Below are 106,348 nucleotides of genomic sequence, written 5' to 3'. Positions count from 1 at the left end.
GTTGTGGTTGGTGGGTTTCTATAGTGGTACCGTTTCTCTTCCTATTTTATGTGATTGCTTTACCAGTGAGTTTTATACTTTCATTTGTTTCCATGATGGTAAATGTTGTTATTTTACTTCCAGGCTTAAAATTCCCTTGAGCATTTCTTGTAGGAGTGGGCTAGTGGTAATGAATTCCCTCAGCATTCTCTTTCATTTATGAAGGATAATTTTGCTGGATATCGTATTCTTGGGTGACTTTTTTTTCTCTCAGCACTTTGAGTATATCATACCATTCTCTTCTGTCCTATAAAGTTTCTGCTGAGAAACTCACTCTTAGGCTGATGGGGTTTTCTTTTTTTCTTTCTTTCTTTCTTTTCTTTTCTTTTTTTTTTTTTTGAGATGGGGTCTCGCTCTGTCACCTAGGCCGGAGTGCAGTGCAGTGGCATGATATGGGCTTGCTGCAGCCTCTGCCTCCCAGACTTAGGCAATCCTCCCACCTCAGCCTCCTTAGTAGCTGGGACCACAGGCACAAGCCCCATGCCTGGCTAATGTTTTGTGTTTTTAGTAGAGATGGGGTTTTACCATGTTGCCTAGGCTGGTCTTGTACTCCTGAGTATGAGTGATCTACCTATCTCAGCCTCCCAAAGTGCTGGGATTACAGGCATGAGCCACTGCACCTGGTCAGGGGTTTTCTTTTTAGGTAACTCTATGCTTTTCTCTTGCTCTTTTTAGGATTCACCCTTTATCTTTGACTTTAGACAGCTGGACTATAATGTGTCATGGAGAAAACGCTTGCAGAATGTATCTTCTTGGGGATCACTGAGTCTCCTGTATTTGATGTCTAAATCTCTAGTCTTAGGAAGTTTTCATCTATTATTTTATTAATTAAATAGTCTAACCTTTTCTCTGTCTCTTTTCTCTCAGGGATACTAATAACTCGAATATTTGATCACTTTGTGTTTTCCCAAGTGTCATGAAGACTTTACTCATTCTGTTTTATTCTTTTTCTTTTTGTCTGACTGGATTATTTCAAAAATCCTGTCTTCAAGTTCTGAGATTCTTTATTCTCCCTTATGCAATCTATTTTTGAAGCTTTCAAATGTATTTTATATTTCCTTCAATGAATTCTTCAGTTCTGGAATTTCTATTTGGTTCTTTAAAAAAAATCTATCTCTTTGGTAAATTTTTCATTCATATCCCGTATTGTTTTTCTGATTTTTTTGTATTGTTTTTCAGAGTTCTCTTGTATATCCCTGAGCTCCTTTAAAATCAATATTTCAAATTTTTTATCTGGGATTTCAGAAATTTATTTTTGATTAAGATCCATTGCTTGAGAATTCTGATATTCCTTTAGAGGTGTCACATTTCCTTAATTTTTCATATTTCATTTGTCCTTAAGTGGATCTCTGCACATCTGGTGTAACTGTTGCTTCTTCCTGTTTTTGAAATTTCTTTCATAGAAGAAGACTTTTTCCTAAAGATATCTATGGTTTTGGTTGAGTAGGGTACTTTGGCTTTGATTCTGGGTGCACGTAGTAATGTAGTCTCCGTATGATTTTTTAGGCTGTAAATAGTGTTGGTGGCATCCATGATTTCCCCACTGGGTTAGGGTGAAGTTATTAGCGGAGGCTGTGGTGAAGTTGTACTAGGGATTGGGATGCCAAATGGGCCAGTCTTGACATCCTAGTGATGACAGCAGTGGGCTGTGTGCCTACTTGTGCCCAGGGCTGTATAGCTGGCATCTCTGTTTGCAGTTATTTGGCAGGCTGATTTCTGGGCCTCCAGGTGGCTTGTTCAGTTGCTGGTAGTGGCAGCAATGGACTGGGTGTGTAGGTGGGTTTTGGGGCCTTTGGGCAGCTGGCATAGCATGAACAATGGCAGTAGCAGTAGCAGTAGCAGGACGATTCTCTGGGTCCCAAGTGGTGTGCATTGATGTTGGTGGTTGCTGTGATGGACTGGTAAGACAACCTCTTGGCCTTCAGGTGACACTTGCAAGGAGGTACCAGGTGATGTGATGGTGGCTGGGAGTTTAGGCCCAACCATAGGCCCCAGAAAGACTGCTCAGGTACCCAAAGTGGTGGATTGAATTGCAGTCCCCAGAACCCCAGAATATGTGCCCTGTCTCAAAGAGGGGGCAAAGCTGGGCTGTGCAGGTTTGTGCTCAGGCCTCTTGGTGAGAGCAGGCACCACCATTGGTGGCCAGGGTAGGGTGATCCTCAGGCCCCAGGCAGAGTGCTCAGGTAAGGGATGACAGCAGCTGTGCTGAAGTGCTACCACTGGACAGAGTGTGGCTGTGCTCTGTGGCCACAGCCTGGGCTGGTAAGTGGGAATGTATGTCCTTCCCACAGTCCCAGTGGGGCTTGCTTTCCAGCCTTGACAGTGTTAGCCCATGCCTGTCTCACGCTCCCACCCTGGCTGCAGGAGGCCCCATTTCAGCTGGTGAGCAAGTCCCAGTGGTAACTTACACCCTTTCAGCATCCTAATTTCTGTCCCAGAAGCACTCACTTCCTGGCATCAGCAACTGCAACCCTTTCCTTTCTTAGCCCTGGCTGTGGGAGTGCTCACAGCTCACTCCCCATTCCCAGCAGCAACTATCTGGGTTTCTGTAACACCTCAGTCCCAGTGCCTCTGGGCCCCAGGACAGCATGCAGTCTACCCAAAGCTAGGTTTGAAAATAGTGTCTTGCTGTAGTTGCTTAGGTCTCAGAAAGGTGTGGGATCCAGTGCAAGCTCCATCTCTGGAGCAGTTCCATCGCATGGTCTCCCAGCAGCTCCCTATGTTAGCTTCAGTGGTTGGGAAGGTTGAGAGGTCTCTCATGGCCAGGATTACATGATTTCATGGTGGGGATCTGGGCCACTGGAAGTGTCTCATTCATGCTTTCCCTGAATTGGGAAGTCACTCCCAGCTCCTAGTTGATACTGGCCAGGCAGGCTGCTTGTCTCCCTTCTCCTTCCCTGCTTTTGGTGTTTCCTGCCACTTCTCTGTTGAATTCCAGTGTTCTCTCTTGGATAATGTATTCAAAGTGTGACTGTCTACACACTATTTTTGTTCTAAGTGGAAGAGGCTGGCATGAAATGCTTCTAGTAGCCATCTTTGTCTGTGCTATTTATTTCTAATACTACATGCTGTACCTAGGTAAATTCCTCTGGGAAAGTTGAGACCCATGTTCACAAAATAAAGAAAAAGGCCACAAGGATACAAGAAGGGTCACCTAATTCCTCATGGTTATTTCATTTATTCATTTGTTTGCCTTTAAACCTACACTCATGGCTCAAAACCATTATGCAAACTGGGATTCTCATATTACTATTGATTTTAATTTTCCTGTTTATTTTCCTTTTTTAAACTTCCTATCTGTTACTTGTCAAATGTCAATAGAAGTATACCTTCTAACAGAATAATACTGGCCCTGCATTTTGAGTTGATAGCAAATGTTTACAGAACAGACAAAATCAAACTTAACAATAGACTTCAAGTAGACCTAGCCTGAGAGCCACTCTCTCCAAACTTCCCTTTTGCTCAAACATGGCTAAAGGATTTTGACACTGACTCCTAGTCACCATCAAATCCCTCCAGACCAGCCACCTAGGACAGGTCTATCCTGGCACGAAGGAATAATCAAAACTAACTATGGGATGACTCATCGGGGATGCTTTCTGATAAAGATCTTGATCAAATGGGGCAAATGTGGAAGTTGTCAGAATTATAAAGGAGTCACTTGTGCTAAAAAAAACAACAACAACAACAAAAAACAAACAAACAAAAAAAACTGACAAATAGAGCCATGGAAGGCCATGAAAGAAGGGTTCTCCTGCATAAATCACTGATAACAAGAGCCATCACAAGACTCTGAAAAAACGAAAACCTTGCACAAAGGCCATCACAATCTTAAACACACAAGGACCTCTGCCCAGCAACTCCCTGTCCAACCCTGGACTGGCACCACCCTTATTATTGATCCTTGTTAGCCAAGGATAATTGTCTCAAAATAATTATGTAATCCTCCTTATTTTCCTCTAAGAACTGTTGTCTTCCTTTACCTCTTCAAAAACACACATAGTTTACTATGGCACATGTATTCCCATTGCAATGCCCTATTCCCCAATACATATCATCATTTTCTTTTAGAGAGCCTCTCTCTGTTATCTAGGTTGACAGAGATGATGGAGTAGAGCTGCCCTAGTTAAGGTTTTCCAACAGGCAGAGGCCCCAGTTGACCCACATTCAACTGAGCCCAACCTAAGTCAGCTGACTGACCCCCTACTAACCCCCGAGCTATGATAATAAATGACTTGCTTTAAGCCATTGAATTTTAAGACAGTTTGTTACACAGAAATAGATAAGTGATACAATGCCTTGTGAGCTAATGATGGCAACTTGGAAAGCAATGCTCCAGGTGGTTTTTACATGATCTCCTTGTAATGTTTGCTTCTGCCTAGTGAATGTCCCAGGCCATAACATTTTAGGCACTTTGTTTATAGCTGGTTGCAATCCTACAGTCTCATCATACATAGGGCAATAACCAGGAACAGAACAATCAGAACCTTCTCCACTCACCCCCTGACCCACCACCCCAAATACAAAGAGAGCTCACATTACAGTAGTCTATAAATCTTATTAATGTGTTTATTGAGATTATAAAATATAATAAGTTATATATATACAGAATTAGACAAAAATATTGATAAGACTTCACTGTCTAAGGGCCACAGACCTACCCTGGGGTGTTTTCTAAATGTTTAAAGTATTGCAAAATTATGAGTATCTCCATACAAAAATAGCAGGATGGAGTCCCAGCTTTGGTCAGTGAGAATTATTATGATCTCATTGTTCTGAATCCCATAACATAGGCTAAAGCTTGTCAGAGTAAATCCCATGTTTCCAAATAAGTAAATGACAAGGGAATGTGTAACTATATAAGGAATAGCTTCCTAAAAATGGCAGGTGGAGCGCCAATGGAACATGAGCTGACACTGGCTGGCCTTACAGCCCCAGAATTCTAATAGTGTGAAATGAGGTCAAAGCACCAGGAGCAGAGAACAGCCACCCTACTCCTTCACTGAAAAATTCTGAGGAGGGTGCGAGCTGTTATCCTGGAATGGCACACTCATCACAAGTGACATTTGCAGTCTAACTAAGGGGAGACTCTCATCACCATCACCACAAGGCAGGGGAAGGGGGCACCACAGGATTTCAAAGAGGAATTAAAAGGATAATTAAGCTCTGCCATGGAGTATTTAGCTTGCAGGATAAACCAAATAGGTTCTGAAAAACAGCAGCAGACAGTAAATGATGATATTAAATATTCAGGACCTCATTATGATCCTCTCACAGTATGTACTACATTCGTTGGTGGGAAATTGCTTGTTGGTGTTAAAGATATGACTGATTTTCCCCCTAAAGCATTTTTTCAGTCATGCAACTTGTAATTTTTACAACCTCGCTTTATAAGTCAGAGACTTCGTTTTAATTTAGTAATAAACAGACCTGCCATCAGGGAGCTCAGCAGTGAACTCTAACCCCTGGTGTGATCACTAGCCTGGCTCCTGAGCTCTTGGCAGTTGCAGGGATAGTACAATAATCTGCCAAGAACAATGCCAGTTTATTGACTTTCTGCCTATAAATGTTATGTCAAACCATTGCAGTTAATGTGAAAATGCCAAGTCTGAGTTTTTCTGTTTTTATTCCCATTTAAATGGACAAACCACACTGTATTCACTTCCATAGAGCACCTCAAAGGCCTGGCATTTCCTATAGCTCCACTTTCTTTTTGCTCACCTGAACCCTACCTGCCCCAATTATAGAATCACTAGCTAACATCTCATTTGCAGACGAGAAACTGAGGCTGAGAGAGGAAAAGACAAGGCCCAAGGTGGCACAACTAGAAGCCAGCTCCCTGGACTCCAAGCCCAGGCTCTCATTTGCACTGCAGGACTCCACTTTCCCAGACTGGCTCAGAAGGCTGAGTCTGAAACTCTCATGCCATGAGGCTAATCCACAAGTCTCAGATGCTCTTGAAATCTAGAATTATGCGTGGCTGAACTCTTAGGAAGTCATCATTTCTCTTTCTAATTACAGTTGACTACTCATGTATGTTTGAAGCGAAAACACAGCCTGACATATTAATTTAAATTGCTGTGTCCTTGAGCATTGCTGCCCCTAAAAGGTCAAATCTGCCTAAGACTGAGAGTGGAAGGCCATTCACATGTAATGCAAACCACAGGGTTCCCAGGCCAAAGATTCATGCAGTAAATGAAATTGGCTACTGCACACATCCAATTGCTTGGACAAACACATGCCTTGCATATTGGTTTTGTATAGAGTGAGCTCTTCCATTATTGACTGGAAGGCCTGTAAGAATATGGATGACCTCAAGGATAGGTAAAGTTATCCTAATGAAACCACATAGGGTATTAACAGACTTGTACTAAACCTGAAATAATACCTAGGGCAGGGTGTCTGCATTTTGTCGCCATTTTATCAAAATGTTTGAGCTGCTGCTTCACTAGGATGCCATCCTTCATCATCCCAGTAGGGAGTCATCTCCCGCTTAGAACTTCTGTTACGTTTTCTAAGCGCCCCTTCATTCAGCTTGTTTGATGTCTTCCAGTGAAGTGGTTTGTAAACATATGTTCCTTCTGTCTTCTACTGGAGTGCAAACTCCTTAAAGACAGGGACCAGATTCTTCACTTCTGTCATTCCCACGGGGTTTGGTTCATTTGAGTCCTCAACATTGTCTCATTGTTCAATGAGTTAATGGTGGGCTGGTGGGCTGGCTGTATGAGTGAGTAGATATTTAGTCTGCCTGGTGAGGTACAGGCGAGCATCTGAAAGTATGCCGGCTCTAGTCCTTTATCTTTGGTTAAATTGGAAGACAGGCCTTATTTCGTCTGGCTCCTTGAACATCCTAAGGCATACAGTGACATATCACAAAAGCCTTGATTCTTGGCAGTCTTTTGGCACCACTCACAGCTCCAGAGCCCTCGTTGGATCCTTGGCTTGTCCTGGGAGGACAGCCCACAGGCATGCTTTTCAGGATGCAGCATGTGGCTGGGAGGCAGGTGGCACAACCCCCACCCACTCCAGTATGTCTGCACACAAGGACTCCACAGCATCCAGCCGCTCAATCTGCACCAGTTTTGTAAGCAGCTCAGGGATGCTGTAGCCTGCCGTGCTGATGCGGTCAAAGAGCTGCATGCCGTCTGTCATGCCCCCAATCTCATCCCTCTTCAGGCCGAAGCTCTCAGCGAGGTGGCGCCACGTTTTCACAACGGCCTTCTCAGAGTTGTACGTGGAGCTGAGCATTCGGCTAGTCTTCTCAAGGCAATCAAATGGCAGCTCCGTGGGGCTAAGACCTACAGACACCAATGGCCACAGTTAGATGTTGCAAGTCACAGTCAATAGAAGGTCAACACTATGAAAAATTATTTAAATGAAATAAAAAATTATTTGAAAAAAATTTTAAAAAAATTATAAAACAAAACATGCAGAAAGCCACCTAAAACAAATGCATAACTTAAGGCAAATGACACCTAGAACACTGCCAGCCACAAGAGAGGGCTGTGCATGTACCCTAACCCCGGTAATAGCCCCTTCCCCACTAGGAAAATGACTGCTATATTGACTATGATAATAATTCCCTCATGACCATTTTTAGCAGTTCTCAAAGACTTCAAGACAAGTTATCCTTAGCTGGATAACCCTGTCTCCCATGGGGCTGGGCTGAGGAGGGGGTCAAAGGGACAGTATCATGTCTCTTTAGGGAACAGTAGTCAACTTTGTGATGGGTGCTCTCAATGATAGCCCCAGATTGGGGTTATCTGAACCAAGTCACTGCCAACTCAGTGGTCTGATGGTTCTTGGGCTTCACTGTACATTAGACTCACCTAGGAGCATTTAAAAACTTGATATTGCTGCTTCTGGAAGATAAGAGTAGATATAATTCCCTAATCCTCCCACTCAGTACAGCTAAAAGCCCTGGACATTCTGTATAAAACAAGAAGTCTCTGAAAAGTGGAGAAAAGAAGACAGACCAACTAGGGACCTCGATACCTTAGGATGGTGATGGTGGTGAGTTCCCTGGGTTTTCTTTTGCCTCATAAATTCCAGACATGGGGCAGAAAAGTCCAAAAATCCAGAAATAATAGCAACCACAGACAAAAACAGCCCCAACAAAAGTCTTCTGTCTCTAGTCAGAGCACTAGGAAAAGAGCAGCCTAGCAAGCATAAAATATTTAGACAATAATTGCTCTATTCCAGCCAAACACCACAGAAAAACTGTGTCCCCACTCTATCCAGGGTAGCAAAGGCTGAGTGGGGTGCCTAGACTTCCACCCTCACCAGGCTGTAACACTGTGCCAGGTGATGTCAGGAAAGGCCATGTAGGGAGCTGGGGCTTTCTCATCAACCAGCTGGTAACAACTCCCCTGCCCCTATGGTGACCATGTCAGGAGCCATACTTCTAAACCGCAAGTAGCAGTAAAAAGGAATCCCCCATGAGTGTTAGTGAAGGTTGAGTGGGGAATTTGGATGTCTACCTTCACCTAACAGTAGCAAGACAGCACCCTCATTCTCCTGCCACAGGGCTATCAAAAGGAGCCAGCTAAAATAGAAGGCTTAAATAAGACCCAGAGTTTCATATCAGGACATAAAGCTACACAGGTTTCAAAGTGAATTCACTCATCATACCAAGAACCAAGAAGATGTCAAATGAGTAAAAAAAGAAAATCAATAGATGCTAACACTGAGATGACAGATGTTAGATAATCTGAAAAAGGGTTTAAAGAATTCATAATAAAAGTGCTTCAACAAGCAATTATGAACATGCTTAAATGCAAAAATAGAAATCCTCAGCAAAAATAATAGAAAATGTAAAAAAGAAATGAAAATATTAGAACTAAAAAAGTACAATAACCACAATAAAAAGCTCAGTAGATGTGCTCAATGACAGAGTAAGACAGAGGAAAGAATCAGTGAGATGGATAATGGAAACTAGAAGTGGAAATTACTCAATCAGAGAAAATAAACTGAAAAACACAGAGCCTTAGGGAACTGTGGAGTTATAACAAAAGAGCTAACATTTGTGTCAAGAAGTTTCAGGAGAGGAGAAGAGAGTGGGACTAAATAAGTACTCAAATAAATCATGGTTTAGAACTCCCCAAATTTGTAAAGAGACATAAGTCTACAGATTCAAGAAGATAAGCAAATCCCAAACAGGATAAACCCAAATATATTCACATCAAGATACATCATAAATGAACTTCTGAAAACTAAAGACAAAGCCTTAGAAACAGCCAAAGAAAAACAATGCCTGACCTAGAGAGGGAAAGGAATTAGAATGACAGTAGACTTAGAAAGCTGGAGACCAGAGAGAAGTAGCAAAGTATTTCCAAGTACTGAAAGAAGAGAACTTCCAACCCAGAGTGGCATATCAGGTTGCAGCGAGCTGAGTGAAAATATCCTTCAGGAATGCATGAGAATATCAAGACATTCCAAGCCAAAGAAAAATTAAGAATTTTTCACCAGCAGACCTACCCTAAAAGAAGCAAAAGGAAATTCTATAAACAGAAAGGAAATAGTAAAAGAATGAAACTTGAGACATCAGAAAAGACAGAAAAGAACATAGCAAAAATATGGGCACATACAATAGACTTTCCTTCTAAGTTTTCTGAATTACGTTAGGCAGCTGAAGCAATTTATGTGGTTCTAAATATATGTAGAGGAAATATTTACAACTACTATAAACAGAGAAGGTAAAAGGACATAGAGAAAGGTAAGGTTTTTATACTTCATTCAAACTGGCAAAATAATGACACCAGTAAGGCTGGGCACGGTGGCTCACACCCGTAATCCAAGCACTTTGGGAGGCCAAGGTGGGCAGTTCACCTGAGGTCAGGAGTTCAAGACTAGCCTGGCCAACATGGTGAAACCCCGTATCTATTAAAAACACAAAAAACATGTTGGCGTGGTAGTGCACACCTGTAATCCCAGCTACTCAGGAGGCTGAGGCAGGAGAATCGCTTGAACCTGGGAGGCGGAGGTTGCAGTGAGCCAAGATCGTGCCACTGCTCTCCAACCTGGGCGACAGTGTGAGACTCCATGTCAAAAATAATAATAATAACACCAGTAGACTGATAAGTTATATGTGTAAATGCAATGTCTAGAGAAACTACTAAAATAACTATGGAAAAGGATAAAATCAAAACATATCACTCAAAAAACACCAAAATCGAATTCTGAAATATGTTCAAGTGACCCACAGTAAAGCAGGAATAAAAAAACACAGAAATGAAAAACAGAGACAACAAACAGTAAACAAAATATAAAATAGCAGACTTAAGCCCTAACAATGACTACATTTAATGTAGTTTAATGTTGGTTTAAATACCAACTAAAGGCTGGGCGTGGTGGCTCATGCCTGTAATCCCAGCACTTTGGGAGGCCAAGGCAGATGGATCAGCTGAGGTCAGGAGTTCTAGACCAGCCTGACCAACATGGTGAAACCCTGTTTCTACTAAATACACAAAATTAGCCTGTGTGGTGGCACATGCCTGTGATCCCAACTACTTGGGAGGCTGAGGTAGGAGAACCACTTGAACCTGGGAGGCGGAGGTTGCAGTGAGCCAAGATCATGCCATTGCACTCCAGCCTGCGCAACAGGAGTGGAAACTCCAAAAAAAAAAAAAAAAAAAAAAACCCAAACCAAAACAAAACAAAAAAAATTAAAAGGTGGAGCTTGGTAGAGTAGACTTAAAAGTTTACCCAATTATATGCTGCCTATAAGAAACTCACTTCAATATAATGAGAGAGGCATTGGAAGTAAAAGGATGGAAAAATATATATCATGCAAACTTCAATAACAAGAAGGCAGAGTGGCTATGACAACAGTTAAAGTAGACTTCAGAGGAAAAAATTACCAGAAAGTGACATTTAATAATGATTAAAGGGTCAATCCAAGAAGACATAGCAATCCTAAATGAATATGCACCAAACAACGGAGCTCCAAAATATGTGAAACAAAAACTGACAGACCTGAAAGAAGAGATAAGTCCACAATTATAGTTGAAGACTTTAACATTCCTCCCTCAGTAAATGATAGAACAATTAGAAAAAAAATCAGCAAGAATATAGAACTTACCAACATCATCAACCAACATGATCTAATCAACATTTATAGAGCACTCCATTCAACAACAGCAGAATACACATTCTTTATAATTATTGGCCTTAAACCTCAACAAATGAAAAGAATTGAAATTATACAAAGTATATTCCCCTACCACAATAGAATTAGAATATAAATCTATAACAGAAAAATCTTCACACATTTGAAAACTAGGTAACAGTCTTCTAAATAATCCACAGGTCAAAGAGGAAGTCTGAAAGAAAATTTAAAAATGAATGAAAATAACAATACAAGATGTCAATATTTGTGAGACACAGCTAAAGTAGTACTGAGAGGGAAATTTATAGGACAGATACATACAAAGGAGGAAAACTCTTAAGTTAATCTAAGCTCCCATCTCAAGCACTTAGAAAAAGATTAACAAAATAAACCAAATGTACATAGAAGGAAATAAGTAATTTAGAAATAAGAGCAGTAATCAATGAAATTGAAAACAGTAAAGTAAAAGAAATCAATATGAAAAGAGACAGTTATTTGAAAAGATCAATATAACTGACAAGGAAAAAATAGTGAAGACACAAATTACCAATATCAAGAATGAAGCAGGAGATATCACTACAGACACCATAGATATCAAACAGATAATAAGAGAAAACTATGCAACTTTAACTCTACACATATAAATTTGATAACTTAGATGAAAATAATTCCTCAAAAAACATAAACTATGACAACTTACCCAATACAAAATAGATCATTTGAACAGACTTATAACTATTAAGGAAGCTGAATTTGTAACTGTAAAAATCTCCAGCCAAACGCGGTGGCTCATGCCTGTAATCCCAGCACTTTGGGAGGCCGAGATGGGTATATTGCTTGAGTTCAGGAGTTCAAGACCAGTCTGGCCAAGGTGGTGCAACCTCATTTCTACTAAAATACAAAAATTAGGGCTGGGCACGGTGGCTCAAGCCTGTAATCCCAGCACGTTGGGAGGCCAAAGCAGGTGGATCACGAGGTCAGGAGTTCAAGACCAGCCTGACCAACATGGTGAAACCCTGTCTCTACTAAAAATACAAAAATTAGCTGGGCATGGTGGCACACACATGTAATCCCAGGTACCCAGGAGGCTGAGGAAGGAGAATCACTTAAACCTGGGAGGTGGAGGTTGCCAGCCTGGGACACAGTGAGACTCTGTCTCAAAAAAAAAAAAAAAATTAGCTGGGCCACAGTGGCATGTGCCTGTAATCCCAGCTACTTGGGAGGCTGAGGCAGGAGCCTCAGTTGAACTTGAAGAGGCAGAGGTTGCAGTAAGCCAGGATTGTGCCACTGCACTCCAGCCTGGGTGACACAGTGAGACTCTGTCTCAAAAAAAAAAAAAAAAACAAACCTCCCCAAAAGAAATCTCTAGGTCCACATGATTTCACTGAAGAATTCTACAAAATGTTTAAGAAAGAATTAATAGCAATTCTACACTATCTTTTCTAGACATAGAAAAGGAAGAAACACTTCCTAACTTATTCTATGAGGGTAGTATAAACTGGATACCAAAACCAAAGACAAAAAACCACAAACCACAGACCAATATCTCTCATGAATATAAATGCAAAATCCTTAACAAAATATTAGCAAATAGAATGCAACCATAAAAAAGAATTGTGCCACATCAGGTATGGCTTATTCCAGGGAGGCAAGGTTGGTTCAATATTTAAAAATTATTGTAATCCACTCAAAAAATTAATGTCAACAATTTATAAAAAGCCTAGAGCTAATATTATACTTAATGGTGAAAAATGGAATGCTTTTAAGATCAGAAATAAGGCAAGGATTTCTGCTTCTGCTTCATCACTTATATTCACTGTAGTGCTGGAAGGTATAGCCAGTGCAATAAAATGAGAAAAGGAAAGAAAAGGTACACAGATTAGAAAGGAAGAAATAAAACAGTCCCATTTGCAGATGTGATTATCTATGTAGAAAATCCCAAGGCATCTACAAGAAAACTCCCAGATCTTATAAGTGAATTCAGCAAGGTCACAGGATACAGGATAAACATACAAAAATCAATTGTATTTCTTTATAACTAACAATGAATGTATGGCTACTGAATTTAAACTGTCATTTACAATTGCTCCAAAAATAAATGATATGCTTAAGGTGTAAATCTAGCAAACTATGCACAGAACTTGTATTTTGGAAATTACACAATGCAGATGAAAAAAATTAAAGTTGTGCTAAATAAATGAAGAGATATACCATGCCCATGGCTCAGAAGACTCAACATAATAAAGATGTCAAATCTTCCCAGATTGATATACAGTTTTGTTGCAACTCATTAAAATCCCAGCAAGGCATTTTGTACATATAGGGAAGATTATTATAAAACTTATATGGAAAGGCAAAGGAACTAGAATAGCTAAAAGATTTTTGAAAAAAAAATAAAAGAAAATGGGAGCAGTCTATTTGATTTCAAGACTTATATGTTATTATATAATTTATACAAGAATCAAGACCTTGTGGTATTATCAGAGGGACAGACATGTAGATAAATGCAACAGAACAGCAACCCCAGAAAATAGACCTATACAAATATGCCAAACTGATTTTTGACAAAGTTTGAAAAGCAATTCAATGGAGGAAAGACACTTTTTCAAAAAAACGGTGCTGGAGCAATTGGACATCCATAGACAAAAAAATGAACTTTGACCCAAGTTTCATATCTTCTATAAAAATCCAAACTTAAATGCAAAATATAAAACTATGTGAACTTAAATGTAAAACATAAAAACTATGTGGACTTAAAATGTAAAACATTAAGCTATAAAGCTTCTAGAAAAAATTGTGGGAGCAAATCTCTGGGATCTCGGACTAGGCAAGAGAGATCTCAGATTTGACACAAAAAGCGTCATCCATAAAAGGAGAACTTTATAATTAGTTTCATAAATTTGACTCATAAAAATTTAAAACATCATTCTATGAAAGACCCTGTTAAGAGACTGAAAAGATAAGCTAAACTATAGAATGGAGAAAACATTTATAAAACCACATATCCATCATAGGACTAGTGTCTAGAATATATTTTTAAAAACCCTCAAAACTCGACAGCAAAAAAATCATACAATACCATTGAAAAATGGGCAAAAGACATGAAGAAACATTCATTTTATCGAAGAGGACATACAGATGAAAAATAAATGCAAGAAAAGATATTTAAACGATAGGAACATGCAAATTAAGACCACAATAAGATATCGTAACACACTTATCAGAATAGCTAAAACAAAACATAGTAACACCACCAAATGCTGGCAAGGATATGGAGAAACTAGACCGTTCACACACTGCTAGTAGGAATGTAAAATGGTACAACAACTTTGGAAAACAGTTTGGCAGTTTTTTAAAATAATCAATCATGCAACTATCATACAACCCAACAAATGTACTCCTGGGTCTTTATCCCAGATAAATCACGACTGATGTCCACACAAAAACCTATACACAAATATTTATAGCACCTTTATTCATAATAGCCCTTAAGTGGAAATAACCCTGATGTCCTTCAACAAGTGAATTGTTAAACCAACTCTGGTCCATTTATGCCACAGACTACTACTCAGCAAGAGAGAGGAATGGACTATTGATACATGCAACAACCTGGATGGACCACCAGTGAATTATGCTGAGTGAAAAAAGCTATTCACCACAGTTACATACCTTGTGATTCCACTTTTTTTTTTTTTGAGACAGAGTCTCGCTCTGTCACCCAGGCTGGAGTGCAGTGGCGCAATCTCGGCTCACTGCAAGCTCCGCCTCCCGGGTTCACGCCATTCTCCTGCCTCAGCCTCTCCGAGTAGCTGGGACTACAGGCGCCCGCCACCACGCCCGGCTAATTTTTTGTATTTTTAGTAGAGACGGGGTTTCATCGTGGTCTCGATCTCCTGACCTCGTGATCCGCCCGCCTCGGCCTCCCAAAGTGCTGGGATTACAAGCGTGAGCCACCACGCCCGGCCGTGATTCCACTTTTATAACACTCTTGAAATGACAAAATTGTAGGAATCGAGAACAGATTACTGGTTTCCAGGGGCCTAGGTGAGGGTGGGATGGGTGGAAATTGGCTGCGGCTATAAAAGGGCAACAGGAGGAGTTTTTGTATGGGAGCTGAGTCGATATCACTGTGTCAATATCAGTGTCCTGGTTGTGACTTCTGTGTATAGTTTTGCAAGATGTTATCATTAGGAGAAACTGGGTAAAGAGCATGTAGGATCTCTCTGTATTATCTCTTACCGCTGCATGGTAAGAAGTATCTCAAAATAAAAAGTTTAATTAAAAACAAAACAAAACAAAAAACAAAGAGACACAGATGCCTGGGATTCACCCCTGACTAATTACATCAGGGTGTTGGGGCAGATTGGGTGGGCTGGATGGGCAGAGATGGTGTTAAGACCTGCAGGTGTCTCTGATGTTCATCAGAACTGGGCACGGAGCACAGGTTCTCAGCCGTGGCTGAGGTTTGAAAACGCCTGTCCCAGGGGTGTGAACTCAACATTTTTTGGAACAGAGAAGAGCTTCCTGGTGGATGGAAGGTGAGTCCTAGACCATCCTCCCCTGGGCAGCTGACAGCCGCAGGCCATGCCAGGTGAGATCAGGCAGGCTGACCTGGGGCCTGTGTTTATGGAGAGATACCACATTTCAGCGGCAGCCAAGAATTCTTGGCCCTGGAACTCACCCACAGTATAGTTATTTCTGGCCAACAAACCACTGGATCAGAAAGCCTGCCAGGGCCCAGGGGGCTGCATTTGGCCTACGGTGGGGTGTGGGGGTGGGAGGAGGGGTAATGGGGGCATTGGTGAGCTGCCCAGCGTGCACCAGTCTCCACTCCTGCTGCCCGGCCAGATCAAGGAGTCCGAGGAGGGAGGCCAGTGAGGCCAGCAGCGGGAAAACCCCTGACCTCAGCCATGAGGGGTTTATCTTTGGGGTTAATAAGAAGGTAATTTAGAAAGTGGATTTTGCAGGAACTGGAAGCTGAGGATTGTGATTTCAGATTGCAGCACTGACAGTCCTATCTTGTTGCCTCTTACCTGCCCACACTCAAGCCCAGGTTATGGGGAGACAGCCTGACTTAGCTCAGAAGGCCGCTGGGAGGGGAGGCTGGAGGCTCCCAGGGCTATCAGACATCGGGGATGCTCAAGGGCAGGGAGAGGGCGGCTAAGTCTAGGATAAATGACTGATCATGTTTCCCAGATGATGATGCCAGTGTGGAGACAGGCACTGGGGACACGGGAGGTCTGAGGCTCCGTGGCTGCTGCTCACCGACCCTGCGTTTCTCTGCAGTGGGTGCCTGCACCAGGCTGTCTCCTGTCCTGTGAGGGGAAGGCCCACGGAAGCACGGGGAGATGCCTTCTAATATCTGGGAGCAAGATTCCGTTTCCCCACACCTGAAATTGGTTCCAGCGGCCATTCTGACCAGAGTGCGGCAACTGGATGGGCGGCTTCCCTCAGTTCTCCTCACAGGAGCCTCAGGGGAGCCCTTCATGAGGGCTCATGGGGAGGCTTCACAGGAGCCTCAGGGGAGCCCCTCACAGGAGCCACAGGAGCCCTTCATGTCAGTGGGGTGGGCACCACCTCTCCCAGGCTTTCTTTCAGCTTACCTTCCACGACTCCACACACGTTGGCATACACATCCAGGATCTTTTTCCTCCGGCTTTGAATCTGTGAAAAAGAGTCAAGAATTTTCATCTCTAGAAAGGGGCAACAGTAGTGAGGAGGCAAATCCTCCATGTCAGCAGGGGCAGGCAGCAGCTACGCCCAACACCAGAGACGCTGCACACAGCCCCCGTGTCAGCAGCCCAGCCCTGACACACAGGGAGGGCCTTCCTCAGGTTTTCCTACTCAAACATCTTTGGGGTCCACCACAGGTGCTTCTTAGGCTCAGCTGGGTGGTCAGACTCGTAAGATACTTGGGGACACCCCTGGCATCAGTCTGTTTGAAAAGATGACCATGGGGACCCCCACTTGCCCTCAGGATATCTGTGCTGCAGCACAGCCGTGCGGGGCTCCCATCCTGGATCACGTGGCTGGTGCCAGGAGACCAGGGCCACGGTGCACAGGTGCTCAGTAGCCCTGGCTGAAGAGTCCCGGGGCCACGGCCACCTATGTCTCTTGTAACAACCCCACAGGCTTCCAGGGTCTCTGCAAGTGGCAGCCCCATTACAGAGGTCACTGAACTCAGGGCAGGCAGAGCTTGTCATCCTATCAGGACTGGCCAGAGCCAGGATCTCAACTGGGCATTTTTGCCATCAGTGATGTTGCCTAGCAACACAGCTGTCCTGCAGCTGGGGTCTGCAGCCAGGGGCACAGACTAGAGGGATGACCACAGGCCAGGTCCACAGGGAGCCCAAGAGGGCTCTGGCCACCTTTGCCCTCACCCCGTCCTGCTCCTGGCCACAGCACATTACAGGGCAGTAGGTGATAAAACCCTGGGGACAGTTTCTACATGTAAGCCTGTTCTTATATTTTTAAAAATGCATAGAAGAAAATGCACTGTGTGTGTGTGTGTGTGTGTGTGTGTAGAAAATTGTCTGGTTGGATAAAACCCAGTATATTTATAAGGGTCTTTTTCTGCCCTCTGGCATTCCAAGTCATTTTACCTTTTTTCTCTTTGCTTCATTTTTGTGTATGAAGCTATATAATAAAAACAAAGTGGCTGGGCGTGGTAGCTCACACCTGTAATCCTAGTGCTTTGGGAGGCCGAGGCGGGTGGATTGCCTGAACTCAGGAGTTTGAGACCAGCCTGGGCAACACAGTGAAACCTCGTCTCTACTAAAATACAAAGAAAAAAAATTAGCTGGGTGTGGCAGCGTGCACCTGTAGTCCTAGCTACTTGGGAGGCTGAGACAGGAGAACTGCTTGAACCCAGGAGGTGGAGGTTGCAGTGAGCCGAGATCGCACCACTGCACTCCAGGCTCCAGGCTGGGTGACAGAGCGAGACTCCCATCTCCAAAAAAAAAAAAAACCCCAAAAAAGAAAGGTTTGTTTTTTTTTTTTTTCCCCTTTTGACTATCTTGCTGTGAACCTGTCACTGTCCAGGTCTCCTATCTTGGACTTTTGGGAGAAACACCCTGTCTTGCAGGAGAGCTGATTCAATAAGAAAGTTTTAGTCTTGCGGCTGTGAAGGAGCCACATCTCACAGTTCATCATGGCATCTGCAGGAGCCTCACCCCGGCTGACTTGTTGCTGATGGCAGACTTCTCCCTGGCCAGGTGAACCAGTGACAGCAGGCACAGCTCCGGGGAGCCCTGCTTGTCAGGGGCGGGCTCCTCGTCACTGTCCACGCTCCGGCTCAGCAGCTGCTCATTCTCGGACGAGGCATCGTTCTCGCTGCAAAAACAAGAGCGACGGTCATTAGCAGCGCCTGGGGGGCTGCAGCCTTGACAGGTTCTCCTGTGGTGAACTTGTCCATTGCCCAGCTGTGGACAGTGGGGGGCAATGACTTGTTTTTCAAGTGTTTACTGGGCACCTTGTGGGCATGGGGCCAGGGGACATGAGACCAGACAGATACACTGGTGGCTTCCTGCTTCTTTCCAAACAAGTCCATGGTGGGTGACCTGCAAGCGTCTAAGGGGCTGGGACTGCCACTGCGGGTGGAAGGCATCCACGGGCCTCTCCTTCCCTGCTATCTGACACGCAGTGGATGCTCCATGAAGGTTCATTGAATATGTCCTAGATCCCTGTATTTAATCCCAGTAAGCACCAAGTTCAACTGGTGTCTTCATGTTAAGCAAACAGATTGATGTGGCTGGCACTGAATCCATGCTGGCGCTCTGCAGTCATTGAAAAGGGAGCTGAATGGAGCCTTGTGCCTGGAAAGCCCCCTCTTGACTAGTGGGACTGACCTGGCTGACCTGTGTGCATTGCAGGGGGTGGCACAGCAAGCCCCAGCGGGTGAGCTGGGTGGGCGGTCGGGCGCACCAAGCCCAGGTTCATGCCACCCTGTGGCTCACAGCCTACAAAGAACCCAGGGTCTGCCCTAGGCACATGTGGGTTGGAGCTTAAACTCTCTTAAAACCATTCCAAGTATATGAAAAACAATATTCTTTTTTAGAGGCATCCTGCTTGCTTCCTGTGGTTTGGCTGAAGACCTTTTTTTCTTAAAGAAAGGATTATATTTGTTAGTAACTAGGTTACAGCAATGAAGCCCATATGCAAACACAACCCTAGAGATGGGGTAATACAAATAAAATGAGAACCATCATGAAGCCCCAGTGGGACTTCCTCATCAGGCTTCAGGGCCTCACAAGGAGGTGGTAGGGCCCATCCCTGTCCCCACTCGAGAGAAGGTGAGGTGGAGCAGGTGAGGTGGCACCCCAAGTCCTGTCTCCAAGACCCAAGGACAAACAGCAGGGACAAAAGCTCAGTGCCTTGCTGTCTTTTAACGTACAAGTGTCAGGGTTCAATTTGTATTTAATATTTGTGTATGAAATAAGTATATATTTTTTCCTAATAGGGCCTCCAAATTTTCCCCGTCTTCAACTGCAACTCAAGTCATGGGGCATGTCTCTGCCCTTTTGATTTCTGGGTATCAGAAAAGCCTGAACATCAGAAGGGAGAGGCTGAGACAGAATGAGATAAGGTTGGGCTGGAGGCTGAGGAGTAAATTCAGTCTCTAGGGAGGCCCTATTTAAGAGTTACATCCATGCAGGGTGACCAGGTCCTGCCCTTGGTCCTGGGAGCAGCAGCTTGGATCTTGCACCTCCCACCAGTCAGGCACAATGGGGCTTAGACCACAAATTCCTGCAGTGGTGGCTGAAAAATGATCAATTGGAATTGAGTCACTTGCAGGAAATAACCATCCGAACACATAGTCTGCTTTTCTTTCCTAGTATGCAAAGACTTCATCTTTGTTTGCCTCCAGCCCTTATGTCAGGGGTGTTAAGAGACACTGGAGTTTTCCAAGTGAGACAATGCACCTGGCAGTGCTTTAATGCCAAAGCTCCACACAGATGCTGGATCGATTGGAATGGCTTTTCAAGGTGAATCATAGGAAGACCATGGGGTGGGGGCAGGAGAGGAGGGCTTAACCTCTGCTCTTCCTGTAACCAGTTTGGTGACCTTCTGGTGGACTCTGTGCCCCATCTGCCAAGGGAGGCACTGTTGCAGGGGTGTCCTTCCAGCGCAGCCTGCAGTGGCTGTCGGGCAGAGGCCTGGCAGGGGGGTCCAAGCACATTGCCTGGCTGGGAGCTGATGCTGTGGGTTGATTTTTGGAAGCTATGCAGGACCAAGTCCAAATGACCATCCCGCTGGACGAATAAAATATTGACTTCCCTCTACCCTCGATTTTAGAGCAGGGGCTGGTTCCACACCTTCACGTGTGGTAAACATGGGAAAGGCTTCACCTGCCAAATCTCCTCCTCCAGAGGCCTCTTTACACCACGTGGCTCCTTGGGAGCCTGGACTCAGACCCCAGCCCTGCTGTTCACTAGTGTGTGACCGTGGGCGAGTGACAACTTCCACACCTCAGTGTGGTATCCTATAAACAGGGATGATAAAAGCACCTTGCTCCTGGGCTGTGGAGGGAGGATGTGTTCACAGCCCTAGCCCAGCACCTGGTGGGCAGTTAGCACCAAATGCTGTTAGCCATCATCACCACGTTGTTACCAGCATTACGGTGGCAGCAGTACTGGCACCGGCATGGGTGGTACTGGTGTGTTGGCCGCAGCAGCAGTCATAGGGGCTGCTGCATGCATCCTTGGCTTTATGTTCTGCCCTCCCAGTCTGGAGAAGGGGCATGAGGAAGTCGGATGTTAAGGAGGAAGGCCCAGGGAATTTGGCAGGATGCAGGGACAGGGGCCTGACCCGAGAGCAGCAGGCAGCTGTTCCCACAGGCTCCTCACACCACTTGACCCCTGCCAGTCAGCAAAGAGGTGGCGGGGACTGTCTGTCACCAAACGTCCCCATAGTGTCCCAGGTTAGCCTGTCAGTTCACTCGGCTGCACCCTGGTTCCCCTCCCTGCTCAGGATCCACAGGACCCCAGCTTCAGCTTGGCGCTGGGGGCTTCCACATACCTCTTGGTGGGCTTTGCTGGAGTTGCTGTCAGCTTCTCAAATTCATCCTTCTCAGAAAACATCACCACGTTGTCTGCAGGGAAATGGGGAGGTTGGGGAGATAGGAGTTAGAATTGGCTCATGGCTCTGCGCTCAGCCCAACCCTGTTCTTCCTGTTGGGCAGAGCTGCCTGGTGTCTTCGTGGCACCACCCCATGGTAAGCACAGTATGGTTCAGCATACGAGAGCAGAAGCAGCGAGTAGGCTGCTGCCGGGGACGCCCTCCACCCAGAGATGGGCACCGTGCACAGGGGGTGTGGAAGCCCTGGTTCACAGACCTGGGGCCTCTTTCTTCTCCTCATCCTTGCTCACTTGGGTCTCCACGCTCTTCCCTGGGTGGCTGGTGCAACAGGCTGGGGAGAGAGGAGGGAGTGAGCAGCCAGGCTCTCCGACAGGGGGAGTTGACGGAGAGTCCAGGAGGCAGGGCACCGGCGCATGGGGGCCGTCACCTGGGGCAGAGGGCTTTGTCTTCAGGATGTAGAACATGATGATGAGGACGATGGCGATGGCCATGATGAAGATGGTGGACATTGCAATGATCAGGGCAGTGGCCAGGTGTCCTTGGCCTGAGAGTTCTGTGGGTGGAGAGAAGGCATGAGTGACCCAGAGCTCAGGATCCCTGCTGGTCTTCCCTCCAGGACTACGGCCCTGGAAGCAATGGCCCTGCCCCTGGGATGCTTTCAGGGAACCCTGGAATCTGAGGTGCTTGCTTAGACTGAGAACCAAGTCCTCTGTGTTGGTTTTGGCTGCCAGAGCAGGACTGCCCACAGCCCTGCTTGCTGCCCTCAGACTGGCCTCTCCAGACTTCTCTGGGGTCACCTGATTGTTCCTAGGGAGTTTGCTCTTGCTTCTACTACTTTGGCAACCTGAGGGCAGGGTTTGGTGTGGAGAGGAAGAAAGGCCAGTGAACAAGAGTGTCTGGAAGGCAGCACAATTCAAGTTTGGGCATTTCCAAACAAAAGTCAGGATGCGAAAGTCAGCTCTGGATTCCGGGTTTGGCTCCATCTTGTACCTCATGCAATTTCAACCTAAGTGTCATTGTAAGAGCCCCAGGGCACAGGGGGTGCCTGGGCTGGGCCACCTATTCCACCTGCTCTGCCGCCTCCACCAGGCAGTCCCTCAGTCACCCCAGGGGATTTTGCTCAGTTCCCAGGTTAATGTCGACCTTGGATGCATAAAATGCCCTGAAGCTTGTTCTCATTCTCTAAAATAACCAAACAGGACTCTGATTCTCTTGAACTAAGATCCAGATTTGCCACCACCCAAATAGACAGGAGACAAGCATCTGAAGCTCCCAGATCATCTCAGGGGAGGTAGTGCCAGAGCTGAGAACCCCTCATGTGGGCGCTGAGCCTCCCCTGTGGGTGCATCTGCAGGAAAACCAGCCTCCCAGCATCATCTGGGGAATATCTGTAATAGTGTTAGCATGCCAGGTCTGGATGACGTAAGTGTTTTAATATTCTCCGTGTTTTGAGCTACTCCCCCCGGGGCCTGTGCAAATGAGATTTATATATCCTCGCCCAGCAGTCCTGCCTTTTGCTCTGCATTAGCGCATGGGAGGCCCAGTGATGAGGCTGACGAGCTGGGTGCCCTGAGGGCTCTAGAAGGTACCTCATGGCTCGCTGAGACCTGGACCCAAAACATGCTTCAATAACGGGCTGGCACTAAACAAGTGAGAGAGAAAGGCCAAGCCAGCTGGAGGGCTGACTCTGAGAGACGTATTAAACTTTGGGGTCTTCCTCAATACCTTCTTCCCTGGTTAGGGAGAATGAAATATACATTCTGCAAGTTAATATTAAAGTGCCATGGTCAGCAGGTTTATATGAAAACCAGTGATAGAACTGCTGTTGACTCCTGGCCAAACCAAAGCCCAGGACACTGGTCTCTCCTCCTGGCCGGGCTTGCAGCTGCCTGTGCTGCCCACCTGTCGCTCTGCCCCCGCCTTCATCACCAGCACCTCCCAGCAGGCCCAGGACACCCATGGAGGGATCAGCTCCGCTCATTGCAGAGATAATGACTTCCTGCATGGGGGGAACATGTCATTCAATTACATTAGGGAGGTGAGGCCAGGTGGGGAAGTGCACCATAATCATTACTCATAATCATTTCCTCTCTTCTGAGCTTTCATCCGAGCACCACCTAACTCCAGGTGATCGATACCTGAGCACCCTCCTCACCTTTGTGGGCGTGCTGGAAGGGAGACAGGGTGCTGCTGCCCGAGGTGCCAGGGAAGTTGGCAGAAGCTCCTGAAGTGGCTCCCAGACCTGCAAGGAAAATAGAGTCCCTCAGATGATCCAGAGAAGCTCCACTTTCAAAGACGCTGCCGCAGAACTCATGGATCTGGATTCACGATCATGAATGGCCTTGAGGCAGTGATGGACGAGGGGAGCTAAATATTTGTATTTCTTGGAGTGTTTAATGAATCCTAAAGAGTCATCGTTATTGTTCTTTTGTGTGTGTGTGAGATGGAGTCTTGCTCTGTTGCCCAGGCTGGAGTGCAGTGGCATGATCTTGGCTCACTGCAAGCTCTGCCTCCCAGGTTGACGCCATTCTCCTGTCTCAGCCTTCCGAGTAGCTGGGACTACAGGCACCCGCCACCATGCCCGGCTAATTTTTTTGTATTTTTAGTAGAGACGGGGTTTTACCATGTTAGCCAGGATGGTCTCGATCTCCTGACCTTGTGATCTGCCCACCTCGGCCTCCCAAAGTGCTGGGATTACAGGCGTGAGCCACCACGCCTGGTCGGTTATTGTTCTTTAAATAAAAACACTCATGTGATAAGTCTGCTAAAACTAAACAGTATGGGTTGGGGAGTTTTGCAAGCCTCACCAACTCAATTTTCCTATGCATGGAGACAAAGTATATGAAATCCATAAAAATAAGCAACATAGAGTGCATATATGAAAGTACTAGGCCGGGCGTGGTGGCTCACGCTTGTAATCCCAGCACTTTGGGAGGCCGAGGCGGGCGGATCACGAGGTCAGGAGGTCGAGACCACGGTGAAACCTCGTCTCTACTAAAAATACAAAAAAAATTAGCCAGGCGTGGTGGCGGGCGCCTGTAGTCCCAGCTACTCAGAGAGGCTGAGGCAGGAGAATGGCGTGAACCCGGGAGGCGGAGCTTGCCGTGAGCCGAGATTGCGCCACTGCACTCCAACCTGGGTGACACAGCGAGACTCCGTCTCAAAAAAAAAAGAAAGTACTCTATTAGGGTGATATAATACTTGACTAATTCCTTCAATTACATAGAGTAGGAATGTGTTAATACTTTCTCTAGTCATAAAAGTAATATATGCTTACTATTAAAAATCTAGAAAAGGGGGCTGGGCATGGTGGCTCACGCCTGTAATCCCAGCACTTTGGGTTTGGATTGTTGTTCAGCATCAGTTTGAAATAATAGCTTCTTGATTTATACATATAAATATTGTTGTGGGAAGGAGGCTGGTGATAAAAGTGTATGCGATAGCTATCTTTACGTAATGTGGGTACGAGTTCTTCTTGTTAGAAGAACGAGAGATGGCGGATCATGAGGTCAGGAGATCAAGATCATCCTGGCTAACATAGTGAAACCCCGTCTCTACTAAAAATACGAAAAATTAGCCGGGCATGGTGTCGGGTGCCGGTAGTCCCAGCTACTCGGGAGGCTGAGGCAGGAGAATGGCGTGAATCCGGGAGACGAAGCTTGCAGTGAGCCAAAATTGTGCCACTGTACTTCAGCCTGGGCGACATAGGGAGACTCTGTTTCAAAAAAAAAAAAAAAAAGAAAAAAAATCTAGAAAAGGGGCCGGGTACGGTAGCTCACGCCTGTAATCCCAGCACTTTGAGAGGCCAAGGTAGGTGGATCACTTGAGGTCAGGAGTTTGAGACTAGCCTGGCCAACGTGGTGAAACCACATCTCTACTAAATACAAAAAATTAGCCAGGCATGGTGGCGCATGCCTGTAATCCCAGCTACTTAGGAGGCTGAGGTAGGAGAATTGCTTGAACCCGGGAGGTGGAGGTTGCAGTGAGCCGAGATCACACCACTGCACTCTAGCCTGGGCAACAAGCATGAAACTCCGTCTCAAAAAAAATAAAAATAAAATAAAATAAAATAAAAATAAAAATCTGGAAAAATAAGAACACAAGAAAGGAGGAAAAGAACTACCCATGGCCTCCTTGGCTAAGTGGACTTTTGCTGTATTTCTCCCTAGGATTTTTCCTCAGACATGTTTTTACATAGTTGTGACCAAAGAGTTTCAGAGCAAGCTGTGCTTTGCCTTCCCTTAAAGCTATGCTTCCTAAAACTCCCCTTCTATGGAAAAAGTGTCACTTAGCGGGGCTAAAATGGAAGCTGATTTTGCTCTCAGTCAAATCACTAAGAAACAACCATTCAGCCAAAACAGAAACATTCTACCACAGAAGAGACCATGTCCTGTTCCAGACCTCCTAAAAGAAGATCAACCTTCTTTTAGGCCAGACTTCAGTTTTGCAAATAACAAAGCCAACATGCTTCAAATGCATCTCCCACTCTCTCGCTTTTGTCTCTACCAGTTCTGGAGAAATCCATGAAGTGCACTTGGCCTACAGAAAAGCAGCCCCTGAGTCAAGGACAAGGCCAGCTGCCATCCCCAAATCAAGGTACCTCCCCAGCCTGGCCTAGCCCAGAGGAATGGCCCAGCACTGTGCCTGGTCAGCCCATTCAGCAAGGCTTCCGGGAGAAGCAAGCTCCCTAGTTGGACTGTTTTTCTGTTTTGTTTGAGACAAGGTCTCACTCTGTCACCCAGGCTGGAGTGCAGTGGCATGATCTTGGCTCACTGCAACCTCTGCCTCCTGGGCTCAAGTGATCCTCCCACCTCAGCCTCTGAGATGCTGGGAGTACAGGTGTGTGCCACCACACCTAATTTTTGTATTTTAATAGAGAAAAGTACACGTTGGCCAGGCTGGTCTTGAACTCCTGACCTCAAGTGATCCACCTGCCTTGGCCTCCCAAAGTGCTGGGATTACAGGTGTGAGCCTGTAATCCATGCCTGGGCTGGCTGTTTTCTTTAGTAGGAAGTTCTCAGGAGAAACACACACTCTTGTTCTGTGAGTGGGGGCAGCCCAGGAGCTAGTGACCAGCTGAGCTATCCACTCGTGTCTGCCCTAAATGGAGCAGGGCCACAGGAGAACGGGCTGGATGCTTCTCTGTCCTCACACCTTGTAAAGCAAATTGGCAGCTTGGTCAATGAAACACTGGGCTTGGGAGGGACCAGGGCAGCTAAGAGTGCCTGGGACTGTCATAGGGTATGTAAGAAATGTCACCTGCCCACTGAAGGGAAAATGATGTTTCCTTGTGTTTCTGGATGATGAATGGAGGCTTTTTTCCTCCTGGGCCTCAAACTTATGATAAATTTGTTTTTTTTTTATTTAGCCTCTTACTTGGCCTCAGAACCAGTGTTCTTATTACAGAAAGAGCTGGCCAGGCACAGCGGCTCATGCCTATAATCCCAGCATTTTGGGAGGCCGAGGCGGGAGGATCACCTAAGAGGAGTTTGAGACCACCCTGGCCAACATGGTGAAACCCCATCTCTACTAAAAGTACAAAAATTAGCTGGACCTGGTGGCAGGTGCCTGTAATCCCAGCTACTGGGGAGGCTGAGGCAAGAGAATCGCTGGAACCCGGGAGGCGTAGGTTGCAGTGAGTCGAGACCACACCATTGCACTCCAGGCTGGGCAACAAGAGCGAAACTCCATCTCAAAAAAAATAAAAAATAAATAAAAACAAAAAAAGAGCTGATGGATTGGTGCGTGCCCCTGGCTGAAAGCCACAAGCCCATGCCAAACAACAGAGCGTTCCCCCTCATAGACCTTACTGAAGTTCCTCTGGAAGTCTCCAGCCTGATAAGGAAGCTTCAGATTGTGTGCTCATTTCTGTTTGCTGGGGGGTAGCCTCCCACACTTCATCAGGTGAGTGAGCATAGGGGCATCATGGCATAGTTTCCAGCATGAGCTAATTTCCTTTATAAGAGCAAACAAGACATTGAAAAGAAGCTGATCTATCTGTTCAGCAAGGCGCTCAAGGGAGCTTAAGATAGACTGTCAGAGCAAAAGAACAGCCGTGGGCTGTCTGTGAATGTTTGTCATCTTCGTCTCTTCTTGTCCCTTCCTGTTGGGGCTCGCAGGCTGCTTCAGGTGACAGGGTTGGGGATGGGGACACAAATAGGCCCAGGCCTGTGGTCTAGAGTGGGGCAATAAACGCAGCCTAGTGAGCACACAGACTTGTGGGATGCCTCTGCAGCCCTGCAGGGCTGGTTACACAATGACATCCCCAAACAATGCCTGCAGATGGGACATCTTCCTGCACCCACAGGCGCCCACCTGCCCTCGGCCAGCTGTGCCTCTATCCTGATCACCGGATGGTTCCCTCCAAACACCTCCAGCTGGTACCAACTCAACAGTCCCTGACTGTGCTGGGCTGCAGGTGTAGGCTGGGTGCTCCCTGGTGTGCAGGGATCCCCGAGTTGGTGAGAGAAATGCTTGCTCTGAGCACGTGTGCGCAGCCGAGGAGGTGGGGGCAAGGTGGGTGGGATGGTGGACCCTGACATTTCTCCAGAGCTCAGCCTCTCATTGTCAGGACTGGAGCTGAAAGCCAGCACCCAATCAGCCAGACCCCACAAGCCCCCTCACGTTCCAAAGTTCCGAGGGCCACTAGAGCAACTGCAGGGAGACACTTCTCACAAGACTGGTCAGGAGAATCACAGTCACTAGATCATTGCCCAAGGAGCAGGAGGACATGGGGATTCAGACTTGCCCACAGGCCACCCAGGCCACCAAAGGGCAGCAGCTCACTTCCTGACAATGGGCCTCTTCCCTGTGCTCGGAGCTCGGCAACAAGGAATGGAGCTGCCCTTTCGGCAGAAGGGAGAGGGTCAAAGACCCTCAAACCACAAATAAAGGCAAGGATGCGCTAGAATTTCCAGAGTGGCAGCCCCGTGGCCAACAGGCGAGGGAGTGTGCTTGTGGCAAAAAAGGAAACGGATCTGCCCCAAGTGCAGCCGTTTCATAAAAGCAACGCGTGGCTCGTGTGGAAGCCAAAGGAGTGGATCTCGTAGAAGTGGAGCAGAACAGAGGTGGGGAAGGAGAGGCTGGTTAACAAATACAAAAGTCCAGCCGGGCAGGAGGAGTTGTTCTGAGCTCTGGCACCCAGACTACAGCTGACAATAATGCATTGTGTATTTCTCACAGCTACAAGAGAGGATATGGAATGTTCCCAACACAAAGAAGTGATAAATGTTTGAGGTCATGGATATCATAATTACCCTGATCAGATCATGACACTTTATATACATGTATGGAAATTTCACTCTGTACTCCGTAAACATGCGCAATTATTATGTGTCAATTGAAAGACGAACCAACATCTAGCTTACTTGGTCTGTTTTGTCCACAATTCAGTGCCTCTGCCCCCAGGCAAGACAGAAGGTGTGCTAAGACCAGAGGGGGAGGTCAAAAGGGAGGTGGTGGGCCTTGCCATCCCTGGCTGCAGGGCTGACCTCGTGAGGGTGAGGTCAGTCCCCTGCACAAATCTCTCACCTCTGCTTGCTGCCACTGTCACTACACATATAACCCACAAGAACAGGTGGGCAGATACGGTCCCAAAGTGCCAACCTTGGGTAGCACTGGGTGTAGTTTGAGGGTGGCTAATGAAGGCACCTGCAGAGCCTGAAGCAGGGGCTGGGTAATCAGCCCTGGGTGGTTCTGCTGTTTTTCAGGCGAGTCAGAAAAATCACCATGGGAAACAAGCATCTACTCTGCATTACCCCTAAATGCTTGAAAAAATCCATGCCAGAATCACACAAGTATGCATTTTTATATTATTAGCACACCAGCATCATGTGGAATGCACGTGATGTCTACAAGAGGTTTGGGCAAAACCCAGAATATTAAAAGGAAAAGAGAGTGGCCTGGGCTGATCCTCTTCCCACCATGTCCACTCCTTCCGCTGTCACCAGCTGCGGGTCCACAGACAAACCCTCGGGCCTCACAGGGTGGTGGGTGGGGCTGGGCAGGGTGGGGTGCGAGCCCTGGTGGAGATGCAGCCCTGGCACCAGCACCCCCTGCACCTGCACGCAAGTTCTGGGCCAGGGTCTATGTCTGTCTACTGAGGATTAACTCAGCACTAATCAAATATACAGTGTCTGGAGGTTTCCCCTCGTTCCACTGTGTGCTGTGTGTTTCAGTTCATCTGCCTCCTGGGACGCTTGTTAAGTGCAAGGTGCTCCAGGTAGGTTTCTGTTGGGTGGCCAACCACGGGTCCATCTCCCCTCGTACACTTCCATGTGCACCCGAGTTTCAAATAAGCAAGGCTGGGGTGTTTGACAAAAGCTGGCATGAACTGTGGTCCCAGAAAACAGGCAAAAATGTCCTCACAAGGCCTATATTAAAGTGAAAATGAGTGGGGACTGGTTCTGCCTAGCTCGCAGTGGAGTTCGAGCAGTGGTGACTCTGGGGAGGGTCCTGCCAGGCACTGTGTTCCCCTTCCCCAGGAATGCTCAGTGAGCCAGAAGCACACGGCTGGAGGGAGCTACGCCTCCATTCACAGCCACAATAGCTCATATGGGGGCCTCTGAGGTCTGTTAATCCACACAATTTAGAATCTCATCAGTATGCATTAGAGGCTGGCTGGGATTCTCTGCAGAGGGTAAAAGATTGCATTTTTAGGAATGATCTGTTTATTGATTCTTAGAGCTGTCAACAAGGGGTCCTAGACTGTGGCACTGGCTGTGTACCCCCTAGTGGCAGATTCTGAACTGTGGGCAGACTCCGCAGAGACTCCCTAGCTGCTCAAAGTGGAGTCCCCTGGGAACCTGCTAGAAATGCTGAGTCTCGGGCCCACTGGGACCTGCTGTGTCAGAATCCATTGCTCAGTGGGTCCCTGGAGATGTGTGTGCAGTCAGGTCCGAGAGGCTCTGCACCAGGAGTAGCTGAACGCCAGTGTCTGGGAGGCTGGGAAGCCCGCTTCAGACCTGAGGGGCAGTGCTTGCTGTTTAGCATCACAGAAGGGCATTCAGGCACAAGCGACGGAAACCACGGGAGTACGCAGAGTAGCAGAGATTTCTCCAAAAGGCCAGCCTACTCTGGATTTGCCTCAGGGGCCTTTGTCACTGATGATAAGAAAACAGCTGCCAGGCTATTGCATTCTTTCATTAACCCTCTGACCGCTTATTTATTTATTTATTTAGAGATGGAGTTTCACTCTTGTTGCCCAGGCTGGAGTGCAATGGCGCAATCTCAGTTCACCGCAACCTCCACCTCCCAGGTTCAAGCGATTCTCCTGCCTCAGCCTCCCGAGTAGCTGGGATTACAGGCATGCACCACCACGCCCAGCTAATTTTGTATTTTTAGTAGAGACAGGTTTCTCCATGTTGGTCAGGCTGATCTTGAACTCCTGACCTCAGGTGATCCGCCCGCCTAGGCCTCCCAAAGTACTGGGATTTCAGGTGTGAGCCACTGCACCCGGCCCTGACTGCTCTTTCTAGGGAGGGATTTCTGCTGCCCAGTGTCCCAGGCCCTGGGGCGCCTTCTCGAGTCTGAACCATAGCCGGGCCAGAGCCGGCAGTGTAGGTCGGCGAGGTTCCGTGGTGCACCCGCCTTCTCCCAGCACTAGGAAGCTGCCTCATGGGGAGCCCTTCTGCCCAGCGGCTCCCAGCACCCTGAGTGCATAGCTGACTTCCCAGCCCTGGATCTCTGCCTGGAGCTTCAGGCCATCTCTGGGTTAGCTATCTTGGTCTGGATGTCCCACAGTCCCCTCAAATTCCACACGCACAGCCTCTATCCTCCCTCTACCTCCCCACCAAGCACGCTCTTGCCTCTGCCTTCTGCAGCTGAGCAAGTGGCACAAGGTCCACATGGCCAGTCACAGAGACACCTGAGTGTCCTCTTCTGAATCTCTTTCACCTTCTGTGTGCCGTCCACACCCCTGGTCAGTGAGGGAAGTGCAGGCCAGCTCACGTGCCGCGGAGCCATGCCACCTGCTGGGCTGGGATGCTTCATCTCTGGTCAGTGCCCAGTGCCTGGCACTGGAGTGAGCACTCCACATGCATCGCCCATGTCATCACATCTTTCCTCCCAACAGTCATGTCCCCATTTTGCAGATGAGGAAACTTTCCCAGGGGTGATAACTTGTAATGAAACCCAAGCCTGATGCTGGACCATATCTTCCTCTCTATTACGACAGGGCAACGAGTTGACCTCCCTGCCCCCACTGTCATTAAATCACAGATCCTTTTATGCAGGATGGTGCAGGGAAAAAAGAAAAGCAGAAAGCTCCGGTCACCCCAAGTACATCTTGCTCTTCGATTTAACTGAAAAATAACTGAAGGCCTTTTCATCTCTTTTTACCGGGCTACAGGGCTCCACAGTATTGCAGTTACTGAGTACAGGCTCAGAGCTGGGGGTGAGTATGTTCTAATCCAAGGTGACAACCAATCCACAGCCAGGACTGATCTGCAATCTGACACCTGTCCTCTTTGGTTTCCCTCTCATTACTTGGCAACCCCAGAAACTGGAATGATTTTATTCCATTTTAAAGGAAAATATATGTTGCTCTTTCATTTCTCCTCAGGGTTATTTGAGGGGCTGCATCACATTAATTAACACCCTGGGGCACTCATCATGTGCTTCTGAGCTGATGTGGTGGGCAAAACTGCACCCGAGCCACACAGGAGCCTGGGCAGTGGGCACCACTGGGAGCTGCCCTGGGCAGGAGAGGACATGAGGCTGTGGGAGGTGAGATAACTCGTCTAACTCAGGCAGTGAAGTTCCAGAGCAGGCTCATAACCTATCGTAGTGGTTCCCAAACTTGTTAAAAATGTACATTCTCTGGCTCACCCAGACCTGATGAATCAGGGGTGGGCCCAGCGATTCGAGTCATAAGTAATCCCCAGGGTGCTCCCCTGAGAATCACCCCCCGAAACCCTCTGCTTCACAGAGGTGCAGAGAAGCTGCCATCTCTTTAAGGATAGGAGGTGATTGCGCTGCACAGGTGCCTGAGCGTGCGGTTCGAGCCCGGGAGATGTGGGGCAGAGCTGTGGGCACTCCTAGGCTGGGGAGACCCTGGCACTGACCTGGGCCCACTCCTGGCTGGTGTCTCCCCTGCAGCTGCGACCCATTGTCTGCTGTAGCTCTCCTGGGTGGGTGTCATCCTCAGAAAGGGGCCCTTGGCAAGTCTGACGGTGGTTTGCATAATTTACCATCTGTTGCTGCAGAGTACCAAGGATGTGAATTTCATCTGGCGAGGGCTCAGGTAAATCAAGAAAACAGAGGGGAGGAAGAGGTGCTCTTGACCACAACTATGGGCTTGACGAAGACAGGGCCTGCGGGACCTGGGCAGCCAGTTTGCAACTTCGGGCTCCTGATGAAATGTTTGCTGTCCAGGGCGGGGCTGCTGATGGCAGTCCTGTGTGTGTGGGTCTTAGTGACTCCACGGGGCTTTCTAGCTCTGACATTTTTGCTGACTGCTGGGCAGGTGCTTTGAGTAGAAAGATCTCTGGATTGAGACCAGTGCAGGCCCAGGGGTGGAGGGCATCACTCTGTTTGGCATTCACACTGAGGCCCTGACCCAGAGGGCTCCATCCACCCCAAGGCCTATCTGGCCGCATCTCCCCATTTCCCAGATGGGCAAGCCGAGGCCTGGGGCCTTGCCCAAGGGGCCTCTAATGAGAACACAGCAGGGCTGTCTATTCCTCTGCTGACCTCCTTCAGGGCTGGATTCTAAGGCCCTACCCCAAGGCCTTCCTGGGAGCCGGCTTTCAGTAAAGCAGGCAAGGGCTGGGGGTGGGAGCAGGGTGCGCTCATCTTTAAAATCTTGAGGACTCAGGGGACTTTGCTTGCTTTCCACATGTGATAGACCTCATTGCTGGACTTAGAGAGGCGCCCCTGCCGTGACTCAAGTCTGTTCTGGCTGCCAGACATTGAACGTTGAAGGCTGTGCCATGTGAGAACTCTCGAACAGAAAAGCACCTGAGGAGGGCTGCTCCTCTCCCAGGTTCCACAGGCAAAGATGCTTATCTGAATAGGTGGGGAGTGTCTGACATCTTTCCACACTGGTTCTTCATCCCAGAATGATCTGGCCTTGAATCAGCCTAGATCCCCACAGAGGACATGTGGACCATGGCAGCTGGCTTCACCATGAGTCAGCCTGGCAGCCGAGCTGCGGCCTCCTCTAATTTGTGAATTAATTAGCAAACGGCTGGCCAGAAAAATGGCTTTGAAGATGAGCAAACCCATTGGTGCAGGGCTCATGCACTTGAGTGATCTGGAAGGGAGAGAATGGCTCTCCCTGCAGCGCAGCCAACAGCACAGAACCCTCCTCCTGGCTTGACCAAAAGGAGAGAGAAGATGCTGCGCCCCATTCCTGCTCCTCCTCTTCCTTCCAGCGTGATAAGTAAGATGCAGGCCCTCCTTCTTCTCCTGGACAACATTTTATGAGACATGGGGGTAGTGGGGCCTTATGGAGAGCAAAGAGAGGCAGGGTCACAGGGTCAGCTCCTCCTCCACCCTTGAAGGAGCCAGAGGGTGGCAAGTGGTCCTGCAGCCCAGGACCAGACACCCAGCTTCCTCCCAGCTGCCTGTCCTACCTGCCTTCGTCTCTCCCCAGACCACACATCCAGGAGTCTACACAGCACATTCCTCTGAGGCAGAGGTACCTGGCCCTTCCTCATAAACAGATGCCCATGAAAGCCAGAAAGGATAACAGGAAAGAAACACCCCAAGGCAGGATTATAAACTCCTGAGACTGTTTACATGTGCTTTGTGGAATCTGTTTCATTATTTGTGATCACACATATTCTCCTTGGCCTCACTATCACCTAGCACTTTGTAGTACTTTGCAAAATAGTAGTACTTTGCCTCTGTGATCCCCTTTGTTTTTACAATAACTATGAGAGATGGGAAGGTCAGATGTTAGTATCCCCATATTACCGATGAGAAAACCGAGGCTTATGGAGGTTAAGTGACTTGTCAGGTAGCTGGTGGCCGACTTGCACTAGAACCTCATTCTCTGACTCAAGGCTCAGCTGTGGCAAACCTCCCTCCCTTCATAGACCTGCCTGGACAGGCCACAGGGGCACTTTCACTAATGCTGTTACTGTGATTCACCTTGTCCAGGTGCCAGGATCGGCTGTTTCCTACACCCTCTGTAGTGAAAGAGATCCATGCTGAACAAATACCGTGCTGGTGGAAGGACAAAGATACTCACATTCCTTGGTGTTGGGGGGCGCCAGGAGGCAGGAGTAGCAGACCATGCCGTAGATGTTCCTGGGTCTGTTCTCCAGCATGTAGTAGCTATGCGGGAGAGACAAAACAGACAGGTGAGCTGGACAGCACACAGGCAGGGACTGGTGCAGAGAGCACGGCGGCCAGTCTGCAGGACCACAGTCAAGTCGGGCATGAGGCCACGCCCAGTCAGTCACCTGCTCTGTCCACTCAGTTTCCTTGGGGTTTCAGCCTGTCTTGAAATGGAGCATTCTTTTAACAATATTGAGCTGCCAATGTGGGCCTTTCTTTTAATCTCAGCCCCTTTCTGGTTCCTCTCTCTGGTGGCTGTGTGTGTGCCATCACCATCATCCACCAGAAATATCCCTGTGCCCCCACATGTAGGCCCTGCTTAGCCCCCCAAGGGTCACACCAACCAAGGCCAGACCCTCCTGGAGGGTCTGCCCTCTGTGAGCACCCTCATAAGGTGCCCTCTGTGAGCTCCCTCACATGCCCTCTGTGAGCACCCTCCCAAGAGCCTGCAGTCTGGTGGGATTATAGGCATCAGTGTGCCTCTGGGACACTTGGAACTCCCAGGCCATCTTTACTGCTGCTGAATGCCACCAGAGTGCAGCTGCAGGAGATAGATGGTTGTGCTGTCCAGAGAGGTCAGTGCAGGTGGCCCTCATGATAGCTGGCAACACAACCAGGTTGTAAATGCCTCCTTCTCAGGAAGCACTTGACAGAAGACACCCTTGGAAGTGCAAGCCTTTACGCCAGGGCTGCACACACAGTGCAAAGGACAAATCATTCACAGTAGCTCCGTTTGAAGTCCTTCAGCTCCCCGATGTCACAGTGCCAGCCCCGTGGCTATATGATTGCTCAGGTCCTGCTCTCAGGGGTCTGCCCTGTGGCTGTGCTCCCTGCAGCTGTCCCGCTCCCAGGCACAGCCCCTGCTGGCACCGCCCTCTCCTTGGGGCTCCCAGCTTGGGCACCTTTCCTCTGCAGGCTCTGGCTCCTACCCTAGCCTGGGCCCATTTTCCATAAACAAATGCTCAGCGGAGAGCATGGAGCCATTTGTCACACTGTGAGAAGTCGATTAAATAATATGAGCGGTGCCATTGCTTTCCCTATTGCGATTCAAGAGCTGGGATGAGAAGGAATATTTCCCTGGCTGTTTTCTAATCTCTTTTTTATTAGCCAGGCCCCATGGAGGCCCCTGCTGATGGTAGTGCTAAGCAGCAGCCTGGCGCGGGGGTCTGTGGGCTCCTGCCTTCCTGAGCCTGGACTGTTACCAGTAATGTTAGGACCATAATTGCCTGCCCTCCCTCAAAGCCCTTTATCCTCAGATCCCTGTGTATCTTGTAAACATTAATTAACCAATCTCAAAACACCTCCCAGAGAAGCCACGACAGCCAGTTTTACAGCTAAGCCTCTTGCAAATCTACCTTCTGCCCTCCAGAAGCCACTTCTTTCTATGAGGCAGGCCAAGGCACGTGTCTGCCACGTGGCCTTGTGAGCTCATGGGCATGTGGGCCAGACCAGGTCAACCTACGGCTTTCTAATGTCCCTGGCCCACGCTGACACTTCTGAGAAACATCTCAGGCTCCTAGGTGGCCACCTGCTCCCCACCTCACCTCCTCCGTGCCTCAACTTCTCGTCCCTTGCCTCCTCCACCTTTTCTCACTCCACCTCCATGCATTCTCTCTCCCGCCTAAGGGGACTGGTCTCGCTCCTAGACTGGGAGGCCCTCCAGGGCAAGCCTTGTTCACGTCTATATTCCTTAGACCTTGTGCTAGGTACTGAGGAAGGATGGTTGTCTGTAAACATTGGCTGAATGAATGAATGAATGACACCAAGTTCTTCTCCATGGAACTTCGATGCTAAGGTGGACAGAGGCCCCAAAAGGCCCCTCTGCCCATCCTGGTTCACACCCCAGGTGCTGGGCTTGGCCTCTGTCAGGGGTGAAGCTCCAAGGCTACACGGGGGGTGCGGAACACCCGGCTTTAGGATGGGTGCCCACCGGGGCCACTATATTCTGAGCATGGGGAGGGTGGTGGCTCTGTCCCACAACTGTGTCTTTGGCTTGTCCTGGGCACCGAGGCACCTTCTGTCACAGGCTGGCCACCCTCATCTGTGGGGGTCATGTGTATGGGTCAAGCTATGCAACCTATCAAGTCACTCAATTAAGGAATATTGAAAGGTGATACACTTTTTTTTTTTTCCCCGAAACAGAGTCTCCTTCTGTTGCCCACGCTTGAGTACACAGGAGCAATCTCAGCTCACTGCAACTTCCGCCTCCCAGGTGCAAACAATTCTCCTGCCTCAGCCTCCCAAGTAGCTAGGATTACAGGCATGCACCATGACCCCTGGCTAATTTTTGTATTTTAATAGAGATGAGGTTTCACCAGTTGGCCAGGCTGGTCTCGAACTCCTGACCTCAAGTGATCCACCTGCCTTGGCCTCCCAAAGTGTTGGGATTACAGGCGTGAACCACCGTGCCTGGCCAGTGATAAACTTTTAAAAACACATTGGCTCCAAGAGGCTATTATGAAACTGTCCTTCTTCACCCGGTGAGTGTTCAGTGCCTCCTGACAAGGAGAAGCCACCGTTTTCTAGCACGTATTGCTGCACACAACATTTCTAAATGTTAGGTTCTCTCTATAGGACTAGGCTAAACTCCTCATGGCCTGGCTTACACCTGGGTCTTTCATCCTGGGCTGCACAGCAACAAAGAACATGTGCCTGTCTTTTTCTGCCTGGGCTTGTCACCAACCCGAAATCAGCTGTTCATTTAGGGATCTCTGGCCCAGCTACAGAGTGTCCGGTCCCTTTGTCTTTCTGGAAAGGTCTAATTTCCTACTTTTTGATCCATATTTGACTTTCTCCCTAGGTCCCCCAACCCCTGTCTACATGGGTTGAATAAGGTGTATAGCCCAGGACAAGAGTCAGTTTAAATGGGTCCCCTGGGATCTGCTGTTTAAGGACTGACTTTCTCTCAGTCAATAGGTGTAGATTTTCCCATAGAGTTCCTTTCTTCAGGACTCTCATGCCTGTAAGGGACGCCACAGATTCCCAGATGTTCATTTTCCTCCAACCGCGTTGGTGTGCAGAACCAGTGCAGAGCTGCTGTGTCCTGCCCCCTGCCCCCACCATCCAGAATCGCGGGGTGGCAGAGCTCCTCCGGGGTGAGCCGGTGCCCTGGAGAGGGGGGGAAGCATAACCTCTCTCTCCCCCTTCCTCCTGTTTTGGTTCCCAGGTCCACCCACACAACATCTCCCAACAGGAAAGCCTCGGGTGCTGCTCCTTGTTCAGCATGTGTCCTGGCCACACAGTGGGGAGGGCGGAGCATCAGGAGGAGCACCTGCCAAACCGCAGGCAGGGGCCGGGCCCAGGAGAGACTGGGACGAGGCAATCCGCATCCGTAGCCTGACAGCCACTCGGATTCAGGAATGAACGCAGCCTTTCATGGAGCTAGTCACACCGGCCTGCCAAGACTCCTGTGATCCTCCTCTGTGACACAGCGTGACAGCCTCGTAAGAGGAAGTGGGGCCTCCAGGATTCTACCCTGGGGAAGCCTTGTCTGCAGTAGAGGGGGCAGCATGAGCCCCTGAGAGGGGCTGGGATTCGGGGCTGAGGCGGGGGCCTTCAATTTTGGTGGCATTGGGACTGGCAGTGAGGCCTTGAGCAGACACAGCACATTGTGGAGCCAACCTGGAAACTGTCCCCATCGTCTGCACCCCTGTGGAGCAGTGCGAAGGCACTCTGAGGCGTGTGCTGAGGGTGTCTCTGCACAGGGTCCCTTGCCTGCCCAGCAGGTGTGCTGGGCCTTGCTATGTCCTGGGTGCTGAGGGTGGTGTGGATTGAGGAGGTCACTGTCCCATGGAGCAGGGTGGGAGGCATCAAGATTCCAGCACTGGAAAGAATGTTTAAAGCCCAGAGAGCAGCCTGTCCACTAATTCTGCAGATGGCCGTCCACATTCGCCTAAATCCTAGAGGCAGGGAGCTCACCACCCTTCCGGTGTCCAACTTCTTTAGCAATTACACACTTTCTGGTAAATGTATCAGAACCAAACACGTTGTCTTCAGTCCAGAGTCAGCCCTGGCCTTCAAGTACTGATGGACACCTTCTTGGGTCTAAACCGTAGCCAGGCCAGAGCCAGCAGCATAGGTCGGCGAGGTTCTGTGGTGCACCCACCATCTCCCTGCAGTAGGAATTTGCCTCATGGGGAAACCACCTACTACAGCGGCTCCCAGCACCCTGAGTGCGTAGCTGACTTCCCAGCCCTGGATCTCTGCCTGGAGCTTCAGGTCATCTCTGGGTTGGCTATCTAGGTCTGGATGTCCCATAGTCCCCTCAAATTCCACACACACAGCCTCTATCCTCCCTCCATCTCCCCACCAAGCACCCTCTTGTTCCTGTCTTCTGCAGCTGACAAATGGCACTGTTTCCACATGGCCAGTCACGGAGACACCTAAGTATCCTCTTCTGAATCTCTTTCCCCTTCTGAGTGCCATCTGTACCCCTGGTCAGTGCTGTCTTTCAGGGGGCTCTCAGATTCTTCCTCTCCTCCACACCCAGTGCCTCTGCTCCAGCCCTCTCCCTGCCCACAGCATCCCTGGTCCCGGGGCTCCAGGCTTTCCGTGCTCAGCCATGTCCCTCGCTGCTGCCGGGAGGACGTCCTGCTGTGTCCTGCCTGGCTCCGCAGTCTGCATGTTGATCTGCATCAGCTTCAAGCAGAAGGCTCAAGTCTTCAGCGGTGGTTTCCAGAGCCTGGTTCCATCTGCTCCCTGCCCTCCTGCCCAGCTTGTCCACACCCCCAGGTGTGTAACTCTTGCTCTGGCCACAGGGACCCAATCAGAGCCCCAGGCGCTGCCCAGCTGCTCAGCCCTCTGAGCTCTGGCGTCGGCATCTCCACTTGCAGGCCTCTGTCCTACTTCTTAGCCTAACTCATCGAGGCATCACCTCCACAAATTTCCCAAGACCTCTGCTGACACTACCTCCCCAGCCATGAGGTGATAGGTCCTTCTGCAACTCCTAGGACACTCTGAGTGTGCCTTATGCACTAAGCTGTGGTCACCTCCCCCATCCCCACCGGCCTCATCACTGCCAACACCTCCCCCGTCCCCACCAGCCTCATCACTGCCGTCACCTCTCCCACCTGTACCAGCTGTACCAGGGACACCACCACTGCTTTTATTTTTAGCCTCTATTTGTAGCCCTTGCAAAGCATTATGTGTTGTGGCCACTAGGGGGAGGAAGCAGCAATGATCATGGCTCAGGATTTTCTGGGGATTGAGAGTGTATTTTCCTGGTCTCTGGCAGAACTTGCTGAGGTGTCATGCCTGGAAAAAGGAAGGTTTTATCTTTCTCTCTTTCAGGCTAATTGCATTTTCAGCTTTTTGAAGACTTCTGATGCATAATCATTTTGGTGGGATTATAGGTATCATATGACTCAAATATTTTTATTAGTAGCTTCCCCACAGTGTTCCCAGAATACTGGGAAATACTGCTTTTGTATGAAATTTTAGTTTTCTTTTTCCCAAAGTGTTTCACATGTGTTACTGCACTGTAAGTATTCAAGCAATGTGTTTCCTTTTGGGGGTCAGAAGATATTATGATGGTTAATGACCACTTAGGAGACACAGAGGCAGAGCCTGATGGGCCGCCTGTCCACCGGAGGGGCCAGGACTCTCCATCCTGGATGCTGCCCCTTGTGGGACAGGACCAAGGCTAGGTGTGCGGCTGCACCGAGGCCTGCAGTATGCATGACCCCCTGTTCCCAAGGTCCTTGCCCGTCGCCCCTCGGGGTTTTCTGCAGAAAACATCCCAGGGTTTGCCAGAAGGGCCTGTGCTTACCCAGGGAGGCAAGGGCCACACTCAGCGTCATTCTCCATGTCCCCCGGTGTCAGCACGGTGGCCCGGAAGAAGCCCTCACAGTCTTTGTGGCGCCTGCATATCTGGTAGCCTCCTTTGGAAAACTTCTCCGCCGGGCAGGGGACGCAGCCGTAGTCCTCGTCTTTGGTGCCGTAGCCACAGGACTGTCCAGGGAAAGAGGACAAGGGACACAGGTGAGTGCAGCAGCCAAACCATATGGACTCGGCCCACGGTCCTTGAGCAGTGATGTGCCAGCTGTCTCCAGAAGCTACTCTTGCTGGGCCTTGGTTTCCTGACTTGTCCTAACTGCAAAGCCCCCCAGGAACCAGCTCTTGCTCTGGGCTTGCCCCTCTCCTTGCCACTCTCGGGCTCCAGATGCTGCCCCTTTTCTGAGCCTCCCTGAGATGAATTCAGTGAGCTGCTGGAATGCCCAGGCAGTGCAGGTAGCACTTGGCCTCTGACTTTCCTCAGCTTGCTGCAAGAAGCGGACACTGAAACCCTGGAGGTTTCCCTTAGTGCTTAACAGAACACCCAGGCTTAGCTTGCCCAGAGGCGGAGGGAGATGCAGCACTCAGGAAAAAATGGATTAGTACTGGAGAACATTTCAATCCTGCTTCCAATCAGATGATCTGACGCTCATTTAATCAGGGTGGAGTGGGAAAGTGATCCTTTAAAAACATTTCAGAACTCCTGAAAAATCCGTTTACGAATGCTCAGCTGGTAAGTGCCATTCCTGGGCTCACGGCAGCTCTCGCCATCAATCTCAACGTCCAGGGAGTGTGACCGGCTGGTTTGATATACCCTGGCGTCCCCTCACACAGCAATGCAGGCTCAGGGCAACAATGCCGCAAGCAGGAGGCCTCCCCTTAGAGCGCACCAGGCCCCAGGAGGGCTGGGTCCTTACCAGGTAGGGCTCCTCTCCCGGCCCGCACGGGGGGCACTCCTGGCACAGCCCTGTAGTCTGGTTATAGTACTGGTTCTCGCCACAGTTTGAGTATTCCGCTCGGGCCGAGCATATCAGAGACACCTGCCAACAAATAGGGGTGTTGTGGCCTCCGTACCTCCTTAGAAACACGTGTGACTTCCCCAAGACCCCAAGGTTGACATAGGAAGGGGGTGCCCTGCGGTGGGGGCTCTGCTGGGGGCTCGGTCTGGGAAGGTGTCCGCTTGTGAGTGCTCACTGCTGCTAAGTCTCCAGTGGCTCCTGGTTGATCACCTGGGCACGGCCAGCCCCCACTAGAACCACCCTGCCTCACCCCTGCTGGCCAAGCCTCATCCCACCATCAAGGCCTGCTCTGAATTCTCCTCATCAACGCACTTGCCAAGGTCATGGAGGAGGTGCCCCTGTCCCCCACTGAGCCTCTAATACAGTGGCTCCTCAGAACGCCGGCGTGTCCAGGAGGATGGGGGTGGGGGTCTGAGTCTTCCAAGTCTTTCTCAGCTGCACGGCCTCCAAGCATGAGCTCATCACATAGACACAGGGCTGTGTGTATCACACCACAAACAGGCACTCAAGAACGTTTATATCCATGAGACCCTATGAAAGGAGCTACCAACGAAATCAGTGTAACTTCAGCCTGGGGCAGAGTTCTGTGCTTTACAGGCCTGGTTTCATTTCACCCTCAGAAGAACCCTGTGGAGGAGGGGCTATGATCAGCATTCCCATTTTACAGCTGAAGAGGCTAAGAAACGGTCCAACCATCACGAGGATGAGGGTGTTATGGGGGTGAGGGGCTCAGACCACTTACCACCAGGACGGGGAGCCAGGGTGTCTGCGTGCAGTCCCCCACATGGGCCATCCTCTCCCAAGGGCTCACCTGAAAGACATGCGTCATTAGCTGGGCACTGGCGGTAGTGCCCCAGCCGGGGGTCCGGCTACCTTTATTTAACCCCACTGGATATAAGGTGCCTTCCAGCAAACAGAGGGGAAACTATACATCCTAAAAGAAAAGGCAGACATGAAGCTGAAGCTGTACCCATGCCACTTGGGCTGACTCTGGGGCCTTCCCAGCCTCGCAGCCATGCCGGGAGGGAGCCTGAGAGGAGGCTGGGAGCACATGGAGGGCCCACGGTTAAACCCGAGGTTAGTGATTGTGTTTCTCATGCTCAGAGGGTTTGGAGAAACCCAGCCTTATGTGAGCTTTAAGTCTGGAGTCCTCCAGGCCAGTCCTGGCCTTTGGGCTCCAGGACACAGGAGGACCTCTGGAGAGACTGCCAGCTATTAGATTCTGGTCTTTGCCCCTCTGGATGCTCTCCCAGCCCCACCTTAAGGTTCTTCCCTCTCTCTGTTAAGAACAGGTTGTCCATCAAAGTGGACAAGTCCAATAACCTAACTTTACAGTTGAGATAGTGGGAGCCCAGAGAGGTTAAGTGACTTGCCCCAGATTACACAGCTACTTAAGGGACTGAGCATGGCTGCAGCTGAGGTGTTCAGATACTTTTCACCAACTATTAATATTACACGAATGCATTCCCTTGAAGGAGGAGGTGGGTTCATTTTATTTTATTATTATTATTATTATTATTATTGCTTGTTTTTTCACTTTCTGAATGGAGACCTGTGTTTCTGACTCAAAGCAATTTTACTTGATAGTCTGGGTATTAATTAGCCTGGCTCTACAAGGAGAGATAATGTGCTCTTGTGGTCGCCTAAATTCCTCAGTGGCTGCACTCTGGTTCACTGTCCTCTTGCCATAACAAAAGAGCAAGTACTCTTCTAGATGCTGGGTTGTGTGAGGAACCTTCCAGAATCAACCACGGACTCAGACCAGAAGACCAGCTGGGCAATGGAACCCAAACTCCCCAAGACCTTTCATCCTCAGAATTCTCTTGTCCTTAGGAAGCCATCATTGGTCATAAAAACCAATTAATTCCCAATACCACACACAAAAATACCATGACGAACATATGCCATGATGCATAGGAACCTTCCCTCCCTTCCTCCTTTTCTGTCTTTTGGAAAAGTCCTGCAACATCCTAAAGGCATTAGGGAGAAAAGTAGCCAAAGATTATTTATTGGAAATACAGAAATTAAGTTGGAGAGGCTGGGCGCGGTGGCTCACGCCTGTAATTCCAGCACTTTGGGAGGCCGAGGGGGGCGGATCACGAGGTCAGGAGATCGAGACCATCCTGGCTAACACAGTGAAACCCCGTCTCTACTAAAAATACAAAAAAATTAGCTGAGTGTGGTGGTGGGCGCCTGTAGTCCCAGCTACTCGGGAGGCTGAGGCAGGAGAATGGTGTGAACCCAGGAGGCGGAGCTTGCAGTGAGCCAAGATCGCGCCACTGCACTCCAGCCTGGGCAACAGAGTGAGACTCCATCTCCAAAAAAAAAAAAACAAAACAAGGAATTAAGTTGGAGAAGGAGGTATGGGCTGTGTAACTCAGCAGCCAGGGAACGGTGGAGAAGAGCAAAAGACCAGGGGCCCTGTCAGTGGGGACCGACATGTACAATCTTCTTTTCCAAATCCCCCAGGACTTAAGGGCTTGTTCACTGAGATTTCTGGAAAGAGAATGGCCCTTTAGGAGATGCACCCAATGCCAAGTATATATGTGTTTTTAACACATAAACTGTGGGGAAAACATTCAAACCATAGCAGCGTGGAAATGTCTCTTCCCATCCGAGGCAGACAAGGCTGCTGCTTAACTTGTGGAACTAATCAGTTAATTGGCTGCTAGGGAGCTTCCGGTCTGCCGGCCTTCCAGAGATCCCTGGGGAGCATGCCTGTCCTGCCTCCCGAGTACAACAGCACACGCCCTCGCTCCCATAAGAAGAGGGTGGGCAGAATCCTGGCAGGGCCTTAAGATAGTACGCTTGTTTATCATTGCAACAGATAAACACCCACAAAAAATCCAAAGGAACTTCATTTTCCTGGAACACCAAGCAGGGCTGTAACACCTGTTGTTGGGTGAGAAAGAAATGATACAGAAGAATGCCTCCGGGTGTATTTGTAAAGTTTCTAAAAGCATGAAAAGCAGGTCTGGAGCGATGCCTGCTGAACTTCCAGCAAAGATTTTTTTGGCAGTAACTGAAATTGAATGGGGATGACCAAGGACTGAGGGAGCATTCCGGGGAACATTCACTTTTTATTTTATGCAGGTCTGTATTGTCTGAGTGGTCTAGAAGAGAGAGTATGAATTCTGTGATAAAGGAAAAAGCGTGTGTCCCTGGCTGCTCTAAGAATAGGCGGGGGAAGAGGGTCCCAGGGGAGATCCCAGAGGACCCACCTGACTAGGGTCACTGGCAAAGCACAGCAGTGGTCCTGGGTCTTTCCTTGGGTCCCGGCTGTTGGCCCAGTCACCTTGGAGGTGTCTCACTTGGTGGAGACCTCCAGGTGGCTTTGGGGAAGGGTTCTGTTTCCAGACCCTCTTGATGAGGTTCAAAAACTGCCTTTTCCCACACACTGCGTGCACTTCAGTGCTGTATTTACCGTTTGGAAAACACTAAATGGACTGAGGCAAGATTGAGGAGCCAGCCACCCCAGTGGTGAACTCGCTGGGTGTTTTCCTTCTAGCAACAGAGCAAGCTGGGGCAGGTAGCGACGGGAGGTCGGGGTGGCGGGGAGGCAAGGGCGACCTGCAGCCCGCCAGGTGGGGGAGGGTTGGGTGCAAGCAAAGGCCTGAAAGGGAACTGATAGGAGCCTGTTCCCCCTCCCAGCAGCCTTGGACTTGGCTTCGGGATGGTGGGGTTAGCAGAGATAGGTTTCCACTGAGTCTGTGGATAGGGCCAGAGGCTCTCAGCAGGGCTGGAGGCCTTCCAAGAACCATATGAATGGTTTCTAATTTAATTGACTTCTAATTATAGCTGAGCCTTGGAGGGCTTCCCTGAATAACTGAGAAGGGCTGGGCCTGCTGCACCTTAGTGTCAACCAGGAGCACTTATCGAAAGGTGCAATTAAAATGTTCCCAGGTAAACCCAAGCAGAGAGAAAAGAAAAACAAATAAATAGATACACAAAGCAGAACTAAAAGTCTGTGGCCTTAGATGTGTTTCATTATTGTTACCAATTCTCTGAGAGGGTGAGTGAACTCTGGGGGAGGGGAGCACAGGGCAGCCTGTGGTTTGGATCCCACTTCTCAGACTGCAGATGCAGGCAGGAGGTGGGCCACTGGGCGCTGGGGGGCTGACTGCTCCCAGTCATGATCTCCTGTTTGTTTTACTTTGGGGATCCCCAATCTCCATCAGTGCCTGTCAATGCTGCTGGGGTATGAGACCAAGGAGCTGACTGAGGTGGGGCTCCAGCCTCGTGCACACTGAGCTCCCATATTTGTGACAGTGATGGGGAGAGGGAGCACCTGTCTTAGTCTGTTTTGTGCTGCTAGAACAGAATACCATGGACTGGCTAATGAAATGAAGTTTATTTGGGGTTCTGGGGCTGAGAAGTCCAAGAGCGAGTGGCTGCATCTGGTGAGAGCCTTCTTTCCATGTCATAATATGGCAGAGGGCATCGCATGGTGAGAGAGTGCAAGCAGGGCCAACTCACTGTTATAACCAGCCCACTCTCGAGATAACGAACCCACTCCTGCGATGATGACATTAAGTCATTCATGAGGGCAGAGCCTCGTGACCTCATCACCTCCCCACCTTTCAGACCTGTTCACTGGGGATTAAGGGATTAAGTTTTTAACCCATAAACTGTGGGGGAAACATTCAAACCAAAGCAGCGTGGAAATGTCTCTTCCCATCCAAGGCAGACAAGGCTGCTGCTTAACTTGTGGAACTAACCAGTTAATTAGCTAGTGATCCAGTTCAGGGTTTGTGAAGCCAGTAGCCACCCAGCAGGTTCTGTGAACACACTCTTTTGGAGTCAAGCCTCACCTGTTGGTTACCTAGTGCCTGTAGGCATTTCATGATATAAGAGACCCCATGACCAGGTAAGTCTAGAATATCTCAAATCTGGCCCTTTATGGAAAAGGTCTGCCCACTCCTGCCTGAACTGACAGCTTCTCTTCCCTGACCTGCTCTCTCTTTCTCTGCCTTTGGCCCTTCCTTCCTCAATTCCCATCTAGAATGATGACACAGCTGTAATCACATCAGCTTATGACCACTGAGCTCGGACCCCAGCCAGGCACTATCATGGCTTAATCCTCACCATTGCCACTTTGTTGATGAAAGTGGGGCCCCTGGACCAGCAGCATTAGCATCAGCTGGGAGCTCATTAGAACTGCAGAATCTCAGCCCCGCCCAGACCTGCTGTCTGGGATCTGCTTTTCAACCAGATCCGCAGGTGGTCTGTGTGCACATTAAAGTTTGAGAAGCACTGGTCTAGACGATCTCCTAGCAACATCTTGCTGAGGTGGGGAGAGAACGTTTAATGTTTAATTAATGTTTAATTCCTTCTGGGAGCCCAGAAAGAAAGCCTTGGCTGGGTCTCTCCCTCTTTAAGTTCTGGCCTTCTTCCAAAGAACAAATGCCGTCATTAGCACCCCTTTTCACACACACACACAGACTCTGCACTAGACACTGATTCCCTTAATCTTGTTAGAGTTCATTCATTTATTCAACAAAGAGCTGTGGAGCTGCTGCTATGTAGCAATTTTATAGGCCCTAAGGACTGTGCCAGACAGATAGGGTCCCTGCTCTACTGGGCCTTTATCTGTCCAGGGAGCCAGACATGGAAGACATCATTATATACAAGTTTGGCCCCCTTTCCTAGCCGCCCTCCCCTAGACTCAGTCTCCTCTCTGAGCTGCTTGCCTCTTGGAATGGCCTTCACCCTTGGAGGTGTGGCTTTGACTATCTACACTTGTCATCACCACTGCCTCCAGACAGTGCCCACCACAGGAAGAAGGTGGCCGTCCTCCCTACTGATCACCACCTTTAGGAGACGCAGAGTCACTGCCTCAGCTGGCAGATGGTCCGGCCTCCGAGACTTCCCATTCTTCCATCCAGTTGGGCCCCCCCTTGACTGTGACAGTGCTACCTCTTCCAAAAGCTTCTCCCTGAAAGGGCCACACCTCATATCCGTGGGAAGCAGCTGAGGCCAGGTGGCTGTGGGAAGTCTTGGCAGGCCTGATCGTTCGGAGTTACCTTTTAAAGTCTGTAGGGCGGATGTCCCTTGTGTCTGTGGTCCATTTCCATCCCTCCAGCATGCTCACCTGGCCTGGCCCAGCAGGGCTCGCCATGCCTGGGTTGACCGCATCATGGACAGGGAGGGGAGAGGCTGTGGCCAGCCCACTCAGTTCCATGCACACAAGCTCTTCCACAGTGGGAGGCAAGGTGCTGGCAGCTGCCTGTGTCTGGGAGGCGGCTACAGAGCTGGCTGCGGCTCCCTGCCCACCCAGCGCTACTCTACTTCCCCGGCCTCCCACGCTCCCCTTCCTCCAGGAAGACCCGAGGGGAGGCTGCTGGTGGCCTCCTCCCCACACCCAGCAGGATTCCATGTTCCTCAGCCTCCCTGAGGGCCCCTACTTCCCAACAACCCAGACAGACCTCCCTGCCCTGTGGGGAGCCCGCAAGGTCACCATCAGAGCAGCTGAAAACACTTCCATTTGATGTGATTTACAGCTCTGAATCTTCCCTGTCTCAGCTGAGTAGTGCTAATTAATATCAGATTGGGAGGAGGGGGATGCATTCTCTTTCCACTTCTGCTTTAGTCGGATCTGTTTCACCTGAGCAGGAGGAAGGCAGAGAAAGTAGCCTGGGAGGCCCTTCCGCCCCATGCCGCACTTAGTGTCCTGCTGGCCTTGCCAGCCTGAAGTCTTCAGTGATTTCTGACCCATTTCCATTTTGCACTGGGCCCCACAAATTAAATAGCCAGTCCTGTTCCCAGCCTCTCTGGCCAGGCAGGGGAGGTCCCCCAGTGCTGTGCCAGGGAACAGACATGCAGAGCACAGGCCAAACATCTTGTCAAGACCACAGGCACCATCCTTCCCAAGGCTAGAGCAGAGGGTGATGCTGAAAGAGAAGTGACTGGCAACAGAGCACAATGGCGGGTCCCAGAGCTTCAAACAGCATCACATGGGGATTTACAAGCAGCCACTCTTCTTTATCACTGCACTGAAAACCTTTCATTCGCAAACTCCCTGGTGAAGATTTCAGGACTATGAGGGGCAAACTGACCTTTGGCAGCCCCTCAAAGGCGGCGGGCTGTGTCCCTGCATTCTCTCAAGCCCTAAGTCTCTCAAGGGTGTTGCTCACCCCAAACATGTGGGTGTGAGTGTGTGCATACACGTGAGTGTATGTGTATCTGTGAGCACATATGTGTGAGTGTATGTATGTGTGCATGTGAGGATGTGTGTATGCATGTGTATATGTGAGTGTATGTGTGTGTAAGAGTATGTGTATGTGTGTGTATGAATGTATGCATGTGTGCGTGTAGGTGAGTGTACGTGTGTGAGTGTGTGAATGTTATGTGTGTGTAAGTGTATTTGTATATGAGTGTGTGTGTATATGTGTGTGTGGGTGTCCGTATGTGTATGTTTGTGTGTGTGTATATGTGTATGTTTATATGTGTGAGTATATATGTATGTGAATGTATGTGTATGTGGGAGTGTATGTGTGTGTATGTGTGTGTATCTGTGTATGAGTATGAATGTATGTGTGTGTATGTATGTGGCAAACCCAAACAGGCCCCATGCACAGTGGACCCGTGGGGAGAGACACAGATGAGGGCAAACCAGGTGGCCCTGAACCCTTGGGTGGGGCCTTCCCAAAAGATGTGGACAGAGGTTGGTTTGAAAGTTTAAAATCCAAGTTCCCAAGATTCCTTTGTTAATTTGAATTGAGATAATACTCAGAAAACATATTCTTGCACACATAGAATAATAAAGATAATGCATGAAACACTTATTTACTTCTAGATTTTCTTTTGAAGGATCACTACTAATACAAATAAGCACGTCCAATTCTTCAGAACTCTCTGTGCATCACTGACTCTTCAGCAGAACCCACAGAGGCAGGAAGAGCATGGAAAATCAGTATTTTGGACACATCTGTTCACATCTCATCTTTCTATTTGACTCAACTTTTTCCACTAGTCTTTATTTTCTTACATATAAACCAGTGACGATGATAATTTCTGAAGTGCAGTAAACAGTCGTGGCCTAAAAACATTTCTGAACACCAACATGGTTATTGTTGCTTGTCAGACTAGGTTTGGGCTTCTCAGAATGCTAATTATGTTATGAAGCAGGTGTGTGTGCACTTGTACACAGATAGAACTGGGGCTGGCGTCCCAAAGAGGAAGGAAGCTCTCTCTGCATTTTCCGCAGTTTGTGGTGCTCAGGTGCTCTGCACCCTTGGAGGATTGCTCATGAAAATAACGTGGCTTGCAAATATCCATGCAGAAGTTCAGAGGGAGAGCACTTATCCTCATCCCAATGTCCTGCTGTAAAGATATGGGTTCACAATTTCATTTCTGTTTCATTGAATACCTCAGAGCTGAAAGGATCTTGTCGAATTAACAAGCTTGGAGAAGTTTTGAAAAAAAAAATCCCTACTTTTTTGCCTTATCAAAATTGAGGGAAAGCATTTTCAGGGTGAAATCGGAAAAGTTATCATAACTAATGCATTGCTTTAAATTACAAAATGCAAGTTTTTCTAGTACTCCTTTTTTTTCCCTAGACAGAGTCTTGCTCTGTCGCCCAGGCTGGCAGTGGCACGATCTTGGCTCACTGCAACCTCCACCTCCTGGGTTCAAGCAATTCTCCTGCCTCAGCCTCTTGGGTAGCTGTGACTACAGGCGCCCACCACCACGCCTGGCCAATTTTTTGTATTTTTAGTAGAGACGGGGTTTCACCTTGTTGGTCAGGCTGATCTCGAACTCCTGACCTCGTGATCTGCCCACCTCAGCCTCCCAAAGTGTTGGGATTACAGGCATGAGCCACCGTGCCTGGCCACTCTAGGACTCTTATATAAGCACAGTAACATGAAGTTTTGTTGAAACATGATAGGAGCCACTCTTCAGCACTTTAATACGCATGCCACTCATCCTTCCATTTGTTGTTGTTGTTGTTTTTGAGATGGAGTCTTGCTCTGTCACCCAGGCTAGAGTGCAGTGGCGCGATCTCAGCTCATTGCAACCTCCGCAATCTCCGCCTCCCAGGTTCAAGCGATTCTCCTGCCTCAGCCTCCACAGTAGCTGGGACTACAGGTGTGTGCCACCACATCTGGCTAATTTTTGTATTTTTAGTAGAGATAGGGTTTTACCATGTTGGCCAGGCTGGTCTCGAACTCCTGACTTCAAGTGTCTAGTGCAGAGTATGTGTGTGTGAAAATGGGTGCTAATGACAGATTACCAGGTGGGGAGATCAGGAGGACTGTTCCAAGTCCCAAGAAGAGATGATGGCTAGGAGTTAGCCAGGAATCACAATGGAAAAGTAGAGAGAAAGAGGGAACAGCATGGGTGAGGGCTGGGAGGAGGAGAACATGCAGTCACAGTGTATCCCCTCTAAGGCCATTGCTATACCCTCTTCTCTCAGCAATAGATGAATGAGTTATTTGCTGAACTGCATTTTGATAAAACCAAGAACTCTTTCTTGTTTTCTGCCAATGGGCTACTGTGCTGGGTCCTCCCTCAGCTCTTGTCCTCATTTCTTTGCTCTCAGCAGCTCAGAGATATTTGGAAAGCAATACTTTCAGTCTGCCCTGCCTCCCCCAGACCCAGCCATTCCTGTTGGATCTGGACTCCACTAGAGAACAGAAAGCTGGCACCTTAAAATATTTGTGGTGTGATGGAGACGAGGCCTCCTGCATGAACGTGTCTCAGTGACACTGATTCTGCTTCACAACAAAAGCAAAACAAGAACGTAATCCTAATCATTGAAAGACATGCTACTAGAACCCCAAGCTATGTCAGCCAGACAGAAGACATCAGTTTGACAGAGATGATAGCCTCTAAGTTAAGGAAGTTGAAGAAGATGAACCATCTATTGGCACCGGGATCAATAAAGTCTAAAATAGTACAGAGCTGCCGCAGGCAAATGACGTGAAGAGGCATAAAGATGACTGCCATTATTACCTGTCCCGAGGGCCTGCAGAGAGCTTGCTGCTCCTCTCAGGCTGGCTATTGTAGGTAATGCAGAAGGTGCCCACATGGGTGGTGGAGGCTGAGCCTCCCAGGATGGCTTAGATGGTCTGAAGGGGAAGGTGCAGGGAGGGAGGACACATGGGGGCTGGCAAAGCACGTGTGGCTCCTCCATGGCCCAGCCTGCCCACGTGCCTCCTACTCTGCAGCCCTTGCCTCCCACTCCCCACCTCAGCTGCCTCTTTGAAGCCACTATGAGCCCAGGGAGTAGTGGGAATCTCAGTGTGTGGCCTATGTACTCTGGGCTCCCCTGGGCCATGCCTGAGCCCCAGATGGGGCGGAGGTGAGGGCAGCCAGGCTCTCTGCTCCTCCTCTGTATCAAGCATCCAGTGCCGTCGTCACACAATGTGAATGTGGAGTCACGTGCAGAATAACAAAGAAGCAGCTTCTGAGCAAAGACTAAGCGCAATTACAACACGTCACACCACACGATGATGCGGGTCTGAACGGGGCAGGCTTCCAGGGGCAACTGCAAAATGATGAGAGCGGTGTTCTCAGACTCTGCATGTTCCCCAAGAACGTACAAGTTGATGTCCTGATTAGTGGCACAGATTTTTGTATTCTTATTGCTAAGATGATAGTTTTAAAAATAATCACGTTTATTGAGTTGTAATTAACTTGCAATAAGCTTTACATTTTCCAGTTACAGGTGGGAGACTTTGATAACGTATATACACCCCATGTGGCTTGATACAGAGCCCATCTCTTCCAGAGCATCTCTTGTGCCCTTGATCATCAATCTGCCCCACCCTGGGCTGTCACCGGTCGTCACTATAAATTTAAACCGATTTTGCCTGTTCTAGATCTTCATATACATGGAATCGGGCAGCTGGCTTCTTTCACTGAATATAATACCTGTGATGCGTCTGCGTTGTGGGAATTAGAACTTTAGTCCTTTTTATTGCCGAATCGTATTCCATTGCATTCATAAACCACAATGCTTCCCCATTTGCCCATTCCATTTGTTTTTGCTAAGACTACATTTGCAAAATGGTTTTTGGTTGTTTTCTGGACCTGGGCAGTCCTGACCTTGCTTTTGATGTTGGTGACTCAAACATGAGGCAGGTTCTCAAAGGGGCTGACCCTGGCTTTTTTCTGAATCTGCTCTGGCCAGAGGAGAGTCCTGGTAGCTCACAGCCTTCCTCCCAGTCACCAGGGCAAGGTGGAGGTACTGAGCTTCCAAACAGCTTCCCCTGAGCTGTTCCCTTTGAGGGGCTTCCTGGTGACACTTCGTGGCCAGCTGGCAGCTGCCATGGATAACTTACACTCAGCTCTGAGGGTCCTCTGCACCAGCTGTGGGCATGGCCAATAGGGAAGGGTAGAAGGAGAAGGAAAACGATCTCCTTGGCCCAGAGGCACCCAGGGACTAGTTCTCAAAAAGTCACTTCCAAAAGATGGTGTCTTACAACAACCTGACTGCCATTATAAATAATCACCCTCAACCCAAGCCTTCTCTCCTAGGATGTGTGTTAGGCTCGCACACAGAATTGGCTCAGAGGAGAAGCAAACAGCCCATGTGTGAGGCCCTCATTGCCCAAGGGCACTTCTGCCCTGGTCCCAGCAGCCTCTTTCAGTCCCAGCAGCCTCAGTGAACGTGTATGCCCAAGGAGGCCAGTGCGCGACAGCAGGTGGGAGCTTATCAGGTCACAGCAGACAAAGCTCTGCTGCACAGAGAGGCCTGTCCACGCCACGGTTCCCTGCTGGCTGGGGAAGGTGGCTGCCTTTCAGGTGCCCCTTGTGTGATGGAAACTCCACAGGTGCCTAAGAGAAAGTCTGCTGGGCTTCTTCCCGAACCTGTGTTTGGAAGTGGAGCTGCAGGTGTGTGTGCTGGGGGCAGAGGCCCCATCTCTCAGCCTGCTGAGCGTATTTGTGAAGGGCCAATCCAGCGCCAGACTTGTCACTAAACCTCCCCAGCATTGCAAGGGAGGCACTCACTACTCCCCACTTAACATATGGAGTCAATGGCGGCTCAGAGAGGGTGAGCGACTTGCTAAGGTCACACAAGATAGAGGTGGGAGAGCCGAGGCACAATGCCAGATCTACTCAACTTTCTTTTTTTTTTTTTTGGAGACGGAGTCTCGCTCTGTCGCCCAGGCTGGAGTGCAGTGGCACGATCTCGGCTCACTGCAAGCTCCGCCTCCCGGGTTCACGCCATTCTCCTGCCTCAGCCACCAGAGTAGCTGGGACTACAGGTGCCCGCCACCACGCCCGGCTAATTTTTTTTGTATTTTTAGTAGAGACGGGGTTTCACCATGGTCTTTATCTCCTGACCTCGTGATCCGCCCGCCTCGGCCTCCCAAAGTGCTGGGATTACAAGCGTCAGCCACCGCGCCCGGCCCAGATCTACTCAACTTTCGACGCTTCTACACAGCTTTGGGAACAGAGGTCTGGGAGCCAAGACAAAGGCTGGCGATGGCTGGGGCTGAGGGGAGGAAGGGCTCCAAGTGAGTCAAGTGGCCTGGGTGTGGATCCATGGACTTGGTTTCATCCCACCCCTGTGGACCTGTGGCAGTTGGAAAGTTCTCAGCGAGGCCAGGTGAACCACGATGAACCATGGGGACGGCAGGGGCCAGCGTCCCCGTCTCCCTCCCGTTCTAGAAAACATAAATGGTGTCTTCATTTTGTGAGTCTGCGCCGAGTGAGGCCATGAGGCGGGCGATTCCGCCACCTGCTTTCCACACCAGAGGGCTTTCAAGATGTCGGGAGCCCTGCGGTTCCAGCGCGTTCCTGTTCCCGCCTCTCCTTTTACCATGAAGCCAGCTTAGCTCCCAGGCACAACCCTGGCCATCTGGACTCTCATGAAGGTTCATGCCCTGAGAACTTCAGGAGGAGGTGTGCTAAGAAAACTCAACAGCAGCAACAAAAACATTTTCAGGCTCCCAGTCTTTTAAGTTTGAGCGGGTAGGATTTTTGTTTGTTTGTTTGTTTTGAACTATTTAATAGATAGATTTTCTCCCTGCTCCTAATCCTGGGATTAGACCATGCCTTCCCGGTCCCTTCGCTGACATGGAGGTAACCCGGCACAGATGGCGTTTCACCAGGCAGGTGACCCGGATGGTGCAGGGCTATACATAACCATTAAATGTCCCTTTCAGAGTGGGCTTTTTTTCCCTCCCTTACATTCGAGTCCCAGCATGAAGCAAGTAACTCATAAATTTGGATCCTTCCTGTCAAACTCAGGGTCTTGTTCTACCGGTTTGAAAGAGAATTCGTTTTTTCGTCATTCTCTTTTCAAGTACAGTAATGGGAAGGCCTTGAGAAGGGCAAGCTTAGCAAAGGCACTTAGCTGCAGCACCTGAGACGGATCTGCTCCGACTCCAAAGGGCTCTGCTGCACCCTGGGAGAAACGGAGGGGAGGCTTTCTATCCCTCAGAGCTTGGGGATCAGAGAAAAACCTTTCATTTCTGGCTCACCTCATTCCTTATATAGTTAAATTATGTATTAATGGGATACAGATTAAACTGCAATCACACCGTATTCATCTCTCTACCCTGTGCCTTTTTTCCAAGGTGAAAGAGCTGATGTTACTACTGAAGCCCTGGACAAACTTTTTGAAAAACAGATTGTTGGGGCGGGTGGTGACTAGTCCGAATGACCCAGAACCAGTGTGACATGGGGCAGTCACCAAGGGCTTGGGAGGACTCACTTCCGAGCACAACAAAATGTCCAGAGTGAAGACTCCGTGTATTTTCCGTGGCCTGGTGTGTTGAGTAACAGCAGCCATCCTTTCTTGGCTCTTTCTTGGTGGCTGGTGTCTGCTCTCCAGTTTGGGGGAGATGAATCCATGGGGCTGAGCACCCCTCCTTTCTCCAGGATGCTCTGTGTTGCTCCGCAGCACACCCCAGGCTGGGGCAGAGGGCTGGATGCCAGCCCGGGGCTGAGCAGAGACTAGAATTGCTCTGAGCCTGTAACCTTGCATACCATTTCCACCCACTGTACCTCAGTTACCTTGCTTCCAAAACAAGGAGACAGGTTTTCCTGCTCATTCATTTCTCAGAGGGTAAACTGAGGTGAATGCATGTGGAAGTGTTTTGAATGTAAAAGGCTTGATGTAGACTGTGGTTTCTCAGGAATGTACACAGGCAATTGCTATCCAGCCACGTAGGAGCAAACACTCTGTTCCTGTCTCTGTCTCTGTTCAGCAGGAATGGTATATTCTTTTTTTTTTTTTTTTTTTTTTTTGAGACAGAGTCTTGCTCTGTCGGCCAGGCTGGAGTGCAGTGGCACGATCTCGGCTCACTGCAACCTCTGCCTCCTGGGCTCAGGCAATTCTCCTGCGTCAGTCTCCCAAGTAGCTGGGATTACAGGGGTGTGCCAACATGCCTGGCAAATTTTTGTATTTTTAGTAGAGACGGGGTTTCACCATGTTGGCCAGGCTGGTCCTGAACTCCTGACCTCAGGTAATCCACCCGCCTCGGCCTCCCAAAGTGCTGGGATTACAGGCGTGAACCACCATGCCAGCCCAGGAATGGTATATTCTTTCAGATAATTTAAAATAGTTTGACTATGGCTGCGGCAACAATGGCCGTGGAGCCGATGCTGTTGCCTCTAACCTCATGGGGCTGTTAATCTGGCTGTGGGTGAAGCAGGTTCTCCTGGATTGATAATGGGCTCCTTCACAAGCAGAACTGGTCCACATTCCTGCCCTCAGCAGACCTTACTAAGCCCTGCTGGGCTAAGTGCCGGGGTGGGGGATAGGGTGGGCAAAGGCAGCAAAACAAGGAGAGGCCCTGGGTCCTGGTGTCTGGGCCTGGGAGGGAGGGGCTGCAGCGCTCCCACCGTGCAGAGGAGGGAGCTGTGGCAGAGAGCCGGTCTCAGACCTTCCTGAGGTCACAGAGTCAAGGGAGAGGGCTGAGCCAGAGAGCTGACCGCAGAGGCCAAGCTTCTAAGCCCAGGCCAGGAGCTGTGGTCCCCGCCACCTGCAGGTCCCAGAGGAACTGACGCCGGGGAGGTGCTTTGAGCCCTTTGACATGAGCAGAAGGCCTAGGGTGTCCCTGCTTGGATGTTTCCCGTGGTGCAAAGGGCAAGGTTTCAATGATCACCATATTATATCAGCCTGGTGATCTGAAAAAGTTGCCCCCTGCTGTCTGGCTTGCATTGTACAGTCTGGTGCTTTCTGCCCTTGAATGTGCAAAGGAGTTGTGACTATGCATGTGGGCGCTGCCTGTCCGTGAGGCAGCTCAGGAAGCTCGATCCTGTGTGGGGAGCAACAGTTATAGGGCACTCAGCCAAGCCCAGCTTGGGTGGGGGCGAGCTCCCCGTCCTGGGGCACTGTATATTCCAGGGGCCGATGGGATGCTATGCCACTGAGTCCAAGCATGTAATCTTTAAAGACATCTTTTATTAGGTGTTTCATTATGCATTTCACTACTCCAGCAGTTCCAAGGCCATTTATTTATTTATCTCCATGCCAAGAGCCCCCAAGCAACGCCAAGGCATTTGGAACTAGAGTATGCTGGTACTAAAATAAAATTAAAACCTGTTTTAAAGCCTTGAGACTTATTAATTTATTAAATTACTAAAAGGGGCAATGTCTCTGGGTCTTAACAGGAACAAACAGAGGACTGGATAGGATGGATAAGCTGGGCTTGTTGGCACTACCTGCATTTTAAATGCCAGCCACCAAGAATGCCAGGAAAAAAGGACTGGAAATGAATGGAAAATAAAAATGCAGCTAACTTTCTAAAAATTTGAGATCTATTTATTTCTAAATGCCATGGATCCCAAATGGATAAACAAAGTATGGCATATGCACACAATGGAATATTACTCAGTCTTAAAAAGGAAAGACTTTCTGACACATGCTACAGTATGCATGAACCTTGAGGACATTTTGCTAAGTAAGATAAGCCAGTCATGAAAGGAAAAATATCATGTGATCCCACTTGTATGAGGTCCCCAGAGTAGTCAGATTCACTGAGACGGAAAGTAGAATGTGGGTTGCCAGGGGCACATGTTACTTTATCATGAAGATGCCTATTCTATCCTATGCTTCCATCTGACCCTTCCTCGAAGTAAAAGACAGTTCAAGCAAACTGATGACTTGACTGAATTTTCTGACTCCATTCTCTGCACTAGTACTGGCAGCATTAGTCCTCAGACATGAAGGAATCTGACATTAGGGAGGGCTGCCAAGTTTCTGGTGACTCCGAGGACACACCAGCCCCTCCTCCTGGCAGTCCTCCACACCCTGTGAGATGTGCTCAGAGTGTGTCCCAGCAGCTGTGAGGAGCTGTCAGGTACAAAATGCACCAGGGCATGACTGGGTATACTCAGCCTCCCCCGACTTTATCACAGGCTCTTCAGATACACCCCAAACTCATGTCAGTACCTATGGATGACAGTGACGGGAGTAGCACCTGGGACAACACATACCTGAGTGTGTTCAGCATTGCCCTGTGCCTGCACACCATGGGGCTTGGTAAAAACTTGCAGAGCTGAATTATGCACAAAGACAACCCCTTGGGGACTGGTGTCAGGAATATTGGCAGCACCAAACAATTCTTAAAAAGTTGGCTCTCTGACCAAACACATATTTTACATACTAAAAAGAGGAGTTATATTAGTCCATTCTCCCATTCTCACACTGCTATAAAGACTGGGTAACTTATAAAGAAAGAAAGTTTAATTGACTCACAGTTCCACATGGCTGGCAGGCCTCAGGAAACTTACAGTCACAGCAGAAGGCAAAGGGGAAGCAAAACACATCTTACATAGTGGCAAGAGAGAGAGAGTGAAGAGGGAAGTGCCAGATACATATCAAACAACCAGATCTCATGAGAACTCACTCACTATCATGAGAACATCATGGGGGAAAGTGCCCCATGATCCAATCACCTCCCACCATGTTTCTCCCTTGACATGTGGGAATTACAATTTGAGATGAGATTTGGGTGGGGACACAGAGCCAAACCTTATTCCACCTCTGGTCCCTCCCAAATCTCATGTTTTTTTTTTTTTTTCACATTTCAAAACCAAGTATGCCTTCCCAACAGTCTCCCAAAGTCTTAACTGACTCCAGCATTAACCCAAAAGTCCAAAGTCTCATCTGAGACAAGGCAAATCCCTTCTGCCTATAAGCCTGTAAAATCAAAAGCAAGTTAGTTACTTCCAAGATACAATGGAGGTACAGCCATTGAGTTTCCATTCCAAATGGGAAAAATTGGCCAAAACAAAGGGGCCATAGGCCCCGTGCAAAAGTCTGAAACCTGGCTGGGCAGTCATTAAATCTTAAAGCTCCAAAATCTTCCTTGACTCCATGTCTCACATCCAGGGCATGCTGATGCAAAGGGTGGGCTTCCATGGCTTTGGACAGCTCTGCCTCTGTGGCTCTGCAGGGTACAGCTCCTGTAGCTGCTTTCATGGGCTGGCGTTGAGTGCCTGTGGATTTTCCAAGTGCATGGTGCAAGCTGTCTGTGGATCTACCATTCTTGGGTCTGGAAAATGGTGGTGCTCTTCTCACAGCTCCACTAGGCAGTGTCCCAGTGGGGACTCTGTGTGGGGGCTCCAACTGCATTGCCTTGGTAGAGGTTCTCCATGAGGCTTCACCCCTGCAGCAGACTTCTGCCTGGACATCCAGGCATTTTCATACATACTCTGAAATCTAGGTGGAGGCTCCCAAAGCTCAACTCTTGTCTTCTGCACCCCCGCAGTCCCAACACCAAGTGGAAGTTGCCAAGGCTTGGGACTTGCACCCTCTGAAGCAATGGCCTGAGCTGTACCTTGGCCCCTTTTAGCTGCAGCTGGAGCTGGAGTGGCTGGGATGCAGGATGCCAAGTCCTGGGGCTGCACAGGGCCCATGAAACCATTTTTCCCTCCCAGGCCTCTGGGTCTGTGGTGGGAGGGGCTGGTGTGAAGATCACTGACATGCCCTGGAGACATTTCCTCCATTGTCTTGACTATTAACATTCAGCTCCTTGTTACTTATGCAAATTTCTGCAGCCAGCTTGAATTCCTCCCCAGAAAATGGGTTTTTCTTTTCTACCATATGGTTAGGCTGCAAATTTTCCAAACCTTTATGCTCTGCTTCCTTTTTAAACATAAGTTCCAATTTCAAACCATCTTTTTGTGAATGCACATGACTGAATGCTTTCAGAAAAAGCCAGGTCACATCTTGAATGCTTTGCTATAGAAATTTCTTCTGCCAGATGCCTTAAATCATCTCTCTCAATTTCATAGTTCCACGGATCTCTAGAGCAGGGGCAAAATGCCACCAGTCTCTTAGCTAAAGCATAGCAAGAGTGACCTTTGCTTCAGTTCCCAATAAGTCCCTCATCTCCATCTGAGGCCACCTAAGCCTGGACTTCATTGTCCATATCACTATTGGCATTTTGGTCAAAATCATTCAACAAGTCTGTAGGAAGTTCCAAACGTTCCTATATCTTCCTATCTTCTTCTGAGCTTTCCAAACTGTTTCAACCTCTGTCTGTTACTCAGTTCCAAAGTTGCTTCCACATTTTCAGTTTGTCTTTATAGCAGTACCCCACTCTGCCAGTACCAATTCTCTGTATTGGTCTGTTCTCACACTGCTATAAAGATACTACTTGAGACTGGGTAATTAATAAAGAAAGGAGATTTAATTGATTCAAAGTTCTGAATGGCTGAGGGGCCTCAGGAAACTCACAGTCATCATGGAAGGCAAAGGGGAAGCAAGGCACGTCTTACATGGTGGCAGAAGAGAGAGATAGAGTGAAGCATGGAGCACCAGACACTTATCAAACAATGAAATATTGTGAGAACTAACTCAATATCATGAGAACAACATGGGGAAAACTGCTCCCATGATCCAACCACCTCCCACCAGGTCTCTCCCTGGACATGTGGGGATTACAGTTTGAGATGAGATTTGGCTGGGGACACAGAGACAAATCATCATATACTAAAAAGTAGAGTTGGCCGGGCATGGTGGCTCATGCCTATAATCCCAGCACTTTGGGATGCCGAGGCAGGATGATCACTTGAGGCCAGGAGTTCAAGACCAGTCTGGACAAGATAGTGAGACCCCCATCACTAAAAAACTAAAAAAAATTAGTTAAAAACACATGTATGTTTGTAGGCAGAGTCTCACTCTGTCACCCAGGCTGGAGTGCAGTGGTACAATCATGGCTTCACTGCAGTCTTGACCTCCAGAGCTCAAGTGATTCTCTCATCTCAGCCTCCTGAGTATCTGGATCTACAGGCTTGAAACACCATGCCTGGCTAATTCTTTTTGTAGTTTTTTGTACAGATGGGGTTTCCCCATGTTGCCTATGCTGGTGTTGTACTCCTGGGCTCAAGTGTTCTACCTGCCTTGCCCTCCCAAAGTGCTAGGATTACAGGTGTGAGGCCACCAAGCCTGGCTAACATAGGCTATTTTTAATAAAAGCAATAATACAAGTATTAATTATTCTAAAGAGAAAAGCAATGCATTAATATTTGCATGCACAATATCTGATAATTTTGCTTTTCAGTCAGTGGGAAGATACGGCTTGGGCATCTTGTGCTGACAAACAGCTATGTTTGGCCTGAGCCTCCAGTTGGCTGTGAATGATGTTGCCTACTGCATCCCACAACTCTATGGGGACATCCACTTCCTGCTGCCATCGAGTCTTAGAAAACAGCCTCCAAACCAGTGCATGACTTGCAATTAATTGCGTCATAAAATCTTTTTTTTCCTAAAAATGTGATGAGATTTCTCCCTCTTGCTCATAAAACATAATCATCTGAGGTTGGAGGATTGGTTTGGGGCTGCAGGAACTAATCACCCAACCAGAGAGGCCACTGAACCCCAGTCCTGTGTGCCATATGGAACATGCATGTCCTTATTTCTTCTCAAACTCCAAAGAGAAAGAGTGACTCAGTTAAGATGATGATGTATGTAGTCAATGATTTATCATGGGCTAGGTCTTCATGGTGCCTTAGAAGCAGATGTGACTGGAAAATAACCTCCGAGTAATATGTCCCTTCCAAATCAAATATTCTATGAGCTCATGGGGGCCAATGCCCTCATTTCCTGAGGTTTTTGAAGTAACAAATGTATATGGGAGTAGGGGAGCTGTGGAGATTGGGTGCAGCAAACTGGACAAATCAATCGTCAGATGGTCTATTCACTGAGTGCGGCCTGGGCATGGTGCCATAGGGAGGGGCACTTATGACCCCAGGAGGGGCCTGCTGGCTGAAGAGTGAATGCAGCACAGATAGGGACATGTTCAGCCCTACAAGGCAGAACAGATGACAGCCATCTAAGATGTCATGTCTTTTTTCTCTTTTTCTCCCTCCCTCCCTCCCTCCCTTCCTTCTTTCTTTCCTTCCTTCCTTCCTTCCTTCCTCCCTCCCTCCCTCCACTCCTTTTCTTTTTCTTTCTTTCTTTTTTTTCTTTTTTTGACAGGCGGGTCTCAATCAAGCATAGCTCACTGCAGCATCAAATTTTGGGGCTCGAACGATCCTCCTGCCTCAGCCTCAAGAGTAGCTGGGACTACAGGTGCATGCCACTGCCTCTGGCTAATTTAGATGTGATGTCTTTATGTAGAGCATGTTGTATTTCTGTTTATAAGGGCTGATGGTGTTTAACAGCACATGAGCCAGACAGGGTCAGATCAACCAGGGAAGCACAAGAGATTGTTTATTCGTTCATATTCTGACATGATGTAGCTGAAAGCTGGACAGTGTGTGACTTCATCCTGAACACCACAAGGCTCCAAGTCTGCATTCTGGACGTGACACACAGCCATATGCTGTCCCCTCTGTTCTGTTGGAGCTGCCCTCAGCCTTCTCCACATCCCTGCCCTTGCTCCCTTCATGAGTCCAGTTCTCCAGGAATCAGACCTTGGGCTGGAGATATAAATGCAAGATATTTATCAGAAAGCTTTGGAATCAACACTGTTGGCAGAAGGGGCAATACATTCTCAGCACAGGGATGGCCCTACAGAGCAGTCCTGAACTGGAGCAAGGGACCCAGGCCTTCACACATCCACATTAACCAGGCCCCCAGGAAGGGGTGTGACCTTCCATGAGGCAGGCTTCTTCACCCAAGGGCAGCTTCCAGGTGGGGGACTCAGCTGCAGCCTTTGTCTGCCATCCATTGTCTAGCATCTGGGAGCACTGATGCTTCTGTATTGAAGTGGCCACTTGCGAGGCATGCCTCTCATAATCCAGTTATTTCTTGCACTTGCTCACCAGTCTAACTACCTGCCCTGGGAGTTTCTCAGCATCCCGAGAAGATTCTATGTAGCTTGAAGCCTTTTTTCAGAAACCCAACTTTCCCTTCTCCTGATTATATGAGCTCAGTTTCCCCTATAGCAGCTGTGTCTTGAAGGGTCTCAATATCGGTCTTCTGCATTTGTCCAGGCCAATGCCATGTAATTCCAATGACCACACTACTGTGCAGGTATTGAAGAAACTCTGAACTTAGCAAATGGTCACAAAGAATTGAACCGTCAGTTATTTCTGTTAGCTGGGCAGCATTGTGTCCAAGGTCATACAGGAATTCAACCAGAAAGGCCAGGATGTCTTATGTGATTATTGTACTAGCAGGTAGTGAACTCCAGGAAAATTGAAATGAATTTAATATAAAGCACAGCTTCATGGGAGGGGCTTATTCTTGTCAAAATTTAGATGTATGTTTAAATTTATTGTTCCAAATCCTATATGCAATCCTGTATAGATATTGGCACAGGGATAAAGGTGATATGGTTTACAGGGAAGGGCACTGGATCAGGATGGGGCCTTGGGTAAGACACTTCACTAAAGCCTGCAATTTCTTTAACTGTAAAATGAGGGTCTTATACTAGATCAGTCTAAAGGTTTTTCCATTTCTGCCAGTCCATGAGGTTCTCTTAGATCTATGATATGCAGTGAAAGCTCTTGGCAACACTATAGCAGAACCAATGCCTGTGTTATGGACTATCTTCTCAAATCACGGTTATATTCCAAATAATTTGGCAGACATTATGATCTTCCCAAGGTCTCTTGAGGTACTGAATGGTGTACAATGATGAGTAAGACATAGACTTTTCCTTGACACTCTTACAGTCTAATAAGAGGGCTTAGATCCAAGACAAAGGACCATGCAGGCAGGACCAAGAATATTTTCACAAAGAAGCAAAAGCATGTTTTTTTTTCCTCTTGTTACTGCTTTGTTTTTTCATTTGTTTGTTTGACAGAAGGTCAAAAGGGAGAAATCACATTGCTAGTTAGGCACATTGAAGAAGGTTGAAATGGTGGCATTTGATATCATCTCAAGGACCTGAAAGAGGGGAAAGAATTTCAGGTATGAGCACAATGCATGGAAGGGCCAAGGTGGGGAGGTACAGGTGCTGGGGCAGCTTGTTTATTGATTTGGTTGAAACAACGGGTTCATGTGAAGGGGATTGGGAGATTGGGTAGAAGGTAGTTTGGTGATTAATTGCAAAATACTTTAAATATCAGGATTTTGTTTCCTTTAAGTACACAAGATAGGAGAGGAGGGTTTCTGAATAATGAGGACATGATGAAATTTTTAAAATACTCTATTATGCAGATTAGGAAGGTTCAATTGATCTGACTTTAATTCACTGCTTCTCTCTTCTACAGCCTCCAATACATTGTTAAGCCCTTCTGGTGAATTTTTCATTTCAGATATACTTTTCACTTCTAGGATTTCCTTTTTAAAAAATACTCTCACTCGCTCTGCTGAGATTCTCCGTCTGTTCACTCATTAAATCCAACTTTTTCTTTAAATCCTTGAACATATTAATATGAGTTATTCTAAAGTTTTAGTTAATTCCAACATCTGGATTATCCTGGGGTCTGTTTCTATTGAATTCATTATTGTTGGATTATGGGTCACATTTTCCTACTTCTTCGTATGTGTGGTAATGTTTTATCATATGCCAGACATCGTAATGATATGTGAAATCTACTTTAAATAGCACTGAGTTTTACTCTGGGCAAGTGTCAAATTACTGGAAGATCCTCCCAAACCTGTCAGGCTTGACTTTTTTCTTTATTAAGGTTGGTCTATTTATGTTTCTGCTTTTAGTTCCAAGGCATTATCCTGATTCCTGAAGTATAGACTTTCTGGGGTCTTTTTTTTAAAAAATGTTTAATTTTTGTGTGTATGTAGTAGGTGTATATATTTATGGGGTACATGAGATATTTTGATATAGGCATGCAATGCGTAATAACCACATCATGAAAAGTGAGGTATCCATCCCCTCAAGCATTTATCCTTTGTGTTACAAATAATCCATCTGTGCTCTTGGAGTCTCTACTGAAAGCTCAAAGTGGTGGCTGAGCTTTCTGCATTCTGGCTAAGCCGATGCTTCAGAATTGCCTATCCCTGTGAGGCATCTGAGCTCTGCTGTCCGCAACGGCTGCTCTCTGTTGTCTGCTAGCTTGTGCCGAGTCTTGGCCAAGACCCATAGGTAAACTTCATGCTGATTTCTGGGACTTTCTTCTGTGCAGCACTCTCTTCTCTGGTATCCTGTTCCACAAATTGTAGATACTTTATCTATAAACTCTGCCTCTTCATCTCATTAAGACATCCTCCCTGCTTGGCCTCACTACAGTCTATAAATTCCCTCTGGCTAGGAAGCCGGGGTGAATGGGTATATTTTACTTTTCTTAAGGCTCACGGTCCTGTGATGTTTGTTGTCCAATGCCTGATGACAGTTGCAGTTACCTCCCATACTTGTCCAGTTCTGTAGTTGTTTTTGGTTGACCAGGACACAACCAGATGATTTTCTAGGAAGACTAATTTGGTGGTGTCATTGTTGGATGGATGTGACTGATGAGACACTGGAGGTAGCTATGTGAACAAGGACCTAAGGCAGGCTGGTGGCAACGGAAACAAAAAAGAAGCACCAGAAAACTGGCAGGTGGAGAGGCCAGTTAGGCAGAAGAAAATGGTTCTGAGGCTTTGAGCCTTTCCTCTGCTCTTTAACACCATTTGTGTGCCCAAGAGTCAAGTGAAGTTGAACCAGACAGGGAAAAGGGATCAAGAATATGGATATCCTTTGAAATAATGTTTTTCTACATATTATGAGTGAGACACTAAAGATTACCAAGATCCTAAAACTTCTTAGGTTGCTCTGAAAAGCATGATAAGTCTTCTAGGGTCAGACAAAGAGAATTAAAGGAGCCTCTCTCTCTGTATAAGACTATCCCTTCTGATTCCTTGCTATGGTCTCTCAGATAACCCAGTGAGGAAAAGTAACGCACCTTATCCACCAATTCCCTTACCACCTTCTTATAAAATCCTGCAGTTATGGCAACCTAGATAGCATAGATTGCATTTCCATTCTGTGTCCTAGATCATTTTCTCTTTAGAACAGGAGATCCTGTTCCAGAGGCCAGCAGCAGATTGTGGTGTGTGGGCAGATAGCTGTACATCAAGACCTATACCCCAAGATATATGGGCTGCCATTTTCCCATCTTAATGTGTATGTTTATCATTTGAATAGCTCATTACTTAAAGGAATTTCACAGACATTCTGCAGCCAACCTGCCCTCTCTCGCCCTGCTAACTTTGGATAGGTGTGGTGGTCTCTATCCCATTATGTGGCCACCAGTCCTGAAACTGTCTTTGGAAAAGGCTCCCCACCCACTCTCCTTGGCAAAATTGTGAGCCACATGCTTTGCTCTTTTCGTCGTAGTCAGCGCTCATCCCAACCAGCCCTGTGCCTGGTATGTATGGTCCCTGAATTCTATGTCTCTGTCTGCTTTCCTCTGTCTCATTTCCTCAGTGACCTTTATGCAAGCATCTGTCACTGGGAAGATAATCTTTTTTTTTTTTTTTTTTGAGACAGAGTCTCGCTCTATTGCCCAGTCTGGAGTGCAATGGCGTGATCTCGGCTCACTGCAACCTCCACCTCCCAGGTTCAAGCGATTCTCCTGTCTCAGCCTCCTGAGTAGCTGGTATTACAGGTGCCCGCCACCACGGCCAGCTAATTTTTGTATATATATATATTTTTTAATTGAGACGGGGTTTCACCACGTTGGCCAGGTTGGCCTTGAACTCCTGACCTCAGGTCATCCATCTGCCTCAGCCTCCCAAAGTGCTGGGATTACATGCGTGAGCCACCGGACTCGGCCAGGAAGATAATCTTACACAGGAACTCCCACCAGGCTGTGAGTGACTGGCACTTCTCCCCCAGGGAAGCGCTCACAACTAATTTTAATAATAGCATTAAAGGGTAGTGATTATAAGAACAGGACTCTGATGTCTGATTTCCTGGGTTCAAATTTGGGCTTAATTGACTAGCTATGCAACTTTGGGCAAGTAATCTAAATGTCTCTGTGCCTTGGTTGTCTCATCAGTAAAATTATGATATTAATAGAACCTAGGCCAGAATGTGAGGATTAATGAGATAAATTAAATGAGATGATGTGTATAAAGTATTTACAACAGTAAATGCTAATGAATGCAAGGTAATATAATTATTTTCCAATTATGGAAGAATTGTAAAATAAAAGAAAAATATAAAGAAATAAAATCATAACCCATCAATTTTGGGTTTTGGCATTTTCTTTCAGTCCCTTATTTGTAGAGACATATGTATCTTTTAAGATGAAATTAGGCCAGGTGCAGTGGCTCATGCCTGTAATCCTAGCACTTTGGGAGGCTGTGGTGAGCAGATCACCTGAGGTCAGGGGTTTGAGACCTGCCTGGCCAACATGGCGTGGTGGCACATGCCTGTAATCCCAGCTACCTGGGAGACTGAAGCAGGAGAATCTTGAGCCCAGGAGGCGGAGGTTGCAGTGAGCCGAGATCACACCACTGCACTATAGCCTGGGCGACAGAGTGAGACTCTGTCTCAAAAAATAAATAAATACAATAACATAAAATAAAATTAGAGGTAGGGCGTGGTGGCTCACGCCTGTAATCCCAGCACTTTGAGAGGCTGAGGCAGGCAGATCACGAGGTCAGGAGATTGAGACCATCCTGGCTAACACGGTGAAACTGTCTGTACTAAAAAAAATACAAAAAATTAGCTGGGCATGGTGGCAGACGCCTGTAGTCTCTGCTACTCGGGAGGCTGAGGCAGAAGAATGGCGTGAACCCAGGAGGCAGAGCTTGCAGTGAGCCAAGATCGTGCCACAGCACTCCAGCCTGGGCGACACGGCGAGGCTCTGTCTCAAAAAAATAAATAAAATAAAATAAAATTAGATTAAAACACTGTTCGGGCTACTTGTGGTTTGACTGTTTCATTCCCTATTGTCTTAATTATTCTTAACAACAGCCTTTTTAATGGATTGAAAGTATCCCATCAAATGAACAAGCCATAATTAAATCAACCAATCCCCTAATATTTGCCCTTCAGGCTCGTTCCCAATTTTCACTATCATAAATACAGTTGCAATGAACATCTTTGTGCCTGGCTGGAGATACCCTTTTTATACATTCTGAAGAGTAGAATTTAAAGGGCATGAGAGTGTTATGATGCCTGTAGAGGTGTCTTCTAAAACTTGGAGATGACTTTGGTTTGGTTTCAGGTAGGAACTCCATTTGGTTTAGAATACTGGCATTCCTGATGTCACTCAAATCCCTCCATGTCCTCCACTAGCACTGCACCAAGAGTCTCTCACGTCAGCAGGTTCTGATGTTTACCAGTCCATTCTGGGTAGCCAAGAAACTACACATGGCATTGAAATCTGGCAAGGCGCAAGGCTCCCTTGGGTGCTTTTCTGGTTAGATGGTTGACTGACAGTGAAATTTCCCTCATAGATGCTTGATTATGGGCAGTTCCTTCCATCTGCTCAGCCGCCTTCTTATGCCACCAGAATTTGCTGAAAATATTTGGGTTATGATTCATTTTGCAGAGCCCTCCTTGGCCTGGACTTTTACGATTAGGATCCCAGAAGCTCAGCAGGAAAGGCGAAGGCTCTCTCTTTTTTTTTTTTTGGAGACGGAGTTTCATTCCTGTTGCCCAGGCTAGAGTGCAATGGCACGATCTCAGCACACCGCAACCTCCACCTCTCAGGTTCAAGCGATTCTCCTGCCTCAGCCTCCCGAGTAGCTGGGATTACAGGCGCCCACCACCATGCCCAGCTAATTTTTTGTATTTTTAGTAGAGATGGGGTTTCTCCATGTTGGTCAGACTGGTGTCAAACTCCTGACCTCAGGTGATCCGCCTGCCTTGGCCTCCCAAGGTGCTGGAATTACAGGCGTGAGCCACCGCGCCCAGCCAAGGCAAAGGCTCTCTAACTGTGGGACTTGCATTTCTACACTTTCCCCAGGCCTCAATTCCTTGAAATCTAAGTGAGGTAACTGGCCTGGGTGCCACTGACAGCCAGTTCCAGCCCTCACACTGCATCTCCACCAAATTTCTGGTGGGCTCCCAGGTGGCTGTTCACTTTTGCTTCATGAGACAGATGAAAGCCTGGAAACAGCAAAGCCTGTTGTTTATGGGCAGAGATGACCTTGTTTGAACTCTCATGTGGAAGCCAAAGGTCTTAGTCACTGGTTTCGGCAGTCACCGGCAGGTAATGACATCTGTTTGGGCATATCTAATCACTGTTTTGGCTTCTAATGACAGTCCTTCAAATAGAGAGCTATAAATCAAGTGGCCCCAGGCTCATGGAGGCCCCCCAGGGGGCTGGATGGTTCTATCAGGTTCTGCCTGCCATCTGATTTCTTCACCCTTCTCCACTGCAGAGATCCTCAGGCTCCATGCTTCTGATCCACAGCCACACACCTGGATAAACGCGGGTTAAGTGTAGGTGCCTCCAACTGCATTTACAACATAATTGATGTGGCCTTACAAACTATTTGATGTCCAAACCCCATCTTTCACCAGGCCTACCAGGTGAGGCTAGTGGAGGTGAGAAGCCTCACAATCCATGTTTTTTTTAATGCATCCGAGTTATTCCAAAGCAAAGGGTATTTCTTTCCCCTTTTGCTCCTCTAATTGATGCAGCTGTTGCCTAGCCTCATCTGCATTAAGCTAAATATTATGTTTTTGTAACGTTTTTGATCTTCATTAATTATAGCGCAGGAAAGCTGACAAAAGCAACCTGTCTCTTTAATATAAACAAGATTAATTGCACAGTTCCTGCAGAAAATGAACTACCAGCAGTTTAACAAAAAATGTTTGTCTTTAAGCAGCCCTTTGGATTAAAAAAAAATCAAAACTGTTACAGGAAGTGCCAAAGCTGCCAAATTACCATGCCCGTGAGCCTCACCCTCATTATCAGACTAAACGAACGCACACACCCCTGCACTTTCATCCTCCTCCAGGCCCAAGAGAAAGAAAGGCGGGAGAGAAAAAAAGGGCCTTTATACAAAGAAGTGTCTCTGAAGTCTGGAATGCACCCTGGCTGTTTGAAGACAAGATTTATACCTGACACCTTTCCTTAAGCTCACTGTTGAGACTCGCCTGTTTTCAAATCAACCGCAGACTGGCTGCTTGAGGTACTTCAGCTCGTAACGACCACATAATCTAAGATAAATACACAGGGAATTGCTATCACTTTCATTAATAACCATGAAATAGTCATTCCTTCAGCAGGAAAAAAACAAAAAAACAAAAAACAAAAACCCCGTCCAGTGCCTTCCATGGGCTGAGGCAGAAGGCTCACAAGGGTGGGTTTGCTCAGGCAGGCGGCAGAACTGGGGGGCACAGCAAGACCCTGGACCCACAGCATAGAGGGCAGAAGGACAGAGTGAGGTCACCCCACGGCCACCCCATTGCTCGGGACAGCTAGCTCCCTTAGCAATGGCAGAGCCAGGAGTCAGTCTCTGTAGTTAAGAGGCCCAAGTCCAGCTTTCAAGCCTCTGCAGGTGACTTCTGTTGGAACACTCCAAGATATCTGGCCCAGGAGACCTAAAGCTCAAGAGCAAGTCTTCTGATTTTGTTGAATGTTGTGACCTTACAGCCACTTGGAAGTGTCAGCCAGAGAAAGTGGGCTCTCCAGGCTCATGGCTGGCTGGGAAAAGGCACCAAGTTTGGGGCAGATGACAACACAGTTCATGAGAGAACCTGGAAGCCACATCCACATCATGGAATGCCACTTCCCTGCAAGTCCTCAAGAAGTGGCCTCCATGGCTAGTGGCTGAGGCCATTGGAATTGGCACCCATGAAGAACGGGACACTGTGCTCCCAAAATCACGCTTAGAAAGTGGGTTAGAGCCAGAAAAACATGTGTATCAACACCAGCTCTCTGTGGCTTCCCATGAATTCCTGACTCTGGACCAGCTAGAATCGTGACTAATGGAGTGTACATGGGGCATGCTGGTGGCAGGTGGCCCGAGGGAAGCCAAGGCTTCAGTAAAGCTGATGGGGCCATTGCAAGGCCAAGTTTGTGCAGAGGGGCTGATGATGGCCTATGGAGCCCTGTGGTCCAGGATCTGGGAACTCTTACAGCCTGGTGGATGGAGAGATGACCTGGTGTTGGAGATTTTTTTTCCCAAAGAGCAAGACATGCAGCAGAGAAATCAGAGCTCCCCAGTGTCTGTAATGCAGGGGACGCTGTGCTGTGACTTGGGGTTCTCCCTAATCCAACCCAGTTCAGGTCCTCCTGGGTCTTTAATGAGCAGAATATTGCATCTTTCAATGCTTTGTTTCTCTGTGATGCTTAAAACCTGTGCCAAGATGACTCAGGTTGTCAGGTTTCCAAGGGACCTGGTTCTCACAGCAGTCATGGGGCTGAGGGGAGCTGGGGCCTCACACACCCTCGGGGCTCCAGCCAGGCCAGCGCCGGATGTGGCGTGTGCCCTGGGGCTCTGCTGTGGATGCCTGGTGAATGGCTGCTGGGGCCGTGGGCAGTGGGGATTTCGCCTTTCCCCAGAGTATGAGAGCCAAATGTCTGCAGGGGATTCAGGAGCTTGATGAGGAATGCTGGCTGAAAATGAGAAAGATGTGTCTTCTGAGACATCAGCTTTTCCACAGGTCTCTCAAGAAACTCAAGCCTTCTCTAAAAATACTTACACATACATACAAGCACACACGTATCCAAGTGAAACCAACACCTGCCCTACACGACATTCTCCATCCTAGACCATGTTACACAGTGCTATACTACATGGTCCCTTTCCATTTAAAACATGCTAGTCTGCAGCCACTCGGTCAACGTCATGATGCACTAATGCGGCCACGGTGGCTCTGAGAAAGCAGTGCCCACCGAAGAGGGAGGCTGGGTGCTGGCCTGTCCACCCTGCATACCCTGTGGCTGGGTCCACTGACAAGATAGGGTGCTAAGAGGAGCGGGGTAGGGATTCCAGCCCTGGCTCAGTCTGGCCTGGGTGTCTTGGCAACCACCAGTTCTCCCTGGGGCTGCAGTTTCTCTATTTGTCCACAAGAGCCCCAAACTGAGGATCCCCCAAGGTTTTCACTGTGTTTTTAGGAGCTGGTTTGACACTTTCCTGGGAGATTGTCTGAATAAAAAAAACGATCACTGCCTCAGAATGTTTAGTGGAGGGTGGTTCTCAAGACGCTTTTGCTGATGAATGTCTCTATGGGTTCACCTGTGGTGCTCCCCCAAAATACAGGATACCAGAATTTCTCAGAGCAGGCAAAGAATGAGTATAATCTGGAACGTTTGGAAGGTGGGGGCATGAGGAGCCAGGGCAGGGTGCACACCTGTCTCTGCTGCCCCATCAGCCAGCAGAAAAGTGGACAACAACTTCCACCATGCTGGCTCAGTCAATTATAGGTTTTTCCATGTTTTTTCATATTTTCCTGATTATAAAAACAGTACTAATTATAAAGAAGTTTTCAAATATGTAAAAGTATAAAGAAGAAAACTAAAAATCACTGCTGGTCCTACCATATGGAAACATTATTGAGATTTTGATATATTTCCTTTTATTATGTATAGATAAATAGATATTAGGAGTCATATCGTATATTGAGTTTTGTATCCTGTTTGCTTAATGATTTAATGAGCCTCTTCATTTGAAATACTCTTCAGGAACATGGCTGTATAGTATTCCACCATGTGGATGTACCAAGAGTATCCCCTAAGGCTGGACATTCAACTTTATTTCAATGTTTTTCACTATTATAATGAATGCCACAACGTACATAAAAGACACAGTGGACAGACTTCTAATTATTTCCTTAGAATAGAGTCCCAGTGGTAGAACTGGTGGGTCAGAGGCCAGGCGTATAAATGGGTGGTGGGTGAGCACGCATGAATGCAGAAATGTTCGGCCACCTCCTGACCAGCACTGGAGCAGACGCTGCAGAGTGGCTCCTGCTGCAGAGCCTTTGGGCCTGGCCCTGACTGGGTTTTGGAGGCCCAGACAGAAAAAGAAGAATGACCATAATTTTTAATGAATGGGTAAAGAAACAGATTCAAGAAAGGGAACAGTTGCCAGCCCTTTCCCTTCTAAATAATTAAGAGGGGGAGACACACTGCAGCCTGGGGGCCTCTGCCCCCAGGACCAACAAGTCTAGGCTGGCCTCCCCTCACTCACTCAGGGGCATCTGGTTTACCCACCACCAGTGGAGGCAGGCAGGGAGGAGCCAACACTGGAGCACAGCTTCTCTGGGACCAGCCACCCTCCTTGGCTGCCCTGCCCTGCTCACAGCCAGGCCCTCTTCAGAGGGAGGTAGAGCTCCTGGTTCCGGCTGCCTACATCAGATTTACGTGCTGAAGGTTGAACTGCTCTTTTGGTTATGGACGTTCTGCAAAAGCAGACATTTACATTAAAAAAGCACTCATTGGCAGATGGTGTTATTGTTTTCTCTTCTGAAACTCTGTGGTCAGAAGGCATTCATTCTAATGCAAGGGGCCTTGGGCTCAGCTCAGCCTTGGGTGGGTGCGGAAAAGCCTGGGGGAGGCTTCCTGGAAGAGGTGAGAAGTGATCAGGCCCATGTGTTGGGTCTTTTAACCTGCTGCTGCTCTCTCATGGCCTGAGCCTGGGGAGAAAGACCCTTGCTTCACACTAATGGCCCCTGTGCTGGAAATGAATGGAAGCAGTGAGTCCATAGCAACCACAGCTGGGCCAACTCTCATTTTTCCAAGTTAATATTTGTAAGAAAAACTCTAGTTGTGTTCAGGGAAATCAAAGAGGGGAAGCGCAGCTGTAAGATAAATCATGAGCTGTTTCTCCCAACACCTCTCCCAGAATCTAACAGTTTGGATAAAATCCTGGAGAGACATTTTTCCCTGTGTAAATCACAGAAGGAAATCCACAAAGATGTCCAAGCGAGACTGTAAACTCTGGTAGGGTAGCATGTGGCGCCCTGTCTAGGCAGCCCCCCAGCCTTTCCTTAGGTTTCCCTGATGGCAGGTGGTGCATTGCAGATTGCGCTGAGATGCTCGGACACTCTCACAGACTTTCACACATGTGAACCAAAGTTCATTTGCAGGAAAATCTTATGAAATAGATAGATTGTGTTGTCCCTGTCTTACAGATAATGAAATGGAGGATTAAAGAGTTTGGGATAGTTGTCAAAGCTCGAAAAGCCAATAAGTGATGAAAAAGGAACACAATCGGCCAGGGGTGGTGGCTCACGCCTGTAATCCCAGCACTTTGGGAGGCCGAGGCTGGCGGATCACAAGGTCAGGAGATCGAGACCATCCTGGCGAACACAGTGAAACCCCGTCTCTACTAAAAACACAAAACAAAGTAGCCGGGCATGGTGGTGGGCGCCTGTAGTCCCAGCTACTCGGGAGGCTGAGGCAGGAGAATGGAGTGAACCCCAGGAGGCGGAGCTTGCAGTGAGCCGAACCACTGTCCTCCAGCCTGGGTGACACAGCGAGACTCCGTCTCAAAAAAAAAAAAAAGAAAAGAAAAGAAAAGAAAAGATAAAGAAAAAGGAACCCAATTCAAGGACCTCCCATGCCAAGGCCAATTCTTCCTGGCATGACACCATCGCACACACACCCTTTTCAAAACCAACCGCAGTACCATTCTGTCCAAGAGACTGAGCAGAGTGACGCTGAATTAAAAGCACAAATCCAAAGATCCTCACTCTTCAATGGTTTTGTCAAAGATCTACAAACAAGAGATCTGCAGACAATCCCAGTGTTGTTCCAGGATAAGGAAAGAGCTACAGAGATGCCAAGGACAGGAGGGCTGACTGTGCACTTGCCTTACCCTTGCCAGGGACATCTGCGCCAGCGATCAATTGAACTGAACAAAATCTGGTGGCTCTGCGTCAGTGAAGGTCACTCACTGTCACTTGTAAGTCCCCAGTCCAGCCCTGCAGAGGCCGCAAACTGCTGTACACCCCTAACTTCAACCACTTGAGTGTGTGCACGAGTCCAACAACAGAGACACATTCCAGTTTTGGGAAAATACATCTGAAGTTTTACATGATGTATTCTTATCTGAAACTCTGTGGCGAATGTAAAAGAGCTACGTAAGCAAAAATCATCATGCACCACACACTGTTAAACTGTTCATAACAACTATGAGAAAAGAATTCAATTTGCTTTCAAGAGCCCTTCAAAATCTGTTTCTAGGATGCCTACAGCCGACGTCCTAAAATTCAAGAAGATTCGAATTGTAAAAATTGCACAAGGACATTTAAAAAAAATTAAGCTTTCTATTTGAAAGTGGATTCACGTGCACTTGTAAGAGATAATACAGAGAGATCCCATGTCCCCATTACCCAATGTACCCCAATGGTTTCGTCTTGTAAAATTACCAGGATGATGTCACCTGCACAGTAGTCAGGTGTGGACAGCAATACAGTCAAGATAGAAGACAATTACAAGGTGGGTTTTAGAGACTCCGTTTTATAAAACTCCATGATCTGCAAGAGCCAGGAGGCCTTTCAACAGAAGAATGAACCTGAGAGCTGAGGACTGCCTGGCCTGGGGCCTGCAACCTTCAAAGAGGGACCCTTCCATCTGTAGACTCTGCCTTCTTGTGGGAAGATGAGGCAGAAAGAGGAAAGTGTGAGCTGGCTGGAGAGACACCCGCACACTCAGAAGCAGATGACCACAGACTGAGGAGCCAGTAGGGTTGGCTCTGGCTGGAGCATGGGCCAATCCTGGACTCACTTCTTGGACCATTTTCCTCAACTATCAGCTGAGGCAGCTGAGCCTGGCACTGTCCAGGACTATGGCCTCTGTGGCTGCCGAGCCTGAACTGTGGCCAGTGCCCCTGAAGCACTGAGTTTCTCATGTTAATGAATTCTACTTAATTTAAATTTAAACAGACATGTATGGCTGTGGCTACCCCACTGGGCAGCACAGAAGATAGTCTTTCAGATCCCTCTCACCACCTCCTGAAATGTTCTAATTAAAAACATCCAGGCTTGTATAGATGGGGCATGTTTTTTATTTACTCCTGGGGAAACTGAGACTCTGAGAGATCCAGGACTTTTCTGAGATCCCACCGGTGACCTGTGCTACAGCCAGAAGACCTTGCCAGGTCATCTGGACTCCAGTTCAAATCTCAGTCTCTGCCACATGATGCCACGGCTCCAAAGCAGTCCCACTAACAGGGAACTGTGATGAAAAGGGATCAGGTCCTGGAGCTGTTCATCTTTCCCTAAATTGAAGAGGAAACCCAAAATATGAGAAATAAAAGTCCCTACTCTAAGAGGAAATCAGGTACTTTGGGGGAAAAAACCCCAACAAAATCCAAAAACCCGACCAAACCACAGTCACCAGTGACTGAAATGAGGATAATCTTTTAACAACAAAGGGACAGCTGTTAAAAGAACTAGGTTTCTCTGAGCAAATGGAGCAGCAAATAGCACTCCAATTCCAGAAAGAAGAAGCACTGAAGGCATGTCCACAGGAGAGCATGCCAGTGCTGGAATCCACACTCTCCGTTACGCCACACTCAGTGCTCATTAAGTGACAGCAGGCAGCAGCCCTTGGCTTGCTTCTACCCAGAGAGCTCAGGTTCCTAATCAGAAGACCTTCCAGAGAGCCACAGACCCCAAATGTTTGGAAATAATTCCACAAACCGTGTAGCATGACAAAAACATACTTAACAACAGCACGTCTGGAATAAGGAACAATTCATTCATTCTAATTAAATCCTATAAAGTTCAGCTTAACATTTAAATTTTTTTTTAATGATCTAAGACTCTCTTCAATAGCACAACCTGCCTCTTTTATATGATTATTCTAAAAACTTACTTTAATATTCCTCCAAACATTTTTTAATTATGCCACCCACTCAGAAAAGTGTGTGTGCGCGCAGGCACGTGTGTGTGTGTGTGTGTGTGTGTGTGTGTGTGTGTGTGTGTGTGAAGGGTAGTGGTATTTATTTTCTGAGTGTCCAAAGTGTCATGATTATATCTTTTAATGACAACAAATGGGCCAGGCGCGGTGGCTCACGCCTGTAATCCCAGCACTTTGGGAGGCTGAGGCAGGCGGATCATGAGGTCAGGAGATCGAGACCATCCTGGCTAACATGGTGAAACCCCATCTCTACTAAAAATACAAAAACAAAATTAGCTAGGCGTGGTGGCGGGTGCCTGTAGTCCCAGCTACTTGGGAGGCTGAGGCGGGAGAATGGCATGAACCCGGGAGGCCGAGGTCACACCACTGCACTCCAGCCTGGGAGACAGAGCGAGATTTCGTCTCAGAAAAAAAAAAAAAGATAATAAATGACCTAGTTGTTCCCAGATACAGGTCTTTTGGGGAGAGAAAAACATTACAGACAGGAAGATCCTTAGAAGGTTTTTACCCCATCAGGATTTTCTCCTCCTGGGCTCTACTGGCGTTGGGTCTTTTCCTCTTACCTTTGGGTGTCTGTGTGCCTCCTTCCTTCTCATTTGGGTGACTGCTGCAGTGGGAGAGCTGGGCACCTTCCCTGGGTGTGTAGTAATTGGGGTTTGATGTAGGAGAGGTGTGACTGCTTTGTGCATTGATGTGGTGGTGGGGGGCTGGGGTTTTAGCACATCACAGGAAATTCAAGATGGGCCTTTTGATGTGCAGCACCCTCCCCTCCCCTCCTGCATCATGTATTCTCCCTCCACCTTTCCCTTCTGTGCTCCCCCCTCTCCCCACAGGCAAAGATGTATTTCCTGAAAACTGGAAAAACCAGGTACTATCAACCTCAAATCAGTGCCAATTAAATTCGGTTATAAAATTCAGGCCTTGTCCCTCATCTTTGAGTGACACCTTCCCTTTTACAACTGGGGCTGTTAATACCACAATTAAAACATTCAATATCACCATATCCTTGGATCTAAAGCAGTTTATAGCCTTGAAGTTCTGTTAAGAAAGTCATTAACACATCAAGGTGTTTTGATAAGACCAACTTTGAAGCAAGCCTCTCCTCCTGGTCTTTTATCGCCCCTGTCATCTTATGTATCAAATTTCAAGAATGCAAAGACCTATCTGCCCAGCATGTTGTTGCCTACTCAAGTTCTGTCTTTGTTATTTCTATTATCAATATTTTAAAGCCAGATGATCTTTGCAATTAACACATGAACTTTGGGTGAAGGGTTTAGATTTACTATGCTGAGACTGGCATTAAGTCCCTTCAAAGCCTTAAGAAATGCAGTGGCATTGGAGGCCAGTCGCAGGCAGAGCTCCTTTGGAGTGACTCCTCACAGGGCACAGGAAGTCCTATGCCTCATCTCACGGGCCCCAGTGCAGTTATGTAGGGTCAGAGCCTGTGGTCTCAGCCATACCCTGTGCTCTTTCAACCTGAAGACTATGAGGAAGAGGTCATCTTCGGTCTGGACAACAGTCATCAGAGAGTTCTACGGTGCCCAAGTGCATCCAAATAGTAAGGAAACCCTACTGTCTTCAGGAACACTACTGTGTTTGGCTATAGGGTTTCTGAGAAAATGAGCTTCAGCTGTGTTGGCTCTGCCTGTGGAGAAGGGCTTCCCAAGCTACTGAGCCCACGTGCAGGGCTCCCTGCTGACAGAGGCCAAGTGCCAGCCCTGGAAGGGAGCACAGTGGAGGGAGGATTGACTGCCTGGGGACCACTATCCTTGGCTAAACTGCTGAGTAGGACAAACAACTCCACAAACATGATGAAGTGAAAGGGAGACAGAGAGAGACCCTCTTTACTGGGGTTTGTCCCAAAGACCAGCCAATTGTGTGTGGGTTTGTTTGTTTGAGATGGAGTCTCACTCTGTTGCCCAGGCTGGAGTGCTGTGGCACAGTCTTGGCTCACTGAAACCTCTGCTTCCCAGGTTCAAGCAATTCTCCTGCCTCAGCCTCCCAGGTAGCTGGGATTGCAGGCACCCACCACCATGCCAGGCTAATTTTTGTATTTTTAGTAGAGACGGAGTTTTGTCACGTTGGCTAGGCTGGTTTTGAACTCCTGCCCTCAACTGATCCACCTGCCTTGGCCTCCCAAATTGCTCGGATTACAGGCATGAGCCACTGCACCCGGCCAAATCATGTTTTTGAGATCAAGTCCCTGGGATAATCAGTTGTAGGTTCATATTTCACAGGGAAAAACAGAAAAAAAAATGAAGAATATCAAAGGCTAGAATTTTCTTTTACTCCAATAGTTCATGTTCTCCCTGAGGCTGCAGCAAATGTGCTGTAGAAAATGGTTTGAGGGCTTGTGGGCTAAGAGCAGGAGCAGAGGAAGGGAAGCCTGCTGTTCTCCAGGCCTTTAAAGTTCGTGTTTACGGGTCTCCTACTTGTCTTTTTATCCTTTTTTTTATTATCAAAGTGGTTTACAACAGTCCTGTGCACAACAAGTGACTTCCTAATTTTTCTGCCAAAACAGGGTGGCTATAAAACTTGAAAGAGCAGGGGGCTGTTCATGCCTGACAGAGTGTGTCTTTGTAGAAAAATGTAAGGTGATTTTGATCCTTTAATTGCTTCAGTTTTACTTCATAAACCAATTTCTTTTCCGCTTATCCCTCAAAGCTTCCAATAACACAATCTATCGGGAAAAACTAGACAGTGGATTTCTGCTTGTTTGAGAGCTTCATATGTGGATTTTTTTAAAAGGAAAGTAAGAACCCACCAAGATAAATTTCTCTTCATGTAACAATGTTATTGAGAGCAGTGACTTCACAGAAACAAAAGATGGAAAACCCTCAAGATTAGTGAGTCTAAGACCTGTCAAATCCGGCTTTGCAGAGCCGGAGGGCCCCAGCCACAGGGGTAGAAAACAGCTCATGCACACAGAACAGGACGCGTGGAGAGATCATAGAGAGATGTGTTATTGAGCATAGGACATGTGCCCACTGTCCCAAGAATGCCTCAGTCCCAGGCCCTGGGCGGCAGGTCAGCCTGGCATGGAGCTGAGTGCTGCACAGGGACAATATCACCTGATTTTCACAGCAATCACCTGGGGAAGACACTGTCATTGTTCTCACTTTAGTGGAAACTGTCTCTTCTCAAAGTGGGGTCCACATACCAGCTACATCAGCATCGCCAGAGAGCCTGTTGGAAATGAAGAACTTGGAACCCCCTATATCTACTAAATCAGAGCTGACCCAGACATACTTCAACATTTAAGATGGAATGGTTTAGCTCATAGGTCTCCAAGCCTTTTTTTTTTTTTTTTGGATTATGCATCCCTAATAGAAAAATAATTGTGCATGCATCCTTTTGACTGTTGAAGCTTTGCAAACCAGGGACGTAGCGTTTTCTGTTCCTTATGGGGAGGTTTGTGCCCAGCAGTTCTAACCAGGATGAGGTAACACAGATCCCACAGAAACATTCTGGCTTGTTGAGAATTGGAGCAGAAGGGTGGTAGGCATGCTCAGAGGGCAAGCCAAAGCTGCATGGGTGACCAGTCTTTCTGTGGCGCCTCCTGATCACAGGCATGGTGTCCTCTCTTCTTCCTAGCTACCAGGGAAGAAGTGAGTTGGCACCTTCTTCTGCACTGCTGTGCACAGAATTTGCCCCCTTTACTCTGGGTAGCCCTGGGTTAAAGCTTGATGCTGATATAAAAAGTCATCGAACACTAGGAAATAAGGTCATGTGGAAGGAAACTAGCTTTCCAGGGACTCAGGCCTGCCTGAGATGATGTCATCTCCAGGGGCGTGTACCTGAGCTTCACTCTGCTACGCACTATTTGGCCAAAGCCCAGTCACGGTAGGGTTACACGTTAGCTTGCAGATTTTAGCCTGATAAAAAAGACAACCACAAAGGTTGTAAGACTTCACTGCTCTGTGGGACCTTAAGCAGTTTTGTTATCCTAACTTATTCTGTTCCTCAGATGTTCCCGGAATCAGCGAGGTCACCTCAAGGGATCCCTCAATAAGCAGCTGAATGAGTCCCTGACGCAGTCAGTTTACGTTGTGTGACAGTCATGGTTTTAGCTCCTTGAGAATTGGATTCAACAAGGCTGATGAAGAAAGAAGGCACCTCTGCTCTATGGCTGGTCTTGATCTCTAGCAGCTGAACCCTGGCTTTGACAACCTTCTTTTTTTTTCTGCTCTTCTCTCTGCCCTCAGCTCCAACCTCCACCCCACCTGTTTTTAGATACGCACTTTGATTCTGTCTTTCCAAGACCTCATTTGAAATCACCCACTTTCTTTGTCTTGTTCTTGCTACTATTGATCTGTATGTGCTGGCTAAGTTCGGATGGTTGTATCTCTGGTGAGAGGAGAATGATTAATGAACTCACAAATCATGCACTTTTCAAATGTTTATGGGGCCAGACACCATGCCAGGCCTCCAAAGGCATACAGGTCCTGGCCCCGAGGACTCAATGAGGATGTTGGCATGAAGCAGACCTTTATATGCTATTCAGGGAGGGCTGTAAAATGGGGGTCATTCTGTTTCAATTTCATTTTTATTCCCTTTATTTCTCAGACTAATTTTTCATTAAGTACAGGAATTTTGCTTTGGGTCATTTAAAGAAAAGATATTTATTAAGTGATTACTAAAGGCACAGCACCATCTCAGTGCTGAAAGAAATATAAAAGAAGTGAAAGATGTGTAAGCTGCAGTCCCAGGGGGCCTCAGCAGCTAGCTGGAAAGACAGAAACATGTAAAAAAAACCCCAAAATATTAATAACAATGCAATGCAGTGTGCGATGAAGAGCTAACTCGTGCAGGGATCCAAAAAGGGGTGAAAGAATCACTGAGTTAGAGAAGGCTTCAAGGAGAATCCAGAGTTCAATCTGGGTCATAAGAACACACAACTCAGATTTCTTTAAACACAGTTAAAGGTGAGGAAATTGCTAATGGAGGGGCTAGCCGGCCCAGCACAGGCTTTGGTGACGTCTGAGCCTTGGCTGTCTGGATGGCGTGATGAGTCTGGCTAAGAAGACACTTTCCCCTGTGGACAATGATGAATGGGTAGTGTGGCCTCATCCTGCAGAATCTTGCTGCTTGAGCTTTGCACTGTGAGGGGAGCATTGCCTGGGAGCTCCTCAGAGCTGGAAAATCTCAGGCCCTACCTGAGGCCCAGGGGGTCAGAATCTGCATTTTTAGCAGAACCCCAGGTGGTATGCATGTGAGTTAAAGAAGCTTCTTTAGGACACCAGGAGACATGAGATGTTTGGAGTCAGTGACAGGATGCAGGAAATATTTCAGGACTATTAATCTGCAAATGGTGTGTAAAGGTTAGCACGAAGAGAACCTGGGAGCCCAGAGTTCACCTAGGAGTCTGTTTCAGAGGCTGAGATACGAAGTGAGGAGGATCCTGACACTGCCTTGGTTATACTGAGGTACAAGGAGGGCAGGACACCGAGTGGAGACGGTCTGGGAGCTGGGGCCTCTGGACGGTGCCCAGGGAGCCTGACTGGGCAGGGAGGTGGACAGGAGTGCAGGCAGGCCACACAGCACTGGGCCCAGGGAGAGAGAATAACCAGGGTGGGGCAGGGGACCAAGGCCTAAGGTTCTGGGAATACGTCACTTCCTTCCTGCTCAGGGGATAGGAAGAGGGCCTTTTGGAGAAGACAGAAAAACCATAAGGTAGAAAGAATCAAAGCTAGGACAATGGTTACTGGCAGCTTTTTAAAAGATATTTTACTAGAATTTCCATAAGCCTAGAATTTCACAGCCTGAAGATAAGTTCGGAAAACACACTTTAATTTGTTCGTGGTGCCAATAGAAGCAGGCTCACTAAACAAATGTTTAACCTGGGGAATAGTCTACAGGACTGAACAAATACAAATGATAGATTTGCCAATTCTTTTCTTTCCCTGTGGAAATAACTACTGTTCAGCAAAACAACCTAATTTGTGGAAGACTTCCAAAGATCACAGAAGGATCTGGATTGATGCTGTGTCCTGCTGTGGACATGAGGGGACGGGGGATGATGCTGGTGGTGGGGAAATCACAGGGTCCGGCGAGACCGTGCTCACTGGGGGATTCTCCACCCCCTCCGACTCAGTCCTGGTGCCTGGGCCACATTCTGGGCAGGCGGTCAGGCCCTGATGGTGCTGGCTACATGTTTTCCGTCTCCAACTGGATTCCTTGTTCCATGAGGGTGGGAATCATCTTTATATTTCTGTGCCTTTCTTCCAGGGTCTAGAAACTTGCTCCGAGGAGTTCAAAGAGTGGTCCCTGGGATGCACTGCATTACCCAGGAGCTCGTTAGAAATGCCAAATTTCAGGCCGCACCCGAGACCTCCAGTGTCAAAATCTTCATTGTAACAAGACCTCCAGGTGATTTGCGTGCACATCACATTTTCAGATTATGACTCCAGAAGGAGGACTCTCAACCCTGCCGACACACTAGCATCACCCGGGGAGACTTAAAACCAGGCATCAGTCTTTTTGAAACTCCCCAGGCATTCTAGCAGAGAGCTGAGTAAATGTTTAGTAAATAAATACCCAGAATGAATGAAGGTGTGAGGGTGTGAGGGCTAAGAGGAAGGGAATTAGAGATAGGATCAGCTCTCTCATTTTATGGAAAAAGAAACTGAGGCTGCGAGATTTAGAGCAATTTGCCCAAGGTTACACAGAAGTTAAAGAGGAGATGGCGTCGGAAGTCAGGTGTTGTGGTTTATAACACGTACACAAACTCTTTGATACCACCTTCAAAAGGTGGAGCCTAATTCCTCTCCCTGTGACAACAGGCTGGATTTTAGTGACTGTTTCTAGCCAACAGAAAAAAGGGCAGAAGAGACAGTGCAATTACAGAGACCAGGTCACCAAAGGCACTGAGCTTCCTGCTCTGCCCTGGCTGCTGCTCAGTCATGTAGGGGCAACACAGGAGCAGCCGTGGGGAGCTCCCGTGGCCCGGAGCTGAGTCCTCCTGCCTGCAGCCACTTGCAAGGCCTCTGGATGTGGGTCCTCCAGCCTGGCCTGGCCCGCAGATGTTGCAGCCCAGCCAACTGCAGCCTCAGGAGGGACACTGAGCCAGAACCACCCAGCGGAGCCGCTCCCTGATTCCTGACCCTCAAAAGCTGTGGGACGGTCACGTTTGCTGTTTTAAGCAGCTACATTTGGGGTCATTTATTACACAGCACAGATGACTAATAGGCCTTCCAGTCCTTTGCTGTTTCAGCCACACCCCTGTAAGAGACCAACTTCTGTTCCACAGAACTTCAATAGCCATGCCAGCCCAGTTTTCGACAAGCTTAGGATTGAACGCAGACAATGACGACCAAATCAAAACAGGGGCAGGGCACTGCATGGTGTGGTCTCCACTCCTTCCTCACTGGCCCTGGAGCCCTTGCCCAACCCTCCTGGCTGGCTTTCGTGCCAACGTGCCAACCACTGCCCTTTCCAATCCTGACCACTGTGGGAGTGCCGGGGTAGGGCCAGGTCAGGCTGCAACGGGCCGAGGCAGCCTAGGAAAAAAGAGACTGTAGGTGACCTGGGTTCCCTGCACGCCAAGTGTTGGTAAAACAAGTGTCTGCACAAGGGTGATGGGTGTCTTCCCCACTCTGCTTGCCTTGTAGCTATGGCTGTGATCAGAGAACTTGACGGGATCATTTGAAAAATAAGCAGCCCTCATCTGATTTGTCAGTCACAAAACAATGGCTCACAGCCCACGCAGATGCTGAGACTCAGAAGGGGGTGAGAACTGGGGGGCCTCCGGCAGGGGCGTTCACTCTTCCTCCAACCTCCCCAACCTTGGCTAGCTGGATTCTCCTCTTTGCCTTCTTGAACTTTCTTCCAGAGTTCTCTGAGCTGGGCATGCCCAGAACAAGGCAACCTGTGCTCCAAGTCCAAATAATTTCTTAGGAAGAGGTCTCAGCAGGTGTTTATTTTTTTATTTATTTTAATTTAATTTTTTCTTTTTGAGACGGAGTTTTGCTCTTGTCACCCAGGCTAGACTGCAGTGGCGCAATTTCAGCTCACTGTAACCTCTGCCTCCCAGGTTCAAGCAATTCTCATGCCTCAGCCTCCCCAGTAGCTGGGATTAATGGCACCCGCCACCATGCCCCACTAATTTTTTGTATTTTTAGTAGAGACAGGGTTTCACCATGTTGGCCAGGCTGGTGTTGAACTCCTGACATCAGGTGTTCTGCCTGCCTCGGCCTCCCAAAGTTCTGGGATTACAGGCATAAGCCACCGCACCTGGCCTCAGCATGTGTGTATAGTGTCACCTCCCTGCAAGTTGTGAGACAGACCATTAGAAGCTGACTCAGGGGGCTGGCTAGGGCAGGAGGGTGGTGCTGAGAGAGTGCCCGCCATCAGCCCCTGAGACCTGGGAAGTCTGGGCTCAGTGCAGTGCTGGCTGTCGCCTGCCTTCATTTCTCCTGCTTTCCAGTGCTTTCCAGCACCTGACGATGCCACGGGCCTGAACCCTGGCAGAATCCTTCGTGACTGCCATGGACATTTTCAGCCTGCGAGTGTGGCTCCTGGAACCCTCAATGACTTCTTCCCTCGCCTGCAGGGTGCTGGCTGCCTCCGGAAGAACAGAACGAGAAATGCACTTTCCAGGGGTCATGTGTCCAAGAACCCATGCCACACATGGTGACCACTGCCTGTTCCGACCTCTACACTGACTAGAAAACCTGGAAATTTTTTGGTTGGAGCCACAAGCTTGGTTTCCATCTCATAATAACGAAAACATCATCAGAGTTCTCAAAGGCCCTTCAACTTTTCAACGCCCCACAGACTTTTGGTTTTATGTAAATAACAACTTTTCTTGGAATTCAAGATGAGGCTCACAGGGTTTTCAGCACAAGGTTCTTACCCATTTTAAACTAACTACGGAGCTGTAAGCATCATCTTTGTTCACAAAAGGCTCAACAATCCACTTCCAGGAGAATAAGACCATCCTGTCCATTCATTCTCCAAATAGAAATAATAAGAAAAATAGAAATGCCACATACTGGCGGGGCACGGTGGCTCACAGCTGTAATCCCAGCACTTTGGGAGGCCAAGGCGGGCGGATCACGAGGTCAGGAGATCGAGACCATCCTGGCTAACACGGTGAAACCCCGTCTCTACCAAAAATACAAAAAATTAGCTGGGCCTGGTGGCGGGCGCCTGTAGTCCCAGCTACTTGGGAGGCTGAGGCAGGAGAATGGCATGAACCCGGGAGGCGGAGCTTGCAGTGAGCTGAGATCCCACCACTGCACTCTAGCCTGGGCGACAGAGTGAGACTCCGTCTCAAAAAAAAAAAAAAAAAAAAGAAATGCAAATGCCACATATTGACTGTGTATTTTGTGTTAGACACTATAGTACCCTGTTTATGAACATTATCTTAATGATTACACCATGAAAAGTAGACATGGTTGGGCGTGGTGGCTTACGCCTATAATCCCAACACTTTGGGAGGCTGAGGGGGGTGGATCACGAGGTCAGGAGTTGGAGACGAGCCTGACCAACATGATGAAACCCCATCTCTACTAAAAATACAAAAATTAGCTGGGCGTGGTGGTGCACGCCTGTAATCCCAGCTACTTGGGAGGCTGAGGCAGGAGAATTGCTTGAACCTGGGAGGCGAAGGTTTCAATGAGCCCAGATAGTGCCATTGCACTTCAGCCTGGGTGACAGAGCAAGACTCCATCTCAAAGAAAAAAAAAAGGATACTATTCTCATTTTACAGACAAAGAAACTGAAACTGAGAGAGTAGAAGGAACTTGAACTAGCCAGCAAATGGCAGAGCTGGGGTCTAGCTCTTCCCACCACCCCGAGCTGCCTCACCAGGCCTGCCCACAACACTTGCAGTCTGCATGCTGGAGCTCTAGCCTTTCTGCGGTGTGCAGGGTTCTGGTGGAGATTCAGGAGTCAGAAGGAAGAGCCCATCACCCCCTGAGTCACCCAGGCAGCCATTCTGCAAGTCCCCTCAGCAAGCACCGCCTTTCTACCTGGCCTGGGAAACCACGGCCCCATCGTGGAATCCGCTTTTCCACTGAGCCCAGCCCCAAGTGCCACCTGGGGCGAGTGCAGCAGGGACCCTGTCTGAGGGTGCTGGGCAGGGTCCAGAGGGGAGCGAATGATGGTGCAGCACACCAGGAGCTGCAGCCCAGCCTGTGCAGGAAGAGGCAAAGGAGAGAGAGGATCTGAACACAGGGATAACAGCTGCGGCCTCAGGCAGAAAGGTGCAGAGTAAATCCCCCGCCGGCCACCATGCTCCTGCCTGGGCTCCTGCCTGTGTCTTCTATGGGTCAAATCCAGCTGGAGGCCGGGAGGCAAGGGAGGCAAGGGAGCTTATGGGTGCAGGTCAGCCCTGGGCACAGTACCAGGGAGAGGGCTGGAGCGTGGGCCGGGGAGACATGGATAGCGCCAGCACACGAGAGCAAGACCTGCGTCTACTTTATCCTGGGACCCCAGCCTGGGTCAACTCGCGGTAGCTTGGTGATCAGATGGATGCCGAAGTGAGAAGAGGTGGGTGGGTGGACTGTAGGCTCAGCTCTTTCCTACCCCAGCACCGGAAGCAGGGCAGCAGCTTCGGGGAGGCAGCCGGCACCAACAAGCCTACAATAGAGCTGGGGGAACAGGGGTGCAGTCTGGGAGCTAAGGAGCTTGAGAAGCCCCTGGCCAGAGCCCTGTGGTGGTCGGAGGAAATGACATTAGGACACTAATTCATTGGTCCAGCAAGAGAAGGGTGGCACTGTCGGCCAGGCTCCACGCGGCATCACGATGTCTCGTGGTCACTCCTGAACGAGCTGGAGAAGTCAAGGCCACCCCTCAACTGCTGGACGGCGTTCTACGGATGGTGGAAAGGGCAGGGCAAAGAGGAGGGTGACTGAATCTAGACAAGGGATTTCTTCTGCTTTAGGATAGTTTTACATTTATAGAAAAGTTGTAAATACAATACAGAGTGTTTCCGGGGACCCCACACCAGTTTTCCTTTTAGGATCTTTCATGATGCAATACAATGGTCATCCCTCATGAACAAATCCTGGTGCATTATTGTTAACTGAAGTTCATACATCTTCAGATGTCCTTAGTTTTCTCCTAACGTTCTTTTTCTGTTCCAGGATCCCATCCAGGATCCCACTTTACATTTAGTCATCACACATCCTTAGGCTCTTCTTGGCTAACAAGAAAATTTCTGACTCGCCTTGTTTTTGATGACTCAGAAGTTTTGAGGAGCACTGGCCAACTGAGAGTTGTCAGATGTTTTTCTCGTGACAGACTGGGGCTATGGGTTTGAGAGGAAGACCACAGAGGCAACGTGCCATTCTCATCACATGAAGGGTCCATGCTACCAGCATGGCTCAGGATTGCTGATGCTGGCCTTGATCACTGGGATGAAGCAGTGACTGGCAGGATTCCCTACTCTGAAGTGACTCCTTCCGGTGCTCCTTGGAAGGAAGTCTCCAGGCGGAGCGCACACTTAAGGGAGGGAGTTATCTGTTCCACCTCCTCAAGGGCACAGCATCTACATGAATTACCTGGACTTCCTCTGCATGGGAGACCTGCCTCTTCTCTGTTATGTATTTGTCCATCCGTCCATCATTTATTTGTTAGTGTGAAAACATGGGTATTTATTTTAAACTCTGGGTTATAATCCAATATTACATTATTTATTTTGTTGCTCAAATTGTCCCAGCTTTGGTGACTGGGAGCTCTTTCTTTCTTCTTTTTTTTCTTATTATACTTTAAGTTTTAGGGTACATGTGCACAACATGCAGGTTAGTTACATATGTATACATGTGCCATGTTGGTGTGCTGCACCCATTAACTCATCATTTAACATTAGGTATATCTCCTAATGCTGTCCCTCCCCCCTTCCTCCACCCCACAACAGGCTCCGGTGTGTGATGTTCCCCTTCCTGTGTCCATGTGTTCTCATTGTTCAATTCCCACCTGAGTGAGAACATGTGGTGTTTGGTTTTTTGTCCTTGTGATAGTTTGCTGAGAATGATGGTTTCCAGCTTCATCCATGTCCCTACAAAGGACATGAACTCATCATTTTTATGGCTGCATAGTATTCCATGGTGTATATGTGCCACATTTTCTTAATCCGGTGACTGGGAGCTCTTTTAGTTGGTTTGTGTATCCCTTAGACATATTACCATTTTTTTCTTTTTCTTTTCTTAAGAACTCTTTACTTTCTGGCACTACAAGGCCAGGCTCCTCTTGTATTTTCCCTGTCCCAGCTCTGGAGTCAGCCGCTTCTCCAAGGATCCCTGGTTCCTTTCACTGGAGATTGGCATTAGAATCCCAGATCTGGGTGCACAGTGAGGACTGACAAATGCTAAGATGAAAAGGTGTCTGAGGGTGCCCCAAATACCTCTGACTTCCCAGTTTGGAAAGAACAAGCTCCCATTTAGAAAGACACCTGTGCTGTGATCAGGACTCCAATAAGGAGGCACTGATGATTCTGGTGGCCCCCACTGGCCCGAGCCTGGGTTTTCCTAGATGGATAAGGCTAAAGGGTGCCAACATACCCTGCCCCCCTGGCCAGGAGGGCTGACCACCCCACGGCCCATCAGCACTGCCTGTGCAGCCCAGAGATCTGGTGGCCTCTCAGCTTGGCTCCTGAGGAGCTCGCCCTTTCTTTCTTTTTTTTTTTTTGAGACAGAGTCTTGCTCTGTCGCCCAGGCTGGAGTGCAGTGGTGCGATCTCGGCTCACTGCAAGCTCCACCTCCCAGGTTCACGCCATTCTCCTGCCTCGGCCTCCCGAGTAGTTGGGACTACAGGAGCCCGCCACCACGCCCGGCTAATTTTTTGTATTTTTAGTAGAGACGGGGTTTCACCGTGTTAGCCAGGATGGTCTCGATCTCCTGACCTCATGATCTGCCCGCCTCGGCCTCCCAGAGTGCTGGGATTACAGCCGTGAGCCACCGCGCCCGGCCAGGAGCTCGCCTTTTTTGAGTGTTCCTGAAGTGGAAGACTGTTCCTGGGTGTGAGGAGGGACTGGGGGCATCTGGACATCCTCCCTCCTGGGACCCGGCTCTCACTAGGAGTCACTGTTGTTTCAAATGCTGACAAAGCCGCGGAGATTCCCCAGTGAACGGAAGGCCTCAGAGCTGACGGTGGAAAGAGGCCTCAGTGCCTGAAGGACCCACAGCGACCTCAGGACAGTTCCTGCTGAGAGCCGTGCCCTCTTTTCTTGTTCTACTTCTGGTTCGCACACTTTTTAAGCCTTCATCAACCACAAGACATCACATTAAATGACACAGTAAAGAAACGACGGCCATTCGCTTCTTCTCTTATCTACAGGCAGGACCTACGGCCTCTGTGGATGCAGATGAAACTCCTCAGGGAGCTTCTATTCTCGTAGAGGAACTCCAGCCAACTTCATCCATAGAACAGGGCTGCGGTTCCAAGTCGTTCTTCCTTCTCCCGACAAATGGCACTGACATAGGGAAGAGTCCAGGGTAGGAAGACCAGCAAAGGGCCCCAGAGGTCCCGCCCCTGTAATGCCAAGTACAGGGCCTGCTGAGCTACGGCCTTCACTGGGAATAGCCGTGGATATCTTTTGGGAACTCATCCTTGGTCTATGAAGCAGAAAAGGATCTAGGCAGGGCGTGGAAGTGTTTCAAGGGGTAAAATACACCATCCATGTCTAGAACATCTGATTACATCTCTGTGGTTCCCAATAATTACCATCTTATTAGGTGGCCAGGTCTCCTATTAAGTACAAAAAGCTCATTAAAAAAACAAAAATATCAAACTTGGTTGACTCTGTGTGTCTTTGCTAATCTGTGGATTTGTTATATTTGTTAGACGCCTCAAGAGTTTCGCAATGTATTTCTAGAGGGTAGAGCTCTGAGGGAGCCACGGGCTTAGGGAACACGCAGATCCTCCCAAGGAGGCTGAGGTTCAGAGCACTGAGGAAAAGTTTTTTTTCTTGTTTAACAGTGATTTTTAATAAATAATTCATTTTAACTATTCATATTAAAATATTAGAGCCATGTAGTTAGAACCTGAGATGCAGTGAAGTTTGGTCAGAGGAAACAGGTTCTGTAGCGAGGCAGAACACCAGCAGACAATGCCCAACCCCGTGCGGGTTTCGGTATGGAGACAGTCTGTCGGTAAGCTGGAGAAAAGACGGGAAAATCCATTCTGAAAGCAGGAGGGCACCAATGAAGTTGTTAGCACAGCTGCAAATCTGGTTAAATTAAACCCAATAGGCAAATAATCCACATACAGAGCAGAGGGAAGCAGATAATGTAAACTCCAACGAAGACCATTTGAAAGCTTTCCAAAAGGAAACCATTAACCCGGGAGAGTTCTCAGCAGGGGCAGGAGGGGGTGTGGTGTGTGAGGTATAGGCATTCCATTTCCAATTAGGCATCTACTCAGTAAGCAGAGAGGTGCCAGCTTCAAAAATGTTCAGTGTTGTGGAAAACAAGATTCACTGAAAACTCGGAAATGTGGAACCATCTGAGGATGCTAAGGCTGCCCCTTCTCTCACTGTGTTTCTCCATCCACTGCCCGAGTACTCGACCCTCACGGAAGGAACAGATCTTTTCTTGCTGTTGGGTAAAAGGAGAATCTGCACCTTAGAGCCCAGCCATGCAGAATTAAAGGTGTCATCTGGTTGGAGAAGTTTAGAATCAGACTTGCCTCTTCCATTTGGTGAACCTCACTCCTCCAACACTCTTGTTTGCTGGGGCTGACCCTGGGCTGCCCCCTGCCCCATCACTTCCCCCAGCCTGGTCCAAGCCCTATCCCAAGCTTTGGTTGCTGTCTCTCTCTCTTTCTCTCTCTCTCTCTTTCTCTCTCTCTCTCTCACACACACGCACGCGCACATATACATGCCATATCCCAGGAGCTGAAGTGGGGGCTGGAGAAAGCAAGCTAGTAAGCTAGGGGCATGTCAGGTGGCAGTTGGGGGCTTGGAGACCCTGAGCCATGCTGCTGAGCTGCAGGGCTGTGGAGAAGAGAAGCCCCTCCTGCCTCCCTACCCAGGGTCAGATTAATCATGAAGGATGCAGACAGCAGGAACTGCAGAGGAGAGGAGGGCTTGAGCAGGTCCAGGCAGCAGTAGCCAACAGAGGAGGAGCCACTGAGGTGCATGTCACCAGCCAAATGCGTTCCTTGAATAGAGTTTCTTCACTTTGGCCATCTGACATGACATGCTTCCTGCTGGGCCCTGACAGCCAGCCTGGCTCTGACGGGCAGCACATGGGTGGGCGGACACCTGGCATCACCGCTGGGGGATGGGAAGCAGGGTGCTGTGGCTCTATTACCCTGGCTGAGATGAGGCGTGCACGTGACTCTCCTAGCTTCTGCTTCTTCACTTGAAAATCAGTGTGATACACTCACCTCTCAAGCTTGCTGTATCAGTGATCATGGACACACTCACACTTAACAGATCGGCCATCGTCAAGTTCAACTGAATGGCGTGGGGTGGGGTGGGGTGGGGTGGGGCGGGGTGGGATGGGGGGGTGGGCAAGTCACTCACCACTTTCTCTGCTCTCAACCTGATACTTTACTATTTCAAGGTCTCCTGGTTGTTCTTTAACCCCAGCTCATTTCATTCTCTTCCCTATTTGCTTCACTGATTCTGGACAGTTCTGCAGTGAGAGAATCCCAGGGAGGCCCAGGTGAGTCACATCCCGAAACCCCTGCGAAGGTGAGGAGAGCAAAAGCCCCCTTGGGAGGCTCTGGAGAGCAAGGAGGAAACTGTGGCTCCTGCTCTGGTGGGCACGCCCTGCCGCTCACCTCAGCAGCAATAATAAATACTTATTATTTAGCAATACTAAATAATAAGTATTAGTTTAGTGATTTTAAACTAATACTTATTACTCACCAAGTTCTAGGTTCAAATATATATATATATATTCACATATATATAATATTTATGTGATGTTACGTGTGTATGTATATCTTTACATACACATAATATTTATGTGATGTTACATGCGTATGTATAAGTCGTTTAATGGACACTGTTATGGATAAAGGTAAAACAGGAGTCTGGGGGTGGGAGCTGCTGTTTTCTACAGTGTGGGGCCAGGGAGGGTTTCTCTGATAGGACGACGTGTTAGCATAGACCTGAAGGGAATGAGCCAGACACAGAGACATCTTGGGCCAGCGCGTTTTGGGCAGAGGAAGCAAATGCGGCAGCCCTGAGCTTGAATCAGTGTGGCCAGAGTGGGGTCAGGATGTCACTGGTGGGGAGGTGGCCAACCTGGCACCATACTCCATGGGGGCTGGCAGAGCCTGCTCTGTCCCCACACCAACCCCCGTGTAGCTGCCCCTTAACTGCAGGGTCCTGATGGTGTTTTGAAACCTGGCCAAATTGATAGATTGCTCCAAGGAAAGACAGGGACCTCTGATGGACTAGACCGTGGGGAATGACTGCCAGGCAAAGGCTGAGCTGACCCGTTAAACGCAGCCTGTGAGGGCATACGGAGCGTGGGCAGGACTTCCAGAGTGCTCACGGCCCGCTCTAAGCACTCTGCCAGCCTTGGCTCTCGGAAATCCACACAATATTCTCATGAGGCAAGTATGTGACCTTCCCTCAGGGAACTGAAGTGACAGAAGTTATCCAGCAACGATGATCTGAAGTTCCACCACCAGCACGGGAAGGGGTTGGCTCTGGGCCTGTGTCCACCTGAGGCTGGGCTCCACCCCACCCTGCCGCCAGCATTCTTTCCAGAGCCGCACCCGCCCCAGGTGGCTAGCCCATGCCAGTCCAACCCCACCAGGACCAGTCCAGCCCAACTTCAGGGAAGAAGAAAGGCTCCTGAGGTTGAAGTTGTCTGGCACGTCTTAGGTCTGGTACGACTGCTGTTGTGAGAAGAATGGCTGGCCAGGTCTGCTCTTGGCCTTGGGGATAGAAAGAGAAGCTTTCATTTTCCGCTCTAGCTCCCAGCAGCCTGCAGCCCAAACAACACCTGTCCAGGATCCGGGGCTAGCCAGCAGGGCTGTCTGCTGGGGTGTCTCTGGGGAGCTCAGCCATGTTTAGCGTTTTACACATCTGTCTATACCTAGACCTCTGCTCGATATATACTGTCCCCACACCCGAGATAGTTATGAAGTTATGATACAAGGTTAGACTTCAAGCTAATTTGAAACAGCCCACATCATCCCAGCTCTCATTTCTGAACGAGCCCACGGAAACAACAGCAAGGCGAAGTTCATGAACTTACCAGGAGGGACGCCTCAGGCAAGCCACCTCACCTCTCCAAGCCTTACTCTGCACATGTGTGAAGCAGTGATGATTGTCTCTATTTCACAGGACTGCTGTGCAGATTAAGACGGAAATGCTAAGAAAGTAACAAATGCCCGATAAATGTGGGTGTCTTCCACATTTATTGAATACCTGCTGTGTGCAGCCACTGTGCTAGGTGCCAGAGCATGAACAGACGGATGCTGCCCGTCCTCAAAGAGGCCACAGTCAGTGCAACGGCAGGGACAGATGTTTAACAGCTCAATCACAGCACTGTGCAATTTGGCTCTCTCTCCTACTTCCTCCTTTCAATGCTTTAGGCCATGAGAACAGGGGCCAGCTCTTCTATTTCTATTAGATCTCACAAAGCCTTGAGTAAGATCTAGAGTCCGTTGTCTTACGGCAAATGCAGTGGCCTCTCTAACAAAGAAATGCTCCAGGGTAAACAGGAAAGCAGCCAACTCAAACCCCATCCAGCCCACACTGGGAGAGCTGTTTACAGAGATGAACCTAGGGAGGTGGGTGGAAGCCTCAGACCCTCCCCGGTGGGAGGCTGTCCCGCCACCGAAGGCCTGCATCTCCATAGGCTCCTGCTTTAACTGATGCCGCAGGAGGCATACAGCCAGTCCTTTGAGAACTAGGGACATTGGCGTTTGCCAGTGTCTCACTTCTGTTTATTCTGTAAACATAAGGAGGAGCTCAACATTCTGTTGTACTTCATTTTGCAATCTTCACAAAATAAATATTTGCCTTCAAAAGCAACAACTGTGATAATCATCAGGATAATATTCTCCAGTGCCATTTCCCTCGCACATGCCAGGCACAGAAGGCAAGTCAGAGTGCTGCGTGTGGTCTGTTTGGATAATAATTTTCATCTGGAAACCTCAATTTGGAAACCAACTGGCAGTAATTCTAGAGAAAGTTTGGTCTCCTGGTTTTTAGAGTTGACTCAAAACCAAGTGTCCCGAGTCACCTAAGTCTCCTTGTTTTGGTTATGTCTGCCCATCAAATGAGAAGCAAAATTGCTTGGTGAGTGCTGGCGGGAAACTAGGACATTGGTGGGGATCACGGTGGCCACAGAACAAGGACTGGCCACCCAGACAGGCCAGGTGCCTGCTGCATGTGCAGGGATGGTCTCTCTCTCTCCAAATCTAAGAATGAGCTAAAATTCAAAAAGAGTTCTGCTGAATGTAAATGATACTTATTGGAGATTTTATTGCCCATAAAGAAATCCATCAACAGAAAACCACACTCTGCAAATCTACCGATGCACAATTAGTTTGTGCTGCTTACAAATCCCACTCTAAACTCAGCTGTCAGTGCCCTCCCTTGGCCACGCTTCTTGGAGATACAGGCTTTCTGCAGAGGATGCCGCATGTCAACAAACACATCCCCAAAGTGTACACTCTGACTTATCTTCTTCATTATGGACAGGAGGCTTTAGGAACAGCCATTTTGAGTCTTTATTAAGGACTAAATCTTAAAGAAAATGAACCTTGAGACTCCTCTAAAGTATCTCTCAGGGATGCTCAGTGCATTTCCGTATTTTTAAGGATTAGGATTTTTTTGGGCCAGAGGTAATGTTTATTACGCAAGGACACAGAGCCTCAATCCAAACAGTAAACCATAAAACCACATCTAACTGGGTAAATAAAACCATCCAACTTAATGGACATCTGCATCCCACTGGAGCATTCCCCGTGGCCTTGCACTTTCCTGTATTCATCAGACCCCAACCAGACATCAAGTTAACAATCCCGCCCTTCCAGCTCCTCCTTCGTGATCCATCTGTCTGCCTTGACTGCCCTGGACTTCCCAGAGACAGGTATCTTCCTCCAGGCTGACTTCCCTCCTAATCGACCTCCATCTTCCAGTTACGAGGAAGGAAATAAAACTTTCCAGGTGCTGGTGGCTCCGTGCGGGACGGGGCAGGGAAGCCAGCTTCTCTCCAACTCCAAAGGCCATATGGAATCAACAGGAACAGGTCTGGCATGCTGGCCCAGGGCATCAGTGATCTCTGAACCCGTTCTCCAACAGTTTTGCCAACTGAGCTGTCAGGGAGCCACTGCGTCCCCACTCCATCTCACATCCGATGCTGGAAGGTGTCCCTCTCTCCAAGTAAGGAGGAAGCGAGTGCAGCTGGCCAGTGGCTCTGCGACTGTGGGAGTGTCCCAGCAGGGCTGCAAGGGGGGCGACGGCGATGTCTGTTGCTAAGTGTTCTTTCTCTGCACAACTTATTGAGTCTTGATCATCTACTTGCAGATTTTTGGAAGTGTAAACCTGTGTTTCAAGTTAGGGTCTTCATAATTTTTCTCAGAATGGATCCCTTTGGCATGTGTTAATGGCCAAGGGAGCAGGTGTTGGTGAAAATGGATCATTCCTCTCCTGCCACCCCTCCTGCTGCCTGCCCTTCCTGCCCTGCACCCCAGCCAAGCCAGCTCTCCCAGAAAGAGGCTACCTAGAGACCCAGCTCCTTAGGAGCTGATACTCAGAATACAGCAACCGGCGTGGCATGGGATGGGGTGGTGTGGGCACTGACCCAGAACAACACAGGGCAGGAGCCACCATGGCTGAACTTCCACCCAACTTGACTTCGAGTTGCCTTTCCATCGCCCTCAATGAGAGCCCAGCCCCCTTGTCGTGGCCCGCTCAGGCTCCTGGTTCTCCTCTCCTCTCCTCCTGTTCAACCCTCCTTCCCCTCTGCTCCGGCAGCATGGCCTCCTGCTGGTGCCGGGACATCTCCAGCTCACCCCACCCCAGGGCCTCCTTTCTTGCAGGTGTCCTGGTTCACTCCCTCACTTCATCCAGGCCTTTACTCAACTATTTCATTTCCCAAAAGGCCCCCACTACTACCCTGGGCACCTTCTTTCTACTTGCCCTGCTGGTTTGTTTTTTTTTTCATGGCACTCATTTATGCATTATGGCTTCTCTCCCTGCAGCAGAATCTAAGCTCTGTGAGTGCAGGGATGTTCTCTCTCCTCACCCATGGGACCACTGTGTTACTCACTACATCCCAGCATGGTGCCTGGCATGTAGCAGATGCCCAGAAAACATTTGCTGAATGAATGAATGTGCACTAAAACCAACTTGAAATCCTGCCTGCTTCCTCTTGTGCATGCAGGATTCAGTGCAAACATGGGATTGGAAATACAGCTAATGGAATTTTTAAGAGAAGAGATTGGGTAATGATCTGAGAGTTGTCAAAACAGTGCATGCCCTCTCATTTTTTGCTTGCAGTCTGGTTTTGCACGTCTTTCTTCTATCCTAAGAAAGTGCTTTCTCTCAGGATTAAGGTGTTGTTGGCAGAATCAACTCTTTTTTATTTTCAGGAGACTAATACTGTATCTTATTTCAGTATTTGGGCTCACCTTTTAGTTGCCTGTATCTAGCTACTGAATGGTATCAGTTAACAGTATCAGCCTTAAGCCCACCGCTAAGCTTGGCTTCTGTGCTACACTGCGGGCTTCAGGGCCGTTAGTAAGTAACGTGACTGTGGTTGTTATTGCCCTCATTGCTGATTTCATCCAACTCACAAGTGAAGGCGCGCCTTCCTACTGTGTTTGGAGCAGTAGGTCTGATTTACCGTGAAGTGAGTTAAGCTGGCATGAGCTCGCAGGGTGGTGCGGCCAGGGTTACCGCCACAGTGCATCTTCCACTGTGGGGCTCCTTACAGCCCACCTGTTTCCCATAGTCCCCTGATTTGTCGGAGATGGAAAACAAAGGCATCCTGGTTGGTTACATGTATACGTAGGTGTATAAAATGATGGGCATTTCTAGAGTGTGTCTGGGCAAGAGGATCTGGGCAAGGGAGCAGGGCTTCCAGCTTCACCCGCATGTGTCTGCTCCTTCCTGGGGTCCAAACAGTGTGTTTGCCACCCTTGGGCATCCAGCATTTGAGAAATAACAGGTGTCTCTGCCCCCAGAGAGGGTAGCTTTGCTAACTAGGATTTGTTTGCTTATTGACTTAGGGGATGCTGATGTTCGAGCAGCCCCCTTGTCCCTAACTGTGTCATTGGAACAATTGGTGACCTTTCTCTGACAAGAAGGATGAAGGAGCCCATTCATTCATTCATTCATTGGACATATTTTCACGGAGTGCATGATGTGCTTGGGGTGTGCTATGACTGAAGACACTTCAAGTTGTAGGATCCCTTAATACATGACCTAATGAATGGCTGATCCCTGCCAAGATCCAGGGCAAAGCTTTATCCATAGCTTTGACTGTACAGAGTTAGCTATACTTGGGTAATGCTCTGTGACACTCTAAGGACAATGATGAAAAATTAAATATGGTCAAGCTCTTTTGTCTTAGGGGCCAATGGGCTGTTGGGATGCCTGAGCCCCAGACGCCATTTTGAATTTTTTTTTAGTTACTAGACTACCTTAGACTGAATCACCTACAATGGCCCATATTTGACAATTTTTTTCACTATATAAAAACTACAAACACTCTAACTTTTATCAGGAGGGTTCACAAAGAATAAAACTGAGATTGTTTCCTCTTGATTCCTCGCCTCTGAGGACAGGATATGAGTGTGTCTGTGGATGACATGACCCTGGGAAACTAAGATACAGGAAGGGGAGTGTTTGCTCACTCTACTCTTATTTTTATAATCCCTGGTGGCTGTCATTGCACCATCTCCTTGTGGGGGCACATGTGTCAGTGTTGGAGGCAGAGGACACAGGTTCTAGTCTCAGCCCCTCCAATTATGAGTGACAGGCTCTGCACAAGGCCTGGGCATTCTGAGTGCTAACCTAGACCAGTTCTTGGTGTTCCCATAATCATTACGAGCTGTGGGACTTCGGGCAAGTCAGTGAACCTCTCTGAGCCTCAATTTCCTTATTGGGAAAATAGAGAAGACATTCATGACAACGCTTTGTAAAGTGCTATAGAAATGTACAGCAGAGGTTTAATGACTAGGCATCAGCTTATGTTTCCTTGCTTTATTTTTTAGGAAAATAGTAATCTTTGGGACTTAAAAAAAATTCCTTCCTGCAATATGCGGATTCAGTAAGGACAGAATCGTAAGCATTGAGATGGAGGCGGCATGCTCACAGGCAAGGTTGACTGGGGCTTTTGTCTCCTAATTGATCTAATGTGCTAAGTGGGCTTAATGTAAGTTAATTAATGATACTATTGGTGAGTGAAATACCTAGGCAGAGCCTCAAACAGCATCAAAGGAACGAGCAGGCAGGTGTCATCCAGGATAATTGAGGCAGGCCGGCAGTCACTAGGCAGGCTAGGAGGAGGGTGAGGGGAAACTGAGCCCAGCTGAGGGGCTCAGCCACTTAAGCAGCAAGGCTGTCTGCCAAACACCATCTTGTTTACGGCTCCTGTATTTGAATTTCAGATTTGCTTGAGTCTTTGAAGCTGAGTTCCCGGGCATTTCCTTGAGAATAAATTCTATTCTTCGGAAACCACAAAACGCACTCACCCGGACCCAGAAAGGAGCGTCAGGTAACCCAGCTTCCGTCTGTGGGCCTATAAGACCTGAGGAACTTTGACTAGAAGAGGCTCCCCATTTAATAGAGGCAAGTCGGTTTTGCGCTCCGTGAGATGGGGTAAGACCAGGTCTGTCTGCACTCCTGAGCAATGCCGGGCTGCCGCCCAATGGCAGGCACTGGGCTAGGCATGAGGGTACCATGACGCCTGAGAAACAAAGATGAGCCCCTGACACTTCTGTGCTTCACAAATGTGTATCCCCAACAAAATGAAAGTCCAGCTTACAACAGCAAGAAACCAGGTAGTGGCCAGGGAGTGAAAATCAAGCATTTCAGGGAAATTGCATTTACTTTTTCCTCCCAAAGATCGGTCCTTCCAAGATTATCCTCCAACTGTGCTGTCACGAATTAATCTTCCCACAGCACAGCCTGGCCCACTTAGGGATGGGAAGGGGTACAGTGGAGACCCCCGCCAATCGCCACCAGGATTGCCAAACTTTCCCAGCCATGAAGGGTACACGTGGACTGTCATCAGAACGAACGCTTATTTCCCAACCTTGACCAGAGTCACTCTCTTTTTGGTAGCCTCTGTCAAAATGTATCTTTAAAGATTTTAAGTGGCTATGACATAGAAATCTCAGAGTATTAAGCCAGGCAAGAAACATTCTCTATTTTAAATGCCTGGATCCCTTTTCTTCAGTCTATTATGGCTCTTCACTTCTTTGTTACAGTTTCACTCTTGCTTAGAAAGTGTCTCAAAAATGCCACTTTAGAGCCACAGAGCCGTGGCCTGGGGACTGGGGAAGAGGTCGGTGGTGCTCCTGTCTCTCTGTAAGTCTCCTCATATGCCTGTGCCCCTGGCTGTGTGGGATTCCCCACTGACCGGCATCTGCCCTGCTTGCAGATTTTAACTGTCCCTCTTGTTGCTGACCCAGCACAACATGGGCAGGGAAACCCAGTGGGAACCTCGCCTGCTGTCCTTCCTGCCCAGCCACCCTCTTCTCCCTGAGCTGACATCTCAAAGCTTGGCTGCTGCAGGAGGCTGGGAATCAGAGCCGGCTCCTGTCTAGGAGCCCAAACCGCCCCACGGTCTGTCAGAGTGTTGAGAGGAACCTCTTGACTGGAAATGAAAATCTCAGTCATCACAAATAGGTACCCACTCCCCTCCTTCTCTTCTCTCCCTCTCCCCACCCCCCTGCCACCAACACAGAGGCCAGGATATGGGGGGTCTCAGACATGACTGGAAACCCCGCTTGGAAGGTCTCTTAGGGCAGAGCGGGTACGCAGAGTTGGAGGCAGGTACAGAGCCCAGCTAGAGTCCCTGCTGTGCCTGCCTTCCCCAGTGAGCCAGGCACAAGGGCAAACCTGAGAAACATACTTTTCACGCTCCCTGGAGGAACCCGTTGCTTCAGTAGCCCAAATCTTAAAGCCTGTGAAGCACACACAGAATTTGGCTCCCTAACCAAATGTGCAACCAACAGCAAAACGGGTTTTCTGATGTTTTTCTAAAACAAAGGAACAATCTCAGGTCTTAGAACTGGTAGCGCAGACATACTGCAATCGGTAAAGCTTGTTCAAACGCAACCCAAAAATGACATGCATTTCAAAAATGCACCCAGCCTCTCACCCAGCCCATGACACCTCCGTCTCGGCCTCAGCTGAAGAGTTTAGAAAACCAGAGGAACGAACCAAGGCTTACCTGGCTTCTGTTGGAGGTCAGCTTCAGTCCCAGCAGAAGATGGGTCTATGAAGAAAGCCAGGTACCATCCAGTTCTGGGTGACAGGCTTCACAGGTGGCCACCGTGGCAGCCCTCTCAGAAGCAGGTACTCTATGTCCTTAGGGGCCAGCAGGGCTGCCTGGGACCTGGCACACCTCTCTGCCACCAGCCCCGCTTCCTTTCCTTTCCGTTTAAAGGGCTTCCCGGGAACTCTTCCTTGACTGCTCCCTGTCCTGTCTGTAGGTTTGGAAACTCAGTCCTTGCCGAGGGGCTTTCCCTCATTGCAAACTCACCTGCACCATCTAGAGGTCTCTCCCAGCACTGGAGAGGCTGGAGCCAGCACATTCAGCCCTGCTGCCATAGGTCCCTGGCACACCTGGCTCTCTGGACGTCTGCCCCCTTAAGAGCTCTGTTGGAATGCATAAAAATCATGGATTTTTTTTTTTTTTTTTTGCAGGGGTGGGGGTTTTGCTTCTATCAGAGCATTTAGGCGTGGGAGTGCTAAAAAGCTAAACTAGCATTAAAATATCATTACTCAAAGCTTGTTTGTAGAATGATCCCCCCACTGAGATGGCTACAGGCATGGGTGCCACCGCATGGATTCAGCTGCCAACATGTCTGTTCACATTCTCACCCATCCCCCGCACATCCCTCAGGGTTTGAGCCACCAGGACTGCTCTTCCTTTCCTCTCTCTGGACACCTCACACCACCAGTGTATACCCATGTAACTTCAGATAACCATACACGCCCCCCATATAACTAGGTAATTAGGAAGCCGTTTGAAACACCAACATTTTGAAAGGACGTATCTTTCAGTATTAGGCAATTATTTCTCAAAAAGTAAATGATCGGGGCGAAAAAGCAGCCTTAAAATAATGTAATTCTCTTGTCATTTTCTCCCTCATTCACACCTACACAGATAAATACAGGAACAGAGCAGCTCCTCCAGGCTAGATTTCTGTGTTCTCCTTTTCCATCTTGTCCCCTCTGCCTTGGAAACCTACAAAGTAACTCACACATGAGAAAGTAAGAGCTTAAGAAAGAAACAGTCTGGGCTCGGTGGCTCACACCTGTAACCCCAGCACTTTGGGAGGCTGAGGCGGGCAGATCACTTGAGGTCAGGAGTTCGGGAACAGTCTGGCCAACATGGTGAAACTCTGTCCTTACTAAAAATACAAAAATTAGCCGGTCGTGGTGGCATGTGTCTGTAAACCCGGTTACTCGAGAGGCTAAAGCAGGAGAATCGTTCGAACCCAGGAGATGAAAGTTGCAGTGAGCTGAGATTGTGCCACTGCACTCCAGCCTGGGCAACAGAGCGAGACTCTTGTCTCAAAAAAAAAAAAAGAAAGAAAGAAATAAAGAAAAAAACAGACAGAAATGTATGGGGCTGGGGCAAGGACCTAGACTGTAAAGGACTAATTCTAACTCCACAGAGATTAAGCTGAACCAGAGTTACTTAGCTGACTTGACCCTTGTGGATGATTAATCTAGATAATATAAGCTCCCAAACGAGAATTTTAAATTGAATTTTCAGGTTTGGTTGTCTACCCTGCTCATGCCGAGTTCAGACTGAGGGTCAGTGATAAATTAAAGTCACTGAAATTATTAAATTAGAACCTGGGAAAATGAATGGGAGGTATTCTGGGCTAATCTGTTCTACTCCATATAATTTTTACTTTCTGGTGTGCTCATAGTGTGTTTGAGGTTTGGGATTATTTTAGGTGTAACTAAAACATTTTTTCTATTGGAAATTAAGTGGTGATTTAAATTTTTTTTTTTTTTTTTTAAGACGGAGTCTCGCTCTGTCGCCCAGGCTGGAGTGCAGTGGCGCAATCTCGGCTCACTGCAAGCTCCGCCTCCCGGGTTCACGCCATTCTCCTGCCTCAGCCTCTCCAAGTAGCTGGGACTACAGGCGCCCGCCACCATGCCCGGCTAATTTTTTTGTATTTTTAGTAGAGACGGGGTTTCACTGTGGTCTCGATCTGCAGACCTCGTGATCCGCCCGCCTCGGCCTCCCAAAGTGCTGGGATTACAAGTGTGAGCCACCGCGCCCGGCAGTGATTTAAAATTTACCAAAAGGAATGATACTGATATTGCCCAAAGAAAGAGAAAAAAGACACAAGAAAAAATTAAAACGGCACAAAATATGGATGCTGTAATAGAAGCCAAGGGAGTTTTTTCCTCTCTTTGAAAAAAATCCAAACATCATGGCATTAAGCAAGGTTATGGATGGTTATACTTGAAGTCTGCCTAGTCATCATATCCAAATGAAAATGAGTATATAATTAATTCAGTTGATTAAGAGAAAGAATGAAACGAGAAATCATTGCTTATCTTCATCATGTAAAGCTCCAGAGCATTGAAGATATGTGATTTTCTGTTTTATACATTTCCTAAGAGACTGAGGCAGAAATAGCAAAAGGTTATCAATAGCACTTTTTAAGTAAGAACATGAATTAAGACTGCAGAACATGGTTGGGTGAAGGGGGTCTCCTGGGGCTGTGTTCTAAATTTAGAACAAATTTAGAAAAGATGAATGTAATTTAGAACAAATGAATTGTAATTTAGAACACATGCTTGATACACATAACAGCCCGGCCAGCCACCTGCCCCCTTCATGGGGTGTGCTCAAATGCGTGGCCAGGAGTCTCATGGAGGGGCACAACAGGCAGGCTAGCCCCAGCTTTCAGCTCCGCAGCAACAAAACTTTGCAAGTGACTTTAGAGAGTCAATGGACTCCCATGCCTGTAAAAAACACTCAGGGGTTGGTACAAATTATCTTGCAGATTAGATAATTTCCAGTTAGTGAAACAGAGCCATATTCCGGTCATCATGATTTTAAATTTGTGTCTTTTATTTTTTTGGTGAGACAGAGTCTTGCTCTGTCGCCCAGATTGGAGTGCAGTAGCGTGATCTTGGCCCACTGGAACCTCTGCCTCCCAGGTTTAAGCAATTCTCAGCCTCCCGAGGAGCTGGGATTACAGACGTGAGCCACTGCACCTGCCTTAAATCTGTGTCTTAATTACAAATCTCATGTTGTGTGAGCAGAAAGAAAATCCTTGATACCCGTGTACCCCATCAAAGTAGCATTCTTCTATGCCATCATGTTCACGTGTTTATTCATGCAGCAAATGCACGTCATGTCTTCTGCGTGCTGGCACTGTTCCAGTTGCTGGGTAGATCACAATGAGAACAACAGTCAAAATCGCTGGCCTCAAGAAGCTTATGCTCTGTTTGGGGAGGCACAGAGTAATCAAGTTATGAAATGGAGATGAAAAGTACTTCCTGGCCCTGATAAGCAAGGGTGCACAGGATGCCTGGATTATTTGTGTTTGTATGTGGGGGGATTATCAGTTGGCTGGTGACAGTTTCCTGCTACTAATTACTGTCTCAAAAAGTGGCAGGGGATCAAACACTCCAAAAGCAAGATGCTCCTATCTGGCAGCTGGGCCCTAACATATAATTGGCTTCACCTAACAACTCACCACAGCAAGTAAACTTCTGGTTACCTACAGGTGAAGTTTATCTCAGAAAACCTTCCAGGAAATGACATTGCTCAAATCCTAAGACAGTGTGTGTATATTTGATGAAATGTTTTTATGCTCATGGTGATACCCACTAAGTTATTCAGAATAAAATGATCACAGTTCTGTCTATAGTGTAGAATTTGCAGCTTCAAATTTGTCCCAGAACTGGGATTGTTTTCTGGAAGAACGTTGCCCCTGCCTCGTGGCACAGTGGCTCCCAGGACTGACCTGGCCTGGCTTCTTTGCTTTCCTAAGATGCGTTTGTCCCCAGCTCTGTCAGTGGTAACCTCATAGGGCTCTGCCCTCCTCAGCACCGGCCAGCTAGTTTTTAAAGTATCATATCAGAGTCCCTGCTACTCACGTGGTCACAGTTCCATAGGCAGAAAAAACAGGAATATAAATACTTGTGATTTAAAGTCTCTCTTAGGAAACACATCTTCCTTGGCTTGCAAATGTGCCTAAAATATGAGAATGGAATTGGGCGATACAGAGGACACCAGCAAGCCGATGTGGGGGTAAGGGGGTGTGAGGGGTGGTGCTTTGGTTGTTGGGAAGGAAAGCTGACTCACACCGAGACTCGCGAAGGAAGGAGGCAGTCTTCCAGAGTTGGGCAGAAGGTGTCTCAGATGGACCAAAGGTCTTGTACGAAGGTCCTGTGGGGCCAAGAGCCAGGTGTGCTGAGGAAACTGAGAGGAAACTGTGGCCACAAAGCAGGGAGCTGGCCTGGGAGGCAGCTGAGCCCAGCCCAGGAACGGCAGTGGACACCACATTCAACGTGGGGGCTGGGCAAAAGGGTATGGATTCTATTCCAAGTATATCATGATTTGAAGATGATGGAAATTTGTTTTAGAAGTAAAATGGGCCACTATCCTTAGCAAAAGGAGGAAAGCGAGAGACCAGGTCTGGGGGAGTATTTGCACAGAGGGAGGGCCTTTAGGGTGTCACCTAGACACTGGGAGATGAAATGCTAAGTGAACCATTGTCAAGCTTGGGTGATCTGTCCTCCCCCATCATAAATTCAGATGGGACGGCTCCAAGTCAAAGGCGGAGGAAAGAGCTGGGCTTTGCGCTGATTGTACCCTATTGGAGAAGGAGATTCTGCATTTTGTTATTTAACTAAGCTTTGAACATTGACCCCCTGCTGCTGATTAAACAAAAGCCTGGCTTTCCTTTGGCTACCTGCCATAGCTTGGGCTGCTATAACAAAAATACTGTAGGCTGGGAGGCCTCAACAACACATTTGTTTCTCCCAGTTCTGGAGGCTGGGAAGTCCAAGATCAAGATGCCCAGCAGACCCAGTGTCTGGTCATCTCCCATGGCAGATGGGGTGAGGCCGCTGTCTGGGGTGTCATTTACAAGGGCACTAATCCCATTCATGAGGCTCCATCTCTAGCCTCCATTACCTAATCACCTCCTAAAGACCCCACCTCCAAATACCATCACCTGGGAGCTTAGGATTTCAATATATGAATTTTAGGGGAGACACAGACCCCCAGACCACAGCCCTTCCCATTTGTCCAGGATTCCCCCCATGGACACCTTATTAAAAATGCAAGCTGGATTTGTAACACAGCTGTCAATAATGACTCTGGTCACATAAAGGAAGGACCATAATTAACCGCCTCCGTGGATGAAGGAAAGCTCCAGGCCAGGAGCTGCGTGCAGGGCAAAGGTGTGCCCTCCCCTGTGGCCTAAGCTCACTCTGCTCCCCAGCCAGGGTTTGAGACGGCCCCCACCACCTCCATTATGTAAGCAGTGAAAACATAATTGAAATTGATCCTCACTGAGAATGGCTTTACAAGCTTGAATAGTGCAAAGATTCAAATACTAAATTTTTCTATGACCTGTAATATTGTCATTTAGCTCAACAGTACACATCACTATGTTTTTCTAATAAAGGAAACCACAAGAGAATTATAAAACCTATTTGTGCTATACCAGAAAAATTAAGAGGGGAGAAAACTGAGTTTAGAAATGTGAAATATTGATGTCTTCATTTGAAAATCAACAAATTCATCCTTCCAATAGGCGAGTACATATTTCTATCATAAATCAGGGCTTTGGGGGAAGGGGATTATGGGGTCATCGGATTATCATGCTATTA

The 106,348-nt window shown here is 48.2% G+C and overlaps 1 protein-coding gene across 2 annotated transcripts; it reads right to left on the bottom strand.

Moving 5' to 3' along the window:
- Positions 1 to 3,885: 3,885 nt before the first annotated feature.
- On the bottom strand, positions 3,886 to 100,963 carry EDAR (ectodysplasin A receptor). 2 transcript variants are annotated; one of them, XM_032177201.2, is made up of 12 exons: positions 100,698 to 100,963; positions 42,041 to 42,109; positions 41,197 to 41,319; positions 40,275 to 40,456; positions 34,419 to 34,504; positions 23,379 to 23,465; positions 21,651 to 21,776; positions 21,480 to 21,554; positions 21,164 to 21,236; positions 18,319 to 18,478; positions 16,750 to 16,810; positions 3,886 to 7,337 (listed from the first exon to the last, which is right to left on the bottom strand). In XM_032177201.2, exons 2-12 carry the CDS (start codon positions 42,089 to 42,091, stop codon positions 7,015 to 7,017), a joined length of 1,347 nt encoding a protein of 448 aa, XP_032033092.1. In that variant the 5' UTR covers positions 42,092 to 42,109; positions 100,698 to 100,963; the 3' UTR covers positions 3,886 to 7,014. The 2 variants fall into 2 exon arrangements, with proteins under 2 accessions (XP_032033092.1, XP_058284588.1); XM_058428605.1 differs by lacking the exon at positions 100,698 to 100,963 and having other exon boundaries at positions 5,141 to 7,337; positions 21,480 to 21,776; positions 42,041 to 42,091.
- Between the last annotated feature and the right edge of the window lie 5,385 nt (positions 100,964 to 106,348).

This window comes from Hylobates moloch, unplaced genomic scaffold, assembly GCF_009828535.3.
Source record: "Hylobates moloch isolate HMO894 unplaced genomic scaffold, HMol_V3 SCAFFOLD_15, whole genome shotgun sequence".
Classification (NCBI taxonomy): domain Eukaryota; kingdom Metazoa; phylum Chordata; class Mammalia; order Primates; family Hylobatidae; genus Hylobates; species Hylobates moloch.
This window is presented reverse-complemented; position numbering and strand designations above follow the sequence as displayed.

Excerpts from the sequence above, each read along its gene's own strand:
- EDAR (XM_058428605.1), bottom strand. The coding sequence starts at position 42,091 with ATGGCCCATGTGGGGGACTGCACGCAGACACCCTGGCTCCCCGTCCTG. Across the intron at positions 21,777-23,378 it reads CTTCCAGCACGCCCACAAAG|AACTCTCAGGCCAAGGACAC; the intron begins GTGAGGAGGGTG and ends CTCCACCCACAG. Across the intron at positions 18,479-21,163 it reads CCAGCAAAGCCCACCAAGAG|CGAGAACGATGCCTCGTCCG; the intron begins GTATGTGGAAGC and ends TTGTTTTTGCAG.